General features: G+C 37.2%; 12 protein-coding genes and 4 long non-coding RNA genes across 20 annotated transcripts in view; 7 read left to right on the forward strand and 9 right to left on the reverse strand.

Moving 5' to 3' along the window:
* Positions 1–916, forward strand: part of LOC149038899 (uncharacterized) — a 3,453-nt gene extending 2,537 nt beyond the window's left edge. The window contains exon 3 of the long non-coding RNA XR_016180708.1: positions 1–916. This exon is cut by the window's left edge and continues 262 nt beyond it. This is a non-coding gene — a long non-coding RNA (uncharacterized LOC149038899).
* The window catches only part of LOC113680326 (ubiquitin C-terminal hydrolase 7), a 21,099-nt gene extending 18,603 nt beyond the window's left edge, over positions 1–2,496 (reverse strand). The window contains exons 1-3 of the mRNA XM_027197342.2: positions 2,149–2,496; positions 1,828–2,005; positions 682–771 (exon numbers count right to left, since the gene is read on the reverse strand). Of these exons, the coding sequence (XP_027053143.2) occupies positions 682–771; positions 1,828–2,005; positions 2,149–2,200 (320 nt within the window). The 5' untranslated portion in view covers positions 2,201–2,496. The remainder of the gene's footprint in view (positions 1–681; positions 772–1,827; positions 2,006–2,148) is intronic.
* Positions 2,497–4,610: 2,114 nt separating this feature from the next.
* Positions 4,611–6,900, reverse strand: LOC113680356 (uncharacterized). The gene is made up of 2 exons (XM_027197381.2): positions 6,723–6,900; positions 4,611–5,078 (listed from the first exon to the last, which is right to left on the reverse strand). The coding sequence occupies exons 1-2, from the start codon at positions 6,778–6,780 to the stop codon at positions 4,738–4,740; spliced, it is 399 nt and encodes a 132-aa protein (XP_027053182.2). The 5' UTR covers positions 6,781–6,900; the 3' UTR covers positions 4,611–4,737.
* Positions 6,901–10,149: 3,249 nt separating this feature from the next.
* On the forward strand, positions 10,150–11,513 carry LOC113680353 (histamine H2 receptor-like). Its single transcript, XM_089186151.1, has 2 exons — positions 10,150–10,204; positions 10,303–11,513. The coding sequence occupies exon 2, from the start codon at positions 10,383–10,385 to the stop codon at positions 11,346–11,348; it is 966 nt and encodes a 321-aa protein (XP_089042277.1). The 5' UTR covers positions 10,150–10,204; positions 10,303–10,382; the 3' UTR covers positions 11,349–11,513.
* Positions 11,514–13,866: 2,353 nt separating this feature from the next.
* LOC113680349 (cilia- and flagella-associated protein 52) lies at positions 13,867–25,830 on the reverse strand. Its single transcript, XM_027197373.2, has 15 exons — positions 25,656–25,830; positions 25,091–25,520; positions 23,650–23,778; positions 22,626–22,725; positions 21,876–21,932; positions 21,263–21,444; positions 20,556–20,613; positions 19,678–19,799; positions 18,951–19,099; positions 17,921–18,133; positions 17,329–17,369; positions 16,983–17,029; positions 16,491–16,593; positions 15,246–15,380; positions 13,867–14,636 (listed from the first exon to the last, which is right to left on the reverse strand). The coding sequence occupies exons 1-15, from the start codon at positions 25,702–25,704 to the stop codon at positions 14,490–14,492; spliced, it is 1,962 nt and encodes a 653-aa protein (XP_027053174.2). The 5' UTR covers positions 25,705–25,830; the 3' UTR covers positions 13,867–14,489.
* An 897-nt stretch (positions 25,831–26,727) lies between these two features.
* Positions 26,728–28,954, reverse strand: LOC113680321 (beta-2 adrenergic receptor-like). Its single transcript, XM_027197336.2, has one exon. It carries the CDS (start codon positions 28,355–28,357, stop codon positions 27,413–27,415), a length of 945 nt encoding a protein of 314 aa, XP_027053137.2. The 5' UTR covers positions 28,358–28,954; the 3' UTR covers positions 26,728–27,412.
* Positions 28,955–31,419: 2,465 nt separating this feature from the next.
* Positions 31,420–35,198, reverse strand: LOC113680350 (large ribosomal subunit protein uL16). Its single transcript, XM_027197374.2, has 5 exons — positions 34,709–35,198; positions 34,224–34,282; positions 33,450–33,696; positions 32,535–32,697; positions 31,420–31,648 (listed from the first exon to the last, which is right to left on the reverse strand). Exons 1-5 carry the CDS (start codon positions 34,729–34,731, stop codon positions 31,493–31,495), a joined length of 648 nt encoding a protein of 215 aa, XP_027053175.1. The 5' UTR covers positions 34,732–35,198; the 3' UTR covers positions 31,420–31,492.
* A 4,058-nt stretch (positions 35,199–39,256) lies between these two features.
* LOC113680333 (testis-expressed protein 47) lies at positions 39,257–47,120 on the reverse strand. Its single transcript, XM_027197348.2, has 10 exons — positions 46,975–47,120; positions 46,738–46,810; positions 44,915–45,018; positions 44,432–44,493; positions 43,961–44,003; positions 43,341–43,439; positions 42,663–42,722; positions 41,581–41,644; positions 41,182–41,277; positions 39,257–39,376 (listed from the first exon to the last, which is right to left on the reverse strand). Exons 1-10 carry the CDS (start codon positions 47,071–47,073, stop codon positions 39,333–39,335), a joined length of 744 nt encoding a protein of 247 aa, XP_027053149.2. The 5' UTR covers positions 47,074–47,120; the 3' UTR covers positions 39,257–39,332.
* Positions 47,094–56,327, forward strand: LOC113680331 (intraflagellar transport protein 38). Its single transcript, XM_027197347.2, has 13 exons — positions 47,094–47,226; positions 47,349–47,460; positions 48,363–48,447; positions 49,301–49,426; positions 49,690–49,740; positions 50,377–50,472; positions 50,836–50,919; positions 52,895–53,028; positions 53,539–53,596; positions 54,002–54,085; positions 54,635–54,785; positions 55,911–55,969; positions 56,107–56,327. The coding sequence occupies exons 1-13, from the start codon at positions 47,205–47,207 to the stop codon at positions 56,263–56,265; spliced, it is 1,221 nt and encodes a 406-aa protein (XP_027053148.2). The 5' UTR covers positions 47,094–47,204; the 3' UTR covers positions 56,266–56,327.
* Positions 56,328–57,428: 1,101 nt separating this feature from the next.
* LOC113680351 (uncharacterized) lies at positions 57,429–73,834 on the reverse strand. Of its 2 annotated transcripts, none has more exons than XM_027197376.2 (16): positions 73,355–73,834; positions 72,704–72,797; positions 72,033–72,072; positions 68,346–68,393; positions 66,481–66,569; positions 65,439–65,550; positions 64,518–64,636; positions 64,085–64,233; positions 63,541–63,641; positions 62,668–62,810; positions 62,157–62,203; positions 61,808–61,860; positions 61,594–61,663; positions 60,869–60,935; positions 59,725–60,081; positions 57,429–59,607 (listed from the first exon to the last, which is right to left on the reverse strand). In XM_027197376.2, exons 1-16 carry the CDS (start codon positions 73,521–73,523, stop codon positions 57,963–57,965), a joined length of 3,303 nt encoding a protein of 1,100 aa, XP_027053177.2. In that variant the 5' UTR covers positions 73,524–73,834; the 3' UTR covers positions 57,429–57,962. The 2 variants fall into 2 exon arrangements, with proteins under 2 accessions (XP_027053177.2, XP_027053176.2); XM_027197375.2 differs by having other exon boundaries at positions 62,157–62,206.
* On the forward strand, positions 67,811–68,174 carry LOC149038900 (uncharacterized). Its single transcript, XR_016180709.1, has 2 exons — positions 67,811–67,942; positions 68,004–68,174. It is a non-coding gene; the product is annotated as an uncharacterized LOC149038900 (long non-coding RNA).
* Positions 73,835–73,851: 17 nt separating the features above from the next.
* LOC113680352 (uncharacterized) lies at positions 73,852–75,330 on the forward strand. The gene is made up of 2 exons (XR_003447065.2): positions 73,852–74,437; positions 75,018–75,330. It is a non-coding gene; the product is annotated as an uncharacterized LOC113680352 (long non-coding RNA).
* Positions 75,331–77,527: 2,197 nt separating this feature from the next.
* Positions 77,528–103,781, forward strand: LOC113680330 (ankyrin repeat and fibronectin type-III domain-containing protein 1). Its single transcript, XM_027197345.2, has 31 exons — positions 77,528–78,182; positions 78,322–78,396; positions 80,284–80,456; positions 82,875–83,008; positions 83,461–83,507; positions 83,696–83,767; positions 84,574–84,746; positions 85,426–85,470; positions 86,381–86,459; positions 87,627–87,730; positions 88,871–88,989; positions 89,297–89,375; positions 90,165–90,275; positions 90,710–90,807; positions 91,355–91,445; positions 92,032–92,190; positions 92,552–92,669; positions 93,713–93,848; positions 94,642–94,755; positions 95,333–95,428; positions 95,791–95,937; positions 96,568–96,611; positions 96,838–96,960; positions 97,344–97,383; positions 97,999–98,103; positions 98,568–98,739; positions 99,307–99,407; positions 99,868–99,933; positions 100,199–100,382; positions 100,707–100,795; positions 101,373–103,781. Exons 1-31 carry the CDS (start codon positions 78,031–78,033, stop codon positions 101,658–101,660), a joined length of 3,534 nt encoding a protein of 1,177 aa, XP_027053146.2. The 5' UTR covers positions 77,528–78,030; the 3' UTR covers positions 101,661–103,781.
* Positions 103,782–104,745: 964 nt separating this feature from the next.
* LOC149038901 (uncharacterized) lies at positions 104,746–108,330 on the forward strand. Its single transcript, XR_016180710.1, has 2 exons — positions 104,746–104,873; positions 106,106–108,330. It is a non-coding gene; the product is annotated as an uncharacterized LOC149038901 (long non-coding RNA).
* Positions 108,331–109,958: 1,628 nt separating this feature from the next.
* On the reverse strand, positions 109,959–115,643 carry LOC113680345 (guanine nucleotide-binding protein subunit alpha-13). Its single transcript, XM_027197370.2, has 3 exons — positions 115,135–115,643; positions 114,459–114,509; positions 109,959–112,145 (listed from the first exon to the last, which is right to left on the reverse strand). The coding sequence occupies exons 1-3, from the start codon at positions 115,588–115,590 to the stop codon at positions 111,576–111,578; spliced, it is 1,077 nt and encodes a 358-aa protein (XP_027053171.1). The 5' UTR covers positions 115,591–115,643; the 3' UTR covers positions 109,959–111,575.
* A 6,416-nt stretch (positions 115,644–122,059) lies between these two features.
* LOC149038902 (substance-P receptor-like) lies at positions 122,060–140,553 on the reverse strand. Of its 4 annotated transcripts, none has more exons than XM_089186157.1 (5): positions 139,722–140,553; positions 139,222–139,334; positions 125,547–125,651; positions 124,825–125,051; positions 122,060–124,660 (listed from the first exon to the last, which is right to left on the reverse strand). In XM_089186157.1, exons 3-5 carry the CDS (start codon positions 125,584–125,586, stop codon positions 123,767–123,769), a joined length of 1,161 nt encoding a protein of 386 aa, XP_089042283.1. In that variant the 5' UTR covers positions 125,587–125,651; positions 139,222–139,334; positions 139,722–140,553; the 3' UTR covers positions 122,060–123,766. The 4 variants fall into 4 exon arrangements, with proteins under 4 accessions (XP_089042283.1, XP_089042282.1, XP_089042280.1 ...); XM_089186156.1 differs by lacking the exons at positions 139,222–139,334; positions 139,722–140,553 and adding exons at positions 132,515–132,637; positions 133,206–133,344; XM_089186154.1 differs by lacking the exons at positions 139,222–139,334; positions 139,722–140,553 and adding exons at positions 132,515–132,637; positions 133,206–133,344 and having other exon boundaries at positions 125,547–127,535.
* Between the last annotated feature and the right edge of the window lie 204 nt (positions 140,554–140,757).

Below are 140,757 nucleotides of genomic sequence, written 5' to 3' on the forward strand. Positions count from 1 at the left end.
TATCAATAACATTAATTTTCTAACTTAACATACATGTGTGACCAAACTACTTCAACTAAATATAAATTGTGTACTTTCTAAGTGAATAGAATTCATTTCATTAATGACATAACCAATATCCTTGGGCAAATGTATATGCATTTGTAATAAATGAACACCACCTACAGATGTCAAAATTTAAATAGTTCCTGCATATATGGTTCAAATATGAAAAAATGCTGCACTTTTTTCAATACTATAGGACTAGAACAACACAATCATTGTTGCAACTTAACTACCAGTAATACTTGCATAAGTAGTTTAATATCCTTTGTCTCAGACAATAAATACAAGGGGTAAATTGTCGTAACACTGCTTTTAAAATTTCCCGTTAGAATAACACACAATGTGGCATGAAAATAACTGCAGCTTTTGTTTCAAACAACCTGAGGAAAAGGATGTATGCACTGTTCAAAGTATATCTGCTTATTGTGCATTGTGGTGAATAAGAAATACACAAATGACATCCTTGTCTAACTATATAGAGTCAGCCACAATTGAATATTGCAATGTTTTGAGTGCTTCGCTGCCTGCCAACAAAAACTTGAAGTTGAATAATGTTTTGTGACAGAGGGAATGCTAGTTGGCTGGAAACATCTAATGATAGTGTACATTTTGACAAAAAAGCTGTGACACACTTACAGTGACTCTGTCTCTGGGTTACACTGCAGAAAGAATCCCACACTTTTGACTTTGTCATTACTGGAATACCTTGGCATACACATGATGCGCCTAGAAAGAAAAGTCTTGTTGATTGAAGAAAAAGTCATGGAAATTTTGTTTTTTAATTTCCACTGTAAATCTCTAGTATAACCTGCAATACTAACAGTTGAGAGAGATAAATATACTAAGATGAAATAAAACAAACAAAAACATGCACATGAATATCACTTTTTTACTGTGATAGAATACCTAACTTAAAAACAAAACTGACTGAGAAATACTAATACATGAAAAACAATATTGAGGTTATAAACTTTCACTTTCACCCCACAGCCATGACTCAAATCCTTCCCTCATTCCTCTTACTTTCCTAGTTATCAATTACAGGAATTAGCTTGTTTAAGATGCAACAGACAATTGAAAAAAAAGGCACAAAGAAACATATTCCTCCAAATCTACTGTGGAATATAGAGTACAAAGTGACAATATGGAAAAATAATGTAGGTAATTGGGTGAAAAAATCAAATTAACAACTCCAAATAATAGATGTACATAATACTACTTTAGACGTGTATTTTTAAGCAAAATGACAACCAATATTATATTTGCATAGTCACCATCCAAGCATTATTCTTTACAAAAATGCTTTATGCAATCCTGACTCCCAAAAATGAAGAAGTTTACTGAATGCCTAAAGCAATGTCATTTTCATCACCTCACTTAAACGAACACTAGGTGTATAGATATAGAATAAAATCCAGAAGACATCCAAGTAGCAGTAAGGAAAGAACGTAAACATAAAACATTACAATTGTAAATAGAAGCACACTTTCCACTCTCTCACAGGTGTTCAATGTACTTAGAAAAGATAAATGAAAAAAATTCTCTTGGATGAAAAATCATTAGCAATGTAACAACCAGATTGACAAAAACCTTAAAACAACAAAATACAACGGTTGAATGAATAATTCATAAAACTTAATCGATTGCGGGGAAAAACTTTAGAGCTCTGAGACATGGTATCTCAAGAAATTTGAGAACTATAATTCCTCAACGATCAACCGATTATTTATTGAGCCATATCTATAAATTTTCGTCACACGCTAACAAATTTTGATGCCTTACCATGGTAAATTCCTCACGTATATAGGGTCACTAAGAGTTGTCTTGTCTAGTTTGCTAAAATTGAGCACAGTGAAACGAATTATTCCTTCAGGTCTCGCCGTGTCCTCTTCCATCACAACATCCTGCGGTTCACTCGGAGAAGAAAGCCCATTTGGCACTGTAGAATCTCCACCAGCATCTAACGGAAAACGCGCGAGCAAAACATTTGAATTCATCACAAGCTAACCTTGAACTAGCTACAATGTAGCTTCCGTGATGTGCAAAATTTAAACGAGAAGTAATTCTAAGAGCGGTCTTAAATTGCCTCTATAGAAGAAATACCTTCTTTTGTATCCATTTCCTCCTGATCACTTTCATTTTCCGTCGCTTTCATTCTTTCTTCTTCCACTTTGCAGTTTGAAATCTTGGGACGACTTTTCGACGAGCGAGTCCCCGTTACTACTTTAATGTGTTTACTAGCTATGCGGCCAATTGCGCCCCAAAATCCCGAGCCGGGAAACACGGCGATTATTTCTTATTGCATCGACAGTTTCACAACCTAACGACAAAGTGTGTGATCGTCAATCGCAATGGAAAGAAAAGTATCTAAATTCTACCGCTACAACTACTTCTCGTCCTCCATTGTGACATTTGGCTTAGGCTAACTGCAAAGAGTTGTGGGTAAAGAGACTGCGCAGTTTGGGCCATACCTCTCCCCATTCCACTGAAAAGTACATACATGCATTCTGGTGAGTGTGTCGAGTACATGTTAGGCAGGAAATGCTTATGACATGAAATATTAACTTACTCAAGTGCTAAGGAGTTTCCTCTCTGTTTTATGAGCAAAAAAGGGAGCCTAATTGGCGCCAGGCAAGAATCCAAAGTGTTCATAAAGTTTTCGCAGCTTGAGAGACTTGCAGAGTTCCTGAGCCAAACTCGAAAGTTCCAACCATGCGATCTCTCATCGGTTCTACATGTATTTCAGATTTGGTTCTCAGAAATCAAATTCTGTGTTGTTGGTAGACTGCCTTTGAGAATTCCTGATCAGCTTAAGTGACCGAGAAAAGTGACTTAAGGCTATTTCAGGAGGTAATCAAAGAAATACTTTTCGCATAATGCGCCGATCGCATTCGAAGCTTTAACATTCCCCCCCTCTGCTCCAGGCAACGCACGGGCATTGAATATTGTTTGTGTTCGGGAGCCTTACCTGGGTGGGGAATTTGAACCGAAACTGTCAAGTCTTTTCAGATGAATAAACATGTCTTATCTTTTAATACGGAAATGTTAAAAGGGGAAAAGTTCACTTTCGCAAGCAGGTGGTTTAGAAGAAAAGGTCTAAATGAAAATTAGAGAGTAGAGAGTTTTAGATCCGCGTTTGTTTCTGAATACGTGTGACTAAAAACATCTAGGAGTCACGTGACCAGACTCAGCGGTCACGTTCGCCGTTTTTAAATATATATATATAAGGTTAAGTCTTTTCTTTATAACCAATCTGTTTGGGACGCTAGAAAACCAATCTTTTAGCTACATTTTGTGTTTGGAATGAGGTACCTCATACTTTTGTGTAACTCAAGATGGCGGTTCACATGTTGATTTTTTTTTTAGGTGAAAGCCGACGTCGATCTGAAAAGCTGAGTCTCGAAACTTTTAACTTCTAATCACAAACTGCTAACCGCGGTTTGACGTTTGCGGTGAACGCACCAAACGTGTATCTAAAACTCTTTTAGATCTTTTTTTGCGCCAAAATTAACGATCAAATCCGGCACGTGGGCGGGGCATTTGAACCCAATTTTTGATGTTTTTGATATTAAGACTTCGAATTGATCGACGCATGAACTCTGAACTCAATTGAACGGATAATCGGAGGATCTCAGTGGAATAGTGGTCAGCCGTCAAATGACCTAAATCCTGACCGCCGACCAAGAATGCAAAGCATGAGCCGTCAACCGTCAATAAAGTCAACTAACAGAAGCCGTGAAATCTCCCAGATATTCCTTGTGGACAACTAAATGGGGTCTGCGTAGAGGAAGCGGGCAGTTACTTAGGGGCAGTGCTTTGGTAATGCATTGACCGGTCACAGTTTTAGCGATGAAATGTCAATTATACCTTGGGAATCTTTCTATTTTTTAGAGAAAAAAATTGGGTCATTAATATATTCGCACAATTTTATCCTATTACGAAAAATCAAATCTAAATGTGCCGACTTGATTTCTCATGATAAACTGCCATGAGCAGAAGGAGGGAACTCCCATATCCAAAAGGACAAGGATGTTTGAATTGAGCCACTAACGAGACCAACCTAGTCGTAGCTTGTGATTTATGTACTCCGAATAGATACCACTTGAATGAGGACTTATAAATTGTAGTTGCATGGAATTCAGGATGATTTTGAAAGGAAAAAAGGAACAAAGATGGTAAAGGATGAAGCAGAATGACAGAATTACAAATGACAAACTTGGGCTCAATTTTTTTAAAGGTGGAATAGACGTGATGTAGGTGTATTCAAATATCTGTACTCACCCAATAAACATGTTTGTTTGATAGAAAAAGATTATCGAGACAATAGACGTCATTTCAGTCGTGCACAGTCCTTAAAAACACCTCAATAGCTAAAAATTTAGGTTGTTATGACCCGAACAACTAGGAAAAACTAACATTTTTGATTTGCACCACTGAACGAGATGATTGTTCCCCCCCTGAGAAGGGCCTCTTTTTTTATCCCTCTCAAGAGCTTGAAATATTTTCAGTTGACCCGGGGATGGGGGGGGGGACCTGAAAGTTAGATACTGATGATTGAAAAAAAATAAAGCAACAGTTTTATTTCATAGCGGAAATGGTGCATTAGTTCAACAAAACCTAGATGGAATATTGAAATTTTTTCATTTCTAAGATGTCATGAAACACATCCGGAAAATGCTCTTTTAACAAGAATTAAGCTGTTAACATTAAGCAAACAAAAGAGAGGACCAGCAAATAAAAAACTTGACTCGGGTAACGAGGGCTGTTGTTGCACAGATCATCTTCACAGCACTTGTATTCACAGATGGCGCCCTTGATATCTTTGCACGGAGCAGTTGCAGTGTTACATACCGCCATAGTGGTACATGTTCTGAAAAATGTCTCTACTTCACCACGTTCGGTGCTGTTTGTTTTGTAGGAAAACTTTGCCGTGACGCATCTGTCACTAGAGTCACCGCAGGTCTCAGGAAAGTCAGGCGCACATTCTATGTTCTTGTACATGTTATTACAGGAGTAACACCGCAATGAATGGGCTGTCAGGTAACAAAATCAATAATGATAATAATATTAGTTATTATAATAGTAATAATAGTTACAACAATAACAGTGAAAATATTAAAAATAAGAATACTATTTCAATTATAATAACACAGGCAACTGTCAACTAAGAACATATTTCTTTATAGTCAAAGTTTTCAGAGTAGTTACATTCGTCACGATGACCTGAACGACATGCGCTTTTCCGGGGGGGGGGGGGGGAAATATCACGCGTATCACGGGATGATCAGCGAAACGGCTCACAAAACTCGGAGAGTTAGCCATCGGGGTGTGGCTCCAACCAGTATTGACCTATAAAGTCTATAAAAGGTCCCTCAGATATAATTGATAAAACTAATAATAGAAAATACTTTACTTAGATGGAAACACAAATTCGCATGTTTCATCTTGATAGGGCATTTTGACAAGTGCTTATTTTTTCTCTTTGTTGACCCTAACGCGGTTCAATAATCTGCATTTTTAACCTAAGAGATCTGAGGGTCACCCTTGTTTTTCTAAATGATACTCCTCCCCGTCAGGAGCCCATGAGCTCCTGCCCGGGTAGAGCCTCTTCACGAAAGCTTTTGAACAGGAAATGTTTTTCAGCTCACTTGATAAATTTTGTCTTCCGGTAGTGATGCTTGATTAAACCATGAACATATGTAAAACAAGAGCCTATTTATCCCGCCAAAAATAGAGAAATGCCGTGACTGCGAAATCCATTCATGCACATCGAGGACAATCCTTGAATCCGCAAAAAAAAATCAAAAGCCACCAAATTTCCATACTTCACGGTTGATGTTTCTAGAATTTGTCAGAAGGGTTTGGTAAAAGGGGCTCGAGTTTACGCAGTTTGGAACCACGCTAAATACATTTATACATCAAAAACACAATGATAAGCGTCCAGTTTAACAATATTCTATGAATGAAATGAAAAAAATTATATGAAGTGGAACAGAGCAGTATTATGTCAAAATTTGAATGCGTCAAGTCATGAATTTTAGAAATGACCAGATGACTATTAAGTGAAACTTAAAACTCCTAAATTTAACCTAAGTGAGCCATATGCATTCGCATGGCACTATCTTTTCCCCTGGTTTTATGTTTGACAAGATATCGATGGATTTGCATAACCTATATGATAACGTCACTAGAATTTATTCTTTTGTGTTGACTTAAAAAGTTGATTCAGACATTTTAAGTGATTAAGTACCAAAAATAGGACTTGCTTCGTTCTTTGTATAACATCTCATTGAGACTAAGAAAGGTTTACCAAGATATACAGCGGAGAGCACAATTGACGGTTAAACAACCCAACATCATGTGACTGGTCTTGTTTTGTAGTTTTTACATTTCACCAGATCACTAGAACTGGAACCGAGTAAGCTAATTATGGCTCAGCGTATTTTTACTAATTCCCGTCCGAGGTAAAGCTGTTTAACTCCTATCCTTTCTTTTTTTGAACATTTCTTTAATGATGTTTCTAGTCCTTCATCAATAAACATTTTATATCGGCTTGACACGATATGTGACTCTAGACACGAAACACTTGGCGGGAAAAAATTGCAATGAAAATGACTTGTTCTATCTCAAGCCATCAATGGATTACAAAATTATGATAAAACTATAGCAATACCTACCGAGAGGAAGAAGAATTATGACGAAGAAAGCAAATAAACTCAAGGGTTTGAATGCCATGATGAAGTATTTCGGATCAATGAGCTTTTGGTGCTCAACAGCACTTACTAATGTCCTGCCATGAACAATATAAGATTCACGTCAGTTTTGTAAGTGATGCTGCCGAGTCACGCAAACAGTATTTTGTCATTTTATGGAAATAGACTAGAAAAAGAAAACAAATAGTTGCTGGCATATCACTTTTCTGACCACAAAGGATAGATCATTAAAACTGAAAAGTGACACTAGTGAGATTTTATCATCTTGTTGTTGGACAAAACCTCTGCAAACCTCTAAAGACAAACAATTTTCCACAGTGCACATCTGTGGTTCGGTAATTTGATCTCTGTGAGGTTGATAAATAAGATGAGATAGTCATATCAGTTTATTTTGGGAGCTCATTGGCTGCCGTGACTGACTCGTCGGTCCTTTGAGACAACTAAGTTTTCTACTATCAACCCGGTTGAAGGAAACTTTATCGGATTCATTCTTGTCGATATGTTTAGGATATTGAACTACTTTCGGCTTTTAACTACAATTTTTACTGTTATTTTTATCTGTTATGTATAGTTCCCAGTCGCTCTGGAAATAAAGAGGGTTATCGACGTATTCTTCTTGATTTCCTGGCATATAAACATACTTTCCGTCAACGTCGACTAAGTGGGATCGATGAATAAAGGGGGTAAGTTTCTAAAGAAACTGTGCTGCTGCGTCGGTGGGAGAGTATAACAGGGCATACTTTTTCCTAAGTAGGATAAACTCGATTATCATTTGAATTTCAGTTGAATTGAATGTGCGTCAGTACATACTTTCTTGTCCCCTTTGTTTATTTTAAAAACTCTAAAAAAAGTTGGGTCGGAAAAATAATGCTCAAAATCTGAGCACTATGATTTTGAGCCTCACCGCAGAAAAAATTGCATTATGTCAAAAATTAGTCTAGGTAAGAACATGTCTTCGAGGGCAATTTGGAATATATTAGCAAGGGTAAATTTTTCAGACAACAAAATTGCACGAGCCTGTAGGGCAAGTGCAATTTGCAGTCTTTGCAAAATTTACAAGTGCTTATTACACCGAATTGTAAGAGAAATCATGTTATTACTTGTTAATATAATGAACAGAAAGTCGCAGAAAGTCAAACAGACGAAATTTTAAAAGCGCGTGCTCTATTTGTAATTTGCTCTCGTGTTACAACTTTGCACTCGTGTTGTATAAGAATGCACTCATTTTACAGCCAATCAAAAGTGCGTGATTTTTTCCTATAAAATATTATCCTCAAAATTTTGAGCATAATAATAATATCACGTTTACGTAAGGTTCACTTTTAGAGCAATTTTCAATTAATTGTGGAAAGTAATCCTAAATTGCAATGGTTTTTCTTAACTTCACTCTTTGATTGGTCTAGAAAACTCGTGCATCTCTCCTAATCAATCAGATGCAAAACTAGAACCAATCACGACTTGATTCCCCACGTTTTCCCGCGCTTTAGGCAGTTTGTTTTTTTATTTTTAATTTGAGTTCTCACTGGCTCTTAAAGGTAGTTTCCTTTCTTCTGATTGCAGCTATTGGTTTCGGTTTTATGACACTCAATTGAAAAGCACACCTATTTTTGTTTCATTTTTGTAAATGGTTTAGCATGGTTACTGAAAGTATTCAGTAGTATCCTTTCTCGAATTCGGGATTGATAGGTAAAATTAATTTTACAAGTTTACTACATTGTCGAGAGCGTAACGTTAACTTTAATGATATTATTTATAAAAGGGTTTTGTTGGTTCAAGGTTTTTTTTTCAGTTAAGATTTTTAACAGGCTTTTCAAGTCCACCCATAAATTTTGTAATGCTTCTTAAAAATTTGTGATTTTACTTTATATAATTTGTTCGTTATATTCTTGTTTTATGACGAGAAGCGACAATCTGGCGGCATCTAAACCAAAACAATCACTTTGATTTATCATATCCAAAATATTCATAAAGTTTAGATATTCAAGTTACTTAGAGACGTCGCATCTCTTGAGTTGAAGATAAACAATTACACATGTGGATTTAAATAAACCCACAACGAGGTCATTTAGCCGTTCCTAAATAACACAAAAAGTAAGTTGAAATGTCACAACGGGGTAGATCAATTTAACACCATTTTAATTACTGTCAACACCTGCTCTTGGACACCATTCATTTGGATTTGATATCTCAACACACTTGTTATTTCAGGCTAAGTTGACTTTTGAGGAGAAAATCGAAATCATAAATTATAGTGAGTGGTAACCTATAATGGCAGACTTCACATCAGGTAACTGGTAGACATACGGCTGGTTGAAACACTCTGTGGCGACTTCTGAGAAGTAGAGTTGGGTTCTAAAGGCGTATCTCTTGGTGAGAAGGAAACGCCAGACGGTCTACTTTGATTTCGTTATTTAATATTTGGTGACACCGCACTGGCTGCTATTTTTTCATCATTCAAGTACATTTGGAATACGTAGTAACTGAAAGAGTTGTTCTGATGTGTGAAATCGTTTTATTACAAGTAGTATTTGTTCATTGTTAAAGAAAATTCAAACTAGTTTTCTAACGACTGCTTTAGGGCACTTGAGTTAACTGTAGTTTGATCGCCCACGTGATTTTCGATTGCAAAATTTTTTCTGATTAAGAAAGTTTCTTTTCTGGTTTTTCTATCATCTGCTTTTTTATTAGGAAATGACCCTTAACATAAATCACACAAAATTCTACTTTTGAGGCTCATGTTCGGTTATCAACGTTAAGATCAAAATCCCTTTCTTAAAATATACTACTTTTCCAATGCAGATATAATCTCATGTAAATGTGGTGTTATGTCCAAGAGGATCGACGGGCTTGTATTGGCTATGTCTCCAATTTGCAATTGAAAACAGGAACTTGAAAGATTGTTCTCGAATATTTTAACAAAAGAAGAGATGCGGGAGCTATTGAGTTTCGCACTATGTTCTCCGACAGGAAAGAATAAGTTTAGCAACTGTTTTTTTTTCAGCGCTACAGTGTTACCTGATTTGAATGACAGTAGCTTTATCATTGTACGTTAATGGAGTTTATTTTAGCCAAATCGTTCATTTCTCAATGAGTTACAAACCCACATGAAAAACAAAGCGCTTAAAATTATCAAGTGAATCTTTGTCGGTTTTCTGCTTGCGGTGTTCACCTCTTTACAAGTTGAATTGTTTTTTTAATTTTATTTTCTCAGAGCTTTTACGGCGAAATGAAATTTATCGTTTTCGCGCAAAATTTTCACATTCCACTGAAATCGGTTTGGCTGAGGGGAAATTATGAACTTTTACATCGCCAATGATTAACATGAGAAATTAATGAGTTAAAATGACTGATAACAATTTCAGCTGTTTGTAAATTAGAGTGCCTGACAAAACTTGATGTTGTTGCATAATGTGTGGCATGCAAACAAAATATGCGTGTAACATTTTGTAAGTTAACTTAAATGGGTTTCATCAGTCTCTATATTTTGGCTTTGTTGTAGCTCCGGTCTAAATGTTTGAACAATTTATTTTTTGCTTTATGTCAGAGATTGCTTTCGCCTAGACTTCTGTCTTGAGGGCACTCGCCGCAGGCGAAGACATATCACCTGTTCGCCGCTGGAAGGTGATGGCGAATTCTAATTCCAACAACACCAGCGTAGATGAAAGCTTCGACAACTCATCTGTTCCGAAGTTATCCAACGTTCTCTTAGTTTCATACATAGGAAACTGCGTACTCAATGTCTTTTTATCATTTACGGCGACTTTTGGAAACATCGTGATAGCAATTTCTCTTCGAAAGATATCTTCGCTTCACGCTCCGTCTAAAGCATTGTACTTTGGTCTAGCTCTCTCCGATCTCGGCGTTGGTGTGATTGGTCATCCACTTTATTTGGGTTATCTTTTAACTGAGATGAGTTCGAATGGTCAATCAAAACAAGACGGGGTAATCCACGCTACTCATAACATTTTGTCTGTTTTGCTTTGTGCAATTTCATTGCTAACCATGACAGCCATAAGTATGGACCGCCTTCTAGCACTGCGCTTAAAATTCAGATACCGAGAAACAGTAACACTTCGACGGGTAACTATGGCTTTGATATTTTCATACATTTTAAGCGCAACTATGTCAACAGCGTACTTATGGAATTACCCTCTGTACCTGGGGGCAACTTACGGAGGGATTTTTGTGTGCGCCCTTATTTCCTCTGTGTGCTGTATTTTGGTGTATGTATCCATTCGGAAGCAGCGAACAAGGCAAGTCTTTCACTACACTGCTTCCAGGTTGCCTTCATATATCCTTAAAAGAAACGCAGACGACAGCTCGTTCAATATGTTGACATATCGGAAGTCGTTCGTTAGCGCGCTGTATGTATATGCCTCTCTGTGTGTCTGTTATCTCCCTTACGTTTGTTTGAAAATCATCGGCCGATTCAGTGGATGGAACGATGATGTTTCAGCGGCGTTTTATTGGTGCGGGACTTTGGTTTTGTTCAAATCTTCTTTAAATCCTCTTCTATATTGTTGGAGAATTCAAGGCATTAGACAAGCCGCAAAAGAGACCGTCAGAAGACTGATATTTTGTTTCAAATGATTTTCAAGAGTAGGCATAAACGTCACAATTCCCTAAAATGTGATTAGTGCATTAGCTGCTTTATTCTTCACTTATCATTCTGTTCAGTTATAATCGGAGAGTGCAATCGCACAGTTGGCTCAGGCAGTTGAAGCAGCCAATCATACTATGTCCACTCAGCTAAATCCACCAGTCGCAGAATTGATCTCAATAACCATAGCAACAACCACTTATCCTAAAAAAAAAAAAACACTCGGGAATTTCCAACATAGAGGAATTTTTTACTTTACCTATTGTTTCTACCGGAGGTGTTCGTCTTAAAGGAATCAGTTTTTTCGGAAATTTTAACGGTTATGATTAATTGGTAACAGGAATTCGATCGTCCAATTGTGTCTGTAACAATGCTCGTGATTACCAAGTCGGACTCCCGCTTTGCAGTCGTTCGATTTTGTTAGTCACTCGGGTGACTACAGACCGAATTAGACTCCACTCGGTCTTATTACCATTATTTATTACACCCATTTTGAAATCACTGGTGGTCCCTGATTGGCTCTAATTGGTGCAATTTATTCACGAATCGCACCATTTTTACTTTAAATTCCATCTTTTTCCCAGCCAATGAGGAGGCTACACTAAAAACAAAATAACCAATCAGATTTCAAGGCTTGTTTAAAGTAACCACTCAAATTGCAGGAAAATGAAAGACAAAAAGTATCATGTGGCAAATTTTGCAAATTTTGTTTCCAAAACTCTTGTTTATTCCCCCCCAAAAATGAATGAATTTAATTTCAATGAATTTAATTTCAATGAAATATTTGAACTGACCAAGTCCTGTATTTGGGCGATTTCAAAATGGATGTAATAAAGTGGTAATTGAACTGAGTGGAGTGCAATTTTGGTCTGATTGTGATTTCAAATCGAACTCGCGCTGCGCACTTGTTCGATTTTTAAATCACGCGTATGATTTCAGCCCAAACTGCACTCCATTCAGTTTCAATTACCATTATAAACCTACCGATTAACTTGTCTCCACGCGCAAGGTTTATTGAGAATTTGAAATCGCGAAATGGTCTCGAAATTTAGGAAAACTAACTATAGATCGCCAAGGAATAACCCAACTAAGCCGTTTCAGTTTTTTCTTATTTGTGTCAAGTCTATTTATAGCTTTTTTCGTGGCTTGGTAATACAATAAAACGCTGCAAAAGTTACCTCGAGGCAGCAAGAGATTGAAATGGCGTGCTTTAGCATTAAATATATTAATGTGGTATATTAAAGTGATAAAATACCTACAATGCCTCTTTTTTGTGATCAATGAGAACGAATCAGCGTTGATAATCGGCTCAAAACTGAACCCTCCTGTGACGACTAGTGATACAAATTGGTCTCTTAAGGAGCGATGCAAAACTGATATGTCCACAGGTTCTTCCGGAGTTCCCCAGTGATCTTGCTTTTCCTGCCTAGATCCTTCAGGGAGTTCGAGAAGAAAAGTTACAACTCAAAGACCCTTGGCTTTTTTCTCAAACAAACTATCACTTGAACTAGAGATTTCCTCATGTTTTCCATCGCTTATTTCATCTTTTCAAAGAGCAACAGCTCGGTAAAAAATAATTTCCATCTCCGCGGACAATGACATCTCTCCTTTGAGGAGGTAGTATTTTCAAACGTCGTAATTTGTTTGTCAAGTACGTCAATAAGTATGAAAACAGGCTGCACAAATATAAATATAACTGGAAAGACTTAAATGAGTTATTTCCTAACGATTTATGGCTAATTTTGTAATATTTCGAGACCATTAGGCGATGACGATTTCACAATAGACATTACGCAAGTAGAGAAGTTTTTTGGTATTTTTTATAACACATTTTGTGGTAATTCTAATAAAAACTTAAACTTCCCTCGTAACAAAATTATCTTTATCTATGTATGATGAAACTGCGGCGAGAGAGCCATCATGTCGCCAAAATCGCTTTTTTGAACGTCCAAACAACTTTTCGCCATACTTTCCTTTATAGCGAGTTAAAATGTTTGCCCCGTGGCGATCCCACAAATCTGTGCGGAAACGCAAGGATCCGATTACTAGCAACTTCCAGTGAAATGTTTCAATAACTATCTTGCGGCAACACCTCTTCTGCTCTTCTGTAAGGTGACTAAAGGTGTAAACAACTCGAACTTCTCATCTTCCGCACTGAAATTTAAAATTAGTTGACTTAAATGAACGGCAAGTAGTTCCTTCGGGGGCGTTACCTTGGGTACACCCTTTCTTCCCGATCTTTACTACAAAAGTATGAAATTTTAGGTAGAAAGTCGTTTTGGAAATAATCAACAAACCCAAGATAAATACTTAGTATTTGGAACTGTTTCACACGATAGCTTCCCTCTCGTCCGGGTAGTTGGCAAGATCCAAGTTCAAAACTATTTGTCTCGTATGTCAAATTTCGATTCAAGTTTGCTGTTTCTTAAAAATTCCTATCAAAATATACATTAAGTGAGCACACTTACACCAATCCCCTACGCAATAAGTCCCGAAATTTAACCAGTATTTTTGAAAGTGTTTTAATAGGGCCTCTATATTTAATGGCGTGTAAACCATTCATTACCACAAATGGTGTCAAGCGATGAAAAGTGGGCAGATTTATCGATAACAACACACATTATTTTACATTAAGTTTTGCGTCTGCCCCAACATCTGCCTTAAACTAGTAAACAATTAAAAAGTTTCAGCACTATAAAACAAAGAAAATCAAATATATTTCAAGAATGATGATGTCCAACTCAAACCGCCGAAACTTTTAAAAAAATTGTAGCAAACCCTTTCTCCTTGCCTGACCCATCAAAAATTAATTATCCAAGTTACAAAGGTTAAATTCCATAATCTCACTGTACACAAGGCAATTTACATAATATAGTAACTTTCACCGGCATCATGATCTTGACCTGAACGTCATCACCCTACAATAGTCTAACTAAGTCAATCAAAACCGTGAACCGTGTTGATTAAATTACAAAACAGTTAAGTTTCCATGTAAATCTCTTCAAACACCTCAAAGTGATATTTCCAAGCAAATGTTGCATGTATCTGCCACTGGTATAAACTTAAACTTTGGCAATTTTTTGAGAAGAAACGTTCCGCAGTCATACAATTACAAATCAGTGTTAGTTGTCTTAATGAGGGTATTTCCATCTCAGAATGCTGCCGTCCGTTCCTATGGAGACAATCCACTTGTTGTTTGGACATATTTTCACCCTTGTGATCCCCCCTCCGTGGCCTTTGCCAACATGAGTCTCTTGGCCTTCATTGTACTTCCACACCTACAAATTAAGGTCAAAATAGGTCAAGGGTCATAAAGAAAGTCAGGTGAGTGAGCAAGCAGGAATGAAAAATAAGAAGCAATGAAAAGTGTATAGACGCAACTGTGACCTAAAGAAAATATATTTCAAGTCTAAATCTCGGTAATACGTTTGCACCGGAGTAGTGAATTACTGCATGAAGTTCTTCATAAATCTTAGTTTATACAAAGAAAAGTCATCTCTAAAGATTGCACACACTAGCTCGCAAAAGAATGTTTGAGTTATGGACGCTTAAAGTTTTTCACTCTACAACTTTTAAAATATTCACATTGTTTAACATTAAGAAGATACATACAAAGATTTGATTGGTCAATTTTTCACCTAAGCGTATCCTTCATAAACAAAGACAAACATGTAAGTGTTGTACACCCCCCGTGTACACCCACCGAGCTAACATCTATTTTGTAATTCGTGAATCAATTTTAATTATTTAAAGCATTGTAAAGTTGTTTCTTCATCTTATCTTCAGATTTTTGTACCATAGCCATTGCTTATTTTCTTAACCTTCCACCAATAGATTGTACTAGTACGCTAAGATGCCAAACAATGACAGGTTATGCGTGTACATACCACAACTTCTTTGTCGGCGCCACCAGTAACAAAGTGTGTCCCGTCGAAGGATATATCCATACCATCTATAGATCCCCGTTTGGACCCTTCTAGTTCTCGAATTTGCCCTCCGTCATATGTTTCCCAGTAAACAATCTGTTGGCAATACGAAATTAAACCCATTAACTCCCAAGATCTGATTGTTAGTTCTCCCCTCTTGCTGCTACACATTTCCTTTTAAATTGGTTAAGAGAATTTGGTGCTAGATCAAGATAACAACTTCAACCTGATAAGTTTGAGTATTCTCATTACCTGTTTGCTAAATAATATATGGATATACTAAGGAGAAGTTACATGATAATCACTTCTGGGAGTTAAATGGTTAAAGAGTCACGAGTTTGCTGTACATAACTGCCTTTTTGTACAAGGAAAGACACGGCATTTTCGAAAAGTCTCTTCACCCCCTTTATGTATGACTTCTTAACAAAGATTCACGGCCAGAAAGATTTCTATGATGTATCAGTAAGATTGTACAGTTTTTCTAACAACGTTTTACAGCAATAAATTGTTTTGATTTTTCTGTGCTTGTTATGATATCCAGTTTATACTTTAAAACTCTCATTGTGCTTGTCTTCTCGCAGTGTTTGTGTGAAACACGGTAATTGCTTTGGCAGGCAAAGTGACCGGCCACATCATTCAATGAAAGAAACTTGTGTGTACGGCACGGCGGCACTTTTCAGACAGAAAAAAACAAAAGCTGAACGAAAGCAGAGAAAAATTTGTCTCCAATGTAAACCTAGTGAATGGCCTCGCTTGAGGACGAGTTTTTGTCCTACAAAGCGTGGAACATAGAAGGCCCAAAGTCTGATGTCCAATCCCTCTCGGGACTCCCAGATATTTTCTTGTCCTACGCTCGCAATAAATACGAAACAATTTCCTTCAAAATGATCTGCTTTACAGTCAAGAGTTGTTTGACTGTACTCAAAACGATAGTTCAAGATCGGCTCAACTGTCAGTTTCCGCATATACAAAGTAAGTTGCCTGAATTTTTTTCAGTTCTTATTTTCAACTACTAGTTCAGTTGTGTTCATAGCTTATATTCGTTTCTTCAGCGCAGTGCACATATTTGAGTTTTATATATTTACAATCATTAAGTTGTGTAGGTTGGACGTAACCTACACTTAACTAAACCCTTCTTTTCTCAAAGTTCTGCCTTAAGCTTTCTAGTCTCTTCATTTAGCAGTGATGACTCATTCGGTCGCTTACCTTCCGGTCCGTACCAGCCGTGATGATCTGACTCTCTGGTGGATTGTAGCAGATTGCCTTGAACATGGTGTTAGCAAACACGATTGTGTACCTTACCATTTGCCTAGAATAATCCAAGATAAAAGTTAATAACATACCGTGGCGGTCATGGGTTTGGATCGTTTTTAAAGACCAAACAGGCGATGCAAGCACCAATCTCATTTTCGCAGCCCCTGTAATAAGGCGGCTGCGAAGGAGACCGTACAGGCACATACAAAAGCTGGTCGAATGTCTATTATCCTTGTGCTTTAACATATTCTTATGTCCAAGCCATTCTTACGACGAAATAAGACCTGTTTTGCTTGAGGTTGTTTTTGTTTTTGTTCGTCCTGGTAGCTAGTGAAAATTAGGCTTCATAGTTTTTTTTCATTCCACCGCACGTATACAGTTAAAAGAATCATGGTCAAATGTTAGGTTTCAGCAAAAAAGAGGTACAATAGATGATGTACTTACTCCAAATCCCAAACAATACACGTGCCGTCCTTGCTAGCTGAGACGCACTGGAAAAAAGAAGAAAAATTAAGGTTGATAAGGTAATAGAACAGATGGGGGAGTCGGTCTCTTTGGGGTCTACAAGAAAAGAGAGTATACCGTTAGATCTGCAAAATCTCCAGGGCGGTTTTACCGAGTCGAAATTCATCCATAGTCAACCAGAGTTCATTTGTATGCTCTGAACATATGCCTCGTTTTTTTCTCTTGTGGAAAAGTTATTAGCACAGACTGTAAACAGAACCTACTGTCGGGGAGTGATTAAATATGAGATTGTCTAGGTACGAGAGTTTACAGTACAAATATTTACCTCCAGATCGTTGCGCCGAACTTTGATGGAAGTAACAGCACCTTAGAAAAATACTATAAGTTAACTGCAGTAAAATTAAAATTGTTAAGCTGATATCTGCATAAGCTAAGGAACGGGCTATGTTTTGTGCGCTCAATAAAAATAAATACGACAGAACCGCGAACTCGTCCCAAGGCTCTTGTAGCTTTGCTGCTCGTTTTCTCGGCTCCACCGCACCGGACAGCGCTTCAAAGCTTTCAAAAACCTGCCAACTACGTTGGCTAACACTTGCATGGAATCTAATAAATTGTCTCCCATAATCTCCAGCTCAAGTTACGACACCTCTGTGTACTTAGCTAAAAAACGAAACGCGGGGAAAAAAAAGGAGAGGAGCCTAAAATTTCAGTCCGAACGCGTCTTGAAAAAAATTAAGAAACTACGCTTGTGCTAAAAGTACACACACTACAAGTGGAAAAAATGCGCAAAATAACGTCTTATTGTTTTCCTAGCTACATTCTCCACTTGTTAATCGAGAAAAATACCAAGAAAACATACAGTCATTTGAAAATTCATTTTAGGCCAGATAGCGACTATCACTGGTTTTCAATGCTACCTTTATGCTTTTCCTTCATGGCTCCTTTGAGTTTCCAAGTGCGGCCACCAACAGTCCAGACACGAACTTCACCTTCCCCTCCCCCACTAATGATATGTTTCTTATCATTAGTGGTGGCTACAGCCGTGACGCCAATCTGATGAGCGTTGTCTATTGCATAAAGCAAGCGGCCACTCTCTGGTGTGAATGTGCGGATTTTTCCGTCGTCCCAACCTGGATAATAACGGAAGTAGCGTTACACATTGGGAAGAATCATGTCAAAGTGGTATGACCTCAGTGACCGAATCCTCTCCCACCACTCTTTACCAAAGTGGAGAGGTAGCAGGTGTCCAACTGGGGTTAACCCTTTAACTCCCAGAAGTGATTAACCGATAATTTATCCCTGTAATATCCAGAGATTATCCAGGAGACATGCAAGCACTGAGAATTCTCAAACTTATCGGGTAGAAATTGTTTTTCTGATCCAACACAAATTCTTGATACTAATTCGTTAGGAAATGTGTAATAGCTGGAGGGGAGAATTAACAACCAGATCTTGGGAGTTAAAGGGTTTGACATGTCTAAATTATGTTGATCAACCCGTGAAACAGAAAAGCGGAATTCTTGGACGTCTATGACATGCAAACGGAGCCTGGCGTAATTCCCAAAAAATTCCCCTTTCCATCGAAACAAGAAAAAACGTCCTTTATTACCACTAATGTATACTATTCGGGAGAAAAAAAAATCAATCAAGAGAGTTTGTAATGACCTCTCTATGGATGCTTGTCGATTTGGTTAAGGTGCAAACCACAGATTGAGACCACAAAAGTTGTCGTGGAAGAAACCACAACATTTCCTATTCTCGTGAGGAGTTTCTTTTTCTTGTTGCGCACAAGGAAATAAAATTTGATGTGGTATTGATTTGGAGGTGGGTATTGATCACAAAGAAATTTAAATTACATACACTGAAACCAGATTCAGCACTAGATGTTCTATACCTGAGATGTTTCAGAACTTTCACTTCTAGTAATTAAAGAGTTTGAATCCTCACCGCTTATGATACTTGTTCCACAGCGCATCAGTTCGATAGCATTGCAAGTCATGTTAGGTACGGTGATGCGCACAATCTCTTGGTTTGTCTTTGTGGACCAAATTCGGATTTCACTTTTAGCACAGGTAAGAAACAAGTCTGAACTGTCACTGAAAATCAAATTCATACATCAATTCAATCTGTAATCTGTGTTAAAAATGCTATGAGACGAATTTGGAACTCTACAAAAATTAGCGGACTACCTTTTATGTACATCGTAGCTAAAAAATGTAAAGTTTCTTGTGAGATTATTTTCTCCATCGCTCAGCTTGAATTTTCACTCGACTTTTAATTTTATTTCTTATGAAGTAGGTAGTAGTCATGCTAAAGTGTTTCAGACACTTCAATAAAGTTCTAATCTTGACTTATCTTTTGAGCAAAAAGGTAAGACACAAAGTGCTGAGAAACACAAGCTTAATGGCAACCTTTATACTGATGATCAAAGAGTCCCTGGGAGAAAAACTGTTAGATGCAAATTCAGCTAAAAGCAAAGTTAACTAACTTCTCAGATTGGACATGTGTTCTACAGAACTTGTAGTTTAACATTGATAGCCATCACTAGGAATGGGAAACGTGGCACAAAGTTTGCAACTCTTTTTGTCATCAACAGTGCAAAAATAAATCATTATGCTAACCATACATAAGGATAGGGCTATATGTTACTTTCTCAAACATTAAATCTGCTTACTGAGGGAATATGATGTCAGTGACAGGGGAGTAGTGGCAAGTCTTTATCCTGTCAAACTCTTTTGCACCAAATGTACTGTAGCTGAACAGATAAATCTGGGAGTTTTTTGTGCCTACAAAGAACTGAAGAAGAAATGTGGTCTTTGAGTATTAAGCTGAAAAATACCTAAAGATCAAGTACAACTTAGAGGTTGTATTGTGCATAATGTCTTAAAAGGTGGACATGTAAGTATAAAATTTAAGTTTCAAGTATTATATAGATCAAAAGAGCATCACCAAAGCTAACAGAAATTTTAATATTGGAAAGATTAGTTTTAATTCTGTCCTACAATAACATATGGACACTGAAGTTCAACCAACTGTTTTTCACAAATTGTGTTTTATGCTACTGCTGAACCAACATTGTGGTAAAAAAGTAAAAATATATCAAAATTGATCAAATTCTCATCACAACTCAGAACACTTCAACAGCTAATACAATACAAATCTGTAAAACATGGGAAAGGTGCACATTTTTGTATTTAGACCAATCCCACTTTTTGCTGATGATCTGCCCTCATCCCTGTGTTATTTGTTTTTACTTATCTCCAGCCTTTCTCAGCTTTAACTAACTTGATTCAATCACCAGAAAGACTTGGGCTACCATGATATTTGGCAGGGAAAGATGTTTCCAAATTTCATCCGTGAAAACAATGCTATTAATGACCTCACTCTAACGAAACAATTTTGTTGGCAATCACAAAACTGATTGATTGTAATCACAAAAAAGTGCTTGTGAGTGCAATACAAAAAATCATGTTCTATCCTAAAGTTTGGCCATTTTCACAGTGCATAAGAGTTGACTTAAAATTTTTTCAATAATTCTGGGTTTGAACACACCTGATGTCCTTGGCCTCTCAATGCTATTGAGGTTATTCCACCATCCACAGTGACAGATCTAAATCAAACAACACGGTCCATTATAAGAAAGCAGGTAATAAAATGGTTTGAAAGATAGAACATAGGTAAACTTGGATGACTATGTATGCTAACTTTCCAGTGATTATACCAATTTGGTAAATTTGAGTGGTTTCCAGTGTGAACCCCACTACATTCACACCATGGCTGGTGGTAGAATATTGTGTCCATGACAACCTTAGAGCAAAGTTTTCCTAGTAAATGGGAACAAACTTATCTCTACTGTAAATGTTTTGAACCTGGGGTAACATGTGATTGTGTAGTGTGATCATCTGGGTGAGGGTAGTCCTGAAAAGCTTTTTTGTTTATAGTGGTGACTGATGTTTTGATAACCCGAGTGAAACTTATCATCTGGGTCTACTCTGGAATCTCAACTCTGGATGATCAGACTATATGGTCACACTGTTATACAAAGAATTTTTAGCCAAATCTAGCCACCAACTGTTTCTTTGCAGGAGTAACTAATGAAGTAGGTTAGCTGCTTATTCACTCAAAAAACTGTCATAAATTCAAAGAAGGGTTCCACGTAATAGTATTCTTTTACAAACTGACTGACTGATGACTAATGGACAGGATGATGGATTAAATAATTTGATGGAAAAAAGTTATTATTATAAGAATGCGCTTACTGAGTTTTCTTGATTATTCTTTTATCATCTTTTTCAACAACTTTGAGGATGGCAACTGTCCCATCTCCTGATCCAACCAGAATTTCACCTTTCCGTGGAATGCGAATAGCAAGCACTCCAAGACTGAGACGTTCACTGGCCAATGGCCCATAGGTAGTCATAAGTTTAGTTGTCATATTGATCTGCAATATTTGACAGCACATGCAAATAAGGAAATGGATTAGAACCTCACTGCTAAGCATAAATTATCCAAATTAAAAAGTTTTTAAATTTCATCTGAGGATTTGGAGACATTTGTATGAAAAAATGAAGTTTAAGGGGGAAGGGTACATAAAACCCTTTTGGTTGAAATTTGAGACTCTGCTGGTTGAAAAACAGTTTTAGGGGTTTAAAGACTCCTATGGTTGATACATCACTCCTTGTGTCTATGTGATTAGTGAAGTTGTTCACAAAAAGTAAATGTTCAGAAAAAAGGGTTTTGCTAACTTGAAGATGGCTTTGTTTCATCATTAGTTCAAATGGTAGAAATATACACCCTGCTCTTTTATGCAGTTAAATCCCTATTTTGCCAGGTTAAACTTTCATCAGCTTCAATATGCAAATTTTTGTCTACCTCTAAAACGTCTCCTGTGGTAGTTCCACAATAGAAGTGGCTGTCATTTTCAGTCATCTGTAAAAATCAAAATTATGTCACTGATTACATTCATAGTTACAAACATTTGGCAACACTTAAAATGTATCTTTTGGTTATTATAAAAAGACCACACATAAAAAAAAATAAAGAAAACAATTTCCATGCAAAGCATTCTGGAGACAGTACCTTTGGGAGAAAAGCAAACAAACAAATGAACAATTTTTTCTCTAAGCTACAGCTGCAATGTCTTGCTAAAGGAAACGATACACTGCTAATCTGTGACAATGTCATGTTGAGTGTAGGTGAAACATCACTGAGTGACAGTAATATATCCTGTTAATGAAAACATCACAATGCTGCTGAAGCAACATATCCCTGTGTGGAAATAACATATTTCTCAGTGCAAACCATTATTAACTTGAAGCTCAACTCAGCAAAGAACTCTCTTAATTGTCATTGAAAAGTCATCTGATTCCGAGAAATTTGCAACTTACTTCAAAGTGAATTATGATTCAAGAAGAGTACAAATTCTAGTTCCACTTTTCATTCTCACATTCAAGGCATAAAATGTGCATGCACTCATTTCACTAATTAATGTTTAAGAGTATTCTAATAAAAAATTAGCATTAAATAATCATCATATTGTGGAGTTAAAATTAATGAATTTAGGCCAGACTGCTCCAAACACAACATGCTTTTATCTACAGGAAAACAGTTAGCATCACTCACCTGAATACATTTAACTATTCGTTTTAACTGTCCCATACCAACTTCAGTTGGACGGATCTTACGGTTTTCAACATCCAGTTCCCAAACTCTCAAGGTATTACTGGAAATGTAATAAGAAAAAGTCTTGTGAAATAAACAAAGGCTTACATCCTTGTATTTACAGTCCAACTTGCATTAATTAAGCAGTCACCCAAGGGGAATGACACAGTGACCGCTTAATAAAGGTTCCACAGAATAGGGTTTTTAAAAAAAAAAAAACGAAATGCAAAAAATGCCATTTTATGCCATAATTGACCAATCAATGTACAAAAACTCACTCAAAAATACATCTACAGCATTGATTTTGAGAGATAAACATGGATGTAAGATACTTAAAAGCTTGTTCTTGATTTATTTGAGTGGTTCCATGTCAGGTGACCATTCAATAAAAGTGGGAGATAATAGAAAGAGACTGTTGGGACTTGTCAGTTAAGGGTGACCATGACTGCTTACTAGAGGTGACCGCCTAATAGAAGTGAAAACTTCAATGTTTTAGGGAAAATAAATTTGGGACTACCACAACTGACCCCTTAATACAGGATGACCACTCAATAGGGGGCCGCTTAATACAGGTTCAACTGTATTTTGTCAATTTACTGTTATACAAATTATTTACTTTCAGATCCAGTTCAATCACTTTCACCTTTTGGCCCATTGGGGTGTCTACAATCTAGAGTGTCTACAATCTAATTTCTTCTAGTGATATCTTCCCCAAAATCACACATTAAGGTCATGAGAATAAAAGATATGATCACCAACTTAAAGAAGCCCTTGAATCATAATCAAATTCTCCTTGTCAGCACTTTAGGAAATGTATGGCAAATAGTATCGAGTATATATATATATTGATGTTAGGATGGTTAATAGCTTTTGGCCATAGTTAACACTATTGTCTTCTTTCAAATTCTCAGCCCTGCAGTGTTCCAACATATAACCATCAAATCATAAAAACTTTAAAGATTTCAGGAGCATCAGCAGTACTTACTCTCCACCAGTGACAAATATCTCATCACTAAAGTTAGCATAAGCTACTGCAAATGTAGTCCCTGCACTTGGAGCACCTGCCACACTTCCACAAATAGCTGAACCACTCTTGACATCCCACACAACAATTCTGTGAGCAAAAGAAGAAAAAAATTTGGAAAAGAAATATGTTTTAATGGTCAAGGCTTTATTCTGATTAGAGCATTATTTTAGCACTGTTCCAACATGACATATCACATAGAGAATGTGAAAAATAGTATAAACAGTGTTTATCGTAACCTTTTGACCCTTGGAGTGACTACCATCTGATTTCTCCCAACAGTATCTCCTCTAAATTACTGGTGAGATCACGAGATTATTATAAGGAAATGATCACCAACTAAAGAGGCTCCTGACTTTGGGACAAATTTTCTTTGTCAGTACCTTAGGAAATGTACGACAAACTGTATGGAGAATATGTATACTAATGTCTCAGATACATCATGGGAGATTATTTAAATAATTTGAATCTAAAAATCACTCAATTTAATGTATAAAAATAGATTAAATAAAGTATCTTGTATTGAATTTCTCTGGTTCTGACAAGCGTTTGGAAGGAAATCACAAAAAGCTTCTCCTCAGTCAATTTGAGAGCTGTCTTTTTTGTCACCTCAGTTATTTTGTTTAATGGCTGTTGTTGGTATTAATGATATAATGTTTTGGTACAAAGATTTTTCTGATCCAAACAGTATGTAATACACTTGTTTATCCTGACTTTCAACTCCTCTTCTTTGGTAGCTCAAGCTCTTCATTACTAATTTTATCAGGGGTCAAAGGCCTTTAAAAGAAAGCAGTAAACCTTTGCTAAACTGAGATCCTTCTAACTGTCTCAGATGTAGCTTGTACTCTCCTTCCTGTATAGTTTAGCTCATTTTAGTCTGAAAACCTTGCATTTCTTTCAGGGGTTTAAGTCTAGGAGCCTCAGTCAAAAGGTACCCAGAGTAGCTAACTATTATCATAATTACTGAAAAATATCTGTAAATACTCATCATTTCTTGAAAATAAAGGGATGAAGAGGGCATTAAATTTACAAAAATATGTGCAAAAGAGAGTATTACTACTCCAATACAGAAAAATTCCCATCGTTGAGTGTACTTGCAATTAGGCGATGAAAGCTATGACAAAGATAAGGGGTTATGTGCTACAATTGTTTGGTCTCAGTCTCACATTTTCAAACGAGAGTCTCCCAAATTTTATAAATGGCCTTTCCTCACACTTAGAGTGTCGTTATCACTAGGAAAAAAGTAGATGCTGTAACTGAATTTCAACCTTGGTTCAATCAAATTTTCCCTCGCGCTTTAGGTATAAGGATGTAATTAGTAATCAGTTCGAAACAAACTAGAGAAAACATTAAACCAAAGATAAAATTCAATCACACAGAGAATCTACTTTTATAGACTTACGATCCATCGTCTTGGCCACCAAGGGACACCAGATATTTGTCATTTGGAGAAAAAGCCAGCGCTTCTACTTTGACTTTATGCAGTGGATCCAGGGTATGTTTAATGGATCTCTTCTCAAAATCCCAAAGAATAACATCGGCCTGAAATCCCATGTGAGTCTTTTCACCCGATGCAAGGTATTTTCCACTTTTGGAGACTGCCAGACAAGAAACCGCCAGGCATCTTTCTTTGTGTCCTGACAACAGCTTCTGACGCATCTTTGGATCTTCTGGGGTAGTCCTACTTTTGGTTCCCCCTTTGGTTCCTGATCCTCTCCCACCAGAAGCTGGTTTTTTGTCCTCTTTAATTTCCTCGACGACGATTGTGTTGCCAAGAGGATAGATAAGATGTTCTCTGTCACTGTTAACCAGCAAACCTCCTGGAACCTCACCTACAAAAACATGCGAATGAAATTTAAATGAAATTTTAGCAGCGTCTAAATGACAGTTCAGACCGAAAGATCGCTGAAAATTACAAAGCGCTATCACAGTTGTGGTGAAGCTAAACATTATACAGTTTCGCGTACCTGCAAAACCAATGATTGCATGAAGGTCGAGAGGTTCTATATCACCCATGTCGACTTGTTATTAGGTGCACAAATACAACAAAAACAGTACAGAAACCGTACAACCGACACACTTTTATGTTCTCTTGATTTTAGTTTTAGTCTGGCGCGCGTTGCTACTGGAAACAGCGCATACAAAGTAATAACTGCCGCTGTGCAACGAATACCGATACCGTTATCGTTCCCAGTTTGAACGCGGCTGTGACAAAGATATCGAAGTAGTGTACCTTACTTTTTCTTCTTCCTTTTGATGTTTACATTGGAGATATCTTCTTAAATTTACATAAGCTTAGCACCTCTGGATGTTTGACCACACAAACTGATTAAAAATCCTGTTTAACGGACAGCGGTAATTGCTAAAAAACAAATAACGAATGGCATGGACGTCGGGAAATGGATCTTCTGAGTGCCAGGAACAATACACTTGGAAGCAATCGGATATGCGATTATCGGGTTAGTTTTATAACTTTATCTTTATTCTATGGGCCAAGTCTCCACGGGAGTCATCGCCATATTTGAAATGAGACCGAATGGGATGCGAAAGGAATGAGCCAAAGTATCTGCGAATAATTTTTGAGGGAGGAGATTTAGCATATTATTTTTATGAAAATTTTCTAATGCAATTTTCATTGTCAGAACTTACAAAACGAAACCCTCTTTTTCCCGCTCATTTGTGTCACCTCACATTTGTAGGAGGGGATCAGTTTAATCAGAGCTGAAAAGCTGTGTTTGAAAAAGAAGAAAAAAGTTGACAAGAGAAAGCTTTATAAGGTCTCTATTTTGTTAACACACCGGTGACACTTAACATCTATTAGTTAGCACACAGAAGAAAGGGAAACAGAAGAAAAATAGAGACAGGGCAATGTCTTCTGTGTGAGGCAACTTTCATCTGTAAGAGCCAGACTTCACCGATAAGAAATAAATCAGTAAAATATAACAAGTACTAGATGATTTTAGCCCAATGTAATACAGTGGAAAATCATCAGGATTTTAAATCCATTCTTTCCTGTCGAGTTATCAAATTGGCACAAAATAACAGTAAAACAGATGAGAGTTAATTTACTGAAAGACAGATGTCATGATATGTTCTTGCATCACAAAGCAATATTCCTTTATGGCCTAAATACCATTTAAATTAATTTTGCCCTGTACACACGGCCGATCAGTTTTCGCATTACAATAATTGTCAGGAAAAAATAGCTTCGACAATTACAGTTGTTTAATATTTCAGCGTATCAGAATTCAAGCCGAATGAGTAACTGAAAGCTTTCAATTTTCATTTGAAACACAATTGTTTTTCTAGTCACGTAGCGCTTTGCAGTGTTCTCCTAAACACGAAGAATGTTTCTAATGTTTTGCAAAACCGAACAGAAAGCAAATACACCAAAAAGTACAACCCCTTACCAGTAGAGCTTTTTTTCCCCTGTTTTTCCTGTTTTGAAATATTTTTGCGGGGTAACAAAGAGTTCCTTTCAGTCGTCGTGTACTTGCCAACGAACAGTTGTAAGTTGACAAAGCCGGGAGTGGAGTCGGTTTGGGAGGGCTGCGGAAAAACTTGAAGGACAGGCCGGTAGCAGTGCATGGCGGTTTATGGGAGAAGGGCATGACGAGGATATACTTTTGCCTTCGTGCAGGAGTTCGACACTGCTGATCTTAAATTAAATTCATCCATTCCTGACTCCACTCCTTACACAATGTCTTTTGGAGTAACTTAAAGGTTAACAACAAGGATTTAAGTTATTAATAAGCATCCACATCGCTGCACGAACCTGCCTGATTTGCCAACAATACAAAATCGGGTTTAACGAAGAGTTCACGAAAAGTAATGTGAACGCAAAATTACCCAATGACAGTAGAATCAGTGGGGATGAGTCATTCTTGACATACAGAATGGCCACACAGGTTATGGGTATATAACACAACATAAGAACGACATAAACATAGCGCATTGCAGCAACGGACTTCTTGTACTTATTAATAGACAGGTAGCTTTCCTCTCTGTGTAGATAAAACTGGTTGAACTGGTTGAAAACCTGCCTTTCTTGTCGGCGAAGCATGCGTTGAATTTTGAAGTGCGTAAAAGTTGGTACCACTATAAAAAGTGAGAACGATGAAACAGAAAGAACTATTGTGATCTTTCCTGCCAGTAAGCGTGCAATTGGGAAGATTAAGCTGGTTATCCACAGAGACAACACGGTGATGTTTGCCTTTTTTATTGTGACGACTGAACGATAGTGGGCACGAAGGTGTAAAGCCAGAAATCTGTCAATGCTTATTGTGATCATCGTGAAAAACGAGACTGCTACGAAGTAATCACTTAGAAGAGGGTAGACAATCCAGGAAGTACATCGAATCCACGAGTTTCCTACTACACCAGAGAGGCAATATGCAATGTATACGGGTTGAACAAATAAACCGACAAAAAGATCGGATAAAGCCAAACTTCGAAGGAGTGCTTTAGACGGCGAGTGGAGAGCTCGGGTTTTTACAAGGGCTGTTAAAACGAGAGCGTTTCCTATGGAAGCTGTTAGTGAAAAGACCGCGTTGAAAGCTGCTGTGACAATGTAGGTGTAGTAGAGATCGGGTGGTACTTGAAGAAGAAGCGATGGATCGTAACTGCAGGGGAACAATGTTTCATTGTGGTCTGATAAATTATTGGCCATCGTAGATGAACTGAAAGTCCAGAAAGCCTTTAGTTTGAGGGAAGGTGGGCAAGTAATGTGTTCTGTGACCCAAGAGAACAACACTTCACACCTTCACGTCATTTCAATGCCTTATGGGAAGATGTGCCCACGGTAAATGATTTCCGTGTTTAGTCAGTAAATCAAATTATTTAAAGATGAAACAGAGAAAAATTACCATAAACTAAACAAATAGACTTGTCGGAAGCGCTTTACTTTTCGAAGTCTGACGACTGATCATTGTCAAACATAGAAAACAAACAACAATTGATGGAGATGATCATCTCGATGCGGGTTAGATTCTTTACAGCCTTGTTAGTTCCAGATAACATTTCTGATGATAAGATCCTTCTGTTAATTTTTTGAATGATATTTGCCGGACTGTACAATTTGTTTTTAAAATTTGTCCTCCAAGAAGTAGTTTCTCAGAAAGATTTGATAAATGTTTAATCGAGGTCTCAGGATTTCCTAGTTCAGCAGCATAGCTTTTATGCCTCTTTATATTTAAGCAGTAATGATTTAAAATTAAAGCTGAATAGTAATTCTAATGGTTGATTTTAAAATTAAAATGCTTTTAAGTCAAAATGGATTTTATTCGAATGTCAACACGACGAATGCGTCATATTGAGGATGACTGTTTCCTATCTAAGAGTTTACATCACTTAAAAAAGCTTTTAGACCATCCCCTTCTTTAGGCGGGCTGATTGAGTAACCTAGAGGTAATCGGCCAAGTTTTTTTTCTCGTCCGTGCAGCTGAAGAACAAAAAAATTGAACTCGTTTCGTCACGTTTACTTTCGAAGACATTTGTTCAATTAACGATGCGACTGTTTCAAATAATACAAACTAAAACCGCAACGTTTCGCAACATCATTTCAATTATGAGAAAAAAAAAATTGAATGACTGAACCACCGGGCAGCATACTGAAACAAGAAGTTTGATTAAAGGAATTCGTTCATGTCTCTATGTTTTGTAGATTATTATAGAAAACTGAATATTGTAATTTATTTAGCGCCGAACCTATCGCGAAGCGCGCGAACAGAGACATACGAATGTAGAAATTAACCAATCAGAACGGTAGATTAAACTGTATATATCATAAATCAAAAAAAAGTTCACCCAATCTGCAAGGAAGCTAGCGAGGCAGTTGAAAGAAATCGCTTTCTGCGAATGATTTCATCACTTTAATTACTGGCCTATATAAGCTATATTGTTCAAACGAAAGTAATTTTTGCTCTGCCACTTAAGCTTATCAAGCATGTGTAGATTATGCAGATTCAATTATTCTCCCTATTGGTAAAAGTTGACGTTTATACAAATCCTTCTTGGCACACAATTGTCATATCCACCTCCTCTTCCTCGGTACATATAGTTGTCATTTATTAATTACAATTTTGAAACCTGTGGGTACACTTTGTGACAGCTAAAGTTAAATAAGGACCATAAAAGCAATTTTGTCCTATTTTTTCATTTTATGCGTCAAATCTGTTGTCCAATGGCAGGGAAAAAAATTATTCAAATTTATTAAATATTAACAGGGCTTTTGCGAGCGTTGTTTGGTGGGTTACCGAACGGTACAAGAACTGTAAGTCTGGCAATCAGATTCCGAAAATTTTATTGGCTATGCGATTGTACACCTAATGAATTAAAGGTGACGTTACTTCTAAAGGTAAAAAGACGTCGCAACTGTTATTTCAGGATTTTTTTTTGGGACCTGCAACTTTTTTCAAGGAATGTAAATGGTCCATTCACATTTTGCGGCAAAAAATGATATAAAACTCGTCGCCACGCAATAAAAGATTCGAGAATCACTGACCTTCTACACAAAATATATATGTTATTCACCAGACGGGAGGTTCGTATTGGGAAAAATTGTGCCCGAGGTCTTGGATACCAATAAGTCTGGATTAACAGAGATGGGCAACCGCTTACAAGGACATAACTACGGTTATACAGAGGCCAGAAAAAACCTGCCAGAAAAAACCCCTTTGGGGAAAAAACATGACAGGAAATCTGGGTAGGAACCATGGCCCAAACTCAGAGCAGTTGGCAGCCCATCCTACGAGGCTTCACAGCTAAAGAAAATATGTTTTCAAACTAAAATAAATTTGTCATCAGCCAGAGGTGAACGGTTGGTTCTGAGGCCTAGATGGACACCACGTGCTATACTTTCCTTTATATACCACTGCATCATTACCCATGATGCTCGGGCCTAAGGCCCAGGCCTTGTCGTATCTCGTGCCGACAAAATATTTATTTCTGCCTTATTCGCAGACTCATTCGTCAGAAATACCATTATTTGCGCAATAATATTAAAAGGTGATTTAAAAGGCTTCCAAGAAAACTTTGAAACATTTTCTTAAAAGGATCGGATACCGCCCGCTGTGAGCGGGCCGGATGGGGAGAATACTGCCCGCTCTTGGAACCAATCAGATTGCAGGATTTGTAGAATACCGCCCGCTCACGAACTGAGAAAAAAAAATAAAAGTTGTTATTTTCAGTTCGAAGAACTAGTAAGAATACAATCAAGGGCAGTCAATTGTCACCCCAACAGGGAAAAAAGAACAATTATCGAATCAACTGGTGACTATCTGAAAAATATCAGTATGCGCTCGACAGGGGCGTTTCAGGGCAAGTTTAATCTACAATGGTTTTTTTTCTGTCTAATCCAGTACTTTACAAAGATTCAAGAACAAATGTAAACAAGTGTATGACTATCTGCAGCACGTAGGAAAACTTTATCGTGCAACATTGTTGGACGGTGTCATGAAGGAGCCGGCCAAACTATCGTCAACGCCATACCGTACGCGCTCAATATCCTGCTATAACAAAATGTTAACAAAAATTGTACCATTCAGCATCATCCGCCGCCCGGTAACAACTCGCTATTGGGTTACCAAACGCGTACAGCACCCTAAGCGTCACTTTGTAGAATGCTACGATAGAGATACTATTGCCCGCTTGGTCGGTGTAAGATGGGAGGGACAGGGAGGTCGAGAAATGCAAGGTCAAAGAGGGGAAAACGAGAGAAGTTTGCAGGATCAATTTCTGTTAATTTTTTTTAATTAACTCGAATCTTCTCGAGTTTTAATTTCTGTTATTCACATGTTTGCACAAGTTAGGCTGCATGCTGTTTCTTCCAGGCAGCAAGGGGACCGTGATCTGCCATGTACTTTGCAATTACTCCATCTGGTATAAGCTTGCCAGAAGCACGCCACTCCTCATAAACTTCACGATCAAACTTGGTGAATCCCCACTTCTTAGACACATATATCTATATAGGAAAAAAATTGTCTATGTTTAGAGTTTATTTAACTTTGATAACAATATTAGAGCTGTTCAGAGAGCCACCTTGATCAAGTGCTCAATTTCTGTCAACTTTCAACACCCAGACATTGCTTTTAGATTGCTCTAGGACAATTTTAGAAGATGGCACAGTTTTGATAACGTTTTTGCTTCATTTAAGATTTTATCAAATGTTAACACTTGAGTGAAAAGTTATTATTTACAAGCCTGATCCCAACCAAGTAATAAAAAGAGATGACCTTCAACTGTCATAGCACTTTTAAACTGATATCAACAGATGACTGTAAATATGTGAAAATCATATATGTGAACTAGAGTTGAAGAAACAAATATGGAAGTGATCCTCACAGCTATGAATACTACTTAAGTAGTGGTGAAAATTAGGCCCCAAACAAATTTGGGCTTGTACAGGATTTGAACCCATGACCTGCACCAGTATTGCAGAGGTCATGGGTTCAATCCCCTAGTAGCCTGATTTTTTTTTAAGGCCATATTTTCACTACTACTTAAGTTGTGTTCATAACTGCAAGGATTGCTTTGATATTCATTTGATATCAACAGTTTTTTCAACTCAACATAGAAGAGCCATTTGAGTTAAGCCATCCCTACATGATGTTGGTTTTTCTGCATCTTCAAGGCTCTTAGGCTTTAAGATTTATTTTTTTTCAACACTGCAAAGTGCATTTTAACTGAACATAATTCATGGTACCATTAAATGCTTGTATTGGAAATGATGTAGCTGGTAATTGCTTGAATACAGAGCTTGTCAAAGGGGAATTGTAATCTTCTCATAACCTGTCATTTCCTAGCCAAGAGGGCCTGCTAAATGTGGAGATGCCTAAAAATTATTTTACCTTTTGCCTTCCTGGAAACTTGAACTTGGCTCTTCTTAAGGCTTCAATGGCAGCTGCCTTGTTACCATCCTTTGTTCTCAAAGACATGATGACTTGGCCAATGTTGACACGTGCCACAGTGCCTTGAGGCTTCCCAAAGGCACCACGCATACCTGTCTGGAGCCTAGAAAAAGAACCACACCAAGACTTGTAACTGAAGCTATGTTTGTTACAACTACTTAAAACAAATGATTACAGCTGGTTGCTAATGAAACAAAAAAATTAGGTTTTGATATTTTGAATTAGAAGGCCACTATCTCAATTATTCCCAGGAAAAACTTACTGCATTTCTCTCCTCCTCAAGTTTCTAACATTACAAATCAGTTAGGTCAGAAATTAAGACTAGATCAATATACAATGACCTCCACTAAAATTTTTGTTTGCTTAAGCTGGTTGGAAAAGGAACCATCGATAAACGAGATTTATCACAGTCACCTGCTGAGCAACTTGAAAACTTGCACATGAAAACATTTTTTGCTTTTAATTGTTCAAGGCATAAAAAAATTATTTGACTTGAAAGCCCCATCAAAGTACTGATATTTCCTAAGTTTTAACTGTCATAATGGTCTCTGAAAGAGTTATAAGGTCTGTTATAATACAACTCGAGAAACATGCCTGAGAATGAATGAAAAGTCAAACAGAAAAAATGGGAACTAAGGATACTCAAGAAACCTGCATCCAAATTCCTACACCCAAAACCAAACAACAGCACAACCTGCATTTCCATGCCAAGGGCTTTAATTTAAAATTTGGCTTGGTAGGTACTGCCACTATTTAAGTTAGTTTTGTTCAGGGGCCAGCATGAAATCAAGAAAAATATATCATTTCATTTTCTTGCTGCCAACAGACACACATCTTAAAAGTAATCAGATTCACCTATCAGCTCCAGCACACGACAACATCTTATTGATCCTGATAACATGGAATGGATGCAGCCTCATGCGCAAATGAAAAGAATCCTTTCCACAGTTCTTCACCATGTATTTGTTACAGCAGATACGTGCTGCTTCCAGGGCTTCACTAGACAGTTGTTCATACTCATCTGACACCATGTGAATACACAATGGAAGCTCATCTACACGGGCTTTTTTGCGACCCAAGTCATAAATTCTAATCTTGGCATCTACATGAAAAATGATTTACAAAAAAGTTATAGCAGTCACTTCCCTTTAATGAAAGAATGGTTTTTCACAATTGTGAAGACAAAGACATGAATGAAAAATATATTCAACTAAGTTTTATCCAAATAATTTGGTTTTATCAACTGAATTGAAAATGTAAACTGGCCACCATAAAGCTAATGAACGGCTCATGCTTGAAACATCATCTCAAGAAATTATCTACGGTGACCAATTTACAATATCAACTCAGTTTATAACACCATTTTATTTTGTAATACCCTTCCCCACCCCCACTGACCCAGCACCAAAGTTTCTTAAGAAACTTACCCCCTTTATTCAAGTTTTACTTGGGCTATGTTGTTGGAATATCAATGGATCTTCAGAGTTCTTTGCAAGTGTTTTGTTTGAGGTAAAAAAATGTTTTCCCAATTAGTTGACAGAATTCAAAGCACTGCTCACTGGAATGCCCATAGACTAGGGCGTTTTAAAGTTGAATTATATTCAGCAAAACATGGAAGAGACTTCTTACCTGGGACACCACGGCAAAAGCGTGACTTAGGATATGGTTTGTTCTTGCAGTAGCGGTAACTAAAAAAGGGAAAATTATCATTAAGAAATGGGAAGCCCATAAAACAGGAATATAACTTGGCACTAGCAGTAGTAATGTGAATCAGCTAGTGTGATAAACACATTTTGAGTTGTAATATAGTAGCATACATAAAATTTTCTTTTTTTAACCGCTTGTTAGAATAATTATGATGACAAAACTTGAGAAGATAACGTCTGTTGATAAGAAAATCACAGCTCACAGGTCTAAAAAGCTAAGATACTTCAGAGTTCTGTATTACCACTTCAAATTTCACGTTTTCACATAAGTCTACTCAAACCAAGGCAACAGTCTTCCTATTAATAGTAGCTTGATCTTTCACATAAGCAAAGGTATGTCAAGTCATGGAGATCACAATTAGGCCTCAATATTACACACAAAAACTTAAAATGCAAACGCAAACTTACCAACGGGCCGGCCTCCGTCCCATTTTGACTGCTCTGGTAGGTGTATAAGAGAAAATGATGCAAGGTTATTCTACTACTTATTAGGTTACAACCATGATTTTGCAAAGTCACAATGAGTTCGGATTTTGAAGTCCAAATAGGACATAAGCCATTGAATAGCACCGCGAATAAAAATGAGTTCGGTCACTTCAGAAATAAATTTGAAGTATCACTGTTGAGAACAACAACAACAAAGTAAAATATTACAGATTTCAGTTTCGTTGTAGACGAACGACATGAGCAAGCAAAACAACGGATTACTGGCTTTTAATGTGACACTTTTTTAAAATGAGAAGATAAGAGGAGGGAATGATAGTTAAACTTGGTTTACGATCAATTTTGATTAAACGAAAGCTAACGATGCTCTTTGATGCCACAAGATATTTCCAACAAACTTTCAGTGAAATGAATCTCACTCACCAAAACGATGGAAAAGGATGAAGTAAAGTGCGATGTCCCGTATGTTGAGAAGGGTGATCCGCTGATACAAGACTGCGTATGTGGGCTCATTTTTTGCTACTCCTTTCCAGGTTTTCGAGTAACCTCATCCTCAAATGCAAAGATGAGGTATCGTATTTATTCGATTAAACGCCGAGTTACCATACAACTGTTTACAAGGAACGAACTGGATTTTAATTAAACGCCGCCATCGAAATAACGCCGCACTAGAATCACAAAAAATATAATAAACTCCACGGCGTTTAATCGAATAAATACGGTAACTTTCAAAGGAACTCAGTGATGCTGTATCGATCGGAGCAGTAATTAGTTCATTTGGTTTTATCACCTGAGTCGATAATGTAAATTGGCCATCGTAAGGAGTTTCTAGAGCTGACGTTTCAGGCGTTAGGCCTTCGTCAGAGCGAATAAGAACCATTCACTCTGACGAAAAGCTGACGCTCGAAACATTAATTTTAGACCGATTCACATTGTAACCTCATCCTCCAAGAAATATTTCGTCAAAACCACTAACTAAACCACGGGAAAGATTGGGGAGAATTATGAAAAGTCTACCAACAAAAGTGAGGGCACAGTGATGCAGTGAGGAGTTATTGCCATGAAACAATAACCTGTGAAAGAGATGTAGTGTTTGCAAGGTTCTAAAGACTGTTCTTCAACATTTACAACAAGAAGATTATTCAAGCCGGGACTTGTACAAGAAATACTTCATCTTTAATTTATATATATATATATATATATATATATATATATATATATATATATATATATATATATATATATATATATATATATATATTTATGTATAATTCTATCATTTAGTAGCCTTCCTTAGTAACAACGAGAATTTACATCGGCGGTGTTATTTTTGATTTATGGTAAAGTCGAACCTGTATTAAGCGTGAAACTCTTTACGGTGGCCAATTTACGCTATCAGCTGAGTTGATGTTAAAAAATACCCTGTATTAAGCGGTACAGGTTTCACAGACCAGGAGTATTAAAAAAACCGATAAAAAAACATCATGTTTAGCCATAATTGACTGCTTAATTTTCCGAAAACCTCGCCAAAAGTTTTATTTGAGAGACGCCGCTATTTTAAAAACTCTGCAACCCGACTACACACGCGTTTGGCCACAGAACTCAATCCAAATGATGCATGAAACCCGCAGGTCAGATTTATTGTGACACGTTTCAGCGGTAGATAGGCAATTTTTAGTGAATTCGTTGGAAAATGGGGACAGGACACAATTTTCACTCCAATGGAAGGGACCGAAAGAAGCAACATGACTTTGAGACCGAAGTTATGATAATAGTCACTTCTTAATTGGCACCAAAGTAATGAATATCATAACTTCATAGCAAGCGCACTTGACGCCCATAAAAGAAAGAGAAGGCCTCAGTTCTAAAGGCCGACAGCATCCAAGATGGCGGAGGAAGGTGACAACTGTTCGTTCAGTTGTGATGGATTATTTTGTGAAGTCTTTACTTCATTCGCTACCGTAACTCTTATTTCACTAGTTTAGAATCAGTCTTTTCCTCGACCCTTTGTAAGCTGTAGTCTCGTTTTCGTCTCAGATTGTTCATAAAAAAACCGAAAACGAAATCCGAGCTTGTTAGTGAAGGGAATGAATTCACCCTTTGGCATGCGTTTGAATTTTTGTGCTGTTGGTGTTAAAAACTTGATGAACTAATCAGAAATTTCCTTGAACCTGGATAGCCATTGATTTTGGCATAAAGCGTGTTTCACTTCAAAGTGCAAGAATATGATTTACGGTTTCTGTGATTTTGTTGTCACGATCGTTGTTTGTGCTGATTGTATTAAATGAGCTGTTGATAAAACATGGAAATCTTTTTGTCATTCTTGCGAAGGAGAAATAAAAGAAATATTGTTGGAGGTATAGCAACTTTTAGAGAGGTTGCAAGACTGGGCAAACACTCTTGACTGAAAGCTAAGAAGAGCCACGGTTAAAGATTTTTAAAAAATTACTGGAAGCCACTTTTGCTGTTCCTGAAAATGTCATGTGTAGAAGACGCTTAGATAAAGCTGCAGTTGTCAGATGTGTCCCACTACGGTATCCCCCATGCACGCAGATAAAAGAACTTGAGCAGAAATCCTTTTCTCTTGAGCATAGTTAGTAGAGGAGACTAACTATGTCTTGAGCTAAGAGCGAAAGTAAGACAACTTATAATTGCAAAGACATTCCAAGTGAACATAGCCCGTACCTATGCTACCCCACAAAAAATAATCTGAACGGTACCAGTTGAAGCACGTGGATTGCGTTCGAAGCATACGGCTCTCACCAAACAGTTTTGTGATACTCCCTGAATATCTTTATTAAAGGTAACCTCTTTGGCTCACAAAGCTTTGTTGCACCAGTCCAATATTACAACTACTTCTCCCCTCCACCGTGTCCTTTATATTCTTTGATTCACTGACTCGAAAAGAGACAAGACAAAAGCCCACTGATCTTGAATAATTAACTCATGCCACCGAGCCGGCTGCCCCTGGAATATAGATCTTTACGTGCGCATGCCGTGAAGATATGATATTCATTACTTTGGTGCCAGTTAGGAAGTGATGATTATCATAACTTTGGTCTGGAGATCATGTTAGAAGAAAGCTAGTGATTAAAATCTGTAGAAGTTATAGGTAGTTAATCGAGAGAGCCTGGGAACGACGAAGAAGCGCGCGCTAAACACTTGTCTACTGTGACGTATATATAATTTTATTACTCGTTTGAGTCGAGTTATCTAAGTTGGGTTTACATCCCACATGTGTATGGTATAAAAAAGCGAACTCCCTCATAGAAAACCAAAGAGGTAACGACTTAAAATTGAAGGTATGTCCAGATTCTAAATTCTAAGTTAACAAAGAAGGAAAAATTTTTACTCTGACAGTATGTAATAGTAAGGACCTTCGTTGAATACCTTTTGTAAATATTCAGTTATCAAGTTGCAAGTCACATACAAAAAAAGCGAGGTACAGGTTATCTTGGAGGACAAGAAAGGGAAAATACTAGAACGTACGGGAGAGATGGAAGAGAAAATTTTGTCTCAAAATGGATTACAGCCTTTGATTTCGGAAGCAACGATCATTCAAGTTCAGTTGAACACTCAGCTCAGCTGAAGAAAAATAATTATCATTCCCCTTGAAACAATTAACTGTAAATCATTCAACGATCTATATGCTTGGTTAGAAACTTTAGTAGAGAACACGAAGATAAACAGGAAACCTAAACAGTACATGGCTTGAACCCGGGGGTTGCATTTGATCTTGAAGTCTGATCGAACGGGTGAGCGTCCTCAGTGGCGACTGACGTTTCGACAACCTGAGCTATAGTCGTCATCAGACTATGATCAGAGTCAAGTGGAATACTTAAAAGGAGAGGGACTACATGTTTACCATCATACATTCCAGCGAATCCACTTCACAAACAATCTGCATATGGAATTGTGATAAACATCAGACATTAAAAAGGGTCATAGGGGAATGTTTTCATTTTACGGTTACTCGCGAATCCGAATTTTCAAACAGAGAAATCTGTATCAAGCGGACGCGCTCTGAAGGTGGCAAGAGACTCCAAAACGCCTACTGAATATATTGGCAAAGGACCCAAAAACCAACTTTCCTCTTCACAGTTAAACTAATTTCACCCATGAATTGACCAAAGAGTTGAACTTTAAAATAATGGTATGGCATAACAATCGCTATTATCATGCTAATGTTATGGGGAAATCTCGTTAAACAGGTTCCTTAATAAATTTTTCCATGACTTCAGAGTTTTCTTTTTTGAGATAAGGCTTCTTTGAAGTTTAATCAACTGAGAACTTAACGGCATCATAGTTATGAAATGGCTATATTTAATTTGTTAAAATTCTGAAGATTTGGAAAAATCTATTGCGAAATTTCCCAGACCAAGGTTGTTTATTAAGAAAGGCCATAGGTCGAGTCGTCAAATCACACACTTAAGGCCAATTCTCTTTAGATCAATTGTTCCCCAGGAATTAAAACTCGACCATTGCAGGGTAATGTACAGCACCATAAACTGCTTATCAAGCATCAACATTTATTTACATATGACAATTTACAATGGTGCATTGACTAATAAATGCTTTATGTGCATTTCTAACTTAGAGGGAACAATCTAGTCTGCATGGGCCAGGCCAGTTCTGTTGAAGAAAAAAATTAAACCAGATGTTATGTAAAAAGTAATGTGATTTAGAGTAGTTTTACCAACAGCGGAGTCGGAGCTGTAGAGGAAGTCGTAAGGGCGCTTCCGACCAAGTGAAAACATAAAATCAGAACAGTTTAAAAGCGGGGCCATAAGCTAGACGGCATAGGAGTCAGAAGAATCAGAGCGGTCCTATCTTCTTCCTATGACTCCGATCTAGTGAAACTAAATTTTCAGATTTGCAAGGAAGCAGTAAAACCCAACCTGTCAAAGAACAACCGAGAGTAAGTTCTACAGAAACAGTGGTCGTACGTCGGTGAGGCTAAGGCTATTACAAGTTAAATTGGTTTCATCAAATGAGTCGATAATGTAAATTAGCCACCGTATAGAGTTTTTAAAGCTAACGTTTCAAGCGTGAGCCCTTCGTCAACCAGTTGACGAGCTCTCACGCCATTCGATGGATACGACTTTTAGGGCCTGTTTACATGGAGGTGGGGGACCCCAGGTAGGTGAGGTAACCCACCTAGCCGTGGTCGGAAAACGCGTTTACATGCAATCTTACAACCCCGGGGCACTGGGGTGAGGTTTCTTGAGGTGGTTGTTGCACTTGCAATTAGGGAGTTTGAGCGGAGGCGTCCCAAGCTCACATCTCGAAAAAGACGAAAGATTAATTCTCGAACACATATGTATTTATTCATGAAAGCGTCACGCGTCGTGTTTCGCGAGGAACCGTTAACTTAATGCGTTATACGGAATAGTTTGGGAAACCAAATATGATCGATTTATAACGCTAAATATTCCGAAATGTGAACATTTTACACTCCTTGTGTGTCCGTCGCGGTTTCTAGTGATTTCTGCCATGAGACGGCTAGGAAATGTGCAAAGTTTTAAAACATACATATTTCGCTTTTGAGCTTTTTGCTATGAACGCGACCCCGGCTAGGCGGGTTACCCCACCTTGACACATTTACATGGCAAATTGTCACCCCGGCTGACAGGGTTACCCTACCTAGCAAACCGAGCAACCCGCCTAGGCGGGTCACCCCACCTATCATGTAAACGTGATCAAAATAAAGTAAGAAACTATATGGACAGGCGGGTTACCCTACCTAGGCAGGTTACCTCACCTACCTGGGCTCCCCCACCTCCAGGTAAACAGGCCCTTAATGAAAAAGTTTCATACATCACAAGCGATGGAGTCTGACAAGCGACAGTGGTACTCTACAACTGATTCCGCCGCTTTGATTTTCTAGTAATTGTGTCGCTCTTTCACGTTTCCAGTATAACGACTCCGACGTTACTGAGAATCAGCCACAACGTATAACAAACAACCAAGAAACAAAGTTTCGAGGGCAACTCTGACATTCTAGGGCAATTTTCAAGATATGGGCATGTCCCCACAATGTACAACTACGAGAGAACGAGTTCCACCATTTCATAAGCCTCATTTTTTTTTTGTCCAACTAGCAGCTGAAATCACAGATCTCTGACGAAAGTCCAATTTGGTAGCCTGTTCCAGGTGTTCGGTTTGTAAAACGAAGCGTAATAGTAAATGAAGTGATAGTAGTGGCTGGGTGTAAAATTGAGGGAGGTTTGACATGACACAAACCACCTTTCTTCACTTAGCCGCTGAACGCCCGGAACAGGCCGTTCAATTGGATGATCCCATCTCAAGCGGATGAGGAGCATTAACCCAAAGACTTCATTACATGGGCGCATACATCTCAGGCAACTAAATTTTTTCCATTTCATTTGTTAGTTTCAAACAAGATAAACGTAATAACTCAGCTCATGTTGCCTTACCACTCTCCAATGTGATGTCAACTGGTGTTGTATATCTTTTCAGATACTGTGAAGGTGTGTTGAGGTCTTGTGAGCCTAAAGTGTACTCAATCAGATCTGACAAAGGAAGCAGGTCCTTAAGAAAATAATACTAAAACCACTGATATGTTCCCAGAAATCTTCTGTTTTCTGTGTGTTCTTGCCTTAGATAAGAGAGACTACTTTACAAAAAAAGTTTGTTGCAAGTTATAAGTAAGTCTCTCGCTAAATTCTTTCAAAATAGAACGAGATGTGACAGAGACTATTCATGGGTTGCAAACTGATGATCATCAAGTATCAGGGATGACATTTAAGAACCCTATGTCCAAGTTTTATAGCTCAAAACTTACAGACACCCATATTTGGCACCTGTTTAAATACCTTGTCTTACTAGCAGATCTGGTACTTTTTCAGGTAACTGGTCCATGGTATTTGTTAAGCTGATCTAGAAGTGAAATAACAAGTGATGACTCAGAAAATCACTGGAAATAATTTACTGTAAAGTAAGTTATAAAATGAACTAAGATAAACTTGAAAAGTGCACAGTTAAAACGGGTGTCAGTAGCTTGCACAAACAAATGAATGAAATAATACAATTCAGAAATATCCTTCTAGTCTATGGGAAGGATGTCAACATTCAACCACCATCAAGACAGATGTCAGAATGTGCCAACATGACTGCAAACAACACTTTTAAACAAGTTTCTCTCCTATCAAGTCCATAAAGTCTGCATGGGTACATATTTGTTGGAAAAATTTACACACAAGCCTTATTCACTGTACATTTTCTTAAAAAATTTGCCAACTGATTGTTATTTTTGGTTGATATTCCTTTGATCTTCATGATTGAAAAATTCTTTCTCCTAAAAATTCATCTACTCTCATACAATCCTGCATAATGCATATCAAGTGGGTGCAAAGGGAACAGAAAAATTATCATGTTCATCTGTGTTCAATATAACTTTTCTATCCCTGATGCTCATTCCCTTTCCCCTATCCTGTGCCTTAAACAATAAAAAACTCTAGTCTGCATTATAAGCTGTATATCATGGATTTTTTTGGTACAATTGAATCTAATCAATCAGTGAAAGAAGTCACTGCTGTAAATGAATCATCCCTTTTCCCCACACCATAATAAGGTACTTAAACAAAAACTAAAATTTAAATTTTGAAATGGGAGGAGGCTTGCAGAAAAATAAAGCCAGACTGTCCTATCAATATGTGGCAGAATAGAACTCCAAAGGTCTTTTTGCACTTTAGTCATGCACTTTCTTTCTTCTAATACAGGGGTCATGGAGTGTGCAGATCACAGATCATAGGTTCTGACTTCTTTTAGGGGATTCAAAATTCAGTGGACATATTCCTTGAGAAGTATATGGTAGCATTGATAGTTAAATTTCCTTTCTTTCTGCATGTAGCTTCTAGAAGGACTATTGATGATGCTCTATATTAAATATTCCAACCTTTGGTAGTTTAGCCAAATATTCTGCTAGCTTAATGATAAGTGTTAATGCCTCTGTGACCTGAAAAGATAAAAAGGTTAAAAGGCAAATGAGACCTACGCTGCTGTAATTTATGTCATAAATGAACTTCAGTATCTTCATTAATCTGACTGCAGGTACTTCTCATTGATGGATACCTATGAATTGGTACTTTTTGTCCTGTGCATTTATGAACACCCATCATTGAGTACCATCTGCCTAAAGGTAACTTCCAATTCTACAGGTACCTTCTATAAATGATGAATTACTAAATATGTTGAATATTTCTGCCCATCAATGGTTACCCACTGTATAAATCAGGAGTCGTTGCTTGATAAACAATAAACTCAACGGAACTTTAATCTGGAACAAAGCAATGCTACACAGCCATATTGTCAAACAGACAACAACAACTTGAGCACATGGTCGAACTAAATGTTGATTGGCTGATCCAGACACTTAACATATCGTCACACCCGCATCCACTGATGGCCATTATCTCTAGATGTACAATTGTCACACAATATCATACTGCTGATAAGGGAGAACCTTCTATAGATACATGGACAGATAACTTCCATAAGTTGAAGTTAACACTTGGCATGAAGTCAGCTTACTACCAGCCAGGTATTTTTAATGAAAATGATTTCTATAACTAACCACAACATCGATAGGTTCATTAGTGGTGAATTCCTGCATCCTTGACACAGCAAGATTGAGAGTTCTAAAACTCCATTGTCCAAAGAGACGATTGTTGAGCTTTGATGGGTTAAGGTTACTTTACCTAACTACCCACCATATAAGAACCTCCATTTCCTATTTACTGTTTGTATAAGTACTGAGTTCTCACACAGTTTTATATTTACAAATTAACACCCCATATTTATCATTTGCCAAAATCTTTCAACCCTTTTTATGACAGTTAGCCATAGACTTGATAACCACACAGCTCTAAATTGCCTTTCATTATAATTTTGCAGCTGTTAAGAATGGCTGAAATAATTTGAGTTCCTGCAAGAAGAACCCTACATGATAGTGACCATAAAAATTAATTTCAGTGACCTTCAATTTAGTGAAAAGTCAGGAAGTGACTAATTGCCACTTTTTATTTTTATTCTTACAAATTGTCTACTATGTAGCAACCTTTTGATTGAGACATTTCTCTCTCAGTTATTTCTAAGTAAAAACAAAAAAACTAACCAATCTTCAAAATAAAATTTGCCAAAAGTTTTCAAACTGAATGCTGTCTAATTCTGTAATTATATGATGTAAAAGGATACATCACCAGTACACACAAGTAGTTTTGTATTCAACAGCATACCACTGCAAATAACCCAATGGCATGATTTTCACTAAATGAATAGTCTATTGGACAGTTGGTTGCTTGGTTGCCAAGCCTTTCAACAGGAGTGAGGCTAACGGTGACCTTGTTATAATACAAATGTTGCTGCTTTTCAAATGTAATTTTTTTTTTATCATACAAACAAGATACTGGTCTCTATCACAACAAGGTCACCTTCAGCCTCACTCAAAGGCTTGGTAACTAAGTACACAACTGTAAAATTGCCTACTGGAAACTGAAAAAGAAGGACTTCTGTCCTTTCCTTGCACACATTTCAAAATCTGTCTGTAAGCAAATATTTTCACCAGTTTAATATGTTAATTTACAGATAGTATATTTTGTTTTGTAGTTAATGATCTATTTTGTGACTCAAGTGTTAATGCAGAGGTCAGATTTTTTTCAACTGTACCTGGCACTTTGTTCATCCTCCTCTAACTCTTTGATAACCTTCAGGAGCATGTTATAGGAAGTCTGCAAAATCAATTTTTTTTCCTTGTTTAAATTTTTCAAACCAGTTTGAGGTACCAGTAACTAGAACTATATGAAATAAAAATAATTATTTATTAACATAGAATACATACCAAACACTTAACAAGTCATTGCACCCAAAAGACAGAGGTGTTTAAGAGAGCAATGTCATAATACCAGTGAGCCCCTTTGCCACATTGATTTTTATTCAACTGACTTAACATTATTAACATATCCATTTTCAGGGCTAAATTTATATAGAAACACCCCTTTGGACTGTAGTTCATTCCAAAGTAAAAATAAAGGAGAAACTTTATCTATCATACATGCAAATATAACATTTAGTGTATCAATTTTTTATCTATATAAGTTGAAATACAACATTATCTCCTTTGAATTCAAGGAATTTGATACATGCTCTCACCTCTACAACGTGAATGATATGAACAGGATATATCAAAAGCAGTCCTGTCACTGCCTCTCCATGCACTTGTGTTTGAAGTTCCTTAAAAACTCTTTCATAGTGAGCTTAAAATGATAAGAGAATAAAATAAAGATTTCAAGGCAAGGAGGTTACAAATAAGGCATGAAGAAGTTATATCAAATCGTATTTTTTTTCCCATTAGGGTTCCATCATCTGATAATTGACAACTGTTTGCCTTATCACAACACAAAGTATGTCTATGCATCATACAAAATTTGTAACCAATTCAATGTAAAACATAAAAGTATCAGAGATATTCATTCATTAAAATAATTAGCAATCATCAATATCCTGAACTGTAAGTTAAGAGAGTGTGTACATTTTTTACTATTCTTGAAAATTTGCTTCTTTTAAACTGTTTTGTTCTTTTTTCCTTTGTTCTCTATTAATATGATTATTTTTGGACGGTTAAGAATATATGAAAGTCATATATTTGAACTGCGGATAAAGATGTGAATGAAAGTGATCCTTGCAGTGATGTGCACTACTTAGGCAGTAGTGAAAATAAGGCCTGAAAAAAAATTCAGGCCTGTATGGGATTTGAACCCATGACCTCTGTGATACCGGTGCAGTGCTCTACCAACTGAGTTAACAAGCCAACTGGGAGCTGGTCATGATGGTGGTTCTAAATAAACCAGTGAAGTGATGAATAGACGGTTAAGAATATATGAAAGTCATATATTTGAACTGCGGATAAAGACGTGAATGAAAGTGATCCTTGCAGTGATGTGCACTACTTAGGCAGTAGTGAAAATAAGGCCTGAAAAAAAATTCAAGCCTGTACGGGATTTGAACCCATGACCTCTGCGATACCGGTGCAGCGCTCTATCAACTGAGCTAACAAGCCAACTGGGAGCTGGTCATGATGGTGGTTCTAAATAAACCAGTGAAGTGATGAATAGAGGGTTAAGAATATATGAAAGTCATATATTTGAACTGCGGATAAAGACGTGAATGAAAGTGATCCTCACAGTGATGTGCACTACTTAGGCAGTAGTGAAAATAAGGCCTGAAAAAAAAATTCAGGCCTGTATGGGATTTGAACCCATGACCTCTGCGATACCGGTGCAGCACTCTACCAACTGAGCTAACAAGCCAACTGGGAGCTGGTCATTTATTTGATCAAATATATGACTTTTACTACTGGCTTTACTACTGAATTTTTTTCACTTCATGGGTTTATTTAGAACCACCATCATGACCAGCTCCCAGTTGGCTTGTTAGCTCAGTTGGTAGAGCGCTGCACCGGTATCGCAGAGGTCATGGGTTCAAGTCCTGTACAGGCCTGAATTTTTTTTCAGGCCTTATTTTCACTACTGCCTAAGTAGTGCACATCACTGCAAGGATCACTTTCATTCACATGATTATTTTTGTGGAACAAACAAGAAAATGAAACAAAAACATCTAAGAAGAAATAAACTATTGTCAAATGAGTGATTTTCTTCCTGTTTTTTTTTTTTTTTAAAGAAAAAGGCTTTGAATTTTATTATCCGTTTAAATATTCATCCAATGCTCTTTCTGCTTGATTGCCATAAATCAATTAAAAGAAGGACTGTAAACATTCAGTTGACAAACATCTACTAGCTAATTCCATGCGAGTCAAGCTTAAGCGAGAAAACTAATTAATATTTCTTGCTTAAGTGGGGCTTTAAATTTTGTTGCTTTGGTGTGGCAAACTTTCCAATAAGACCTGATTAGTTTGCTGTTAATTAACAATGATAAGATAAGTAAACTAAAATATTACTTTAAAACTAAATAACCACCTCCAATTTCTTTCCTGTCACTAACATCCTGGCGGATTTTAGACACATAAACTAGTCGGTGAACAAGTTGTTTCTAAAAATAAATTTGGGAAATAAGTTAGCTCGCTTTTCTTATTACCTGCATGAATTGGAAGGAAAATATTACATTGAGGGTTCAAATCGATCTAAAATGAACAAATTGTTTGCCTCAGAATTCCAAGAGAAAAATTAACATCGTATACATTTTAAGCTGTTTACCTTGTTTTGAGCCCTTGTTCGCTCTAGAATGAGATCAAATAAAGATAGCCTTCCTGCATCGAACACCGAATCTTCGTCACCTCCAGGACTTGCCGCCATCTTTATTTCACTTTTTTCATCCTGTTTCCATAGGGACTATGTAAACAAATACTCCTTAAGTATTCCAGCGGTGTCCCAGAAAGCATGCGCGACCGAATCAATCAGGAAAAATAGTAGTTACGAATACAAAAATGTCGTATAGAGACTTGAGAAGTAAGTGAAAATCGGTAGTATTTATTGTTTTTTGAAAGTTTTGAGGTTATACTTCTCACCTGCATTTAAATTTTGCCTGTTCTGGTATGATCTAAATGAAAATAATGGTTGTGTTTTCGCAGATTTCACTGAAATGATGCGTGCCTTGGGTTACCCTCGGCTGATATCCATGGAGAACTTTCGTTCTCCAAACTTTGCTTTGGTTGCTGAAGTCTTGATGTGGCTTGTCAAGAGGTCAAGTAACTATTTTTTTAATTACCCTACAAAAAACAGTTAAACGTCGAGAGAAGGTGGCCAACCAAGCGAAAATAAATTGAACCTGTAAGATTTCAGGTTTATAGGTGATTATAATTAATTCAACGCCACTTAATCGGACAAAGATGAAACGTGAAGGTTTAACTGTTGAATTTCTGCCGAGATCCTTACTTAATTAGTCTTTGGATAACGAAAATACTGGCGAAAACAGTAGATTGCCTTCGGCACTACAACTTTGTTTTGGGGTCGTATGGAAATCTTTCCCCAACTGAGTTTTTATAGATTTCTACATGAAATAAACGAAGAAGCTCTTAAATTTGTTACCTTTCAAGAGTGTAGTACATATAGCCCTAAATATTTGCTCTAAAAGATAAATACTGTTTGTCTATTATGATTGTTATGTGTAATAGTGTGGTTTGATTGTCCAGTAAGTGTAGTCATGAGAAGGACTGTTTTCGGTAGTGGTGACTGACATTTCGACAACCTGACTGGAAGTCATCATCAGAGTCAAGGAAATAGTTGCTGTCAGTTGAATGTGCTTAGTCCAGTTTGCATAAATTGATTGGTCAGTTTTGCTGTGATGTTATTGGCTGTAAGACTTAAGTAGCATAGATTGGTAGTAATTGGTTGGTCTCAATCTGTTAGTGAAGTTAGGTCTTTCTGTTTGGTTTGTTTGTAATGTTAATGTGTGAATGAGTCCTTTGTATGGTGCCTGTAGTGGACCACTGCCTGCACCATACAAACGACTGCTGGCAGTGGTCTACTGCCGGCAGTCGGGAGTGGGGGAGTGAATATTAAGTTACTCATCTAATGCCAAAGAATGTCACATAGTGTAATGATATGATTATGGGCTAAAAATTTATCTGGCATGTTATATATAGGTATGACCCCAATGTGGAATTACCCATGGATGTTGATACTGAACAGGACAGAGTGCTGTTCATTAAATCAGTGGCTCAATTTATGGTATGTTTGACATCATCAGTCTCCAGAAAGTTTTATAAATTTTTATGCCAATCAGTTTTATGAAGTACTGTGAGAGTGGTAGAGGGGTCTCTATGTGATGCACGAATTTTACAGAAATCCAAGGTAAGGTGAGATTTTAAGAGTTCCCTATTGGCTTAATGATAAGCAAAATATACTTTAAAGCACATGTGATGTGCGAATTTTTCTAAAATTGCTATGAGAATTATGATCAGGACTCCTCCTTTTCTGCCCTCTACTGTGTATACCATGTAATTATTACTCTGTTTGTTGACTGAGAAGAATCTAAAACTAGTGCTGAAGTGCAGACATAATAAATACTCCTAACACTACTCATAACTGTTACAATCATAATAATCATTACTAGTAAAATTGAAGATAGAAATAAGAAAGATAGTGTATGAACCCCTCAAGAAATGGGGAATTTCACTTAAAATGATGAACACCTCTGAGATGTTAAGATTGATTTTGAAGTTTCCCAAGAATTAACAGAGGTGAGGTGCTAACCTTTTCAAGCACTGCTTACAATAGGGTACTTATTAAGTATTATCAATGAGTTGATAAAGTAAATTAGCCACCTCAAAGAATTTAAAAGCAGATGTTTCAAGTGTCAGCCCTTCCTCAGAGCCATTTGCTCTGATAAAGGGCTTACACTCAAAACTTCAGTTTTTTTAAAACTCTTTATGGTGACTAATTTACATCATCAACTTGTTGATAATGCTAAGTTACCCTGTTATATTTTCCCACCAATGCAACACCACAGTTTCTTTAGAAATTTACCCCCTTTATCCACTGCTCACAATAGTCACCTGATCTCTTTCTCATACAATATTAGGCAACCAAAGCCCATATTAAGCTAAACACCAAGAAGCTATATGGTGCAGATGGATATGCTGTGAAGGAATTACTCAAAGTTACATCTGTCCTGTACAGTGCTATGAAGACTAATGCTGGAAATGAGGTAGCCTTAAAAGTTATTTACTTAACTCTATTTTATGTTTTTGCTTCAAATAAAACCAGGTTTAATGAGGTTAGTGAGGTTTGAGCATTGTTGAAATGTGCTTATGTTTGTTCCCATTTCAGATTCCCACTTTTCTTTCAGGAGTAAACAGTGACAATGCCATCTTTAAGTTAATACAGTGTAAACATGTAGCCCTTTCCTAGTAGAAAACAGTAGTTTAAGATGTTATAAAAAAACTATAACATTTTGTTTCTTGTTTTTAGGCTGCTGAAGAGTCCAATGTCAATTCCTTGACATTTGATATATCATCAAGAGTAAGTGACCAGAGTTTGGGGTTTAACAGACTCAAGTGTTAAAGATGAAAAGTATTTTGGGCAGGAAAATTGCTATCTGTTGGAATGATGGCACAATACATTTTTTTAACTCGTTAACACAAAGCTTCCATGTTCCTGCAGGTCTGTTCAGTGCTAGATCACAGATGATGATAAAATTTAGTTAAAATCAGAAAAGTAGCACTCAAGATGCAGCCAAGTGTCTCACTGATGTTCTTACCATATTTGATGTCATCAAGTTGTGATTTATTATTGTACAGAACCATGGCATTGTGGAATCTATTTGTTTTATGTAATAATGGAGCAAATAATTGTTAAAATGGTAATGTCATCAATGAGTGTGTTGTCCAGTAGATCATGCGTAAGAACCTGTCAAATGTGAGCATAATTCAGTTCATCAAGACATACAATTCCAATGGATATCATTAGTTTATTCAATGGATGATTTTCATCAACCTATCATTTAAACAAGCATAGCAACTTTTAAATTGGAAACTTATGTGTTATGTTGATGAATGATGGGCATTAGATTAAATAGTGTTCAAGGCCAACTATATTTTGTCTCATTGATTATGCAATACATGGGTAGGCTTGAGAACCATTCATGTTTCTCTTCAGATAACTGATTTAAAGGCATCTCGCCAGCTTGCATCTGAGATAACATCAAGGGGAGCTGCACTTTATGATTTGCTTGGTAAAGAAGTGGAATTAAGGGTAAGTCAGTAATTATTTTTATGGTGTATCTGACCATTAAGTTTAGTTTTGAGGGTGAAATCAGAATGCAACTTGATCTGCGAGTCCCTCAGGTATATCTTCAGAATTTACTCTTGCAAGGGCATCTTCAACGGTGAAAATGTGAATTTTTTAGGATCAGAGATAGGATGTTGATTCAGATCTTTTAAGGATTTTAAGGGTCTTCCCAGTTTAACTTTCATGAACTCTCAAAAATTTTACAGATCACTAAATGAATGTGTGATCTAACAAAGTCTTTTAATATCATTCAAGGTCCCATTAGCTTCATTTCTCCATCATGATAACTTCAATTCCTTGGCTTACGTGGCTTTGTTTAAATATCAGGAACTAAGAACAAATGCTATAGCCAAGCCTCTTGAATTAAATGAGCTGGAAAGCGGTATCAAGAAGAGTGTTGCTGCAGTCAAGGTACTGATGAATCAGAGATCATGTAGGGTACTTTTTTTTATTTTTTAGCTTTCCAAGACATTGTTTCACTAAGTATAACTCCTGCCTAACTGAGAATTTCTCCCAGTGTGGTGGTATGTTTTATAAGTTAAGGAAAATTTTGAAATATTTTCAAGCTTATAGGAGGTGCACCTGTTTGTATGTTCTCCCATTGTTAGGAATGATGATAATGAAAACAAAAATAAGCATTTGAGTTTCAAATGAGTTTTTCATATGAGGTTCAAATCCCGTACGGGCCTGAATTTTTTTCAGGTCCTATTTACAACTACTAGTTTCAGTAGTGTTCTTAGCTGCGAGGATCTTCTAATTTCATCTTTCCACCGCAGTGCAGATATGTGAATTTTCATTTATCTAAATTCTTCATTCACTTGGATGTTTATTTGTACCCAATTCATTGACCAGCTCCCAGTTGGCTTGTTAGCTCAATTGGTAGAGTGCCGCACTGGTATCGCAGAGGTCATGGGTTCAAATCCCGTACTGGCCTGAATTTTTTTCAGGTCCTATTTACAACTACTAGTTTCAGTAGTGTTCTTAGCTGCGAGGATCTTCTAATTTCATCTTTCCACCGCAGTGCAGATATGTGAATTTTCATTTATCTAAATTCTTCATTCACTTGGATGTTTATTTGTACCCAATTCATTGACCAGCTCCCAGTTGGCTTGTTAGCTCAATTGGTAGAGCGCTGCACTGGTATCGCAGAGGTCATGGGTTCAAATCCCGTACGGGCCTGAATTTTTTTCAGGTCCTATTTACAACTACTAGTTTCAGTAGTGTTCTTAGCTGCGAGGATCTTCTAATTTCATCTTTCCACCGCAGTGCAAATATGTGAATTTTCATATATCTAAATTCTTCATTCACTTGGATGTTTATTTGTACCCAATTCATTGACCAGCTCCCAGTTGGCTTGTTAGCTCAATTGGTAGAGCGCTGCACCGGTATCGTAGAGGTCATGGGTTCAAATCCCGTACGGGCCTGAATTTTTTTCAGGTCCTATTTACAACTACTAGTTTCAGTAGTGTTCTTAGCTGCGAGGATCTTCTAATTTCATCTTTCCACCGCAGTGCAAATATGTGAATTTTCATATATCTAAATTCTTCATTCACTTGGATGTTTATTTGTACCCAATTCATTGACCAGCTCCCAGTTGGCTTGTTAGCTCAATTGGTAGAGTGCTGCACCGGTATCGCAAAGGTCATGGGTTCAAATCCCATACGGGCCTGAATTTTTTTCAGGTCCTACTTACAACTTCTAGTTTCAGTAGTGTTCTTAGCTGCGAGGATCTTCTAATTTCATCTTTCCACCGCAGTGCAAATATGTGAATTTTCATATATCTAAATTCTTCATTCACTTGGATGTTTATTTGTACCCAATTCATCGACCAGCTCCCAGTTGGCTTGTTAGCTCAATTGGTAGAGCGCTGCACCGGTATCGCAGAGGTCATGGATTCAAATCCCGTACGGGCCTGAATTTTTTTCAGGTCCTATTTACAACTTCTAGTTTCAGTAGTGTTCTTAGCTGCGAGGATCTTCTAATTTCAAGCATATGAGTTGTTTTGTACTTTGCTATTTCAATTGAATTTTGCTCTAGAAAGTATATTTGAGTAAATTTATTGGAAAAACTGAAGGCTTATTTTTTGGAAGAGTGGATCATGCAAGGAGAGTGGAGGTATGCTTTGGGGGGGGAGAGGAGGGAGTGATCTTAGCCATCCACAGAGTGCTTTCTGGAGCCCATTTATGCAACCAGTAACTTTATTTATAACATTTTAATGTTCAACTACTGGGGAATCATTACAGGAGAATACTAAGTTCCCCCCTCGATTAAGTGCCCTCCTTCTAATAAGCACCCCTCCCACTTTTAGCTGAAATTTTAAGTAAGCATTTGGTTGCTTATTGGAGGAAATGTGGTACATTCCAAATCCCTTCCATTCTTATTGAAGGATGACATAAAGAAGACCAATCAAATGTTGGACAATATTGCTTCTGATGAAGCTAATCTGGAAGCTAAAATAGACAAGAAAAAACAAGAACTGGAGAGGAACCAGAAAAGACTGCGAAGTTTAGAAACTGTCAGGTACAGTTGTTCCCTCTTTAAAATTCAAGAATTGGGCAGTCCATGTGAGGATCAGATTATTAGATGATAAAAGCTGTATGCTGTTTTGTTTGCTGTCTTTTATTTTTATGTTTGAACCTCTTATGTTTGGGTTCAATATTATTCTGGCTTTAAATTCTCTTGTCCTTAATTTAATATGTGGATGTGGTATTGTAAATTGTCTGATAATGTGCTTAAACCAAAAATCTGAAAGAAAATTTTAAAGAACTTGGATGAAATCAAACCATGACAAATACTCAAAATTACAAAAACAAACGAAGGGTCCATGGTAAACCATTGAGAGGTTTTTTGTACTTAATTTAAGTCTTTGCTATATTTCTATGATAAGTTCATATCCCATTGTTAGAAGTGCAATCATTCTATCAGGCTTTTAATTGGTCTAGCAATCTCTAATTGACAAGCTGATATTTTATGAAGAAAAGGTTTTTTTTTTAAATATATTAAGTAGCTACTCTTTTCCAATCTCTGTAGGCCAGCATACATGGATGAGTATGAAAAACTTGAAGAGGAACTCAAAAAAGTATATGAGGTGATTATGTTACTCTTGATTGTTGGCAAGTTTGTTACATTAAAATAACCACTCCTTTTTGTCCCAAACTAAGATCAATATTCACTAAACAAACTGAATTGATAAAGCAATGTTAATTACCCACAAAGAATCCTCTACATTCAGTAGCTTAGTGTTGTTTGATTTGACATCTTTAGTGTAATCTTTGAGCAATGACATCATCCTTGCAAGAATAAGCAGAAGGAAGCCCAAAACAATTTGGGCTTGGACAGGATTTGAAACCCTGCATCTCAGATACTAAGTGAATGCTACTTAACCAAATGAGCTACAAAGCCAGATGTTGGGAGCTGGCCAAATTTTAGAAGGTTCTTCTTTCTCATAAGGGAATCTGATCACAGTTTTTTAATGAAATAAATTTCATTTCAGACTTTCATGGAAAAGCATCGCAATTTAGCTTACATGGAGCAACTACTGGAAGACATTAACAGGGCTGAGAGAGACAGATTTGAGGTTAAAAAAAGCATATAATTATTGTTGATTTTAAACTGTTGTAGTTTTTTTTCAATTTACTGTTTGATTTAGGCCCACATAATTCCTCAGCTGTAAAGTTGAGGAGGCAAGCATTTTAATTTGCTTTTGATTGGTCAAACAAACAAATCTTTGTTCAAATCAGAGGAGCATTTGAAAGTTAGTGTAGCCAATTAATCCATTCACTCTGTAGATCTCATTAGTAATTTTCCTTATTGTCTACCATACATTTCTTGCAATGTTAGCTTAGAGAATTTGGTATTAGATCAACTAAAAATCCCCCTGTTGATATTTTTCTTTATTGTCATCACTTGTCTGCTTGAGTATAGTATTGATATTGTAAGGAGAAATTCTGTTGTGGTCACTCATGGGAGTTTAAGGCTAAAACAAGGTGATGTTTGACTTTTGCTTATTCATGATCCTTTAGATTGCTTAACCAACCAACAGTAGCCCAAAGTTACATGAAGGCAAATCAGAATGTGCCATTAATTTTTCTGTGTTGTTTATTAAATTATTTTCACTTTCTTTTAGGAGTCTGAAGCAACAATCAGAAACATGCAAACTGCAGACCATGGCCAAGGGATTGACGCTGGAGATGAACTGGGAGATTTGGATGGTGGTGACGATGATGATGAAATTGTTGTTGAGGCAAGCAATACAAGACAGGCTACCAGACCACAAGGTGAATGACTGTCATCGGTGACGCAAATTTCCCACTATGTGTTTGTGGCTAATTATTAATTGTTATTGTTGACATGAGACAAAAAAAGCTACGAGGGTTATATACTAAGCTCTGAAAATTGCATATCTATCTAACATCTCGGTCTGAATCATTTCGATAAAGCTAAATGAAATGTTAAACGACGCATTTGTGGTATTTCTTCGCCTTCATGGCCTCCGGCCAAAAGTAATTTCGCAGAAAGACGCTACAAATGGCCCACAAGGACAGAAAAATATCACAAATGCATAACCCTCATAGATTTTGTTCGTCTCATGTCAACAATTATTAACACGAACACATTTTATAGTATGGTCTCCCTGTGATCATACAACAGATGTCAAGCACGTGACGTGATGTCTCTAAGCGCTGGAAATTTCAACTGATAAGCGCGGGAGAAGGAGAGTTACCTCGTACCCCGCTGAGTAGATTAATTTCTTATTGGTTTAGACAAAGGTTACCATGGCATGTTGCGCAGTGTTATCCCAACTTACTTCATTGAGTTTGGGCCTTTCCGCATCCGCGAAAAGCTATTTTGTTCAGACAAATTTGCTGTCACCACCAACATTTTAAGAGTGCGAATGGTTTATCACGACTTGACAAATTTTGGCCAAAAAGCGGACAAGCCTTCAAACGCGCCGCCGATACAATTTTTCCTGGGTAAACACTGAACAAAAGCGACTGAGTGTACAAAACCATGCTAAACTTATTGATCATGTCTCGTGGAAGCTACAACCAGCATGTAATTGAACTAAAATCAGTTTAATAGAAAGGAAAAAATGTCTTTCGTTTCAAACCTCGGGGATTCTAAAATGTTGAAAACGAATTAGGGTAAATCCTGGAAATTGGACTTGGAATCCTTTGGCAACTATGCTGGCCGGTCCTAGGAACAGATCAGGCGCTGACGGAATTTGACGGCTTTGAAATTTTGAAAGCGGATGCAACAGACGAAACAAAAATTAGTCACGATAAAATTTTTCCTTTGATTTTGTCGGGACAATTCTAGTTTTGTCCGCTAGTGGGGAAAGGCCCTTACTTACAATGTGTAGTTTACGTATGGATAATGTTTTTGTTTTGCTGTCTTTTCAGCTGCCGAAGCTGGTGGTCGAGTCTTCGGTTCCATGGGAGGAGGGCTTGATTCTGATGAAGTGAGATCTTTTCGTTGTTGTTGTTTTGCCATGAATTTTCCTTCATAGATTGGTTGTCACATCAAGCCTTCTCCAACTTTCATTTTACGTCGGCTCAGCCTCAGTTGTACATAAATTTTTTTTTATGTCTTTTTCAGGATGAAAGTGGTTCACTTTCTTCAGGAGAGAGCGACATTGGTGTTGATGACGATGAAGACGAACTTCTCGATGATGACGATATGGAAGATGGCCGCGGGGAAGGACGGGACGACGGCTCTCAGGCTAACAGTCTTAATGACAGTGATAATGACTTCTAAACTAACTAAAGAAAGCTTGTATATAGTTTGACGTCAAATAAAGACGTTACGTGAAACCCAAAGTAGTTACCATTTTGCCTTTACCTGTTGCTCAAGACATTCAAGACGGTGTCACTGGAACGTTACTGATCATTTTTAAGGCAGACCTTATACTTATGAAACTTTCAAAGAACTGGAAAGAAAAGATGTGCTTGTCTCATTATTCCAGAACTTTGATCCGATGAATCCGAAGGTCTGAGGCTAGATTACTTTGGGGACTCATTAAATTTTTCTTGTCACACGCGGGTGATAGGACGATGATTGAACATATTTTCTCCAAACCAATGCCGAGCTCGAAATTTACCGTCTTACTTAAGCTATTATTTATGCACGAGACCATTTCGACTCGACATTGATGATCTTAACGGTATTTAGGACGTGTTACAGATAAGAACCTAATCTCCTACCCAGATCCTACCGCAAACTTGTGACTGAAATGTAACTGCTTGGCCGAGGAAGGTCTGGGCAAGAAACTGTTATGAACCTAGCCTTGGCCTAACTCTTCTTAGAGACCCAATATGTCTCATAGCGCATCGGAGCGCAGACTCTGAAGGTCTGAGGATGGATTTAGAGAAAACAAATGGAAATTAGAAGTTACAGAACCCTCCTTAAGAACAGAGTTAAAGTTCGCCCTGCACAATTTGCCTCGATTGGTCTTTCTCGAAAAGGACTTCTTGTGGCTTCCACTATCTTCCTCATGTGACTGCTTATAGGTAGTTAACCTGGACGTCACAGCGAAGAGAACATATACGTATGTATTAGATTACCCCCACCCCTTACTAAGGTGGGCTAGAAATCACAGCCAATCGTCTTATTTGCATATTTTCTACCTAACTCTGTCTGATTTACTCCAACCAAAATGAGTTTGTAATAACACTGGTTTAATGCCAAGTGCTTCACACTCAAAGCATACCCGTACATGGCGTTTGAAAAAGAGCAAATTTTAGTGAGACCCTACTCAGTCCATATAACCAAAGAAGCTCTTGACTTCTAGACAAATTCTTCTTGCCAGAACCTTGGGAAATGTATGGAGAACAGAATGGAAAGTAAGCAGACTGATGTTAGGGTGCATGGGTTTTAACGGTTAAATGGTTGTCCTCTCTGGAAGCGATCAAGAGCCAGTCTTTGTTAAAAAAAAATAAATATTTTATTACCACACGGTTATTCAAGCATACTTAATAAACAGGTATTAGAAAAGCTAAGTGTCAGTTCAACATGACGCACTAATGTTTGATAACGGAGCATTTAAATTTTTTTTGTACAGTTTTACTGTGGATTTGACTGGTCTCGTTTTTCTTAAGCAGTTAAGTACAATTTCAACCTATTTGAAACCTAGCGGTTTTCTTTTTTTTTTTTCTTTTTTTTTTTTAACCTAATAATTAACATATGCTAGAAACATGGAAAGAGTCATTGTGACTCAACCTTCCTAGGACCCTTTCACCCTGATGATGAGTCACCACAGGACAAATCAAAACAAAGACGAATAAGTTCATTAAAATCAAAGGCAGTTCAACTTCGGAAGATCGCTCTCACATCTGGTCTGATCTCTCTCTCTCCCCCACCTGGTTGGTCAAAGGATAGAAATCTTACCGACAGAAGCGAGAAGTTTGATGTTATACTTTTGATTTGTTTAACTATACACAAAATTTGTTAGGTATCTATCTATTCTTATCCTCTTGCAGTTCTACTTGATGGTTCCCATTTTCTCGTTTTTTCGCAGAAAATCTTGATTCTTCCTCTTTGGATCGTTCAGCACTTAATTCTGGATGGAATCCCTCCTGACCATTTCCAGTCTTCACTTCATTTTCTCTATCGCTCTCGTGTTTTTCCATCTCTTCTTCTTCTTCCACTTTCTCAACATTCTGTTCACCCTCTGGTTTACAATCTTTAGTATTTTCAGCTTCTCGGTCACTATCGTTGTCACTTTCGAGCAATTTCTTTTCCATCAAATCATTATCAGTGTCGCTTTCCTTTCCTTCAAGCCTCTCTTCATTTCTTTTCACCCTTTTTTCAGCCTCCTGATCACTTTCTAGTAATTCCTCTTCTCTTTGATTCTTCCCTTTCACTTCACTTACTTTAGTCATAGACGTCTTAGCTTTTCTGCAGTCTTGTTCCTCTAAGTCGCTTCCGTTCTCTGCCATATCTTCATCACTTTCACTCGACTTCTCCCAGACACCATCACTCTCGTGTACTTTTCTCCCCTCTTGGTCTTTTCCATCCTCCTCCATGTCTTCTTGATCTCCTTCATCACTATCACTTCCTTCCTCATCACTTTCTTCCTGATGCCCAGCTCCATCGGTTCCTCGATCATCTTTTTCTTCATCTGTGGTAGTTTTACCATCAGGGTTGCCAGCCTCAGATGATTCATCCTTATTTTCATTCTCCTTACTTTCAAAGTTATTCCCTGCTTCCTCTTCTTCACTGCCAGCCTTCTCTCCCCTATTTTTTCCCTTTTTATGCCGTTTATGTTTCTTGTGTTTCTTTTTACTCTTACGTTTTTTACCCGAGGACTCCTCTTTCTTATCCTTATCTTTTTTCTTCCGTTTCTCTTTTCCCTCTTTGCTTTTCTTTCCTATTTCCTTTCCCTCTTTGCTTTTCTTTACTAATTTCTTTTCACCCTGTTTCTTGCTGTCTCTCTCCTTTCCTTTCCCCTCCCTATCACTAACTATTTTCTTGTCCTTATCCTTTTTCTTTAATTTTTCTTTCTCTTTACTCGTTTTACTTTCTTTCGGTTTATCTTTGCCTTTTTCTACCCTCGTAGTCTTGTCCTTCATCTCACCCTTGTCATCTTTCACATTCTGCTTTTTGAGCTTCTTTTTCTCCTCCTCCTTAACACCACCAATTCCCGCCTTCTGTTCCATTGGCTTTTCATCTTTATGCGAAGTCTTCTGTTTCTTCTGTCCTGTACTTTTCTGTTCCTTTCTTCTCTTTTTATGTCTCTTTTTCTGCTCTTCTGCAGAATTTGCGCCGCCACTCTGACCACGTGACGGAGTAGGCGAAGGAGACCTGGATTCGTCCCAGCCCTCTGGAGTGGGCGCTCGTGCGGGACTTCCAGAGGATCGTGAAAGGGAACGTGACCGCGATCTTGAGCGTGAAAAGGACCGTGACCTTGACCGTGATCGGAGTGATGGCGAGCGCGACCATGAGCGAGTTGGAGTCAAAGAACGAGAACGTAAACGTTGACGGCTTTTCTGAAGTTCTCTGTATTCTAGGAGCTCGTCATCAAAGTCGAAGCTACTGCCTTCCTTCCTAGGAACTTTTTTGGGACGAGTGGTAGACGAATGCTCTCGCTTTTTCTTGCCTCTATGAAAAGAAAGCATGTCCAACATTAGATAAGCAATGTAAAGGCTAAGGATGGAAGTGGCCTAACATGAACGCTACGTTGCCATTGAGCGTGGCCAAACAGGAGTTCTTTTTTACCTCGTTTTTAGTTTCTTTTGCATTTTGTAGAACTCTCGTTCGGACATTGGCGGCGTGAGAGACCCAGGTCGGTCGCCAGGATGGAGTGGGTCGAACATCGCGGGTGGTCCGAAGGCTGGATGGCGTGGCAAAGGAGCCGCAACCAGGGCAGGAACAGGAGGCATACGAGGAAGAGCAGGTGCTGCTGCATGCATCCCTCTGATTGCCGGGGGGAGATAAGGAGGTGGACCGGGGTGGCGTAGACCACTCAAACCCGGACGGATAGCAGGTACACGGGGCACATGTTCCGGGGGAAGTCCGTGGGGTCTAATGGGTTCCGATAACCCGTGACGCATTTCAGGTACACGAGGTGGTCCCCTGCAAGAGGAAATTGTCAAGTATACCGTAAGTAATAAAAGCGGCACTGTTTCCTTCGCACCCGAGGGTTCTCCCTCATCAGGCTAAACAGGTATACTCGTCAAACAGAAGGCGGTTTTCGGATCTAGAATTTCAAACAAGCCGAACAATCTTATGAAGAATGTCTTGAACGAGGTGCCTGTCATGACAAGTGTTGAGCAGGGTGTGGCATTTGAGTTCCCGAGTCTTTATGTCATCGTTCTCATTACAGTAGACAGGGGTGCCTGGGTCAATATGCCAAGATCCACATGATATTTACCTTCAACAAGGTAGGGGAAAATAAAAGTTTCTTCCCTAGCAGGGTCAGGATTATGAGGCCTCGGCCACCCACCCTCCCCTTAACGATCTTTTGTGTTTCCCATGTTAAAAAGCATATAATCAAAGCATTTATCCTTTTAACAAAAAATTCTCACCCAAGTAGCGGTTCAATGCAGAAAAAAATTTCCTACACTACAGGAAAAAGGCTTGATGTAGTTATCAGTTGTGATAGACAGATATAAACAATACAACATAATTTGATGGTGCAGCTAGTGGCATCGAGGGGTAAGCTTTCTTGGAGCGCAATCATTTTGAACTTGGTTTTATCTTCTAAGCCCAGATTTCAAGCCACTTCGACAACACAACACAACATTCTCCAAAAAAAATTCTAAAATATAATAGAAAAATTTTAAGAAGCCAAGAAGAAAGACACAGATATAAAATTATAGGTTTTTCTTCTGAAGGCGTTCAAAGTGAACATGTAATTTACCTTAGGGGAAAATCGCCTGGTCTTCTACGAGGATCAAAAGGAAGCCTGACTTGATTCAAACCAAGACCTGAATCAATCGAAGATGTCGACTTAGTTAGAAGAACCAAGGCATTTGTTTTCTTAGCCCTGCATAACGGTACAACCACTGTTACCAGAGCCACGCGCACAAATCTGACCCATCCGATCACAAGGAGCGTGCGATAAATTCCGCCGAATTTCCTTGTCGTGTTCGCTTCCTTTGGTTTTCAGCACTGATTCAAATCATTGATTATTATCGAAATCAGAATTCAATTCCCATTTCATTGGTTAGTTTTATTTAAGTGACTATAGTAGCAGTGGTGTGGTATTCGTTTCTTTGCTTGAAACCGCTTGCTATATTCAGTATAGCAACTAATATAAGCTTTCAAATGAAGATGTACAATGCAACGAAACGCTACATGGCCCAATGAACAACAATACTACTGTCCTACTAAATGTATGGTATCTTTATTTTGCCCTATACAGTTTCATTGAGGTTTGTTTGGGAAGAGGGAAAAGACATTGAAAGGCTTATTAGAGAGAGGGCTCAATAGTACTAGGGTCAATGGAGACGGAAGGGCAATCATAAAAGGGGGGGGCAATTAAATTGTTTTTGGTAAGTGTGCTATACTTCAGACGAGGGTGTGGTTATTACGTATTAAGAAACATATTAGAAAGAGGGCCCTATCTACTGCTCTGTGCTTCACCTTGCTGTATTGGACCATCACGGTGGTGGATTCTGATTTGTTGAGGCTGACTTGATACTTGTTTGACAGGCTGTAGGAATGTATTAAGAAGAGTTATACAAATTGTATTTAACAGAATGCTAAATGTCACCTAAACGAAAAAGGTAACTCTGAATTCACTCGGATGTTTCTTAATTATTTACCTATAGAAGCCTCAGATGTATACTTTGCTCACCTTTGGGGAACTTTCTTTTATCCTATTTTCAGCATCACTTGTCAGTTTTGTTGCTAAAAGAAAATAAGTTTTAACATTTGTTCTAGAAAAATTTTAAATTTTTCATTAGAGCCTCAAAGGATTTGGAGACTTGCTTCACATGTCCGGTTGAGTATCTTAAGTGAGACGCAGACGAATACTTTTCTAGGAAATATGCAGTATCCACTATAAATTTTTCTTTTGTTATCGTTATCCTGATAATCATTGTTGTATCAAATGAAACTTGACAGAAACTTTGCAACTTTATACTACAAATAGGTTTTACTGAACGTTGTTCACCCGTGATTTGTAAGCACGACCCTGGAGTTACCTTGAGGTTCATTTGGTTTAGGATCTGAGGCAGCTTTTTCTTGACTACTGCTAAGAAAAAAGGGTGCATCAGTACTTCTCCAATATTGGTGACTACTAGTGGTTCACAATATTATTAATGTTAAAACTCTGTTTTAGTGACAGGATGGAAGGGGTAAGGAGGGGTGTGTCCAACATTGAAAGAGAAAAAGAAATTTTTTAATCATCTCATTTCCTGATGCTTAGACACAGTGGCTTGATAGTTGGTGCAAAGGACTCTGGATCAAGAGGCTTAGTTTTAAATTGTTGAGTTACTCTGACTCCTTTGTTCTCTAGCTGAGAAAAGACCAGTCAAAAGACCACTGTCATCTAAATTCGTTCTCCCCAAGCTAAAAATTTTGTTTTCAAGGTTTTGAGATTTGTTGGAACTATTTCCCTTAAGTGGCGAGAATTCTCCTAAAGGTGGAGCTATAAAGACCCTGACAGAGTCTCGTGTATATAGAGGATCTTAAATCACAAAGTGCAGAGTCTACCTTGCAGGTTCAACCTTAGTTGCTGGTGTGATTTGTTTACCATCTGTGTTGGTGGTAGTTGGTGCAGTTGCCTCATTAGTCTTTGGTGGCAATTGGGTTACAAAAGGGCTGGCAGGTCTGGCATTTTTGAAAGTGTTCACAGCCTATGCAAAACAAAGATGACAAGAGAAGACATAGGCAATGCATTTTTAACTTAATGTAATCAGTAATAGAAGATTGACTATTGTACGTTGATAGATGATGTCACAACAAACTACCCAGAATCTCAAAACTTAACTCTTCCCTTTAAGGTGGCTCTATCGAGTTTTAGCCTGATTATCATGACGTTATGTTTCCATGAATGGTTTGTGATGTTTTTTACCTTTAAAATCACTAAAAGTTACGTAAATGTGACAAGCAAGAGTCAGACTATTGTTTTCTGTAGTTAAGAGTACCAAGAATATCCCAATGAACTCTTATCCTGACAATTAACCCTTGACTCTAAAAATCTAATTAGCAGTTCTCCTTACTGTCTGCCATACAATTATCATCATGAAAGTTCACAGAATTTGGTATTGGATCAAATAGCAATCCCTTAATAAATCTTGTCCTTTACTCTCATCACTTGTTTGCTTGATATTGCATTGATATTTTAAAGAGAAATTGTGTCTTGATCACTCACGGGAGTTAAAGAACTAAGTAACCAATAAAAGGAGTGTGGGAAATTCATTCTTTATCTGGGAGACTCACCAACAATCTGGAAGTGTTGGTATGCAATATGACTTGATAAGTGTATTTACTCTTTGGACAATTTTATTTACCATTTGAGTCGATACTGCATACTGCTTGAGCAAAAGAGGGAAATGACAATTCAGTTCATGTCCTTGTTCTCACCTGCCTAAGCTGTTTGTTAATAACCAGTGAATCAGGTGAAACATTCTCTGTTCCACATGATGGACATTCCTGATCATTCTCCAAAAGGTAGTTTCTTATGCCTGAGAATAACAAGCCCAATACCAGCAATAAATACACGAAATGAAAAACATAATCGCAAGTATCTCACTTATGATGGTGTAACATTTTCCATCTACATAACTTTTTACCTGCAAAAGGGCTGTTTCCGGATCAAATTCTTTTTAATTACCAAATCTATGTAAGTGGTTTTCTTTCTTACAACAAAGTAGTATATCATAATTTTAAAATTCCAATTGCCCTTCTGAAGCAACATTATGTCTTTTTCGTGTTTTCTGGGTGTAGTTTCAAAGATAACACTGAAAGCACACTTGATAATTGGCAGAGCTTGTTGGAAAAGGGGCCAAAATTGGTCTATCTCACCAGGGTTTGACAATACACATATCAAATAAGTTCAGGGTCTATAAAAAGCATAAGTTTGTTCTGATTGTTATGCACCCTAAAAGTTAGCAAGAAAATAACATACAGTCATCACAGTAACTTGTTCCACAACATGGGATGAGCACAGCATCTGTCAGTAAATTGCTACAAGAGGGGCACCGTAGCTCAGCAGGAACTTTCTTGTTACCAGCAGACTGTGGAGTTTTTTCTTTTCCTTTTGATTTGGTTTCATCTCTAAAACAAATCAGATGGAAACAACATTAGCACCACAAATGCACAAACATCAATTCTTTACCAACTCTGATGACAACTTTCACTCAGTTGCCAAAACATCAATCACCACTACCAACAACAGTTCTTCCCAAGACTACTCTCACTCAAATGCTCAGACAATGCAATCGTGTGTTATCCCTGGGTTCAAACCATTTACTGAATGGGAGGACTGACACTCAAATTTTTGAGAACTGTCAAACTAAAGAATTCATTTCTGCTTTATCTCATCATATATACTGACTTACTCTTGATTTGAAGGTGACAGGCTACTGGTTGGTGGTGATGATGTACCCTCTGCTGTGCTCAGAAAAGTTCGAGGAATACCTGTTGTGCGTTTCACCTTTGGAACATCAAATCTAGCATCCTAATGACACAGTTCACAAAACATTATATTGGAAACTCAGTATTTTCAATAGCATCTTACAGGAATCTGACAAGAAGTGGAAGACATTGAGTGTACAACTGTACACCTAACACCTGACCTGAGATGACAAAGAGCAAAGGAAACTTCACAAAGTTTTTCAGAGGCTGAAATAGAGGCCCTAAAAACTTCAACTTGAACAATATTCTTAGATGTGCCCCCAGAAAAAACAACAAAGGGAGTCCTTTTCTGCTTCTTGGAAGGCTTGTGCCCATAAAAGATAGAGATCTATTTAAACAAAAACTGAATACTACATGTTCTACGACTGTTAACTTTCTATGATATAATTAAAGGCTAAAAAAGAAGTCAGGGAGGGCTGTTAACTGCACAAGAAGAAGACTTTGAAAAGCCCACTACAACCACACAAGTTTGTAAATGTTACTTATCTACTTCATCAGTCATTGTAACAATAAAAATAGACATCCCTTTGCCTCATGGTGCACCAGGTTGCCAGAGGCACAATTCTTAATCTATTTATCTTTGCTGTATACCAGAAGCTCTCTGGCATGGTGTCTCTTGGTGACAGAATGACATGTTAGTAAATTTTGAGATAATGACAGATGTTGCACATTTGCCAGAAGAGTGGACTTGGGGATTCAAATTTTTTTCTTCATGCATGCATGCATGCACATTTTTAGCACATTTTCAACATTTTGAAGTAGATATATTTCACAAATGACTTCTAACTTCTTTTGTTTTTGGAAAAATAATTACATTAAAATTGAACTGGCTCTCTTCAACTTACTCCATTGGTAGGACAGTTCCTTATGAAATGCCCATGTTTTCCACACCTGTAACAAACATAGCTTTGTGGCACTGGTACACCTGGTGCATAAGGACGACGCCCTTTCACATACCTGTCAAAATAGAAACAGGTTAATCCTCTAGTGGATTTGATCAGAATAAGTGAAATACATGATGTAATTTTAACCTCTAGGTTTAAACAGGAAATGTTCTGAAAAAAATTTGGGAAACATGTTTGAAGAACCAACTGAACACTGTCAACCACTATGATACCAAGTTAAAACAATAAACTTGGAAATATGCAGGATGAAAATTCTCTGCTTTCCAGTCCTAAACAAATCAAAAATTATATTTGAAGTCTTGCTTAAAGGAATGATTAGTGCATGCAATCATCTCAATATTAAGAAAATGAGCTCATCCTTTAGCCTTTGAATACTCTGACAAAACAATAGCCATAACATGATTTCATATACACAGCTCTTAGCACTTAAGAAAATACTCTCATCACATCTAGTTGCTTGTACATCTTCACTAACAGAAGAAAGAGCTTCACTGATAATGTCTTATCTCCATAGCCACTTGGAACACAAACAGTATTCAATTCTATCTCGTTATCAGCTGGAACCAGATGAACTACCTAGGTGACAAAGCTTGAATAACTGGGGTGAGTTCCCAAAGAAACTGATGCTGCATCTTGGTGGTCATTAAAAAGCAAAAAGGTTCTATCACCTGAGTTGATAAAGTAACTTGGCCACCATAAAGAGTTTCTAAAGCTGATGTTCCTCCATTAGAGCGAATTGGGAAGGGCTATCACTTGAAATGTCAGCTTCAGAAACTCTTCCAAGAGGCCAATTTACTTCATAGGTGATAACACAAACATCCTCTCTTCAATTTCTTTCACAGAGGAAAACACATCCCAGGCTATGATTATCAGCTGAAGGCAACAACACCTATAACATTCATGTGACAGAGGTCTGAATGATTTTTTTAATCATTACAGTCCAAGATTGAAAAGTAGTTCTACGTGGGATGTGTTGACATACTGTGATGGATCCCAATCCTCTCCTGACTGTTTCATCATTGCCTTCAGCTTATCTTCCTCTGATGCATCAGCATTGGCCAAATCAGTCACCTAGGGAAGAAAGATAATACTGTATACTACAATAAATCTTCCCAGCCCATCTTGGTATCACTCTAGCACTGCATCCAATTAACAAGCCCGTCTGTTACAAAAACTATCTTACCACTGAGGATTTGGGCAAACATTTAAAAGTGAAAAAATTTAAAAAAATCAAAGTTTCAATATTATCTTGATATCATTTCCAAGCAAAGAAATAAAACAGCCAAGTTCAATATCTAAGAAAAAGGTGTCACATGGTTCCATGGGAAACAGTGTTTGCATGCCCTACACTCAATAGTGTTCTAAACAGCTGTGTTCAATATTTCTATTTCTTTCTTTGTCAATGATGGTACCAAAACGTGGCATGTTTTGCTAATGTAATTCTCAATTGTTGCCCAAACATCCACAAAAACAATATTTTTATATAGCGAATATGGCATCATAAATGCAGATAATTTAAGAGACCCTTCTGCATTTTGTTGTTCTCATGCAACAAGTCAGGAACAAGAATTCACTACATTACAGTACAGGTACTGATTAGGAAAAAAAATTTCCCTTTTGCAAAGGTTTAAAGATGTCTTTTTCTGAACAATATTAATTTTAACATCCTCACTTTTGGCATCAGTGAAATGTGATAGCTCCCAGACAGATTTTTGGATTTTGTCATGAAAATGCTCATATAGCTTCTTTCAAATTTATAATTTTGTTTGTTAGTCTGTTCCAACATGATATCTTTATCGGTCTGATTGCCTTATGTTAATTCTTGACTAATATTTGTGTCATGGATGGTAAGCATGCCCCTGACCTTTTCTGATCACTGTATGGCAAATGCAGTAAGAACCCTGTGTTGAAGTCATGTTTGGTCAGTAAACAGTCAAGAGCTGATGAAAATCATGGGTGCCCAGAACACTAGGTTCATCGAATTAATTCTTTAGGTTTATTTCCCTTTTGTTGCACAAATAGCTTTTCATAATAAAGTGGGTCATGATAAAGACACACAACCTGGTTTGTACCTAATACTACATAAAATACACAAGCTGATGTAACAAAGCCTAATGGGTTAAAACAGAGGATTCCTACTGAAATTTTGGTCTTGCAGGCTGTGGGGATAAAATTCTGTTTGCAAAAGAACATCTTAAATCAAACACAAGAAACAGGGATATCAGACCTTGCACGTCAACCTTACTTTTGAGTTGTGTAAACAAATGGTTTGTCTGTCAAATATTCAAGTATGGTTCCTGTTGGTCAATTATTCTGTAGTATCATTAGCCTTATGTTGTCCTAATATTAGCCTTGTTCATTATCTAGGAATCAATTTTCATTGTGGTCTGTCAATGGAGGTTACAGATGACACAAAGCAAGATTTTGTCATTTTTGCCATCCTAGTTTGTTCTAAGTTTTTTGTTCTTTGTTCCTCCTTATATTTTGTTACTATTGGCAACAAAGAGGGTTCTCCCTCAAATGCTGTGATTTGAATAACTTAACAATTGCTTCATGTGTCAGCATCTGTTAATTGATATATGGAGCAAGTTGAAGGTTTGGAGAGAACAAAAGATTCCTAATAGGTATTTGAGGTGCAGCCCACGTCAGTTCTAGCTAACAAATAAACATTTTTTTTTAATAAACATTTTTCCAACAGAGTGGTTTATTGTCAATATAGCGAAAATCTGGCTCTGCTAAGATTCAATCCATAATTACACATGTCACTAGTGTGCACAATGGAATTAAGAAGCACACTTTAGCAATGAAATTTAATAATGCAATCTATCTAGTTATGTAACCATTTACCTTGCTTAACTTGTTGGATTTTACAACTTGGTAATCTTGGAAACCACTCTTCATGAATAAAGTTGAAAAGGAACAACCATCAATAACAACTACAGTGAAGAAGACTGTACTTAAAACATCAATAACTTATACTTTCCTGTACATTTAGAGCCATTACTGAAAAAGGGTGTGAAGTAAATTTTACTTGAACACCTAATTAAATCATCATTAAGCAACATTGTGCAAAAGCATATCTAACAAATAGCTTTTGCTTCAAGTGCAGACTGTATAATGTGCCAAGCATATATTTCTGCTGTGGAATGATAATAATAATAATAATAATAATAATAATAATAATAATAATGATAATAATAATAAAAATAACAACAATAGTAACAACAATAACAATAATAATAAATCAGTGTGACAAAGAGACAGAAAACAAAATAATTTCTTAGGAAAAGGGGCTTAACTTAAAGAGCCAACCCAAAAGTGCACAAGAGCATTTCATTTTCTAATTGCCTTAACTCTGGAAGAATTTTGTGGAATTGTCTCCTTTCAAGGCAAACATGAACATTTAACACAGTTGGTATTCTATAGTATAAATAAACAACCAAAAAATATAGCATGAAAGGACAATATATAGATTGAACTTCTTTAAACTTGCAGTGAAAGTAAAGTTGACCAAAAATCAGCCACAGGTTAAATCACTGGGAGATCAAACTACTTCCTAAGAAAGAGGTTACACATACATGCAAGCAGTAGCTGTGGCTACCTGGGAAGGAAACCTTTGTTTGTTATTTCTTCCAGTCTCAGAAGAGAACATATCAGTAAACAAAACTAAATTTCAAAACAGTATCAATAGAAAAACAAGACAAGGAAGTCATGCAAACATCTGTTATGATTTTAGAGGGAGACAAAGAGGAAAAAATATCAAAATTTCAAGGTTTTAGTTTACCAACTTGTTGTAAATTCTAATGGAAATGGTTTTTGAATGGGTGCACACTATGAACAAAGCTGCAAAGCAGGTCTTTCCTTTGTAATGTCAGAGCACAGTAAGACCTTTTGACAGAAACTATTGCTTTGCTAGAAGGAAATTTCAATAATGCTCCCCCCTATTGTTATACTCTTAATTGTAGGTTGTAATTGGATGAATATTTGGTACATTCAATCTGCATGTGCTTCTAAAAACAACCACTTTAGGTTATGTTATGCAAAACACTGCCATCATTTTCATATGAATAGAATAGATCTTTTCCAGTACTTGAAACTTTAACTGAGGACTTGGTATCAGAACTCCAACAATGCAAGTTTTTGACATTATCTTCCCTTTTCCAGGGAAAATTAAAGTGGGTATTCTGCAAAAGATTCCCATTTGTGATTTCTCCACTTGATGGATTGAATTACTTTCATCTTGTATACATGCTTTGTCTTCTATCAGCATCTCCTCATGAGAAACACTGACACTATCTGCCCTCCTACAGTAGTCTTCAAAGTCATGTTTACTCCTTTTATCAACCCAGTGACATGACAGGGAAGATAGCAAAGTAACAAAAACCATCCCATTTTCCTCCAGTAATAAGCTGTATAATAGCTGTAACTGTAAAGACTTCACTGACAGTAGGTATCAGCATTGTTGTCATCCTCTCAACAACAGGAATTGCATAAATGTTGTGATGCTTTGAAATAAATTGTAGATATTCTATAATTTCCAGATTAATGCACAATAACTTGGAATCCAATATGGACTTCTATAATCTTTAACACTCCAGTGCTACTGCAAAATATTTCCAAGGGCAGGAGAGTTGCAGTTCTTTTGTTGTAATCCACTGAACATTTTAGCAGCTTCCACACACACCATTAGAGCAGATCAAATAAAGTGCCCCAGATAATCAAGGGAGCAAATATCCAACAAAGGCATTTATTGCAACGAACTATCCTTGAAGCGCAAGTCTTCCATATTCAAGGCATTCTAATGAGAAGTGGCAAGAACTAAAAGTTCTTAATATTTCTTGCCTAGAAAAACTGGCAACATGTACAGTTCTGATAAATACCAAAGTGTTCATGAATTGTCCATTAATTTTGAGAGCATAACCTTAAACAGCTACAACTACACTCAGGAGTGTATTGAAATAATGCCCACAACAGTGTGAGGAAGTATCAAAATAATAATCCAATGTAGCCAAAGAAAAGCTAAAAGAGAGGGAAAGTATTTAGTACACAAAATGCTTTTGATATCATGTTTTTTGTTCCAGTAACTTTTGAACAACCATATTTTAAAACAACTTACTCAAGGGATTTCAAGGTTAACTCCATTTGAACATAAGGACAATTTAAGGTCACTTCTTGAAATTGTATAAAAAATTCTTATCAACACATTTACACACATGGCGTTAACTGGTCCATTTATAAACAAGTTTGTTGACCTATCATTTCCTCTCTTGTTTAGAATTTTTGGCATTGTGAATTTAGAAAATTCCTCAGAACTACAGTCAACTCCCAATAAATTGAACCTATGCTGCAAAACTTAATTTTTCTTCTCAATTTCTGTCAACCATTACTGTTATCTTACCCACTGCAAGTTTCACTGGCTCAAGGTAAATTTATAAACAGTGTAATGTACCTTCAGAAAGTGGTATGGTTTATATTCCTCTATTTTTTTGAAAAAATTCTGTTTACTCAACTCCTCCACACTTGATGTTGAATTTGATTTGAATTTTCACCACAGACCTTTTACATAAATGGCTAGCCAAATTACTATCCTTTTACAACCGTGAAAATTACCTTTTCTATAAAATCTATAAAACAAAAAGAAACAAAAGAATTTTCACCCAAGGGTGACACCAATAAGGCTCATCCATCATTACGAAAGAGGTCTATTTGAATCAAATGCTATTGATCAGTATGTCCCTTTTTCTTAACATTCCCATTTATTTGTTCACAACTCTCATTAAACTTGGTCTCCTGATACCAGTAGGGATTGATTTGTTGAGGGTTGACTGTATTAAATCCTGATAGCATCAAAACAAATAATAACAAATACTCCAGGTGCTGCTGCTCCTACACAGGTATTGGAAATAGGAAACACAGCTAAAGCCATGTGCAGTGACTTAAAATGCCCTGATAAATGAAAGAACCAAATACAGCTCTTCTCTACATCCCTCTCGTAAATTAGGACAAAATTATCCCAAGACTGAAAATAATTGTTCCCACTCAGGAACCTTTAAATCAACCTTGAAATTTCACACTGAAGACAACCAATAAATTTAAGTGTTGAGCTCTGCATGAACTTCTCATTGTGCTACAGCCTCAAAGTCATGAAAGTTGTTTTCAAAATTTCCAAAAGATCAAATCAAATCTCCAAGATTTTATTATGAATTCTAACTACATGATGCAAGCCATTTATTCTTTATACCACAAATCACTTTTATTTAATTTAATTCAAGCAAGGTAAGCTATGAAGACAAATATGCAAAGTTGTACAATCCATTCCCACCCTAACCAGAAATGATCTTTGGCATGATGTTGTTCTAGGGTGATGCAAAACAGAACAATATTCTTCTTAAATAAACTATTACTGACTATCTCAGAAATCAAGATTACAGGTGACAGAAGGGAACCCATTTGTAACTGCTCCTAGCTATTACAAACATCTTAAAAAACTACTATACTGATTTGATTACAAGTATTCTTCAACCATGTACATACTGTTTTCTGCTCTCCACTTGAAAAAGGAGATGCTCTATCCCTGAAATGCAATATTTATATCCTAAGAATTAGATTCTAGCTTCACACAATATCCATCAAACATAACTATCTAAAAGATCAACAGACTAACTTGTACATTTCTACTAATTTTTTTTTGTAAAACACCTTAACTCCCAATCAGAAACAAAACCCTCATAAGTATCTAAAAAAAAGGAATGGAGTTCTGATGCATGACCATAAGTTTTAGCATCACATATTTAAGCAAAGGCTCAGCCAGCATTCTATACTGCCTTCCATTGACAGAGTTATTGAGTGCCATAAAAATCCTAGAGGTGGTATCTATGAAGCATGCTCACTAGACTTAGAATAACGATAACTTTTCCCATAGGGACCAGGAAATGCAAACACAAGATCCTGCTAGCAGGCTAAAGAGATGGCAGTAGGAGGTATTTTATATGCAGAATTAGATCACTAGTAGCTGGAATTTTATTGAAACCCCTGCTTAAAACAGATTTGTTGGCTTTCCTTTTGTCACAACTAAACGATATTAACTCAACCAATCAAATATACTGTTATATATGCTTCCCCAAATAAGGATATTTAACAAAATGGAAAAAGATTACTACCCCTTGACACAATCCTACAATATTTGACAAAAATGCCACACTTACGCTGCCAGTTGAGCTTTACTCTTTGTACCAACTGGAATACGACGAACAACCACAGAAGAATTCTTGGGTATCATTGTCATCTCATCTTTGTATTCTACCATGAAAGTTAAAAGAGGTATTATCTATAAATGGCCTTTACATGCAACATCAAAGTTCGAAGTATGAGAGAGAAAAAACTTCATATCAATCACAAGGAAACAATATTTTACTTGTTGCTAATATTTTGAAGACAAACAGTAACGCATAAATTTTAATAAACTGAAACGTAAAACAACCTTGAACCAGATTTCAGCATGTTTTTGCCTGCTCTTGCAAGTTCAAAAAATTCTAAAACGTTCCGCCAAGCTTCTTCGGGTTAGCGATAGGTAAGAGTTGGTAAAAACTAATTTTAATTTATTGAAGAGTATATAAATGGAAAATTGATCCAAAGATTGTGTAATTTTAAACGAACGCAAGTAATCCTTTATTTCTAACTTCGGGAACTGTATGATTCCACGAGTTTAAGCTCAGACTCAATTGAGGAAACCATTGTGAATTAATTACGGAATAAAACAACTAGGAAAAACATTTATTTGACTAGACTTCAAATATAACTTTAATACAGAATTGATTCGCAACCTAACTAGACACCACGTCAAAATAACTGCTCACCTTCTTTCGTCTGAGCATTGGTAACCTCCAGGTCAAAATCACTGTTCTTTCCGAATTTTTTCTGAGTAATGATTGACTGTTTAAGGTCGGCAAGCGAAATAGAAAGTCCGTCGAATGTAATTGTGTCATATTCTAAAGCACTTCGGAACTTATAGTGAATACAAGACATTAGGATACCGACAAAATTCTAACAAAAAACGAAAAAACGTTGAACGAAATAGCACAAACGATAGAGTCACCTCAACAAGGAACACGAATCAGTTCAACATTTTCTGAAGCTAGATAAGGCGGGGAAAACGAAACATAATGGAAAATTCACTCGCATAGAAAGAAAGATAAATAAATGAGTGAAGCTATTATAAAGGCAAAATCCAACAACTCTAAACTACCTAAAGAAATCTGCTGAAATAAGAAAACGGTGGCCGAAACCTCAACGCGACACGACACGAGTAATCACAGTTCGCACAGCTTTTCGGGAATTTGGCAATTCGGATATCAGCGAAAGGTCACGAAGGATGACGGAAGCTGCCATAAATATTCGGGAAATGCTGATCTCGCATGTATCACCTTTGTGACGGCATAGGAATGGTTGGGACCGCGGTTGATCACTTGGTTAACCTTTAAAGCTCTGTGGTGGAGATAAACTGCAAAAACCAAGCCTTTGTCGTCGTGTCATGTTAATTCTTAGGAAGATTCCATAAGGTGACATCTGCCGGATCACGCTAAAACAGCTGTGAAGATATCAAGTGTTTCGCCAGCGCGCAATACCATTCTTGAAGTTGACACAACTTGCGTTAATTTAAAGTGAAAATCATGTTTCCATTTCTCTTGAGACGAACTCTGTCACAAGCACGTCATGCTTTGCGCTTTGAATCACTTCAATTAACCAAAACTGCATCACTTTCGAGCCACATTAAACGAGAACCGAGCTCCACAAGTATCGGAATCACAAAGGTCATGGTTGTATTGGTTCCTGGGATGTACTTTGGCGGACGATTGGGAAGAAACTTGGCTGAATTTTTAGACGAGTGGAGTATTTTCAATGCTGAAGACGACGATGAAGATGACTAGGAATTTAACACGGTACGTGGTCATTAATTAAATCAAGCTTCATTCTACAAATAAATTTTGTGGTTTTGACTGCTTCTGTCAATGGACATATTTAGTTTATTTTTAATAGTTCATAGTTATAGTATACTAAATAATAATGAATAGTTTGCAATGCCCTAAAACACAAGGTTCCTGAAATATTGAAATTATTCTTTAAGGACTATACATGCTGAAATTTTAAGTATGCCAGGAGCATGTTAATCCAATTAGCATCTTGTGCAGTGAGTTCGAAATAAACGTATGTTTCTAACTAACAGTAAAAAAACTTCTCGTGGAATTTGGGATAAACAGGTAGACGTGGAATTGTGTTTTTAAGGAATTAACGTTACCAACTGGTTTTCTTACAGTCTTATTCCTTTGGGGCGCATTAAACAAATCCTATTGTTTGAATTAATGTATGTTTATTAAAATGATGTTGTTAACCAAAAGCTTGAAGTTTAAATTTTGCTTTTATTTTAATTTTTGCTTCTCCAATAAACAAATTTTTTTAGTTTACAATGTTTTATCTTGAAGGGTGTAAATAATTTCTTGGTCCCTCTCTTTTTCATTTCAGCTTGTGCCCGTGATGTGAAATGGTAATTTCCTACTCTGCACACAAACTTTACCACATGAATATAATATTTTAAGACACAAGGTGAAGATCCCAACAAGATTGATTTCTAAAACCAAGAATATTTTTATAAGAACAAATCTGTATTAATTTTTTTTTATTTTTAACAGAAATTTTACGCTAAGGGTGGCAAATTCGTATTTAACACGCATGAGTAAGTTTTAGTTTTTTTACTCTGGCTCTACTGTAAATTAAATAGCTGAATCCTAGTTTATGTGGATTGAATAAAAAATTAAGTGATGTTTGTGATGTACAATTTTTGGCACCAGTGTTGTGTAATATGCTTTATTAGCAAACTATTGGGATGGCACTGTGCACGTAATCCCACAGAAAACCATGACGAAAGCTGTCATTCATCAGTGCTTTCAATAAGACCTGGCACCTGCCAAAGCTCCAGTGGGTATTCTGTTGTGGATCCCAGGGTATACTTTGGAAGCTTTTAAGCAAACTCATGAGGTGAGACCTAAAACACCTCAAGTTATTCTGGAGTTCTTTCAGTCAACTTTCACCTTAAGTTTATAAACAAGTTTTGATAAAAATGATTGATATTGTCTTATAATATATTCCAGCATACATTTCCCAGCAAAAAAAATATTTTGAGTTTCCAATAACATACTGACTCAAATTTCAGTAACCAGTAACCATATGTCCTTTCAAAGGACTTTTTGAGTGAAACTCAGGGAGCATGCTTGCATGTCAGCAAGTGGAAGATTTTGATCAGAAATTATATGATTAGTTAATCAATTGCTATAATGGTAATTAATGAATGATTAATGACCATCTACAGAAGTTTAACAATGAAAACTCTCTTTGAAGCCAGTTTATTCTGAATGGAAGTTGTGGTACAACAAGAGGGAAATTCTTGCTTTACTAAGGTAGCCACCCTCTTCTAATCTTATTGAAAGGTATGAATGCATAGGGCTGGATGGGTTGACATGGGTCCAGAAAAAGCCATTTGGCCCTGCACTTACACAGCTCTTTTGTACTTCCTGAGAATGTGAATTGAAATTATGGCCTTCAACTTAAATTAAAACAAACAGGAGAATGAGTAAGGCTTCATTATGAATTATGAGTTTCTTGAAATGACTCAAAGAGTAGAAGGAAAAGTATCTACTGCAGAATATTTTTTAGTTGAGTTGCCCATTGTGTACCCTTCTTTTATAAGCAAGTATATCCTATTTAGTTTGAAACAAAATTTCTACATTTTAAACTCTAAGTGGTCACCTGATAAAGTGCCTATTGACTGACTTTGATCAGACTGGATGGAGAAATATTTGGCTTTGAGTCATGACACACAAGCCTTACTGCCCTTGGTCTGTACTTCATGACCTCGAGCCAAATATTTTCCTGCCAAGTCCTTCCACTTAGTCAAGTACATGGTAGTGGCTAAATTATTGTGAAGGGCATGATTACAAAAACAGAGGATTTAATTTTTAGATATGCCACACTGCAGATTTAGTTTCTAAAAGCCCAATAATCAAATGTCAAATGCCTAAATGTTGATCATCAGTTATCATTTTTAGCTTTCAACTGTGAATGGCAACACCTCCATTGAGACACTGATTTAAATGTAGCATGGACTGTGATTACAAATGGCCTTCCACTTTATTTAATTTAATTTTTTAAATTTTTATTTATTTATTTATTCATTTATTTATTATAATATGTTTTAGTCATCCTTGAGTAAATTGGCATTGGACCCAGGCAATTGCAACCCAACATTAGTCAGTATAACAGAACTTAACAACAAGCTCTAAGGAAATCCTTGCAAGATTTTTTAGGAAAGCCCCTTTGAGGACCACTTCAGCCATTTCAGTAGCAAGGGTGATCAAGGAGGAACCTCTATTTTATTCAACATACTTTGAAAATAAAGGTGACGAGATACTATATCAACTTGGAGATATTGTTTTTTGCTGAAAATTCTCAGAGCTAAAATTATAAAAACCTATGGCAGACAGAGATAAAGAGTTGTTTTTTGGACATCAGGAGTGACTGGTTTAATTTTCTAGATGCTGAAGAGCTTACTCATTTAAAGGCTGTCACTGTGTTAAAATTATTGGAAACACAAGTTGAGATGTTTGCAATGCACACTACATGTATTTCAACCTTTTGCTCAAATGTTGGTCCAAACACGTCATTTCCTAAGTACGCTATGATATGGCAGTCCAATGACATCATTTGAAAGTAAAATTTCCTGTACGCATATCGAATGTCTGAGGAAACTGAAATTTTTAAATTGAATATTATGTTTCTCCTAGGTATAGGTTTGGAAGACTTTTCAAAATATTACGGTACCATTATTTCAAACAGATTTTCTTATTTTACATGGAACACGTATCATTATTTTGTTCCGTTTGTTTTTCCTATTATTCCTTAATTTTCGCGCCTCATCGCCTGATTGCCTGTAAATAAGCTGCTAATCGAGTAATCCTGGAACCTATTCTTCTCTCCCCAGTCTTTCCTCCGGCGCTAAAAAATTTTCAAACAACAATCTGCCTCTCGTCGTTAATGTTAAATTTATTCGGGGATTTCTTGTGAAGCGACTTCTTGGCGGATGATAAAGGACTACCTTTATTCTGGAGGTGATGGTTTTGTAATAGAGCACCCAGTTATTTCGACAGCGATTATCACGCAATACCATTATACGGATCAGAAAGCGCGTTGTTTTGTCATGCCTCTATCAATCAGCTAGAATGTGCGTGAACTTCATCTACAAAAGCAGTATTTTTCTTTTCAGCCTTTGATGAGTGTATATTCACGCTACAATTGTGTCTTCAACAGCGTACATATCTGTGTATTTGTGTGGGTACTTACGGCATGAATAAGGGACGAAATTCGAGCGCCTTGCAATCAACTGTACATTTTTTATCGTCGAGTACCTTGTTGGCGAATGGTTCTGACCGAAAACGTTCTGTAGTTGAGATTTGTGGTTTTATGGCTGAATTGTAAAGTGATTATGTCTGAAGAGACCAAAGAGAGCTTAGGAGTGAATTTTCGATCAAAGGAAACAACTGAATGTACATCGAGCACTACTGATGCATTCCTCGTCCCGTTTGGGGAGCTCGACGAATCGCCGGTTGAACAACAAGACCTTAGCGGACTGCTCAGGCAAGTGATGTGTTTGTTTCGGCTTGTTTTGTTGATAAACTTGTCCGCAATTTGACCTCGACCGTGTCTATTCAATACTGATATTTTGTTTATTGAAGTCAGGCTTTGTTAGCGGTATTTTGTCATTCTGTTAACACAGGATAGGGGAAAGGCGTACCGGAGCTTTTATCAACGGATTTGACGGCAAATTTCTTTGCGACGAAGCTAGCAGTTCGTAAGTACTATTTGCTGTCATGGTAATTAGTCACATATATTTCAGAGCCAGATTAAGTTGGAATAGTGGCCTATTAATAAAATGTCTCCGGGCGATATTGGAACGATGTGTAATTCACCACCGATTGTTTCCCGTAAATTTGCACCGAATGTTCTGTGGCATGACCAAGCTGTCAGTGACTCAAAAAAGTACGGTAGAATAATTAAATTTTAATGATTCCTTAATGATGAAAGCTTAAACCATGGAACCTTCGAATTGAAGATTTATAGTGATATTACTGCAAATGTGCTACAATCAGAAAGAGAGAACTATGTTTTGACTAGTCTCAAACACAAAGAAAGCTAATTTTTCATAAAATTACAAATTATTTATTTGCCTCATCTAGAGATAGAAATAAATTAAACAGGGCACGTTCATACTCAGATTCAAACTTTAGATTGGCTATGTATGTAATAAAATGAAATTAGAAACTGAAAGGACAAGTGATTTTTAAGTGGATGAATGCCTTCATGCTTTGCAACACGGCAATTAATTCTCCAATATTCTTTTTTGGGTCAAATTTTTAAACAATCTGTCATGAGATTTTCAAAAGTTTTTGTCTCTTCAGATTTTACACATTTTATGAACTGTATTCTGTAGTTTTTGTGTGTATAATATACACAGTTTGTAGGAAATATTGAGTTTGTAATTGATGAAATTCACAATATGAAAATTACATGGATCAATGAACAATAGAAAAGCATATTTATTAAATGTAAGATCCTAGGCATTGAAACCAATTACTTATTGAAACATTGCAATTTATTTGCATCATTGTAATATAAGAATTCCTCCTTTTTTTCTTGTTAACATTATTCATGTTTGTAATAGTAATTCAGAAAAAAAACATGACTAAAGAGGGCAACACCAAGAAAACCCATGTGTTTAGTCTGTTCAATTTAGCTTCTATTGTAATTGACAGCTTAAGTAAATCAAATGTTTTAAGCCTTTTTCTTCCTAAATAAGCTCTGCTATGGTTAATTTCCTAAAAGAAATTATTAATTGTAAATATTTTTGGAGACAAAAAAAGGTGTTACACTCAGTTGTTTGACATGTCCTATAAATTTACTTGGCTCTGTTGCATTAAACGAGCTTAAATGAACACAATTTTTAATGTATACAGTTCACCCAAACATAAGCTACACTAAAGCCTCTCTGATTATTGGCTCTTGGGTCAGAGAGGACCCAGTTTTAATATCCGTGTCTTCTTAATAGGATGTACATTGAGATTTATTTGTCTTTTAGGATAAGGATTTCCATCCCTGAGAAAAGCTGTAACTACATGCTTGTTAAATCAAATTCTTTTTTTGTGTTCAATATTGCCAATCAGCTGCTGACAGGTCACTCACTTTTCACCTCATTCTGTCATGTGAATAAATGAACAAGATAGCATTTACCAATCATTCTCAATCCAAGGTTGTTTTTCAAATTTTCTTGGGTATTCATTTAATATGGGTCAGCTAAGCACTGCAAAAATTGTTTTTATTGGTTAGTTAATTGTTTGATATACATTTAATATTTTGAAATGGATTTTATTGATTGGCATAGAACTTGATTACACAAACTCTGCTTTAAAACATTGTCCAGTGCTAAATTAGCAGCTCACTATTAATTTTAATGTAGAATAATTCTTTTATTTATCAAAATATAAATGGAAATGTTGAAAGGATTTTAGCCAGATCTTTGTTTACTAATTTCTTGTCAAGGACATCAAAATGTCTTTTCAAAAAATATTGCATCAAGCTCCATTTGACTGCTGTTGAATCATGTACTCAGAATATAAGTCCAAGGGCTAGACTGAAATTTTCTTTAAATGCAAGACATTAAACAGATATCTCCTTTTTCTAGGCCCCGGAAACCACATCCATTGCGTAGCCCAGTGAACAGCACCCAGACCTCCGTTTCAAGGAAAGTAGCTGTTACTTCTGTCTCAGAGAATACAGGGAAAACTCTGACATCAAAAGACTATAGGAATTTCTCCAAGGCACCTCTCAAGTTGAAGTTTCCATTATCTCCTAGAGGTAATTCATAATCTTTACTCATAAAAATAAAGCAGTATTTATAATAATGTTATGTTGCTTGTGTTATGTAAGGGTTAGAGGTTGCATGATTATTTTTTTTTTCTTCTCTTAGTAAAATAACATTTATGATTTATCAACTCTGGCAAACTCATAAATTATGTAGTAATAAGAAATTTATGTGTACATTCAAACAAATCTTGAACTGCTTGTTATTTCAGAAGATTATATTTATTTAGCAGTGCACTGTTTTTATGCTTTCATTTTCTGAACCAAAAATGTTACAAGTGTTTAACAACTATTCATGGAAGTTGAGGTGGGTAGTGGGGGATATTTACTGAGCTATGAACACTAAGGTTGGTTAAGAATACAGCTATTTTGTTTGTAAGGGTGACTTTTATGTTTAAACTTGATAAAAAACAAAAAAAAAAAAAAGAATAAGGTGGCCCCAAAGAATGAACAACACAATGTAACCTCAACAAGAGTGAATTTGAAATCACCTAAAGAATGATGTGTACAACATAATATTCTATTGTTTTGTTCCTCTTGTATTCACAAGTATGTCTGCATTTATCCTGTGTTCAATTTAGTCCTTTTGCCTGAGGTAATTTGTTTCACTTCTTAAAATTCATTGATTACAGGTATACCCAAATTACCTAAAGTTTCAAAATTGTTGCCTGCACTTTTTCCTTTTTTGCAACAACCTTTCTGCAAACAGCTGTACACTGAAACAGTTACATAATATAGCACAAAAAGATGATTTTAATTTATTTATTTCTACAATGATTACAATATATTTGGGCGCAAGTTTCTCAGAGGTGAAAAGTAAGGGATATATTGGTAGTTTCAGCTGCCAATCAGAGTGCGCCTTTAACGCTTTACACTGTTTTAGACAAATACCAAATAACATTACCATGCATAAATGTTTTGATAATTTTCAATTGCAAACTCTCCTCATTCTGTAAATCCAGTGCTGCGCTCATACAAACTGTGCCATCAAGCCAGCTTGGAGCAGCTTATAATCAGAGTTCATGATATACCCATAAAAGAATGAATGTAAGAAATAAGATCAAAAGAAATCCCATGTTTTGGACGCAAGTATTATTATTTTTGATCGTGGAAAGATCAAACTTTACCCCTGGAAAATGACTTGTGGGGGACATAAAGTGTGATGAAATATTTATCCCTATAACCCTTAGTATAGCAGCAGCTTATTTGACACTTAATTTATGCAATAGTGTTGGTTTTCTATCTATTGATAAGATATAATGGGTGTTCAATTTAATAAGCCATCATTTGAAGCAATTGGATATTACAAACATTTTAATTCTAATAGAAAATCTATTTTTTCTCTGCTACTATTTGTATTATTATTAGTCAAAAAATTTTAAATGAATTACTTACTCGATATGGAAATGACACTGCATGTAATCAGTCTGACACTTTGAATATTTTGAGAACTAACTTACTAACATGGCTCAGAAAGACTAGACTTGAAGTATTTAAAAATGCAACAATAGAATAAGGCCAATATTCAGGTATTTTTGTGAACAGGTTTGGTTTATCAGAGGTGCTCTATATAGTTAAATTATTCTAGATGAAGTAATTTGAATTTGCATCAGATGGCAATCCAATAATAGCACGCAGGCTTATTTTGTCTAGGGTTGTGGCAAAGTGCCAGCTGCCAGCTAAATTCAGCAGCTAAATTTGGTGGCTAATTATATGGGGGCTAATTTTAATGGCTAATTTTGCCAGCTAAATGTGGCAGCCAAAAGTGGCTTCTAAATTTGGCAGCTAAATTCAGCAGCTAAATTTGCTCTCTAAATTTGCTGGCCAAACTTAAATTTGCTGGCTTTATTTTCCAAACACAATGGCCATATCAGACCGTGAAATTGTGCCTAATACAGGTGCCAATGCAACTAAATTTTTCACTTTGGCAACCAAATCCTGAAAATTAGTCACCAAATTGGGAACTAGAATGTTTCATCATAACCTTACTTAGAGATTTAGTGAATTAAAAATATTTGCAAACTAAAAGGTAAATCCACGGCAGACTTCCTTGTTAAGTTTGTTTCCAAAATGCAGCACATGCATCTCGATCAAAACTAGATGCCATCTTGGATTTAAGTGAGCTTGAATGTTGCATATCATCCATCCTAGTGTCCACTTTGTAGCACGTTAAAGGTCTTTTCCCTAACTTAATTTCTAGAATGATGACAACGTTAAAGAAAGGTTTTGTTTGTCTTTGAAAATGGCAACCAACTTTTTTTGAATTGGCTACCACTTTGAAGAACTTAGGAGCCAAGTGGCTATCCGAAAAAAAATTAATTTCACACCCTGCATATGATAAACGTACTTCCCATGTCAGTCAAAGTGAAGATTTGTTACAATTTTCCCTTAATTTGTGTTTTGTAACTACAGCAGCAGCATGGAATCTTGAGGAGGACGAAGACAGTGGAATAGCTAGTGGAAGTACTGATGGAGTACCTTTTGGTTACACATCGGGAGGCTTGTATTATTCTACAGATGTACATCTTCAAACACTTCACACACTGGTAGGAATTGCGAAGCTTGTGTTTATTTAGCTATTTTTATGAGATTAGAACAAGTCCTTGACTTGATTATAGGTAGGGAATGGTATTTTATTATTGGCTTGTTAATTTATAGAGGTAAATGTAGGGGATCTACAAAATATTGTATACCTATTCTACTACTTCTTGAAATTAGCATGTAAACTTCACAGCTTTGGTGGCTACTAAAAATGTTTTACATGAAGTTTTTGACTTTTACCAGTTCTGTTATCTTTTGCTTAACTCTGCTAAAAATCTTATTTGTTAAAAATATGTGATTTATTTTAAGGAGTTTAAGGGCTTCTTGATACACCCAAATGAAAATCAAAGCTATATTTAAACCACAAGGCAGAAATAAAGTAGTCAATAATACAAGCAAGGGTAGGCGTAGAGGTGGTGGACAAGAGATTGAATTAATTATTCACTCTAAATGTCAGGGTAATGAAGAGGAAGCTGTAACTCCTCCTCTGGAGAAGAAGCAAAGGTAATCTTGACTAAAATAGGGTTTTACTTTGTTTAGGTCTATGTATAGCACTTGTGACTATTAATTGTATAAGGAGACAAGATTGGTGCTTTTAGATGATGGAGCAAAATTAAACACTAAAATTACTACTTCACTTAGAATGAACAATTTGTAATGTAGATTAAAGCTAAGTTCACCAACTTTTGCAGTGGTTTAAAGCAAACAAGAATTAGTAAACTGGCCAGACGGCTCAGCCAAAGAAAAGAGAGAGGGAATATGAGGTAATAGAGTACTAGAGGCTTAATCATGGCCTTATCTACAAAATTCTATCTTGAATAATTACCTAATACAGCTATGATTTATTATTATTGGATACTAAGTTGGTATACATTTTCCAAGTCTAGCAAAACTGTGAAATTTCTACACATGAATTGCGTCTTTAGACTTAACCCTCAACAGTTCCATGAGTGACCAAGATAGAATTTCTCCTTGCAATATCAATACAATTTGAAGCAGACAAGTAATAGGAAATGTAAAGAAAAATATCAATAAGGGTTAGTCGATCCAATACCAAGTTTTCCAAACTCGCATGATGAGAATTGTATGGCAGACAGTGAGGAGAATAACTAATGAGATCTTGGGAATGAAAGGGTAAAAACATCACTAATGCCATAGCACCTGACGCGTGTATAGGTGCACACTGTGCATGCACATATGCATGCACTGGTTGATACATTCATTCAACCTGTGATTGAAACACAAACCTCAGAAAGAACACATGAGATTGTTTTATTTGTGAGCCCTAAAATGACTTCAAGTCTGTGAAAAAAAAAGAGAAAGTATACAGAGGAGTAAAGGGAATTGATAGCTTGGCAGTAAGAGTCCCAAGGTAATCCCTGAAAGGTTACTTGAAGAAAGATGGTTGTTTTGTGTTGTGGGTATTGATTTGTGGGCATTAGTTTATGGGAGTTTTCTCTCCATTTAGACTGGGACATTGCTTTATAAGAAGAGTACATTTAATATTTTTTATTAAATTGAAACCTTTGACACACTTAAACTTAGAAAATGTTGATTTTGTTCCTCATAGGAATCAAGGAAGATCTCACAGTTTAGAAGATATTTCATCCCCAGCAGGACCAGGAGCAATACATGGAAACAACAAATCACCAAGGTTACAGCGTACCATGTCAGTTAATCAACGTTCCTCCCCACGGACACGGCTCTCTGTCCAAGAGAATAGATTCAGTTTTAATAACAAAGGTACTTGGGGGCAGTGATGCAGTAAAGCATTGTATATTATACACAAGCTGAATTAAGCACACATTTTGTTAGTTCTTATGATCTATTGGAGAACTGATGTATAGATGACCTCACCATGCACAATTATTTGCCTCTTCATTACACGAAAAAAAAAAGATTCCATATTGCTGTGTGCTTGTTCAGTAATATATCATAGGAGACATCAAAATGTGGTAAAAATCAGTCACACCTGCAGCTGTTTCGACATCATCTGGGATATATTAATGAACAGATGCGCACCAAAGTGGAATCTATTTGTTAATTGGTGGTAATCCATGTTTTTTTTTTTTTTTTGCTGTTACTTTTGTTTTTTATCTTTGTTTGTTTGTTTCTTTTTTTTTTTGAGAGCAAATTAAAGTTAAACTTAATATGTAATAGCTCTGTGGTATAGTAAGTGATAAAGTGTCACTGATGTTGTTTGTTCCAAATTAGGAATAGAATCTAACTTTTGATAAAAGTGCATGCCCGAATATTCAATAATGATAGCAACATGCAGAGCTAAATTAATGACAACCACAGATGAAAAAGAATATTTACAGTAAACTAAATCAGCAGTTCAAGGTATTCTAATAATAACAGCTTAACTTAATTAAACTGTGATTGTTATTGGTGTTGATTGTGAATTCTGATTTTTTAAAAGATGTAAGAGAAAAATCTAAGAAAAAGAGAGACACCAGTTTAGATGGTAGGTACTCAATTTATCTCCATCATCTGAATTAACTGTTTCAGAGGAAATACAAATCTTTTCATAGCACTAAGCTCAATTACTTTCCTACCTGCCTTTTGGCAACCTGGGCCCAGTTGTTCAAAGGCCAATTAGTCCTAACCCAGGGTTAAATTTCAATCCAGGTTTCCTTACTTCTTTGTTCAAAATCTTTTTAGGGAAAATTTCTCTATTGTTTTTCAAATTGCAAGCAAAAAGATTTCAACTGAATTTCCTTTTGAAGCTTTCAGACCTGAAATCAAATTCCACTGTCCCTGGGTTATCCTAACCCAGCTTTGAACAACCTGGGCCTGAATCATAATATGGTCAGATGGTATGAAATTTTAGTCCAACACTCTAAGCTGCAAAGTCCAGGTCCATGTCCTTGTCGTGCACCCTGGCTAATGTCCTAAAGTAGGGGATAGCCTGTCAGGGTGAAGTTGGGTGGGGATTTTGTAGATCCCACGGCTGCTATGGTAACCACAAGGGCTTGATTGTAACCCAGAGATGGCGTAACAAACAGAGCTCTGGTGAAACTACGAAGACTAACCTTTTATGCAAGAAGAAATCAAGCAAGAAACATTTTAAGTTTGCTAAGAAGAACATCGTAGGGAGGGAGGCAAAGAGAATTGACTAAAATAGGATCTGTTGGAGTTCCATGGTGTAATGAGTTTGGTTGTGATGACAAGTAAAGAAAAATCCTGTAAACTAAATTTTAAGAGCAAGGTTAGGAGTCAATAGGAGCTCTAGATCTAACATAACTGAACATAGCAAGACTGTTATGAAACAAAGTGGCAAACCTGCTATGCAAGTCATGAAGCAACTTGTACCAACCATGATACAATTTTTTGTACAACACATTGTTTAAGACTTTCTCATTTACCATTCTCAGCTCTTGTTGATGCAATTGTTCGCAAAGAAACCGATGAAATTAGGAATATTTTGGAGTCAGAGGATGTGGATATCAATGGGTAAGGATATCATTAACAAGTTATGATATCACAGTAGAAGCAGAGACAAGTGTATTAAAATCCTTTTAAGACCATAGACCTCAAGAATTGATAATTATCTTATTTTTTCTTTCCATGTTAGCAAATGGAAGATTTTGATCAGAAATAAAATGATCAGTCTAACAATTGTTATAAAAGAGACAAGTATTAAATGATCATCAATGGAATTTTAACATGGAAAAATCCGTTTGAAGCCAGTTTATTCTGAATTGAAGCAATGGGATAATAATAGGGAAAATCTCAGGCGGGTGTTTTACTGATGTAGCCACTTTCTTCACATCTTATTGCAAACACTGGGAGCTGGGTAAAGAAATAGACTGAGTTAGACATCTTTTTTCTTGTCACGAGCCAGGAACAAGGAAAAAATTCTGAGTTCCCGTTTGGAATTAAACCTCAGACCTTCAGATTCTGTACTCCTTTGTTCTACCACTAAGCCTCAGAGACTTTATGTTAAAATGAAGTTTATATATGACATACCTCATGCATGCTGCTTGGATCAGCAATGTCAAATGAGTCATGTTTGTAAATGGAATAAGAAAGTTGGTAAATTTTGAGGGCAGTAAAAGAATAATATGTTTTTTGTCTAGTCCTCAGTGTGGGACAAATTTATCAAAATTCTCATTCCCCTTGAGGAATAAAACCTTAGAGCTTCAGATTCTGCACTCTGATGCTCTACTGTGCCACAGAGACTCTATGGTGAAGACGGCCATTCTTATTCTTTTTGCAAACATTAGGCTTTCAACATTGTTGATCCTAGTAATGTGCAGAATGCATGTCATATGAATTTCATAATGGCCTTGTTCACCATAGAAGTATCAATTTCTTTGTCCCATGTTTGTGACAAGATGAAAAACATCTTCCTCTATCCCTGTGCGGTTTCACAAATTTAAATGTACACATTGTTATAACATTGTGACTTCTTATTGGCTGAGGAGTTTATTTTTTGCTGAAATGTACATTTCTTGTATTGACCTGGACATTTTTCACTTAAACAGTATGTTGCATCATTCAATATCCCTTTGAAATTCTTATTCAATTCATAAATGTTGTCATTTGTAAAAGAAATACATTTGTAACTCTTGGTTGTTTTTTTTACTGTTCTTAAATTATTTTGTATTGGTTATTCAGGGTAAATGATGATGGATTTGCACCTCTTGATGTGGCCGTCATGCTTGGAGTGTTACCCATTGTCAGAATGTTGTTGTTATATGGTGCTCAAGGAAGCTCAAGTTGTAAGTTTTAGCCTTATCAATTTTCTTTTTTACAGTTGAGTGTTCCCTTGTACCTGGGGGACAAAGGAGTGTTGTTCACTTTTGGCACAGGCCATGAAGACAAATTATTATCTCTTTACGTAATCAAAGCTGTTAACCCTTTCACTGTCAAGATCTCCTTATTGTGAGACATACATTTCTCATGACGTTTGATCATAAGATGTGAGAATTTGGTGTTTGATAAACTAATTAGCCCCTAATTAATATTTTTCTTAATTCCCATCACTAGTCTGCTTGATATTGTACTGGTATTGTAAAGAGAAATTCTGTCTTGGTCACTTATGGGAGTCAAAGTGTTAAGGGTTGTCTGCTTGAGAAAGTTTTTAAATATTTATCTACACTGTTCATCAGTTGCAAATTAACTAGCTGTTTTGAGAAATTTCTTCCAAACATTTCTGTACTTTGACTTTTGATCACAACAAAACATGCTTCTGTTAGATGAAATTGCTTGCAAACTCCATGCTGACTTACTCTCATGTTTGCCAGTAAAATCAGTTTAGTGACTTACCTGACTTACCTCTTAGTCCATGTTTCCATGGTGAATGGTAATTTGGAATTATGGTTTTTGTTGAGGGGGGACCCAGGGAAAAACTGTGGGTGCAAGGGGGAGGACATAGTAACAAACTCAACTTGCATGTGATGCTAGATCCAGGAATCAACCCTGGGTCATAGCAGTGGGAGGCAAGCTCACTCACCACTAAACCATTCTTGCTACGATGTCATCAGGGTTGAACTCTTCAGTGAAAAGTATACTTTCGAAAAAGGAATAACACAAGAATTAAAAAAAGACTTGTCTATGGAATTATGAAGAGTTATAAAGGATATTTCCTCAAAGTACATAATGCTTCACATTGAAAACACCTCACCTTCATGGGGACAAAGGAGTGTATCATGAAATATCATTTGCTTCACAAAATTAGAGAACCTTAAGAGATAACACACAGTCTGAACTTGTAATGTGTTTGTATACCTTGACAAATTTCATAACAATGATAACTGGTTAAGATGAAGGTCAAAATTTCATGTGTCTCTGTTAAACTTTCTGCTATTTTGCTAAATTTTCTAGTAATTCTCTTGATGACATTTGTTCTGTTTCATCAGTACCAAGTTCATACCTTGCCAAGCACATAAACATGTTGTTGAAGGAAGCAGAGCTAAGAGTGGATGACCTCACCACAGCAGTGGTGCATGTCAGTTACACTACATCATCTGAAGTAAAGGTAATTCACATTGCTCTGATTGATTTCCTATTGCATACCAACAGAAAAATTTCCCTTGAAAAATCCCCCTCCCCCCCGATCAATGTCATTATACGAGTAACTGCACACCAGCTCCTCCCCTTACCCAACAACAGTCACATGAGAACAACTGGGCTAGGGGTGCAGTTGTTCAGATACTGATTATGGTTACAGCTATAACCTGTTTTGGTGAATAATTAGAAAAAAGGATTTTTGTGGTTACTTTAGAGCATATTTTCAGAACTCAGTGATGACCAGGGAATTAATCATCAATTTGTGTCATCTTCAGGAAAATGAGAGGCTTTTTCAGGAGTGGTTATGGAGGAAACACTTACTTGAACAAATGAAGAAAGGACTTTTAAAAATAGGTAACAGATGGTACAAACAAAAGGTCTTTATCAATATCATATCACTTCTTTTGTCCATAGTCTAATTCCTTGGGTGAATTTCTGATAATTATCAGCATAGAGAATGTAGAATAACTTGTTAACTTTTAATTATCATAAACTCAAAAATTTTGCTTTATCATCTGTCAAAAACATTTTGAGGCTCTTAGCCAACTAGCAATTTCATTTCATCCTGCCATCAATTATCACTGTTTCAGACATCTGGAAGAAGGAACAAACCAAATAGTTGGTATTGTCACAACTTGGGAATATGAACTTTTGAGCTCTAGAAAACTTACCAGTATTCATGTTTTTCATAAGGTCCACAACGTGATGGACAGTTGTTTAAGAAGTACTTTTTATGATGTATTTCCATGTACAACTTTAAAATTTGCATTTCATTAAAATCCACAGTAATTGTCTTAGGGATCAGAGAAGCCAGATATGGTTGTATTTTTACAGATGATGCTTGTTATTTCCTGTCAAATTCATGGCACCATTGCAATACCACTCCATATTGTTAATTGACATGCAGTCACATTACTATCGTTTGAAATTCACTTTACAAGACAAAAGCCTCTCGGAGTTGTAACTGTAAACCCTAGAAATATAGTCAAATATAACTCCTTTGCTCCCTTTGTAATTGTAACAAGTATTCTCATCCTAACATCAAAGTTAAAATGTTTCCTTGAAACTTGGCAGAGATGATGTAATAAGCTGAGCCCAAATAAATGAAATTCAGGTAGAGACGGTTTATTTTTCCTTTGTCAGAACTACCGGACAAGCCAAGTGGTGTTACAATATCAGTTGCTTCTGAAGACTCACTGCTTGTTCGTTTTATTGAACCACTCAATGAAAAAGTTATTGTATCTAAGTATAAAAGTGAGTATAAGCTCCACATGCTATACTTATGGTCAAACCCTCTAGATCCTAAGATCAGCATATCACTTCTCTGCACTGTGCTACATACATTTCTTTCAATTTTGGCTTTGAGAATTTTGTTTCAAATCAAATATCCTAAAGTTATGGTTTCTTTATCCTTTCATATTGTCCCCTTTTTACTTGAAAGTATATCAATATTGTGAGGAGGGATTTGTTTTGGTCACACCTGGGATTGAATGGGCTAAGCTGCCACCTGCTCTCCTATTTCAGTCCGAGAGTTTCTCAAATTTGAGGTATCCCTGCACCAGACCTCCTAGTCCTTGATCCAGCCGTGGTCACCATTCAGCTGTCTCTGATCAGGGTTTTCCCCTTAACCTAAGCAAGATTTGCTGTTTGTCTGTTTCGGAGTTGTGAGAGTTTGTTTCTAATTTCAGTTCAATGGAGCAAGTTCCCAGACTTCAAGATTATGGAAGGAGAATATGTCCACCATGACCTAAGGTCACAAGAGTACACAATATGTAATTTGCAGAAGGTTTGTATTGAATAAATCTGTCCTACATGATACTACTAAGCACTAATTGTAAACCATGGTGAATGGAAGGCCGTAAGAGTCGTTTGGACAAGGAAAAGTTTGATAAATAGTCATTAATACACGGGCACGTGTAGACATGGAATTTCTTTTTGAAGGTTTAACTCGACATCTCACGAGTGGGTGTGGCAATCGAGTGTGTTATGGAGTAGAATACGAGAAGAGAAATTCCACATGTGCAAACAACCATATATTATTTTGTTTGTTATATAAACACAGTAGGCCAACTACTATTTACTGACGTATCAGCAGCTGATTGGCGGTATCAAATACACGATAATAATTGGCGTAATTTCACACGTGCAGTTTCGGCTTTTCTCAGGGTTAGGAATCCTTGTAAAAAAAAAACCGCAGTTTAAAAATTTGCGCTTTTTTTATTTTGACATATCCTCTTTGTTGTCTTCTTTATGTTTCTGACCATTTATTTTTCGGGGTGTAAATTTAATGTTGGGAATGTTACGCAAGTTTGTATTTGTATTTTTATTTGTAGTCTGTGTTATACTATGTACGTGTTTGCTGTGGAAATCTAAAAGGTTTTAGTCAATGGCTGGAATCCAGTCCTCCAAGTGCAATGCCATCAAGTATGTTGTTGTTTTTATTTAGCTAGCGATTGCTTATTGTAACGATGGGTAGCAAGTGACTAAATCTACAACTTTGCTTTGGAAAGTTCAATATTCTGAGGCGTGAAGAAAAGGAACAATTTATTTTTTGACAAATCACAGAAACTTCCAAAATCTTCTTGCAACCACATTTGTGGGCACCATTCTTTCCCTCTGTTACCTGGAATATAGAGCTCCAAATTCTTCGCAGATGAGGAAAAAGTAGCGACAGCAAAATACAAATCAAGGAATACCAACAGATAAAATGCATATTAATCTGTTAAGTGAAGGTGGAGAAAAACTAACATGGCAGTTAACGTTCTGTATTGAGGTTGACTAGCGTCTAAATTCTCACCAAGGCATCACAGTTGCATCAAGCATAAGGCTTGTGAGAATGAGGAAAATGATCGCAAACTCAAAAATCTCTTGATTTTCAATTAAATTTTCCTTACCAGTGCCTTAAGAAATGTAAAGAGAGCAGCGTGGAGAATATACATGCTCATGTTAGGGTTTAAAGGGTTAAACGTTCTAAGTTTTTTTTTTCTCAAATCTGTAAATTATTCTGCAGCATGGCACGAAGTAGATGACTCTAAACCTCGTTTCCAAGGGCGACTCGACAAAATAGATCATTTATTTAGTCGGGTGTGGCAGAGCCATGAAGAATTCTCACCAGTTCGACCATCACTAGCGCACAGACCACGAAGCAACACATATGGCAACGAAACAGGTAAGAAACAAGGCTTAATTTTTGTGCTCTTTTATTTCCTCCACAAACTTTCTTATTAGCTAACAAGATGAAACGATAACAAGGAGCTTCACTGCCAAGATCGACAAATACCACCTCATTTTCATTATACTAACCACTTGCGATAGATTGTCATGTCATCCTGGGGAAGCAGTAACACATTTAGTCGCTGCATGCTACATGTAAACTGGGATAAGCTGCGGCGGAATGGACCACTTGGCTCCAGCACAGACTTAAATTAGATGTACATTGCTCCCTTTTAACAGTTTGCATGACGTTTTTGGATGCATTTTGTTGTCTGTTTTATTTTTATGCATGTTTGCTCTAATTTACACTTTGACAGGGTGCGAAGCTGGTGCATCGCCAAGGACAAGTCGTAAGTCAGCCATGAAAAAGAGTCTAACAAAGTACACTAATCTACTCTTCCATTCGGCCCCAAAATTTGCCAGACATCTAAAGAGGTAAGAATGATTATTTATCGTTTTTCCCTAAGTGTATACTAATGAGATTTGTTTTGATTGTGACGGCATAGTCAATACAAGTCTCTTCCATGAAGTTGACTTGTGGACAAAATGTTCGACATTTTTTTTCGTCGTTTCTTCGTTTCGTTATGTCACTGTGGTTCTTCGTTTCACGTTGTCGTGCCGTTTTATCGTCGTTTCGTGATGTCACTGTTTGTTTCGTTTGACCCTTCGTTTCGTTTCTTGGATGTTTTGTGTCGTCGCTTCGTTTCGCCGTTATAGACCGCGCTCGACTGGGAATGAGTCAAGGAACATTACATGATGAAACAACAAGTCAATCATTTTGATTCCAAGTTAACTTCACGCTCTTAAATCGGAAAAGTGAATGCTTATCGTCCTTTGAAATGAGCAATATATCACCTCATGGTCATAAAACAGTCCCTACAGGACATCGAGCTGAATGAACTCAAATCAATTCATCTGTCGCATTGCATTTGAACTGAATAATAAGAACGTTCGTTTCTACTTGAATCTCTGCCATGGCATCTCAGAAAAATTGACTGATTTGTTCTGGGACACCTTCATGATGTATGCTTTTTGGCGGAGTATACGTCACGTGACTCTGATCATGACTGACTGGCACAAAGGTTTTAAAACGTTTATAGTCTCAGACATTCTTACTTTTTCTGGATAAACTTTGTTTGATAGCAAGAGTACTGACTTTCCGATTGATTGTCGTAAAACCAAAACCAAAGTTAAATCACAAAATACCTTTAGGGGCAATCGAGAACTCGAAATAAAAACAACCAAACTGTTTAAAGTGCGGGAAAAAGCGAGCCACCAAGTCGTGATTGGTTTTAGTTTTGCATCTGATTTGTTGGGAGGATGGACCAATCACAGAGCGAAGTAAAGCAAAACCAATGTAATCCCGGATGACTTTCGACACTCAGTTGAAAATGACTCTGAGCCTTCAGTGATAGACTCTGGAAAGAAGACGTGATGAATGCTTTATGTAGTTTGGTTTCTTTTTTTTCTATCCGCAGAGGTGTATATCTGGCTTCTTTGCTATTCACTGATGACGAGAAGCTCCTTGTAACCCTGGACGAAAATATCCCAATAATTGAAGTGGATGATAATCATCCTAGTACCTTCCTTCAAGACTTTTGTTGGTTAATGAAGGTGCTCATCTAGCTTATGTTATCACTTCACAAAACTATGAAACTCGTACAAGTTTATGAAATAAATACTTATCGATAAATGGACTAGCGTAGAGGGCTCTCTGAAGTAACGCGAATAACGCGCGAGAAAGAGCAAACTCGCAAGACGTCTTACCCGCGCTGCAGGTCTAAATCACTCGCGTTTAGTTTAGTCAAGCACCCGCTAAGAAAGCCATAATACTATATTACTTTTTTGTGGTAGCGTTATTCATACAGACTTAGAATTTAAACTCTTGTTTGAGATGAACGTTTTAGTTGGGACTCATAAGGAGACAAGACAATCTCAGCAACATAAATGTGACAGGTTGCAGAGGCAATTAGCTTTGGGTAAAATGGAGAATCTTTATGTGTCTTTGCGAAGTAATTTTATCCGAACAAGTTGCAAAAATTCTCAAATTCAAAGTGGTTTGAATTCTTGAGAAGCAAGGAGGCAACTTGCCGCAATTCATCGAGCGGAAGTAGTGCAACCAGAGTGGTTTGTTGCAGAGAGTTGGTGATCTTGTTGTGCTTGCGGCAGGCCTTGTGATGTTAAAAAACAAAACAAAACAAAACAAAAATCTGTAAGACAGAGGTCTGTTAGGTTTCATAATTACTTCATTCAAGAAACTGGGAATTTTTCTTGTTAGGGACCAAACCGCACAGGATTAGAACCTTAGAATAGAGTTTCCACGTCTGTAAGGGAAGGGTGGATGGAGACTAGTTCGATTCCATTGAAGAATTACCGCTTCATTATGTTGAATTTTCTTTCATTTTAGGTGGCTTGCACTTGGAAAGATGTTAAAAAATTAAAGCAAGAAGTAGAGAAAAAGTGTTCATCCACTTCAGTGCTGTTCAGATGCAAACTACTACAAGCTGCTGATACTCTGCAGGTTAAGATTCGGTTTGATTTCTGAATAAGAATGGTATGCGTTCTTCATAACAGCCTCGGCGACTCCGCCGTAACTACCTGTACTGTAACGAATGAGTACGAGAAGTTAACATACAAAAATCATGTCCCCTCCACGCATGAGCCCTTAGTATATTCACGACTAACACTTTAGACGAAAGAGCCTCGGCCGAAGTGTCATCTCTAACTGTCATGGTTGATTTACACGAAGTAAAGTTGTTGAAAGCCAACACAGCACTGTTGAGAGGCATACTCTCAATAAATTCACGAATCATACATTAAAAGGATTTTTTTCCCGTAACTTTACTTAAGCTGTTCATAGCCTGACAGAGAAAATTTATTGGGAGAGCGTACGAAGGGATCTCTACCATAAAAGTTGGTAGATACTCCTTCCCAGTCCCCTGTGGTAGTCGGCATTTTGCAGACCCTTTTGAAATTGTCACCTTTAGCTTAAACTTGCCGAACGAATAGGACATATTAGAGAGACCCGGGCTGGTGGCTTTCATTCCTTATTACCAGACCATGCAGAATTATTGAAAGGTGGCCATTTGATTTTTCAGGGTGCCCTTGGCAAGCAAGATCTTGGCAGGCTACATTACAAACCAGTAAAAGATAGAAATGGTAGCACTGTGATTGTCGCCGTCAACTATGCAATTGTAAGTATAGAGCTATTTAGACAAATGATTGCATACCACAGTAAACCATCTGACTTGCACTCCTAACACGTATTCCGTGCGAAATAAATAAAAAGGAAGGCTCAGACGCTATCCTATGGGTCTGTTCAGGTATTATACCTTTGTTTGTTGATCTTTAGTTCGACTTCCAGGGCACAGTTGCATTTGGCCAACTGTTTTTCTCCCGGCTCTTGGAATTTTATTTGTTTCACTTCTTTGGAAAGCCCCACATACTTTCATACTTAAAACACTGTCCAAGCTAAATGAGTTCACTTTTTTTTCTTGAAAAAGAAAATGGTTTTATATCTTCCTTTTCATTTGTTTGTTTGTTTTTTTTCATCCAGCATGGCAGTTCCTTCAAGCCGCGTATCCTGTCTCTAAAGTGGTTATCGTTCAGTAAACTCCAGAAGAGGATTCAGACTCCTCCATTGCAAGGTGGGCTACAGGATGAGTTGTTCACTGCATCAGAGATGCTTGTCTCCTCCATTCAGGTGAGAACATGAGTCCGCATAAAAAAAGATACTCAACAGATTAAGAGTGACTAGTATCTAATTTCTCCGTACAATATCATCCCAGAACCAAACATTAAGGTCACAAGAATAAAGGAAATGATCACCAATACTCTACTCGCTCATGATTGTTAAACGAATTCTCCTTGTCAGCACCTTAGAAATGTATTAAAAACAGTATGGAGAATATACATACTGATTCTAGGGTGTAAAAGGTAAAGGTAACTGTTTCATTGATGTTTTGACGCAGATATTAAACTTAAGTGAAGTTCTGTTATTCAACTTGATGAACTCGTAAGCACTGATGACTTGATGAATGGAATTGTTTCCTTTACGAATTATTCACATAGGAAAGGAAACATTATCTCCCATTATCTGATCAGAAATATTTTCTTTAGTAATTGGTTCTTAAGCTATCCTAAGTTTCCTTGTAAATTACTGAGAGAATTCAGTGTTAGATGACACCCTGTAGCTGACAAGCCAACTACTCTCCCTGCCGTTTTGTTTGTTATTGCATTGTTGTTTCCAAAGGTGACCTTGGCATACTGCTTCTTCACCAGCCTGATGGTGTTATTTTGTAACGGAAAAATTTTTGATTCCTTGTTCTTTCAGGAAAAAATTCATTATTATGAAAACAGTAAAAAGAGCCTTGAAAGGTAAGAGTTTTGTCATTTTAACCATTAATTTTTTTTTCGTTCTGTTGTTTGTGTGATCACGGATGAATGAATGACATTTCAAGGCCCCGTGAAATACACCTCCGCCAGATAAAGGTCCTTGGCGCCATTTCAGGTGATATTTCAAGGCCCCGGGAGAATAACCTCTGTTTGCTAAAAGCCCTTGGCAGTGCATGAGCCCTTCATGTCTGTTTTGTTTTCTTTGTAGGGGTTTGTACATCGGTTATCTGAAGCTCAGAACTTTTGTAGACGCTATTCATGTCGTGGTTCAAGAGAACTGCCCCAACGTTCTCCCACACGTCAAGATACGAGATAACCCAAATGTGTCGAGGTGAGGGGAAGTCTTTTTGAAATCTCGCTCATTTGACAAGTACTCCTGTTGAGTTATTGTTTTGAGTCCAGAGATTGTGTTTCTCCTATCAGTCATCTTATTATTTTATGGATTGAGCATGCGCTCTTTAGTGTTCGAGCAGGCCCTCATCACTAGCGCTGCAGAGCGCGCGTTTCTCCACCCGCGGGAAGATTTGATACGAGTCGGGGAGCGGTTTGCGAAGGGTTTGGCACAAATAATTACCACTGTTAGACGCCTTGTATCCTTCTCGCCGGCCTGCGTTGGTTAAGTCCTCATACCGAAGAGCAAATGATTAGGGCCTGTTAGGGAGCTAACGCTCTTTGTCAGACGTTTTATTGAGTTTACTGTGTTTTCGATCGTAGAGAGGAGTGGCAATGGCTTCAGACGCTGGACACTCTTAGGGTAATTTGTTTTCCTTATCAAACTATACTTTATATTTTATTTATGCCTTGCACTTTTGTTTTCGTAAGAACGTATAATTTGTGTCAGAGGTTGTAACGAAAGTTAGTACTCTTAATTTGTTCATTTTTGAGCTTGTTCTTGAGTATTTTTTCAAACGGAATAGAATTTCAGATTGTTGCTGTTGTTTATTTTTCTCTTTGGTTTTTTTCTTCTGTGAATGGGTTTAATTGGTCTCTCGCCATATTTAAGCTACTAAAATGTTACTCAATGTCACGCATACTCAATTCGTTTACTTGCGCGGAGTATGCCCCTATTAACAGCGCTGCACGAAGCGCATTTCTCTGCCCGCGGAATGATTTGAGTCGAGTCGAGGAGGTTTTCCGGTGGTCTTGCACTGGTAATACTTAACACCTTGAAGACCTCTCGCTGGCTCGCGTTGCTCAGGGATTCATACTTTTCCGCAGGTAAAGAAACGTTCGCTGACTATTGGCTAAGTTCGTAACATGATTTGAAAACCTGTGTGAATCAGTTGAGCCGCAGCGTTTTTATCTAGCAGTGAAGCTGTCTCTGTAATTCTGTATTATGTGACTGATGAGCTGCTGATTGTGTGTTTAGGAGGGGACTCAGGACACAGAGCCATCCAAGACTGCGTACGAGTTTCAAGTACTGGTGGCCAAAGCTGCCGAAACTTTGATGGAGAAAGTAGGCGTTAGTAAGGAGGTACTTTCTAAATCCGTTTTTCTCTCTGTTTTTACAGTCAGAAGTGTATGTAAGGAGTATTTGTCTTTATTTAAGACGAGTTGGTTAGTCGTGCTCTTGCTCTTGTCTCTCACTGAGTAAAGTCGACTCCAACTGAGTCAAACCCTCTCAGTCAACAGTCAACAGAGAACAAGTTAGGGTTATTGTCGGGTTAGGGGAGGGGTAGGTGCGCAGTTGCTCTCATACTAACATTGATCCGGTTTTTTTTATGGAATTCCGTCATACACTTATTGTACCTGCACCAATGGGAACTCGAATCCTCGATGACTCGAACCTCCCGGTAGCTCGTTGCCTTTGATGACATTGTCGATGTAGTTTTGCCCCCGATAAATCCAAACAATTCGTTACAAGTCAAGGTATTTGTAGTCCTAATTAAAGTGATACACTGTTAATTTTACCCCTCATGCTTTGTTCCTTGTTACCAGGCTTCCAAACTTCACAGAATATATGACCGAGAGGTTGTTGAATTGGATGAGAATGTGTCATTTATCATTGTGTTCCCACCCCCTGAGGAAGTCTGCAGTGCTCCAGGACAAGTGGACTCACTCTCACATCACAAAGGCTACATCTCCTTACCAGTGCAAACCTTTGAAATGAGTAAGTATAAGATGTAGGTCATATTTTGATGAAGTTCTGAGGTTTTGTGAAGAAAAATTTCGAGCATCTTTGGCTGAAGCATTGGAGAAATCCCCTCTGGCAAAGATTTTTTCTTGAGCCGTTAATCCAACGTGTTAATTATTGTATCAAGACATCGTAATGTGGAATACCTGAGGTAGAGCCATATCTCAGTCGTAATTGTTTTATGTCATAACGCATCGCTCATTCTACACATGCCGTGAACTAAATATATTAAGGTCACCGTCCGTCTATCGCGCTCGGTATCAGGGTGGTTTACTGTATGGTATGCTTAGGTGCACTGAGGCAACAACGGTAGTGTTACCAACTATTTTCTCCTAAAGGAGAGATAGTTATCAGCCGTGAACAGTTTTTTCTGCCTCATTGGGGTAGATTAACATATCAACCATGCAGATTACCAGACAGAAACATGCAGTGATACATGTATGGTACTCATGTGGGAAGTGGCTGTGAGGATGAAGTGATATGGCCACAGAATACGCTTGATATCGTGGCATGAGCTAAAGACATGTTCTGTTTAAATTCCAGTTCACATGTATACGTACCAGCAAGAGTTTATCTGCCATTATTCTCGTCTCTCATCCGTTCTGGATATGGACTCTGTCATCTCACAGCAGTCACTCAGAGAGGTAATGTGGCTTTTTTAATTCATTCGAAAGACATGAGTATCACTCTTCACTGCACATCAATCGAACAGGCTTCGAACTTTCTTCCAGCGTGGTTTTAGAGTAACGATAATTGATAATTTTCCATTGGCGGAGTGAAACGAAAAGGGTGTGGGTGGGTCAGTCAATCTTTGGTGGCTGTTCTTTTTGTTACATCTGCCATTACTGGGCGTTTACTGTCTTATGTATTAACTTCGCCAGTTGTGTAACTCTTGATACTCGATGTGCATGTTAAGTACTGTTAAGTTTTTTATAGAGGTTAGGTTGTTGCGGTCAGCTTGGCAAAGCTACCAGTGGTGTGTTTGATGAAAATACCCATTTTCAACCAAAGAATTCTGCCAATAACTTCTCACGTGGCGCCAACGTGTGTTTTTATTTACCAACCTCTTCACTTAATTTTTTTTCCTCTCCCTCTTTCAAAAAGGCATTTTCATCACCCGAGGTACAGTTAGCAAAAGCACGACAAGAGCAGCTGTTGGATTTTCAGCGGGTAAGTTAACAAGTTAACTATTAAGAGAAAAAATTTTGTATTGTCAGAAAAATGGCAACTACGCGAGATAGTCCAAAAAAAGCACAGTGACTCAGTTACATGAAGTAAAACTTTTTCAATAATTTGCCGAGGGGACTATCGTAAGATTCATCGGAATTCGATTTGTTTACCACGTGATTAGACTAGAATAAAGTTCAATGTGCTTCGACCGCACAGAAGCCTGTTAAGAAGCTTGCTTTGAAATTGTTCTTTTTCCGTTCTAAAGGAACTTGACGAAACATGGCAAGGAATGCGTTGGATATTGGATGCCCTGCATTACGCGAGGGATCGTCAAATTCGAGGTGGCATACCTCTGGTCGAGGTGTTTCAATACTCAGTTTCTCACCCGGACGGCCAGTGCTGTGTTTGTTCGTCTGATTTGAGAGGCAAAGTCCTCTGCAATGGACATAGTGAGTATCTGGTCTTGTATTTGTTTCAATTAAAAGTTAAGGATGACAAACAAAATTCAAGACTTGCTTTACGTTATACCCGTTTGTTTTTTTGAAGATTTTTTTTTTAACATCAATTTTCTGTAAAATTCTCATTGATGTAGTTTGATTCTGTTACGTATTTGAATGACATACTAACCATTTTTATCGATATAGTAGTTACTTCACTGCCACTCTGTAACGGTCACTTCTCCGGCTTCTATGGCCTCTTCCCTTTGTCTTCAAAGTGGCCGTTGTGAAGAGTTTCGATTGTATTGTCTAATGTAGTGGTTTATCTTTCGTCAGATTCCTCATCAAGCAATAGCCCCAGACAAGGAGTGGTTCAAATTCATACAGCAGGAGAAACAAGCTTACCTCCCGGAGCCACAGTAACGGTATCATGAATATACTTGATAGTCGGAAACGAAGGCATGATAAGACTATTATTAAGACTATGATCTTCTGCAATGTCTCCTAATTTGTAAATAGGATCAGGAAAAAGATAAAGAGAGCCTCGATACAAGTTCAATTTTCTGCAGCGCTGTTTCCTGTTGATCCAATAGTGGTTTTAAATCTTTCGAATACTGAAGTGCTTTGACGTGAATCAATGACGTTTTTCGAGATTGGACTGGAAGTAATAATTCTGCCACTATAGATACCAAAGAGAGTTGTTCATTGTAACCAACAATTTCTTCAAGGTTGTTAACTTTTTGTTGTACTCGACCTGGCAAAATAGAATAGAAACTACATTTCATCTTTCTGTAGAGACATCGGGCCTTCATGTCTCAAAATTTGCCGAGTGGGTGTGTTTCAAAAATGAAAACAACTGTTACGTCTCATTTTTTATGGGTAGTGGTTCTTCTTCCCTCTAGGTATGGGCCGTTTTGGATGTTGAATTATTACATCCCTTTAACAGTTGGTAACTAGCAGTCTTTTGATGTTGTCTTTTTGTTTATATTTTTTGTCGTATAGCTTCATATAACGCCTGCAACAAGATCGGACGAAGTGGTCAAGATGGTTGTACAACAGCTGTATAAGAAATGCCAAGACAGAGATAAATCTTCCTATTGGCACAATCTCTCTGACAAGAAATTGAAAGACTTATGTTTAGTTGCAGTAATCGGTGGACAAGAGAAATGTTTTAGGGATGATTTTAAGCCACTACAGCTTCAAAATCCGTGGAAACGAGGAAAGTTGTATCTCAGACTACGCGCTGATGCCTTCGCAGCGTCTGCTACGGGAAATTTCACAAGTGTCTAAATTTCAATCACTTAAGACGAGCACCTGTTCCTATGGAGCCATGTAGTTCTGAGTGTTGAAGATTTTCCAAAGAAAAACTCGTGCCACATACTGCAGCAACCAATCACGTAAGGGTACAACACATTGCGATGTGGTAACGTGTTATCCTCTCCCAGCACGGATGTCACGTTTCCCGCGCTTTTCACCGCTTACTCTTAGTTTCTTTGAGGTCCGATTGGTTTGTTTTGTGAACCACGCGACAATCTCTAGAAAATCCTCAGAGTTTCAAACCAATACTAAAGGTACTCTATCTTTGCAATTTTCCTTAACTGGTGCTAACCGTAATTACTGCGAAAATCAGAGCGGAGCATTCGTTTATTAGCATCAGGAGGATAATTTAAAGGTTCCAAATTAAACGCATCAGATTCCAAAGCTGAAGCCGCCAAATCGAGATTGAGTGGAAATAGTTAACCAAAACCGATAAAAACAGTGTTTTTAAAGGCAAAGAGATGCCCAAATGTGTTAGATTTTCTCGAACGCAGAAGCGACAGAAAATGGCTCCCATGTGAAAAACTGCTAGTACCAGATTTAAAATGACCTTAAAGTGAGAGTAGTGTCAACATTCTTCGGCACATTGTGTTTTTTATTATTTAAAAAGGATGAAATCCTCCTGTTGGTAATCAAGATGGGTGAATCCATCGTAAATCTAGGGACAAAAAATTTACTGTATGTTAGTTTGAAAATTTAGGTATATAACAAATGGAATATATTTAAGGAGTAAAAAATTATGTCGGAATTAATTAATTTCTTTGTATGATAAGAATGATTTTGTACATATTGGTGGTCTTGGAGTAATTATTTAGGTTTTCGTTTGTCGGCTGTTTTTTTCCCTAATTTGGTTTAATTTTGCCATGGATTAACTTAACTTCAGTTTTGCTTTTTCGCTTTTGTGACAGTGACATTTCCACCGGAGAAGGCGAAAAAATGAATTTTTCGTTACTAAATCTTTCCTAGTCACGTTTTACAGTTAAAAAGACCTGATTTTCTTATTAGGTATTCATAGTTTTTCGAGCAAGAAGAACGGCTTTACACTCGAGATACGGTTGTATGGCCCCAAAAGTTTTCACAGCAGCACTGTAGAAAACTTAGTTTAAAGTCTTGTAGTTTCGGTGTGAAACCTCTCTCCTTTACTCGTCAAGTCAATCGCGTTTGGTGTGGACTTGGCGACCGCGCATTTCCTTCTTGTATGTGCAGTGAATTCGAAATAGTTCGTTGTTTTACTTGGTTGAGTTATACGATTGGTCAGATAGTTTTCTTTTTGTTCATTTGTTTAAAGCACTTCTGTCTTGCCTGTTGGTGTCAAGACGAAGTTAGGATTTGTCTCATGGCCAAGGCGTTTGTTTCCACTCATGGGATTTGTGTTGACCAGATTACACTTAAGAATAGAAAACATTAAAAAAGAAAGAAACAGGAGAGCTGGCTCCCTCTATGAATGTATCATATTTATTCCCTAGTCAGTCTTGCAGGAAGATATTTTTCACGACAGTTTTTCAAATCCTCCATAGGCGATATTCCTATTTAGGCAGCTCTAACAGAAATGTATTCAAGTCTTGTTTATCACAAAAGAAGTTTCCACCTGGTCTACGTTGTTTGACAGAAGGTAAACGTTTAAGTGAAAATCGTATTTATTGTGAGATTGTTGTTTAAAATCACCATTGTGTTTAATTTATTACTGATATTTTCACCTCTTGAGGAGGAATCCAGAATATTTCTAGGCTCTGGGAGTTTGATAAGTCTGGAAGAGTGCTTGAAGTGTTGAGAGCACTCATTTGTGTCACTTTTTCCGTTTCATCGTAATTCATCGCATTTTTGGGTTAAAGCAGTTGAATATGGATATTGTGTTATTTTATACGTAGAAATGTTTATCTCCTTAGAAAGATAGCAATAAGTTTTCTTTATAAAGCAATTTTAGACTGAAACTGGCTGGGTTGTACATGCGCTAAACGCAAAGCGGAACGCTCTTTTGGTTATTTCAGCTCTAACTTTGTTTGCTCCCAGAGTATTGATTAAGTTAACATGTGTAGCGGGTGAAATGTTGATGCTAAGATAGACTAAAACAAATAAACAGAAATATTTCTCACAGTTGTTTGGCTTTCTTGGTTCTTTCTTAAACGAGGACGACTACGACAACGACAATTTCCGACAATGAAACAGTAGGCGTGCGCGAAACTGTGTTATTAATATTGTGGCAGGGTAGCAGTAGCCGTCGACATTTTTCGAGGAATCGCTGCGAAGAATGCGCAGTGGCATCAAAACGATACAGAGGAGGCTATGAGCAGTCTCTGCTTTTCTAGGAAGTTCGTCGTGCTATTATATAAAAAGAGGGGGGTAATTTATGTTAGTACACCGCACAGAACTCTGGAGATGAGCATTCCACTCGATGCGTCACGGCAAAACCAACGTACCGGCCACTTCCTCCATTCTTTTGTCAGAGGGCACCCGAGTTGATCGAATTCTTCTTCTGGTGGACTGCTTAGTCTCATAAAAGAACTTCTGTGCACATCATGATTAATCCTGAAAAAGCTGAAAAAGCCATACAGAGGTATGATGTCCTAAACTGATTCGAAATGACATAGACCGTTAAGGATTGGTTGAACCAAAGAATTCTCACGATGATCAGGTGACCGCCCAACCGACTGGTTTCTATTTCCATCCACACATTATGACATGACGAGTGTGAGACACTGAACCATTATTAATCACTAACTCAATCACAGAATCTCTTACTTGCTATGAGACCTGCTCAAAATCTTGGATGAAAACACATGCCCCTAGCATGCGATCGTTATGAATAGATTGTTGATCTTAATTTCATTCTTAATGTGAATAAATTTCTTAAAACTTTTTATCTTTAGAGAACCATTTTGAAAACCACGTTTGAATGAATGAAGGCATCTTCGTGAATTTTATCTTCTTATTGTTGTTACTGCTATTTAATGATTAGTAGATGGTTTTGGCACTTTATTATATCTATCATGCGGTGCGGGCCTACATCTTCCCATAATCCAACCCGATCATGTCCAGTTTCCTTTCAATTTTTCGCTTCAAAGAACTAAAATAAACAATTTGTTATCTGTCCAGTCAAGGTTGCAATGACTACTTCTTTACACTGCAAAGATGCCTCTTTTCTGATGATTTTTGTAATAGATTCATAAGGATAAGGAACATTTAACTGTAAGTAATGTTTCTAAGCTCTGCTTTGCTTGCAGTTCCATTTAATTACTAAAGTTTTCGTAAGTTAATCATCGATCCGTACTAAAGCTTCTTACTACCAACTTCAAAGCCGATTACTAAATTATCAACTCTGTGCGTACCAACTGACTAAGCTTGTGTACGAATCTTCGTAAAAATTGAAGCTTTTAACTCTTGAAGTACATTTTCAAAGCCCGGGCATTTGCTTCTTGTATAGATGTGTTCCTCAGCTTTAGAGATACCATCTCGCTAGGAACTTGTAGCTAATACGGCAACGACTAATCCTTAAAATACTGCGATTTTTCCATAACTTTTCTCTCTTTTCTGTCATGAGCTAAATAAAGATATTTAGGGTAAACGGACACGTATGGATTTGAAAAACGAGATCGATAATGCATTCAGGAATAGAAAAACATTCTATGAAAAGCTTCATCTTTGGAAATGGGTATCCAACGTGCTTTGTTAATTGAGCGCATGAGCAAGCACATTTTCTAGCTAGGGGGGACCAGAATGTCCCGAGTGTCCTGAGGTTGCTGTAACGACTTTTTTTAGCGTGCTAGATGCAAAATAAAACATTATGTTCTACTGGGGGAGCTCTGTAGTGGCAGGGGGTAGGAACTAGTTAGGAAAGAACAGGGAGACCAGTTTCAAGAGAGATAGTCTTAATTGGTGAGAGAATAAAATGAAAGAAGCCATCTGAGATCAAGGAACAGAAAACAGACAGTTTATGAGCAACACTATATTTGTATATCATTTTATGTGGTAAATCCCCTTCATTGTAAGCCTTCTCTTAAAATTTGCACATGAAAATATGCTTGCTATTTCAGTAATGCAACAGGAAGCAGGTTGAGGGACAGTGTGTATCAAATATGTTACTGTTAGAAAAAATATTGCATAAGATGCCTTATCTCAGTTTGTGGGTGTAACCCTTTGTTTCAGTAGTCAGATGATTAAAAAATATATTAATGAAGCACCTTTAGTCTTGATGACTCATTCAAAATTATTTTGCCTTTTTCCTGAACATTTGAAACTGTGATAACAACTTTCTTGCTTACTGCAAATTAAGCCAGAAGCCTGCCCCCTGTGTTTGTGTTTTGTTTATTCTGGTATCATCTTGCAAAGTTTTTGATGAATAATTAGCTGTGTGTTTTAAAAATAGTGATATACAGACTCTATCACACTTAATTCACAATTTTATTATTTTCAATTCTCAGGGAAACAATGGCTGAAGAAGTGGTGAACAGACAAGGTGATTTGAGTCTTCATATTTTTCACAAGTGGAAGGATACAAACCTTGGAAATATACTGGCACCAGTTTTAGCTTTTGTCATAGAATACCCAATTGCCACTTTATTCATTGCAGTCTTCATGGGACTCTCAGCATTGCCTTTAGTGCTGTTTGTGTCATTTGTCTTGTACAGTTTCCTCTTTACTATGCTGGGGTTTGCAATGGTGGAAGGCACGCTGTTGATGATTGCTGTTTCTATGCTCAGTGCAGTCATATTTTTTGTGTTCTTTGTGTCAATCTGCATAACAGCCTTTCTTATATTCACGTGGAGTTCAGCCGCCGTGGGTTACACTTTTGTTCAAAAGCTGAAAGGAATAGTTCTTTACTTTTTTCCATCACTGAAAGAAATCTTGGAGAATTATGCAGCAGTGGAACGGTCACGATCAGATTGAATCTTGTTTTGTCGTGGTATAACTTTTGACTGGGGTCAAAAATTGATATTTAAAGTGATCTGTTCAACTTGGTTACTATTTATGGGAAAATATTGTTCTTTCATCCATTTTATTATCATAATGGTATTTTAAGTGAAAAGAACTGCATGTGTGGATTTCATTTTTATTGAAGAAGTTTTTCACAAGCAGCATAAATAGTATAGTTGGAGGTTATCTAACACAAAAAAAGTTGAGTGTTTTACAGATTTTTACCCTGTTTCTCTTAAGGATGCCAATTTTAAGAGAGGAAGTGTCACTTGTAGTATATTTTCTTGGATGAATTCCCATGTTCTTATAGCTATAGGGCTCCAAGTAAAGGCTGGTCAAAGGTCAGTGTAGGGTGAAAAATAGGTTTTGTCTGGTCAACTCCTTGGATGGGTGGACATTTTTTCTGGTTGGTTACCCATGTAAAGAACAACTCAATAGCAAGCTAAGTTCAGTTTCATTTTTCCTTCATTGAGTTTGAGGCTGCACAATCAAAGCATAGTAAATACCCTTGTTTTATAGGAAGGGGAGGTCTATACAGATATGAGGTAATGGAAATGTGTACATTTGTCTAAGAGAAAATAGGTTGGATTGGACAATTTGACCAGCACCAGCTGGGAAATTATTTTGAGCCTTGAGCCAACAATGCCCTGTTGGGAGTCATGCCCACCCACTGAGCTTAGATATCAAGTAAGTACCCCCACCCATCTTCAAATGACTTTCTTGAATAATGAGGATACAAAGAAAACTTGATTCTCTTCTCACAGTCTCTATTTATAACCATTGAAACCTCTACCACCCAAGATCTGATCAGCAATTGTCCCTTTTAGCAGCAGAACATTCCCTTTCAAATTAGAAATGAGAGTCTTGCAAAAGGATGCTCTCTTGTTGCTAAGTTTGTTTTCTCTTATCGCTTGTTTGCTGGCTACCATTATTGATATTGTAAGGGAGTTAACCCCTTCACTCCAGATATCATAATGGAAAATTCTCCCTACTGTCTTCCATTCATTCCTTATAAAGTTTGTACTAAGAATTTGGTGTTGGATTGAATGATAATCCCAGAGTTAATATTTTTTGCTACTCCACCACTTATTCATATTATAAGGAGCACTTTTGTCCCACATCAAATTTGTAACTCTCCTTACTGTCAACCATACAATTCTTACAATGTTAGTTCGGAGAATTTAGTATTGGATTAACTAATTATCCTCAAATTGATATTTTTTTTTATTCTTTTCACTTATCTGGTTGATAATGTATTGATATTGTAGGGAGAAATTCTGTCTTGGTCACTCATGGGAGTTAAAGGGTTAAAACCGTACCAGTTCTGCTGGCTTATTGTTTTATATTCCAAGTCAAGTGAACTAAATGTCATCTGTCCATCATGTTGGGGGTGGGTGTATATCAACACCACGATGACAACAAAGTTACACCTAGCACTGGTGATCACTCAGGGACTGAAATAACAGTCATTAACCTGTGAATAATATTGTTGATTGGTTGTTTATTCATTAGTCAGGATGAAAAGCGATGTGTGAGTAATAATTTTGGTAACATAGCTTTGGCACTTGAAGTTTGCAGTTCTTATTTATTGATGTAGATTTTTTTTTTCAAATTATCTCACTGGCAAACATTTTATTTATGTGTATTACAGCTACATGGAATATTTGTTGTGCTGTAATTATCACCAATATAGTAGTAATTTATTTATTAAAAGAAAAGTCCTGTTAGTGTGGATTTTGTGGATTTAAATTCTAAATGATATTATCATTTGGTCCAGTTCTAAGTCATGTTTTTTGAGTGTTGCATCTTCTGTTAAGGGAAGGGGTAGCAGTTTACTAGTGTAGCAGGGTTTGCGTCCAAGTTTCAACAGGAGCCCAAAGGAGGAAAGTAAGCCAGTACTGCAAGCAATCCTGAGCCAAGTGCTCTTCCATTAATTCCACTCCCTCCAACATCTTCTTGTTCCTTTCACCATAATTTTCATGGCCAAGGGCAGAAAACTCTTTACTAATTCTGGAATGCTAAAAATGATAATATCTTCAAGGTTGGTCCTTTCATTTAGTTTTTAACTGGTGTGTTTTTTATGAAACAAAGACTCATCATTGCTCTTGACATGGAAGAGGGGAAAGGGGGAATCAAGGGGGTTTTATGTGACTGGGGGCAGTTTATGAGATTTGGGTACTTATAGGAAGTACCCAATGAAAATCCCCTCATGAACCTTGGGAAGAGGGGGGAGGTGTGGGGGACTCAGTGAAAACTCAAAGAGAAGGTGAAGGTCCAAGTTTTTTTTATTCCTGGTGCAAGACTTTTCGTTGGTGGTGACAAGACAAAGGACATGCTTCTTCATAATGCAGGTCATCGTCTTTCTTTAGAATTAAAGCCTACATAGCATCACAAATACCTTACACAACATGTATTCCTTTTGTCAAAAAAGCTTTAATGTGCACACCAAAAAAAATCACAGGCCTTCAGATACACCTATATTCAGAATTGCCAGTGAACACAGGTTTTAAAGGGAACTTGAAGCTCTAATAGAGGACTTGGTGTGGGAGTAAAGGTAGGAGTATTAAAATGAAGTAAAGTGACCACACTAAAGGCCAAATTATGGCAAAGTGTTGGGCCGTATGACACACCTAATCTTGGTTCTGACAGAAGAGTGTTTTCTTTTTGCTAGAAATGTCTGCAAAAACATTAATAATGTAAAAAATGTTATTGGACATTATGCTCTTTCTCTTGAGTAAAAAAATGCTGAAATCATGATAAAAACATCACCCCCTTAGTATTTGATATTTTTGGATCCATCATCAAAGCAGTTGGCTCAGAATTCCAATACATAACTTATCTTGAAAAGGCTAGGTTATACAGTTAAAAAGCAATTTCAGAGTTGAGTATCTGTGCACAGGTTAAGACTGTGAACCAACTCAGAAGGAGACTTCTCAAACTTTTTTTTCATACTAATTTACAAGAACTTGTTTCTTTAAATCTATGAAAATCATTAACCCTTTGACTACCATGTAATATTTCATATTTCTTCACAATATCACCCCTAAATGAAACACGAAGGTCACAAGAGTAAAGGAAATAATGACCAACAAAAGCAGCTGTTGATTGTTAATCATATTCTCTTTTTCAGTACCATATGAAATGTACAGAGATTTGTATGGAGAATATGCATTCTGATATAAGGTAGGGTGTACACAGTTGGGATGTTGCCTGTGCTGCCTATGAAGAAATGTTACTATGACAGTTTTACCATAAGACCTCCATTATACTATCAACAGTTCCTGATACAATGAGTTTCTACATAGGAAACTTATGACCTACAGTTGCATCCCAACACAAAACAATAAAGTACACTTCCCACACAAGACAAATTTTTTTAATAATCTTGTACTTTCTATCTATGACCTCTTACTACTAATACTCCACAATCTTAAAATATAAGAAGTTAAAGTTTGTCATGTTTATTAATAAAAAAAATCCAAGCTTATTCCAATTACTGCTATAGTTTTATTTGAACTATAATAATAAATTGTTGTCAACTCAGGTTTACATAAAGACACACAGTGCACAATAAGCTCTCACTTATTTTTCATAGCAAATGAAAGCACTCTTTTTGCTTAATCATTAGAAAAACAGGGGTTTCAACATTTTTCATGAGTGGCTACCAGTGGTGCAAGAAGTAGCTGTGCCAATATATGAACTCAAATATGAGCCTACTCGCGGAATAAACAGACAGCGGTGAGAGGTCTTTAAGGCGGCAGGAAACCACTGGTAACTACCTTTCATTTAAAATCCCTACACAATTAAAGTGAATCCAGATTCAAGCCATTTTGTATCATTCATGCAGAATATGATTCATCACTGCTATTTTTCATATCATATTTTTCCTGCTTCAAATTCTATGTACGTAAACGATGATAGAGCATTAAAGAAAAGTTGGGAAAAAGAGATAAATAACAGAAAAAATACTGAGCAAAAACATTGCATCTTTAGGCTCACTGTGAATGAAAAAAATGTTTATCGCTAAATGATTTAAGGTTGAAATAGCCACTTAAACACTTAGAAATCCAAAGCCAAATAAATAAAAGGAAAAAAAGTACAAGAACACACACAAAAAAACAAAACTTCATCCCAAGATTTTCCAAGAAAACAGAAAATGCTTTACATATTCTATCCTTTGACAGTGTAGCAGAGTAAGGCACTTCCACAGAAAGAGATGAAAATAATCAATTTCCTTGTTAATATTCCACAGCTTGGCAGTGGCAAGTCATTCTTGCTCATCACATCAAATAAACAAACTTAGTTTAATTAATTAAAAAAGATAATTTTCTGACTTGGTTACAAAATAATTTTCTCCTACATGGCTGCATCCAGGTTTTTACAATATTTGCAAGAGTGTTTCAAAAGTGACCATAGTGAAGTGAGACATTTATGCCAGTCTCGGTTCTCTGCCAGAACTTCCATACATCACAACATTCAAACTTTTAATCAAAGCATTATATATTGCATTATCATTACCATTATAAAACAATTGGTCATAGCCACCATAAATGAAGTATATGACTGTTTCTTTCTCAAAAATCAATGATCACAGTTTATGATATATAGACAATACACAATAGATTAGAAAAATTCGTAATCTAGATGAGACTAACCAGCTCATAACAACCAGGATATTTTCAAATTACTCTATGAAAAAAGTAAAAAAAGCTACCTTTTGTAAGATTTTACAAGAGGTTTTTATTGTTATGTATGCTATGGCAATTTAGCTTTCTTATGTAAATAAACATTCTCAAAGACATGACCTGAAGTCAGACCATCTTTGTTTTGACACTCCAGGTGGCAAAATGAGACACGAGTAGCCACACTCCTGTCTTTGTACTGTACCTTGCTAACCTTCAGTAAGTCTCATAGAGCCCTTTTTAAATTGAAATATCTTGAAAAACATTGTGTGGCAACATACTTTGCACTTCTGAGTTACTGCAGCATCAAAGACTTCAAATTCTCCTGTAAAATGGTGTCTTTCACTGCATGGAAAACAAACTTGATATTTTCTGTGTCGATGGCTGTTGTGAAGTGATGAAAGAGAGCTTTAGACCTCTCTCGTCGCTTGCTATCAAACATTTGTAAAATAAAGTTCTGAACATCTTCCAGTTTCCTTTGATCACCTATAAAAGCTGGGAAGTAGTCTTTAATGTTTGCATATTTGATCTTTTCCATTAAAAGATCTGTCTTGTTGAGAAAAAGGATGATAGACACATTGGCAAAGAACTTATTGTTGACTATAGTCTCAAATATGTTGCACGACTCCACCAGACGATTTGTTGTTCTGTCTTCCATTAGAACCTGGTCAAAAGCACTTGATGAAACAAGGAAAAGGATGGATGTAACCTCATCAAAGCACTGGAACCACTTAGCTCTTTGTGATCTTTGGCCACCTACATCAACCATTTTGAAAGGAATCCCCTTGATGATAAACTCATGCTCTACAATACCTTTTGTTGCTTTTCTTGCATGAAGGACATCTTGTTTTGAGGGCATGTAATCCTTTGAACAAAGAGAAATGAAGAGCAAGACTGAATATTATATCTCTCAGTGTATATGCTATGATTGAACAATTTAGTGGGCTATAATTCCCCATACAGCCAGCTAAATTAAAAAGTTTGTTTTAGTTGATTTCTCCTCTTTATATTTGAATCCAGAAATGAAATAATTCTACTATTAAACTCTTTTTCTAAGTTTGCACTCTAAGATACTTACTCAAGGTTCTTTTATACCTTGTATTTTCTGCTCAGATTTGGCTCACAAGCATCACACTTAGGCCATAAAACCAAGGGGAAAAACTTGGTCCATAACTTACAGTACAGACCTTGAACATGGTTAATAAGGGGTACTTAAATTTGATGAAACAACTCTTCTTACATAACAGCCAACTAACATAGCACTTTTCAGAATAAATGGGTATATTTCATAATTCAAAAACAGCATGACTACACTTTCATTAAAAAGTGTTTTTACAAAATGTCATGATGGCTGTATCACAAAAACAATAAAATCATGGCCATGTGGTTGAAGAAATCAGACCTGTACAGTTTCAACTTTTATCTCAGGTAAATATTGTTTTCAGTTCCAGTTAATTTTCAAATGACTCATGTGGAAATGAGCTATTAACGACTGAAATGTGTTCATCTTTCCTTAAAAAAAGTTACTAGTGTGGAAGAATGGCTGATTTAAGATGGCAAAAGAAAAATTTTAATCCCCCTGCCATCTTTTCTTGTGTAACATCCAAGTACTAATAACTGACAAAACTGTTCGCCTACTGAACTAGCTCAACATAAAACAAATTCATCCAAGAATGACATGATCCACAATTTTCACATAACATGGTGGAATCAAGCTATGTTTTGCCCAGAAAATTTCAAGCTGGTCTGAAGAGAGAGCACATCTGGCCTAAGACTCGAGCTATACAGTTTCTTCATGAATCAATAGGATAGGCAAACTAGTAATGATTTTGGCTAATTTTTTTAATCAAACATCAGAGCTACAGACTGAGGCCTAACCCAAAAAGCGTCCCAGCTGATGTTCATGATGACATTCTAATATTCCTTTAACTTTATCATAATAAATTGATTTGCTTATTTTTTCCAAAAAAAAAAAAAAAGAATATGCTTCCTGCAAAGTATTGACCATGAACATCATCTGGTTGGAATTGCTTGCTACACTGAAATAAATTTGACAGTGGGTTGAAGATAACTTCAGCAAATATAATCAAAATATTACTTTGGATTCATCAGTGTTTGATCTGTGCAGCGTGGTTCAAGTTCCAATGCAAAAACTGAACAACAATCCTCAGAGCAAAATATTTCTCATTAAGGTCAAACATTCTTTTCTGGAATAAGGAGGTACAGAAGTTAAATATTTTGGGTAGACTTTAAAGGACATGTGGACAAGATAGAAATTAGCCTTAAAAAGAGAAACTATAAGACACAAAAGCTTTAAGGGGTTTTAATAGGTGTCCTTGATAAAAAATTACTACTTTGCAATCTATATTTAGTTCTAATATATATATGTTTTTAGACAGATATTATCTAAAGAAATACTTGATTTGCTGTCAAATCTTCAATGACAGCAAAACAGACCCTTTCAAGACTGCCATTAGAATTACCTCTATTTCACTCCCTCAATTTTGAAGTGTGTGTTTATAACAAATAACGTTATATAGCCACTTTAGGCACTCAATGTATATCACTTAACAAAGGTGAACGGAGAAAGCATTACCTCAAAATACTGACCGGATTTTAATCGCTCTAGGGACGATTTTAAAGTGCATATCAACAGAAAAAAGAAGGGAAATTTGGGGCGTGCTTATAAACAGGAGCTTCTTACACTCGAGAGCTTTACTTGAATTCACCAAACGCTCAGACAAATCACGTTAATTATAAACTCTCAAATTATTGTAAATCCAAACATGAAAACGAAACATGTATTTTAAAACCAATTTTCGAGTTGTTTAATCGTAAACGCGAATATAAGAAATAAAAGAGCAGTCGATTAAACTAAAATGACGCTCACGATTTTTGTTCGTCGTTGGATAAATGACAGCTATAAAATTTATTGTGCTCACTTGTTGTTATTACTTTTCCAATCGTATGGCAAGGGAAAACTGGAGTCTATTTAGAGAAGAATATTTGCTCTGGTAAATAATACGGGAAAATGAATTTGACAGTGACATGTTTGCTGAAATGAGTACCGAATACCGAGATTTCAGCATGTTTACAATTACAGTTTCGTTTAAGACGGCGACCTCGATTGATGCGATTCGATGTGAGAAGTAGGACATTGGAGGAAAAGAGAACTAACCTGCCGACCAATACGTTCCAAATGGTCGAGGAAATATTTGGAAGAATCACCCTGGAAAAAAAAAGGAATGGTTACATCCCTGAAAGAATGTAAATTTCAAACTACCCATGACCGATCGTTTGTTCTCTACCAAGACTAACATTTCCACGTACACATTGTATAGTAACCTACATAATACAAATTAGAAGTTCGATTTGCAAGTTAATTTGACGGGAGGACGTAAAAGTCTCCTGTTCCGACTGCTCTAACCTGATAATTGAGCTTATAAAGTTAAGAACAAAGCATGGACTCCCATCAGATGTGATTTGCTGAATTGTATCGGTCTCGATATCATTAAGTTGGTAAACCAACCATGATTCTGTATTCCACAACAATTCTTTCAGATTAGTCTTTACTATTGCGTGTAACGCAGAATACTGATGTAAAAAACAAAGCTCGGTGGAGTAAAATGGTCTAAGTGTGTGTACTATTGAAAAAAATACAATAAATAAAGCTTTAGTTTCCTTCATGGCCAGCATTGTTGAAATCAACGAGAGTTATGTGTTATGCATAATACATTGTTTGTGGTGGCTTGCAGAAGCCGCGCTCTTTTAGCCCGGGTATTAACATGAAATTCACGATCTCCAATTTAACCTCGCACAGCTGACTTAGATAAATGTTAAATGCTTAATCTTACCAGCTGAAATTCTCTCCTTCTATCGTAAGCATTTTGAATTCCCTTATCCCGCCAAAGCCTTCTCACACAATCGAAGTAACTCATGAAAAGCTCTGTGTCGATTTGTTGTGGTGCCGTGAAAGCTAAGATCCTTTCTGCGTACATTTGGTTCGATTGATCAGTCCATTCGAGCCTCAATTTCCTTCGGGCATCAGCTAGGACTTTCATCCCCTTGAGGATGTTAGCATAAATGATTGGGCGAAATTCATTCAATGCTTCACTGTCGAAATCCTGGCCATGAATGATGCGCATTTGCTTTAGGAACGTGCTTTTCCCACTCTCCCCAGCGCCTAAAAGCAAGACTTTGACTTGACGACGGTACTGCACTTTCTCCTGGGCAAGCTGTTTGTCTATTTTCCTAGATTTGGCCCTTTGTTCGGCCTCCTCCTGGCTCAGGCAGCAAGCATCGAACACCATTATGGCCGACAACAGGCTGCAACTGACTGCAAAATCCACACCCACTGAGGGTTAAAGGCTAGGGAGAACCTGGCCTTTGATCAGCGCGACCAATAAAGAGCTGACCGGAAGAAAGACCTATTTTAACACGTTTTAGAACTGATTTTTCGAGGCTAATTACATCTCACACATTTTATTGCTCCGCTCAACTCTAAGAATGCTAATCAATAGATTGAAATTTTTATTAAATATTGGACAAGAATAGGACAATGAAACAGCATCGGCACTAAAGCATGCACAACGGCCTGCGTGATCAGCACATGTTTGACTCCCTTTTAGTGGTAATATTCTTGTTGATCTTGATTTTTACTGGTTCAAAACAATAATAAAATCGAGAAATGGATTAATCAAGACAACATTTTAAAAATTAGTACACATATACATTCTCGACTGATGTAAATGAGGTTGTTGGTTTAACGCCTTATGATAAAAGACAGATGAATTTTCAAAGAGATCAATGTTAAAGGTCTACCCGAGTAACTCATTAAAAAAACCTATCTATTGCTCAATTCACTGAATTAATAAATAAGGAATAAAAGGTAGTAATTTCAACGGAATCGAAATTTTTTCCTCGGAAGATGGAGAACCGACGAAGCGTAAACTGTATATACCAAACTGAGGTTCATATTTTGTATAGTGATCCCTTGATATAAAAAAGACGAACACCTTCTCTCAGTTGCCTGCGACAGTATATACCCTTATCTGAATTTCACGGGTTTTTCCACATTTGGAGTAAATTATTATCCAATTAGTAAGGTTAGCTAATTTTTCTCTCTACATCTAAAATTTCGTTTTTTCTTGGTGGGCTTCAATAAATTTCCACATATATCACAGTGACGCAGCGAATGAATTAAGGTCTCCGCGAAATTAACATTGAAATACTTGTTTGGCTTCTAATTACTCTTCATTATCTGAAAACCGATGCAAAAAAAAGCACGCCGTCATTTAGTTTACACAATAATGTACTTAACAGATCTAGACTCGCCATATCTCGACACTGCTGATACTGGGAGGGACAAATAGTTGAAATGCTCTCGGACTAATCTTATTTCTCGTATCAAAATTGTACAAAATTAAATGATTAAGGGGACGCGATAAACAACTTTAACAATTGGCAAAAGGATCTTTCTTTCTTTACTGTGACGCTCTCCTGATTGAGTCTGTTGAAGAATATCTTGCCGAAAAACTAACAGTTAGTACGGATGTCGCCTAAAAAATCCCGGACTTTTGGTCAGTGATTACAGAAAGGACTGGACCTAGCTATCGCATATTCTATTATTCCCTGAGTGGGGTGGGAGGGGGGCGTCTAAAGGATTTTGAGGGGATCACATGGTTTTCGGGGGGAACAGAGGGTGGATCAGTCGTCACACACAGAGTATCAAGGGGGAGACTATAGAAATGAAGTGGGGGGTCAAGTAAATTCTACTGTGACACAGTCAAAATCCTCTCACCCACCACCCGCCAGGCCAATAACTGGTCCCGAAATTAAAGAGTTTCTATTTTCGGAAGCGTGCTTCAAAATATTTCAAATCCGGTAATATCCAGTTTATCTAAAAACATAGAGACAAAACAAATCATTCTCTCTTTTACCTTAGGCAGTTAAAATTTTTTAAATCGCTCACAATGAATGCATTTTGAGATCTGGGATAGCACAAAAATTTTTCCCACAAAACCTGTCCTAGCGGATGAAATAAGCAAACGCACATTTTGTTATTCCGATTCAATTAATCCTTCCTATACACCCTCTAATGTTCTATTCCTCTACGGATTTTGATGAATGACATCCGTATATGTAATTAACAGGACTAAACAAAGTAATATTTTTCATATTGATTTTAGATATATGAAATTCATATATTTGCATACTCGCAGCTAAGAACACTACTGTGGTAGTACGGTATCGCAGAGGTCATGGGTTCAAATCCCGTACGCGCCTGAATTTTTTTCAGGTCCTATTTTCAACTACTCGTTTCAGTGGTGTTCTTAGCTGCGAGGATCTCTTACATTCGATTTTTCATATTGTTGTAGCTCTCAGGGACTACAACAGTAGTCTGATATTTCCTTCACTGAAAAATATCTAGAGTTAGTAATTAAGTATTTCGGACAGAATTAACCACTGAACAACATCATTAGGGGCTTCGTTTGTTTGTTTGTTTTTCTTTAGGTGCCATTATGTAGCGCTTGTATGAGCAGTTCCGGCTCTATCTCAGAACGATGTTAAACACACGCACCTAAGGGTTTTCATCCTATGCTTTACTTCATTTCCGATTTTTTTAAAGTTTATCAAAGACGATCTCCTCACAAATCATGGTCTGTATTAAAGGTTCTTAACCAATGCTTGGAACTATTGATAACCATGGGATAAGGGGAGAGGAGGAGGGGAAATGATTCGTCCTGCCTCATGCCAAGGCGTGAGCAGATCTTGGAACGCAATACTTGATGGTCAGACTGCTAACGCAAGCATTTTGGTTGCAACAGTCCTAGAACGTCGATCGCACCGCGCTCAAAAAATGGGAGAGACCACCGCGGATGAATTCCCAGGGCTATCCCTACATAGGTATTTACCGCTCCAAAGGGTTTGGGTAATGTACCTCTACCAAGAAGTTAACAATTTTCTGTAGGAACTAACAGAACGGATTTTTGAAAAGGATACTATGAAATAATGTTCGGGCCTTTTTAAGGGCTTATGTAGCATGGACCGTGAAGTAGATCAGCTCAGCTTTAGTCAGCTCGCCTTCGTTTACCCCTGAATAGTTGAAGTATCTCTCAATTTGAATGTTCGTTTAGCAGTTACCTCGTTGTGCCATCCTAAGCAGTTCTGCATGCCTACTGTTACCTACATGCACTCTTTGAACAGTGCCTTTTCATATCGAATGTAAAATACATGAGCGTGCGTTTAATTCTAAACAGCGACGATTAAAAGGATTTGTTGACCCTGAGCATAGTAGATGACCCTCGTTGTTCTATAATTCAGGAGATCATCTCGAGAATAAAGACAGTCAAGCAGGCACGGACTCCCCATGAGGCTTTCGTGGTCGCATCGCATTATCGCCTTCAAATTATATTTTTGCTCTCACAACCATGAGAATAAAGAACTGTGCCTCTAGACAATCGGCTCTTAAACATACACAAAAGCCAAAAGGTCACGAACGTTTAATGCCTTTTGTTACAATGTACCACCTGGCAGTTAAAAATTTGAAACAAATAATGATGGAACATCGGAGTCTGATATACAATCAACCCTTACTAAAAACAGTTTTTAGAAAACCTCCGATTATCTCTTACAAAAAGGGAAAATCCCTTAAAGGCATGCTTGTGAGAGCAAAATATAATTTGAAGGCGATAATGCGACGCGACCACAAAAGCCACATGGGGAGTTCGTGCATGTCCGTCTTAACCTTTATTCTCAGAATTCGACTATTTTACTGGAAAAAGGACCCCACTAAAACAAGAACTCAGCCTTACTGAAGCTTCAAATCTCAGAGATCAACCTTTGCGAAGAAGAGATTCGCAAGTTGGAAAGTCCTCTGTTTGGTGGCCGTAATTTGACTGAGAGGAACACTTTCAACTAAAATTATAGAGCCATGTATAGGAAAAGAGCAATCGGTGAAGCGATGATTCGGGACCCCAGTCCCTCCTCCTTGGGAGGGTCGATTGAGGACCGCACTCGAGAACGCGGCGTTGAACGAGCCTCTTTCATTCGTCGCTAGTAAATTCTTCGCAACAACAGATTATAGCTTTTCTATTTGGTATTCCAAGATGTAAGACATCCACCGTGCTTTACTGTCTCTCTACATTGATCTTACTCCCGCTTCACTCAAGAGGACTACTAATTCTCCAGTTGTGCTTTTGATAAATTATTCGCGAGACACAGTCACGATAGGAGTCATGAATGAAATTGTACGCAAAACACATTTCATCTGCACTGATTTCCTTTTATTTTTCATCGCTTATTTCTTCCTTCCAAACAGCAACAGCTCACTAAAAACAATTTCCATCTCCGCTGACGACGACTTCTCGCCTTTGAGGAGGTATAGTTTCAAATATCGTAATTTGTTCACTTGATACGTTAACAAGTATATAAAAACAGGCTGTACATACAAAAATACAACAGAAAAGACTGAAACGAGTTGTATAACGAAGTAATGTGTGACTAGCACAGTTTATAGACTGTACGATTTTATGCCACTATCTGTGTCGGTAGATTAATTATGATAAATTAATATAAAATTAAGTTATATTACTGGCGTAAAATTTACATTATATATATCACAGACTGGAAGAAATTATGTAGTCTGCGTGTAGCCGTACCCTCCCCCGCCAAGGTGAAACGGAGGCGAGACAACTCGCTTCCGTTTCACCATCGTGGGAGGGTACGCCAACACACAAGCTAAAAATTACGTCGTTAATTACGAAAATCTTACAGTATATACGTTACCGACTGGAAGAAATTACATCGTTAGTTACGGGCGTAAAATTTACATTATATACATCTCCGATTGAAAGATGCAGACTGTAAAATTTTACGCCGTTAACTAACGGCGTAATTTTTTTCAGTTATATTTTTACTGTAAGATTTTACGCCAGTAACTAATGGCATAATTTCTTCCAGTCGGTAATGTATCTACTAAAAGATTTTATGCTGTTAAAAAATCTTACAGTACATACGCCGACGCAGATCGTGGCGTAAAATCGTACAGTCTATAGACTCTGTTAGTCACATATTACATCGTTATCTAATTACCGTTTCACCATATATTTTCTTCTAACAACTTGCAATGTTTGCCCCATAGCAATACCAGAAATCTTTGCGCAAACATAAGCATCCGATTTCTGGCACTAATTTAATGCCAATCATGCTGAAAATCATACTGACAATTACCATAACGCGTCCTAGCCATCTTCGGGTGTTGTTGAGTTACTGAAGCTGAGCAGAAGGAAAGATTAGTTTTATGGGGTATGTTTGACCGGATATGCGAGGTTCATAGAAGAGTGAACGTTCATTTACACGTTTATGATAAAGAAAAAAAAAGGTAGAAAAAAAGGCAACTTTCTACTACTGTCCAATCTCTACAGAAAATATCTAAGTGTTGCACGAAGATCTGGTGTGTGTAAGGCTCCAAAAAATAAAACGGATCGGAAATATATTCCGTTAGTAAGTTTCTATTGAAAAGATGCGTTGTTTAATATTAGATAAACAACTACTGTTAGAAGTAAATTCTCAAACACTCGTTGTTGGTTTGGTTGATTCTTCTGTAATCTCTTTTCTTCTCAAGTTGTAACAACGGGGACTAACTCCTATCTAATGAGAAAAGCGAGGGTCACCGTTTATAAAAGTGACACTGCAGATGACACTATTAAGCTGTCAATCTTCTTGTATCGTCATCGTTCCATCTCAGCCGGCGAATCACGTTAGATTACGTATGACAGTTTCTGCTTACTAGGTATGCGCCTTCGAGTTATTTGCGCAGTTACAAAATTATCTTCTACCTTAAATTTCTTATTCTTACAGTTGAGATCGGCCAGAACAGAAACGAGATTGGTAATATAAAAATCATAACTATCCTACTGACGGGATATTATTCACATCTAAAGGGGTATCTTAAGAGAAAATTTCCTTAGAAGACCGTTACATAACAACATCATGATTACAAAAGTTGGAAAAGAAGGGGCGTTCACAAGTACCGCTCCCAAGTTGCTACGTGCTAGTCGTAATAACTTTCTAATTGCAAAACATGCAGGTATCACACGTTTACACCTTTAAGAACGAGAGGTGTCGAACGTGACCTTTTACCAGAGAGATTCACTCTTCCTGAACTAACAAATTAACTTAATTAATAACATAGCTTTCCCAAAACACTATCACAAGTTCTAACAACCGTAGAAACTGAGCAACTGTTTCTATGTCAACTTCACTATCATAACGAGGAAAACGTAACCAAACTCTACCTTTAAGATAAGGCTTCCAAAAGGAATAAGAAGTAATCAACCTGCCTTTTTATGATCCCCTGCAGGAATGGTTTAAAGTAATATAATATTTCCACTCCTTTTCCCGACACCAATATAAGGAAACCCTTACGATATTTCAGATTAAATAAAGTCCCATTTTTAACTCGTGAATTGCGCGCATGCGCAAGAGCGAGTTATAGATACGACGTGGGGAATAGCATTCGCTCGCTCGCTCGCTCGCTCGATTGGTCGATTCCTGTAAACTTTTTTTAGATTTTAGGCTTTTGAGTGCATTTTATAGTTTTTGGCGAGCAATAAACAGACGAAATGGCGACCTTTGTTGCTATGAATAGTGGTGGGGTGAAAAAGAAGCCAATGATAATCTTAAAAGAGTTTTTTTTTTCGTTTTAGTTTCAACAAGCGGCGCCAGCGACTGGCAGGCATGCAAGGATTCACACTGAAATAACAGAACAACCTTCGTTTTTCATAAAATTGTAATTTACAGTCCTTGAACTTGAAAACAATCCGAAGATTCATTGAAAATATCACTTACTGCGAAGCGCTCGGAGTTTACAGATGTTCAAAAGCTTTTTCTGTTATAGCGTGAGATTGAGGACAAAATTGATCATTACGTTTCGTCGCGTGTGTTTTTCCTGTGAGAAGCAACAAAAGATGCCGGCGACTGACGAAATAACAAGTTAACACGAAAATCAGATAACACCTAAACAAACAATTTTAGCTACCGATTTTCAGTGAATTTTTAAAGAACAATTTTCTTTTAAGTTTCAAGACAATTTGAAGATTCAACATACAAACAACGTACTAAAATGCGAAAGTTACACACCACAAAATTGATAAATAGGCCTGAAATGAAATTCTATCTTGTTATTGATCATACGTTGCCTAGCACGTGACCTAAATCTACCCAGGCGGAGATCCAAAATGACGGTGGCAGGCTTGGCTTAGTTATATCACTCAAAACTCGTTCCCGTTTGTCTCATTTGATAAAGAGGGAATCGTTAATGTTTTCATTAAGACAGTATTGCCTTGATTTTCTAATATTTACAACGAAAGACAGTAAATTTCACTTTTCACCCACATTTACTTCCAACCTTTTCTTTTGAACCAGAAACAAAAATGATAGACGTTTAAAACACATGACATCATCCACCTTGTCAAATGTAATAGCATGATCATTTCAATTGTAATGCCTTCTTATCCCAACGTTACTTTGTTTCTTTGCTACATTAGCGAACACTGAACTACTGCTCGTACTCTAGATATGACAATCAACCACAAAATTCCCTAAACCAGATAACATTAAACATAATCTGAAAAATCATGTGTCAATTCACGAGTTTGCTCACAGAGCACTTTGATTATCGTTTAGCACTATCATTGACTTTGTTCGCAGATTAAGGAATGAGTACAAGCTTGATTTTCAGTGTTTGACACCTTGTAACATTAAAACACGAAAGAACTACGACATCATTCACGCAGTGGTTTATAAAATAAGATTAGATTAGATTCATTTCATACATTCTCAAAAACGAAGGGGGAGGGGAGTTGGAGGACTTGGGGGGATCACGTGGATTTCTAGGGGAACACAGGGGATATCGGTGGTTGCTAACAAAGCATAAAGGGGAGACTATCGTTGATTGACTGACAACGAGGGGGAATCAGTAGAATACTACAGGGCCGTAGAGGGAGGGGAGGATCAAATAAATTTTATTGTGACACAGTCAAAGTCTTTGGTTGCTTTCCACAGACAGAAACGTAGTCATTATACCTCTTCCAAACTGGCGGTTTAGTTGTGCTTTGGTTGATAATACCTTGTTCTATTTTTAGCATGGAAATACTGACAAACACTACGGCCACTTTAGTAAGCACTGTTTCTGAGAAACAGTAATGAGTTCCCGTATAATAACAAGAACAACTGCGCGCAAAGCACACTGGTCGAACGTGGTCTAACGTCCTACCAAGTAAATGAAGCTTTTCGCATATATTATGAAATTTTTCTATGCAATTTTTTCCCTAGTTTGGCTTATCAGATATGACGCTTTTTCTTTCGTTTATAGAACAATACAAGCACTACTGAGAACAGATGGTTAAATTTCTAAAATATCAATCTTAATGGTTTTGATAGGTTTTTATCGTATTATCTAACTCGTGGCAAAAAATTGAAGATTCAAAACATACAGCTCTGAGACCGTGGACGCTGTTGATTGCGAAGAGGGATAACAGTGTTACCACATTGACGTACAGTCTTTCGTATGCGAGTTAGAACAACGGGTGGCTCTGTGCCAATGCTTCTTCTCGTGGGAACGGGATTTCGGCAAAAAAGACATCTGAGAATTCCCCTGAACTCATTGTTGAATCTTTGGTTTAAACCAATAAACAAACAAGGATTTATGGCACTATTGGCGTGTGCTAGAAAATATAAACTGGATTCCAGATGTTTAACTTTGAGCAAAGCTCTATAAGTGTTGGTAAAATAGGAAAACAGTAAATGCTGGATGTGAGCTGGCAACCAACACAGCGCAAACGTCACCACCACGATGATGATCATGCGTAGTACCTTGCGCTTGGACAGTTCATTTTGATGTCGCTGATGGGCTGTCGGCTCCCCTGGGATCTGGCGTGAACAAACATGTCGACCAATAAGAATATGAACCCATGCTATGACAACAAGAGGAACCAAATACAGTATCAAGAACATGGTCATGAAATAGGCTCTGGCGATAGAAACCTGGACACTTATGTCTGAGGAAAATAAATTCCAAACCATTCCGCATTTCCATTGAAAGCCGTCAGCACTCTTTACAACGTCATAAAGCAAGAGATACAGCAAGAAAAACAGGGAAGACGAGATCCATATCACAGAAGTGACTAGTTTTGTGTTTCGAATGAAACGTATATCTCGAAGTGGATGAAGAATGGCGAAGTAACGATCCACTGTAATGAAGACAAGTGTTATGATGCTGACAGCGACTGACAAGATCCCCAGGAACCCAACAAGCTTGCACGTGACTTTTCCCATTGCCCCTGGAATCCATGCCAGGCCAATGTAAAGATATTTCACCTACAAAGACAGGGAGGTACTAAAGATAGGTATTCCATTGACAACACGACCTAATAGCGTGGGAAATAAAAAATGTGTTATACTACTGGGAGTGAGTGAGAACGTTTTGCATAACGAAACTAAACAATGAATTAACCCATAACAATTGAAAAATTGTTACTCACCTCGAACGGCATAACAAAGAGAGAAACAAGTAGATCTCCAACTGCCATATTTACAATTAAGAAATTGAATTTAGTCCTCATCTGTTCACGAGAAACCACAATGTAAATGATACAGATGTTACCAAAGAAGCCGAAGACGAAGATAACCACATATGCCATAGTTATCCATACAGCACCGCTCGCAGGAAAGTAATTGTTGACAACTGATGAATTTAAGTTTGCCACACCTGAGGAAAGAAAAGGGGAATACATCGCCTTTTATTTTGAGATTTCCTATATTATTATGACAGATAATGTGATAAGAAGCTAACTTAACCCTAGCCAATCCTAAATAATGACGCTGTCCAATAAAAGAGGAAAGCGGAAATAGATCCTTCCCCAGTTTCCTCCCCCCTTTTGCCCAATTGTAGGAGAAAACCTCTCATCCGATGTAAGAGAGTTCCTCAGTAGCAGCGCGTGAGGGCAGACAGGCATCTGTGATTTCTTACTTGGATGACTCTTTGCTCGGGTGAGGCGCTTCGTATAACTCACGCCTACTTATCTGAATGCCCTACTAATACCATGTGGTTTGTACCAGATGGCTTTGCGCACGTGTCGCAAAAACACGTCACTTCTGTTGACTTCAACTCACGCAGAGGCAACCATGGTAACATTAAGAATTCTTGTTTATCCAAAACGTGCCAAAACAAATATCTTCAGACTAATAAGACATGAAAACGTACCTGCAATAGAAGAATTATTTACTGCCACCATGCCACTCATTGCCACTCACTGAGTGATCGAAAGCTTTAAGCGTCGTTTTACTGTGGTTTAAACCTGAAACAAAGCTGAGAGTAATGTTACAAATTAATCCACAAAGATAATTTTCATAATGAATTAACGGTCCAAAGTGAAGCATATTTCTTTAACCTCAAAATCAGTTACGCAGCGATTAGGTGGTTCTCGTTCTTCGCACTCAGCAAAATATTGTGAATTGTTCCCAACTGTTTTTTGATTCATTGACGAACACTTTTGGTCTTTACATCTTTTCATAGAACCGTAGAGTAAAGAAAACAATCCTATCTGTTTTAGGAGCCCATCACTCTCACCGTCATTTTCTCCTATAAAACCGGCAGTTTGAAAACATTTTAATAAATAAGCTAATAAGTCAATACTTGTCTTTGTACACTGAACTACGCACAACTACTGCCTTTCGACAAGAACTGAGATCCCGCTCAGATCATTTCGAGTGTCATGAAATCTGCCGATAGATTTTATTGTTCAACTCCTCAATGGGAGTTTTTGCCAGCATATTAGTGATTCCTTGGAGATCAACGGCGTTTTTATCGTTAACCCGTGCTAAAAGTGCTAAAAGTAGGGGAAACACTAAAATTCCAATCGAATGAATGAGAATCCTAGAAGTGTGCGAGATTCTTACGAAACATTTTAAAGAAAGGAAATCCTAAAGGTGCGCAAGATGCTAATTTAACATTCAGGGAAATCATCTTTTTATAATTGTCAACCATCAAAGGCTCTGAAATTTAACCGTCAACCGTCAGAGGCGTTAAAAATTAACTGTCAACTGTAAAAATCCACTGAAAAAAATTAACCATCAACCCAGGGTCGTAACGAGGTATATTTTTTCGTCGCTGATTCCGTATTTTTACGCAAATTTTTAATCCCTGATCCCAAAAGTGATGAAAATTTTGATCCCTGATCCCACAAAATTTTGTTAAACCCAGTGTATTTTCTATCCATCACTTTGTCTGGTAATCATTTTTTACCAATTCGCCAATGCGACATTAGACTAAAATAAAAATGAGCTACTTCACATTTCTTTCACTAAATTATGATGATCCAAAGTATTAGAGTCCTACCACTTCTTTTGTTCGTTTTTATCATTGTAGAATATTACCTTTGGCAATCATCGTTGAAGGATCCGTCACTTCGTTGACACGTGTTAACAATCATGATTTTTCTCAAATTTAACTATCAGGTGAACTTCACTTAATTCAAAACACACTAACTAGTGCAATACTATACAAATTCTAAACGTTTTATACGGGAAACACGAGGAAACAAATTTTTCCTAAAAATCTGATAACTTTCGAATCTATCCGCTTGAAAAAGCAGACTGCTTGAAATTGACGTTGATATTAGCCTCATAAACTTTAATAAACTTTCTGCGACCAAAATTAGAATAAAACGTATTTATCGCAGCGACCTTCCTCGACATTCGTTTGAAAAAGAAAAACCGTTTGGTGATGCTATAAACTTTAAAATTTCATGAGCATGCGACCTAGTCAGTTTATGATACAAGTTTTTGTTATCATCTATTTGCAGTATCTGTGCTATTTGTAAATCCGTTTTCTAGACATCTGAAAAAAATCTATTGAAAAATATCTATCGAGAAAATGTACAACGTGTGTGAAAATTTGACTCAGGAAAGGCCCCGGAATTGTTCTGAGCTTGTTAAAGCACAAATCGTGTCACCCTCCTGCCAGATCTACTGCGTCCAGCTTCGAAACGAGTCGGTTGGTCATCATCGTCTTCACTTTTGTCGCCATCACTGTCGTCCTCACTACTGCTATCATAATCAGCCTCGTCAGAGCCGTTAGCCAAGTTTTTTAGGCGTTGCTCCTCGTTTCGGCATAGAATGAATTTCTCACCATCCTGAACCACCGTTACAATATCTAAAATACACTGAGGTGGGTTGTTGTTGTCTTCATTGCCTACAGTGTATAATAGTGCATCTTCGTATCAAGAAATGGCCCATTGTTCCGGGTCAACTTTTCCAAACAAAAGTCCTGAGTAATTGGTAGTCCTGAGGGACTTTGGCCGAAGGGAGGCGGAAAAGCTTGTAACTGATCGAGAAAATTATCGGAGTGGCAATTTTGCTGCACTGGGGGAGTGGGTGGTGTAAATATGAACTAGTAAAATCAATCTCCATCGGTGTACCCAGGGGTAGACTTGACCCTCGTTTGGCGCATTGAGCCAAAGGTTCGCAAATTCAGAAATAATTAAATTTATCCGTATTGCAGTGACTCATTTAAACCACCTCTCTCTATATGTAAGTCAAGTCGCCTGGTTTTTACCAGTCAGTTTTTTCAACGTACAAATATATTTTTTGGTCTTACTACGGATGTTAAATGCAATCGAAAGTGACGGTTTTCTGTGGAGAGCCTCGAGGCGATTGAAGACCTTGTTTCTGGCGCACAGCTGTTTTCAAACGAGGCATTCATCGTTTTTAGAACCAGCATGTTTACCTAACACGAGGATCCTTCTTTGCAAAGGCGCCGAATTCGTGTAACTATGTTGATGATACAAGATATACTGATCAAAGCAATGATTTCTAGTTTTTGCGAGAGCATGTATTTGAGTTATTTTCGTTTTCAATCAAACGCGTTGCAAGATGAGGGTGTGATATTTTTTCTCTCACAAGTCTCACAATGAAGAAGGTGCGAGTTTTTTTATTTATCATTTAAGTAAGTCTCTCTCATTACATTACTACCAGTTTTACAGCGGATTTTAACAATCTTTGTTAAAAGTAAGGAGCTGTCAACAGCTTCTCCAAATTTTTCGCAGAGAGCAGGCGCTGGCGCACAGCTGTTTTCTAATGAGATGCTGACTTTCTGGAACCAACAAGGATTTCTAATGGAGGATTCCTTCATTTAGGTACTTTGAGACTGCTTGAAGTTGAAGTGACCGTTCTACTTTTAAAAAAAGGAAAAGCAGATCTTGCTCGTACAAGAATTTTCTAAAAACTGTCAAAACTGAATTCTAGAAATGTTTTTAGAATGAAATACTGCTAAAAGCAAGTTTTTCGAGGTTTTGGCAGAGCGCGTTTGTTATCACTTTTTATTTGTTCCTTTTGTCTTTTACCTTGGGCGTGGCATCCAACGAAGGTGTGATTTTTTCATCGCTTTAAGATGTGGCGAAGAAGGGCTAACACTCGAAACGTCAGCTTTTTTACTCTTTACGGTGGCCAATTTACATTTTCAACTCAGTTGTTAATACTTAATTACCACCTGTTTTTAATTTTGTCTAGTATTTTCAAAGCGCCTCAACGTTAAATTATCACGATAGGATTTCAATTGAGTTTTTTCCTTTTTGCTTTAGGAAATGTTGCACTTGTTTGCGGTTTTGAAAGTTAGTTCTCTAATTTAAAAAGGACTTTCATCAACCTGTCACGTAATTTTAGTTTGAAAACTTGCTCTAGCCTCGAGGAAGTCTTTGAGCAAATACTGACGATTCGTGTCGGAATTTACTATGAATATTTGTACAGCTCCACCTTGCACGAAAGCCACGATGACCATAATTCACGGACGTCAAGAAAACGCAATACAAACGATCTGCTCAAACCTCAAGGGCTTCAGAGCTACAATACAAATTTAAGTTGACAATGAGGACAAACAGATTAAACAAAATGCGATGTAAATTTACGCTGATATGCCAAATACTAAAAATTTGTTGATAAATATTTTTAACATGACAGTTTTTAATGAGTCGTCGACATTGTAGTTCAAATAAATGTAAATTTATGACTATTTTTTTTTTCGCCATACACACTATCTTGAAATTTGCTTACGTCCTTTTCATATTACTCATAGCTTATTGAATCGTCGTCTGTCTTGTCTCACGCAACGTTAAATCAACACGTAATAATGGCTCGAAATTATTTGAAAAGTTGCTATTCTTGTAAAATCGTTCATTTTTCTTCCTACGGCTTTGTCACCACAAGTTAGACAAAAAGCACAACGTTTTCCGTCCTCATGATAAAATCATCCCGACAATTTGTGCACGATGAAACATTTAGCCGGCCTCACGCACTCCGTAGGAGTTTTAAAACATATTTTAGGCGCACTTTTACCAGAATAAACAGTACATTTTCCCCCATTATTTAACATAGTAAATGTTTTGTTCAAGATGACAGACAAGACAGATACAAGAAGCTGTTTATGTCTTTCTATAAGACACCAAATGACTTCATTAATAAATCATCTCCTATATTTTTCCAGCTTGTCTAATTCTTCGGCGCAAGTTGCTCGAATTTTGAATTCAAGTTACACTTGAAATTGTTTAAGTTCTCATTAGGTGTGATATGCCACTGAAAAACAGCTAAGTAAAATGTCGGAAAAATTGTGTGATTCACATTTCTAGTCATTAAGTTTCTATTGCTTACATATGCAATTGTATTAATCTTAATGCACGGATGGTTTAATTTGAAAACTGTCAAACAATCTTTAGAACTTATGCATGAAAGAACTTTTTTCAACAGTCTTTACCTATTTGTTTTGTATCTGAGGCGAAGAACTGAACATAAATTCAAGAAAAAGTTCCAGTAAAGAAGAGTGAAATTGTTTCAAAAAAAGCTTCAAGAGATGGGGTTTTGCCTAAGTTAAAGAGGCTTGCATTTTTCAGGGAACTTATTCAGCGTCGCTTTTAAGGCCCTGTTTACCATTCGAGTTGTTATCAGATAGTTGTCTTTTAACTGTCGACTGGTCTCATTCGCGTTTTCAACGACGTAGAGAGTACTTTATTTAGGCAGGCGATAAATTAAATCGTGCTATTTTTTGCTATTACGTAGAGACCAAACTGTTCGAGTAAAGCTCCTGTGGACTTATTTTCTATCGATTACGACTCATCTTTCGTTAAATGTGTTTTATTGGCGCCTTGAAACGAAGTAAGTACGTGCATATGTATAATATGGAATTAACAATCAAGGAAATACAAGACTAGAAATACAGAATATTGTGGTGAAACTTGTCTTCATCCTGAACTTTTCATCTTACACTTAACGAAGGGTAAATTAGGATTTGCATGGTTTTTATAAAGCATTCATGAAATAATCAGTTCGGGAAGTTAAACGCTGACAACCATAGCAATACTGCTTCCGATGAAGGAAAACAACTCAAGGCCTCTCAGAAAGTGGCATTACATCGTCGTTTTATAATCGATAACAGAATCCTTGGAATTTTTTAGCCATCACGAAAACATTACAGCATTTAGGTTTTTAAAATCATGTAGGAACATTAAGCAGCAGGCTCGTAGTACATCAAGGTGGTAAGACATCCAATAAATTTTATTCGTGCCTTGAATTATGCATTGCCTCTATTTAATTTTTTACGGTCTTTTTAAGGACAGGAGTCTATGAGGAAACGGTTGCTAGATCCTTTTTTCCTTATAACCTATACTTTTGGTGTGCTGTCTTGTAAAAAAAAAAAAAAGAAAAAAAAAGAAAAATTATAATTTCCGCGTAACTTAACCAGCCCAGGGAAAATGGAGGAAAATTAATACTGCCTTCATTTGCGGATTTTTGCCTATCTGATAACAGGAATTTAGGATAATTTTATGTCTCAATTCCGCGCTCAGATATTTCCTCATGATTTCAGCTGAGATAAAGGAGGTTAATATATAAAATGCTTGGGACAAGACAAATTTGAGTAAAGTTTTTAATTGTTTTTGTTGATGTCGCTGTTACCGCTGTTATGTTTTAAATTCCTAACTTTTTGTATAAAAAGGCCCTAGATAAATAGCTCCAGCCCTCTCCCTCCCAAAAACGGTAAAAAAAAAAAAAAAAAAGTTGAAACAAGAACAAAAATTGGTAGCATCGAGCATCACTTGTCTTTTGTAGAGAGCATTTTCGATATTATTTTAGGGAAGAGAACAAAAGCCATTAATTAAAGCTATACGCCAATTTTTCTCAAGTTCCTTTTCTATTTCATGATCGATAAGTCATAAAAAAAACTTTATTCTTCTTTATAAACCTTTTTCTCTTCCTTCATTATACAAGTCCTTGAAAATTCAGATTTTTCCTACTTGAGTTTACACGATCGCCTTTGGTTATTTAGACCGATTATCATAGAAAGAGGAAATCTATGCTAATTTCAATTGAGACAAGCCATCTTTTTTCTGGCAAAACGCAACAGATTCATACATGGGATGATGTATGAATAAATTCAGTATACATTGGACAATTCGACTTTTTCCCGGAAATAGAAAACTTAGATTAAAAAATGTCAAACTCTATATTTCCCAAACCAGAAATATCGAAATAATCGGCAATTTAACGGTCGACAGATGCCACCTTCTATTGAGGTGAATACCTTTAAACTAATCATTGAACATGTTTGTGCTAATAACTTTCTCTTAGACTTGCACAATACGCGATTTTAACTTTTGATAGATAAGCTATGTTTATGGACGAATATACAACAAAAAATTGCAACTATTCTTTGCCATATGTCAGTACTGTTCTCTTGTAAAAATAATTTTTCAGATATGATTGAGAGCGGTTAAAATGTGCTTCCGTACGATGCAGAAAGATCAAATTTCCACCTAATAAAACGCGGGAAAATTGAACATGACATAGTGTCATGCTTAAATGTTATTGAGAATGGAGAGATGGGAATGTAACTATTTTAAATGAAGTAATTCGTATTTGCCGAAGTTTTTAGTCATTTTGCATCTAAAATCCAATTTTCTGAATAAGAAACGCTAAAAAAACTTTCGTTAAATACCCTTTAATTTTTCAAAAATGAGTTCCAATCATGGGTAGATGTTGAATGTCGGATTTTGACTTAGTCTTTGCTAGTTGTTGTAACTTTAATTCTTTTTGTATCAGTAAAATAGAATAGGAGAGATATATAAATGAAGTTGTACTCATAAGTGAATCGAAGGATAAAAAAATGATTCGCCGTCTGCGACTCACCTTTTCCAAAAGTGAAGTTAGTCAACAATGCAGTCCAGGTTTTCTGTTTATACCACGCGCGTATGACACAAGTTTTAAGTTGATCGCTAGCTCCAAGCAATGGATTAAGCTTCCCAAATCGACCTGTCGTTATGAACAAAATCTTTTTATGAAAATAAATTTTAAAAAAATGCTTGCAGCTGTCAGTTCCATGTGGAAATTAATGCAAATGGCGCAAATGGATGTTATCCGCTTCGCTCGATGGAGAGATGTGGGTCTCTTAGGAATATCTTCACATGTTAACATACGTATTAGACACCGAAATTAGTCCTTTGACCAACATTGTAAAAATTTCGATTAATTCTTTTAGGTCCAATTGACGGCGAAAAACGCTAGGAAAAGCAGATACTTAGACGTTAAGTTGTACGTTTTTAAACCAAAACCTTTTGGATTAAAAACTCCCTATTATTTAACATAGTAAATGTTTTGTTCAAGAAAATAAAATTTAAGGATAATGACCTTGTTTCTTTCAAGCAGCTGGAGATATTTTCTCGCCAAGTGTTTGTGATACCCACATTTGGAAACTCGGTAAATTTCATTTTCGTTTTATTTCAACTACACAGAAATAGGAGTTAAGGTTGAATATCAAATCTTATCATGGGGTGAAAGTCAAACTCAAGTTTATCATGCATTAAGTACAGTCATCTCCTACCTTTCAAGATCCAACGTTCTTTGGTGCCCAACACTAGACTTATTTAGCCAAACGCGTTTTCTTTTATTAGTCTGGTAGCTATGGTTACGATAGAAACTGTTGGTTTCAAGCCAAGATGAAAATTAATATTAGAAATGAACTTCCCACTTCCTGTTTGGGCTCCACGCTGTGGTAGACCAAGCACACACCAGGGCAGGTGAGATACAGATATAGAAACTTCTCTCCTTAGTGTAGAGGCAGTAAAATCATTGTGTTTTCGCTAAAAAATGGGCTGAAATGGCCGTGACCATAAGCTGCACTTGCTAGGCTTGAAATTTTGAGGACTATGTCACTCCAACCAATCTATTAATAAAGTTTTCATTGTGAGACATACGTTCTAGGGTTGTTTAGTGCGATTGTAAAGGGAATGTTTGCGTCCGTCTGCGATGACGGACGTTGGGTTATTTTTCCTTTCATCAAAATGCTCCATTCAAATCTCCTTTCTTCTTTTCTTCAAAAAACTTTTTCTTCATTAAAAACCTTGTTTCTGGCGCACAGCTGTTTTCAAACGAGGCGCTCATCGTTTTTAGAATCAGCATGTTTACCTGACACGAGGATCCTTCTTTGCAAAGGCGCCGAATTCATGTAACTATGTTGATGATACAAGATATACTGATCAAAGCAATGATTTCTAGTTTTTGCGAGAGCATGTATTTGAGTTATTTTCGTTTTCAATCAAACGCGTTGCAAGATGAGGGTGTGATATTTTTTCTCTCACAAGTCTCACAATGAAGAAGGTGCGAGTTTTTTTATTTATCTTTTGCAAAAAAAGCAGGTCCTGTTCAAAAGTAAGTCTCTCTCATTAAAAACTATCAGATTTTTACAGCGGATTTTAACAATCTTTGTTAAAAGTAAGGAGCTGTCAACAGCTTCTCCAAATTTTCGTAGAGGGCAGGCGCTGACGCACAGCTGTTTTCTAGCGAAGCACTTACTTTCTGGAACCAACAAGTCGACCCAAGAAGAGGATTCCTGTTTTACAAAAGCACAGAATTCTTGCAACGATGTTGATGACACAAGATGTACTGATCGAGGAAATTATCTCTAGTTTTTGAGAGGACATCTATTTTGAGTTATTCTCGTTTTCAGTCAAACGCGCGGCAAGACGAGAGTGTGATATTTTACTCACAAGTCTCACAATGGAGAAGTTACGAATTTTTTGTTTTTCGTTTGTTCTATATTCTCTTTCGGAGAAAAAAAAAAGCAGGTCTTGCTTGAGCTTACATAGTTTTACGACGGATTCAAACAGTCTTTATGAAAATTATAAAGCTATCAACAGTTTTCCCAAATATTCCCTTTGTAGAAAGCGGACCTTAGGACTTTATGTTTGTTCTCAATCAACCGAGGCGGCATTTAACGAATCAAGGGGTGTGATTTTTTTCGCGTGTTAAGTTTTTGCTGGGCTTATGCATTTACGCTACGGTAAGCAAATTATGAGAGGCGATTGCGCAGCGCTTTATGCAAACTAAGAAAATAGGATAACTTTCGCAGCGCGAAATTGGATTGCCCTAAAATTTGGTAGATTAATCTGACAGCATCAGTGATGTGATTGAATAGACGTAACCTGAAATTAAGAGATCCTCGCAGCTAAGAACACTACTGAAACGAGTAGTTGTAAATAGGACCTGAAAAAAATTCAGGCCCGTATGGGATTGAACCCATGACCTCTGCGATACCGGTGCAGCGCTCTACCAATTGAGCTAACAAGCCAACTGGGAGCTGGTCAATGAATTGGGTCCAAATAAACATCCAAGTGAATGAAGATTTTAGATATATGAAAATTCATATATTTGCACTGCGGTGGAGAGATGAAATTAAGATATCCTCGCAGCTAAGAACACTACTGAAACGAGTAGTAGTAGTAGAATTTTTTTCAGGTCCTATTTACATCTCATCTCTCATTTTCATCTCTCCACCGCAGTGCAAATATATGAATTTTCATATATCTAGACGTAACCTGTTGAGCAAAAAAAAAAAAAGGAAGAAACTAGCAGAACATGACTATGCGAAAAAAATCTCACCTCCTGCTATCACACAAAAGGATGAATAGGTATCAATTTGATGTCGGTTTGTGTAAACACAAAAAAATTGTGGAAGGAGATTATTCAGTTTTTCTTGCTTACGAAGCGCGAAATTTAAATATCCTCGGATTGAACAGTCGAGTCGAATGGGAGAAATTGACGAGCGTGTGCGACTATTTCCACTCGCCATTGTTTTTTTTAACTCCTTTCGTTGAATTGAAATACGGAAAGAGAAAGATACCAGTAAAACTACATGAATTAACGACGCGCGAATCATAAGCTAGAGGAAGGAGAATATGAACCTTTTTGTGCACATCAGGAACAAAATCTCATTCACGCAGCGCGAAATTTAATTACCCGCACATTAAACAATCGAGCAAATGACGAAAGTCTTCTACATAATTCAACGGCGTGGTAGGCTTCGGACGTTAATACCGGTTACACATGCTCTCAGTACTTTTGTATCGCACAGTGAGCCTCTAATTGAATATATCTTTCGCCAGTTTTAAGCAATGTAAAGGAAAAAACGGTGACATTTCTTTACTTCAGATACGAAAGCTACAGTCGCCCCACCATCCACCCCACCGTGACTATTTACATCCTAAAAAATCTACCAAGTTCCCTTGATTCTTCACGCAAAACATCCTTCTCCTTAACACTATCTTCTTGCCTAAAATGTTCTTCGCTAAGCTTTGCACGATCATAAAGCCACTCAGGCTCCCTCTTGTTTATTGTTCGTTCGGTGTAGTGGCTTTGGGGTCCCGTATACACTGAAAAGGAAGAGTGATACACCTTCTGTACGGATTCAACAATACAGCTTGGTCTGCGGCTGCCGTAATCATGCATGTCTGGCGTTGGACGACTTGGGGTTCTCATTCCCGCAAAGAAATGTTCCACATGTAGTGTCGTGAAACTTGGAAAGCATATATCCTTTGCAATATGCTGCAAATCGTTCTCAGAGAAGAACGAATTCGTTTTCTCAAATGACGAATGAAGCATTTTAAAAGCGTCCCTCGTAGGTTTTGACAATGCTAGATCAGGACCCTGGGGACATCTTCGACCTGTTCGAAAATACGCCTGCCTCTCTACGTCTTTCATGAAATCCGCCGCTTCTTTGAGAATAATCAACCCGTCTTCCAAACTTGGTTGGAAACTTGGCTTCCTTGATAGTTCTTCTTCAAGTTGGAAGAGTTCAATAAATAGCCCCAATTTCTCTCAAAGATGTTTATAGCTTTTTAAGCTTGAAATTAGTCTGACAGCTTGATTGCTGGTGTCACAGACAAATATAGATTCTCCATATGACACAAGCGCTGATGGCGAGTGAAACCTAACTGTAAAGCCGTCTTGCATCCCCAGCTGGCTTCCTCCCAGTGAGTGAATTACCTTGCCATCAATACAAAAGTTAACTGAATGGTCATGAGAATCAGAGAAGACGAGCTTTTGTGCTGTTTTAGTAATGCCAAGGATAACTGACGGGTCCTTTTTAACAACACTGGTTAGTTCGACAGAGGCCTCTTCACGAGAAAGACATTCAATTCCTTGGTTGTGCATCGAGATCAGGAGCCCTTCCGGAGCGTCATAAATGCAAAGCGGTTGACCCTGGTTTACCACAAAATAAATCTCCAGTTGGGCTTTGTAACGCTTCTGCTGAATGTCAAAGTCAAACTGCGATATTTTGAAAATGGTCTTCTTGTCAAAGGTGTGGTGTTGCTGATTGTTTATATCGGGAGAAAACGTGACTAACCTTTTAAAATCTCTATTGTTTTACAAACCCGGCGCACGTTTTTAGAGGGATAATAATAATAATAATAATAATAATAATAATAATAACTTTATTTAAGTGTCAGTGTATTTAGCACTGCTGTGCTAATTGGGGACACTGTAAATAAGGAAACAAATATCGTAAATGAACAGAAACTCGTTAAAAACCCCAACTGGTAGGAGGCAGACCAGTTGGCTATTTACAAAGCGTGCAGGAGTTGAATTCGGGGCCACCGAAGACAAATCCATCCAGTGGTAGGGAGGAGGACTTGAACCCGGGACCTCCGGCTTACAAGTGCAGCGCCCTAACCACTAGGCCACGCTCGCCTCCTGTCGCATGTCGGCCCGCAAATTGACTTGCAGATAAAGACCAGAAATTTATAGATCTTTTTATAAATTTCTCATCCTTAATCCCGTTTCCCGCCGGAAATAATAAAAAATTCCCGCGTCCCGCCAGAAAAATAAGCAACTTCCCGCTTCCACGCTATCCCGCATCCCGCCTTAAAATTTCCTTTCATCCCGCATCCCGGCAGCTAAAAACGCCTCATCCCGTATCCCGCCAAACCTATGTTAGACCCTCTAGATGGGGATCTGAATTTTAGCCGCGGGGTGTCCGCAAGGCAAGAGTTACTGTAATAACATTTACCAGTAAACCTAAAACTGATGACATTAATTTTATAAAAAAAATCCTTCAAATTAATCCATCTATTATTTTCCTTGATCAAAAGAAAACTTTTCTTTCATATAAATTGCCTTTAGAATAAATACTACTCGGGTCCACGCTAAATCCCACAACACGACGAAATCTCATAGTCCATTTGTGCTATCAGTTTTCAATGTGTTATCAGTTGTTACATCATGGTTTTTGTGTCTGGTCTTTTCGCCGTTTTAGAAGCAATTTTATGTATACTCTAGTCCTTATAATTGGTAACAACACACAAACACTCATTATTCTAAGTTACCTGCTTGTTGAACGTCGCCTTGAGCTTCGCTCATGCCGTTGATCGCCTTTTCTGCTGAGCGACCAGGAACGTGACCTAGAATGTCGAGTTTATGAAATTAAATGTTGCCAAAAGATTGCAGATTTGAACCAGAAAGAAAACCGTAAATCAACGTTTACTCCAATTTACCTTCTACGTGTGTGATTATCTTTTCTCTTCTTTCGCTTCCCCATGGAAAAAAACTTTCCGAAATATTGACTTTTTTAAAAAACGATCCAGTAATCTCCAAGTATACTTAGTGCCCGTGCTTAGTCGAAAGCAATCCAACGTGCTCAAATGACCTATTCCTGGCATATTGTATGACATGATTGAACGTCATGCAGCGCGAGTAAGACAATAAAATCCTGGCAAGTTATTAACAGATTAACGACCCAATGCCTAACCAGTCAAGTTTGAGTCAACTAGTACTCTTTGATTCTGGTCTCCGGTGAACTATCAATCAATAAGTCCAAATATCAAGGAATACTGTATAAAATGGGTCATAAAATTTCAAAAAGCTTTAAAAATCCATGTTTAGGCGCGCATCGTAAATTATTGTTGTTATCTAGACGCCTGATCCTTGAGCCCATGGAAAACACGCTGATCCCGATCCCGAGGGCTTTGATCCCGGATCCGAGGCTGTGATCCCTGATCCCACCCTTTTTTAGGCCTTTGATCCCTGATCCCATATACCTCGTTACGACCCTGATCAACCGTCAAAGCTATCCCCCAAAAAGACCCTCAAAATAGGCGTGCTAATCTGAAAGAAATTTACATAACGGTGGACCACAGGGCACATGTCGCAAACTTAAAAGTTATTGCTATTTGTTTCAGGAAATTCTCAAGTTCGCACCCAATTGAAAAATGGGTTCTTTGTTTTCCTTTATCGTCATGTCGCTTTATATTATGTGAGTCAGGATTTGGACGAAGCGAGATTTTCGTAACAGCAAGAGTCTTTAATGTGCGTTTCGCCGGGGGTCTGGCTTTTGTCCCCTAATGGGTGGTGTCCGTAATAGCAAGGTGTCCGCAGCGCGAGAGTCGACTGTAGATCGAAGAGTTTGAATAATTTACCTTTCGACATCCTCAATCTATTGATGAACATCTGCTTCGAATTAAATCAACAAGAATAAATGAATTTAAAAAAAAACAACAACAACAACAACACACGAACATATATGCAAAGGCACCTGTTTGGAAAAGGAATAAATTTTATCTTACTTTTTCCCACGGTATATTGGCTGCTGTTGGCCAATAAATGTTTGATAGCCGTGATGTGACATATTTGGTCGTGTAAAATAAGTAAAAGGACATGAACATCAGCGTCTGATAATCTGAAAGAGATAAACAAATTTTTCTGCAATGAAAATGAGGCGAGAACAGCAGCTAACAGATTTTATCAGTGTTCTGCGGTGTGAAGCGTGTCGTAAGGCTGCCTCTCAGTTATTTATTCTTTAGATGAAGAGTTTCATTGCCAAAGTACTTCAAGCCTTTCGCAAAACTTTGTTTGTTTGTTTAATCTGAGAGGTTGATTGAGGGTCGATATCTATAACGAAAGTCGATTTGCTACATTTATCAATAATACCTTAGCCTTTTCACAATGAAAATTGTGACAGTTAAATTTGAAAGAAAATTGCAGAAGCTTTTGAAAGAGAAAGGCAAAGCAACTTCAGTGCAAACCGAGACATATGAGCTTTTGAAATCTGCCTTCAAAAACATACCCATAATGTGGCTGTTTGCTCCTATTTTCCTGAATCCAAATATCGATAATTTTGGACTGTGCCGGTTGTCGGTTAGTATTTATTTGTCGCTGATCGGTAATTTTTTTCAGCGTTTTGTTGGTAGTCAGCTATACTTTTCGCCTTTGTCGCAGGTCGATTAACCTCATTCAGACATTCCTTCACGCCTAAGCTAGAATACTCTTCTCTCTGAATAAAAAAAAGTGATAATGTTAGACTATGTCGATTGTCGGTAAGTCAGTTACTTGTCGGCATTAAGTATTTGTTTTTTCGTTTTGTTGGTAGTCAAATCTATTTTTCGTCCTCTGTCATAAGTCGGTTAACCCCAGAGACCCCGGGAGACCCTCTTATAGCTAATACGTTCAACTCCGGCCGTAATAAGGCAGTTTCGAAATGGCGTCGACCGTGAAAAACAAATCATAAGAGGAAAGCATCGGAAAATTAAAAGTAGGAGATGGACAATGTCATTTGGCCCCTTCAAATGAGAAAGACTGGCAAGAGATCCACTTCTTCCCAAGGGTAAGTTAGAAACATATGCGCTTCGCTATTAAACTAAATTCGATTCCTTGGCTATTTCATGACAATACAAATTTGACAAAGTGCTGCTGCAGATGGGATGATGTGTCACAAGAACGGGGTTAGAATTGTGCAACGTTTGTTTTAATATATCCTCACTAATTGATCGTGACTAATTCTGAAAGTGATATTCGTTCCTCGCGTCGCCAGTCAAAATTGATAGATTCGAACCATTTCAATGTTATTCGAGTACTTTTCTCGGCTATGACCCTCTTCAATGATCTCCGGCGTAACAGAACGAAAGAACTTATTATCAATCGATTTTAGACGAATTTCTTTTAAAACAATCCTTCGACTGAGTGCGATTGTGTTCGGCGGTCTGATCGAACTAAATCTAACACAGAGGTTTTAGTTATTCGGGTACTATACTTGGCTATGACCCTCTACATTACTTAGGAATGATCTCCAGTATAACAGTTAGGAAAAAAACTTACTTTCTATT

The sequence above is a fragment of the Pocillopora damicornis genome, chromosome 10 (genome assembly GCF_964200805.1).
Source record: "Pocillopora damicornis chromosome 10, jaPocDami1.2, whole genome shotgun sequence".
Classification (NCBI taxonomy): domain Eukaryota; kingdom Metazoa; phylum Cnidaria; class Anthozoa; order Scleractinia; family Pocilloporidae; genus Pocillopora; species Pocillopora damicornis.

What these genes read in the sequence shown, in the direction of transcription:
- LOC149038902 (XM_089186157.1), bottom strand. Translation starts at nt 125,586, where the DNA reads ATGAGTGGCATGGTGGCAGTAAATAATTCTTCTATTGCAG. An exon ending in AAATAATTCTTCTATTGCAG is followed by an intron (nt 125,052 to 125,546) that starts GTACGTTTTCAT and finishes TTCTTTCCTCAG; the next exon opens with GTGTGGCAAACTTAAATTCA. An exon ending in TCTTTGTTATGCCGTTCGAG is followed by an intron (nt 124,661 to 124,824) that starts GTGAGTAACAAT and finishes CTGTCTTTGTAG; the next exon opens with GTGAAATATCTTTACATTGG.
- LOC113680345 (XM_027197370.2), bottom strand. Translation starts at nt 115,590, where the DNA reads ATGGTGTTCGATGCTTGCTGCCTGAGCCAGGAGGAGGCCGAACAAAGG. An exon ending in GAAGGAGAGAATTTCAGCTG is followed by an intron (nt 114,510 to 115,134) that starts GTAAGATTAAGC and finishes TTTTTTTTCCAG; the next exon opens with GGTGATTCTTCCAAATATTT. An exon ending in TGGAACGTATTGGTCGGCAG is followed by an intron (nt 112,146 to 114,458) that starts GTTAGTTCTCTT and finishes CTTTGTTCAAAG; the next exon opens with GATTACATGCCCTCAAAACA.
- LOC113680349 (XM_027197373.2), bottom strand. Translation starts at nt 25,704, where the DNA reads ATGGGTGATATAGAACCTCTCGACCTTCATGCAATCATTGGTTTTGCA. An exon ending in GGTGGCCAAGACGATGGATC is followed by an intron (nt 23,779 to 25,090) that starts GTAAGTCTATAA and finishes TTTTGCTCACAG; the next exon opens with AATTGTTGTGTGGGATGTCA. An exon ending in AGAATAATCAAGAAAACTCA is followed by an intron (nt 20,614 to 21,262) that starts GTAAGCGCATTC and finishes TGTTTGATTTAG; the next exon opens with ATCTGTCACTGTGGATGGTG.
- LOC113680321 (XM_027197336.2), bottom strand. Translation starts at nt 28,357, where the DNA reads ATGGCCAATAATTTATCAGACCACAATGAAACATTGTTCCCCTGCAGT.
- LOC113680353 (XM_089186151.1), top strand. Translation starts at nt 10,383, where the DNA reads ATGGCGAATTCTAATTCCAACAACACCAGCGTAGATGAAAGCTTCGAC.
- LOC113680351 (XM_027197375.2), bottom strand. Translation starts at nt 73,523, where the DNA reads ATGTCTTGTATTCACTATAAGTTCCGAAGTGCTTTAGAATATGACACA. An exon ending in TGATGGTCCAATACAGCAAG is followed by an intron (nt 60,936 to 61,593) that starts GTGAAGCACAGA and finishes CGATTGATTCAG; the next exon opens with GTCTTGGTTTGAATCAAGTC. An exon ending in CAAAAGAAACTAAAAACGAG is followed by an intron (nt 59,608 to 59,724) that starts GTAAAAAAGAAC and finishes TTCTTTTCATAG; the next exon opens with AGGCAAGAAAAAGCGAGAGC.
- LOC113680331 (XM_027197347.2), top strand. Translation starts at nt 47,205, where the DNA reads ATGTCGTATAGAGACTTGAGAA. An exon ending in CATTTGATATATCATCAAGA is followed by an intron (nt 49,741 to 50,376) that starts GTAAGTGACCAG and finishes GTTTCTCTTCAG; the next exon opens with ATAACTGATTTAAAGGCATC. An exon ending in AGAGTGTTGCTGCAGTCAAG is followed by an intron (nt 50,920 to 52,894) that starts GTACTGATGAAT and finishes TTCTTATTGAAG; the next exon opens with GATGACATAAAGAAGACCAA.
- LOC113680350 (XM_027197374.2), bottom strand. Translation starts at nt 34,731, where the DNA reads ATGGGACGGAGGCCGGCCCGTTG. An exon ending in CTTTTGCCGTGGTGTCCCAG is followed by an intron (nt 33,697 to 34,223) that starts GTAAGAAGTCTC and finishes TTTTTCATGTAG; the next exon opens with ATGCCAAGATTAGAATTTAT. An exon ending in TCGTGTGCTGGAGCTGATAG is followed by an intron (nt 32,698 to 33,449) that starts GTGAATCTGATT and finishes TTCTTTTTCTAG; the next exon opens with GCTCCAGACAGGTATGCGTG.
- LOC113680333 (XM_027197348.2), bottom strand. Translation starts at nt 47,073, where the DNA reads ATGGCGGCAAGTCCTGGAGGTGACGAAGATTCGGTGTTCGATGCAGGA. An exon ending in ATGAACCTATCGATGTTGTG is followed by an intron (nt 42,723 to 43,340) that starts GTTAGTTATAGA and finishes TTATCTTTTCAG; the next exon opens with GTCACAGAGGCATTAACACT. An exon ending in AGATCTGCTAGTAAGACAAG is followed by an intron (nt 41,278 to 41,580) that starts GTATTTAAACAG and finishes TTCCTTTGTCAG; the next exon opens with ATCTGATTGAGTACACTTTA.
- LOC113680356 (XM_027197381.2), bottom strand. Translation starts at nt 6,780, where the DNA reads ATGGCATTCAAACCCTTGAGTTTATTTGCTTTCTTCGTCATAATTCTT. An exon ending in CATAATTCTTCTTCCTCTCG is followed by an intron (nt 5,079 to 6,722) that starts GTAGGTATTGCT and finishes GTTACCTGACAG; the next exon opens with CCCATTCATTGCGGTGTTAC.
- LOC113680330 (XM_027197345.2), top strand. Translation starts at nt 78,031, where the DNA reads ATGTCTGAAGAGACCAAAGAGAGCTTAGGAGTGAATTTTCGATCAAAG. An exon ending in GACCTTAGCGGACTGCTCAG is followed by an intron (nt 78,183 to 78,321) that starts GCAAGTGATGTG and finishes CTGTTAACACAG; the next exon opens with GATAGGGGAAAGGCGTACCG. An exon ending in TCGCCGTCAACTATGCAATT is followed by an intron (nt 95,429 to 95,790) that starts GTAAGTATAGAG and finishes TTTTTCATCCAG; the next exon opens with CATGGCAGTTCCTTCAAGCC.